Below are 144179 nucleotides of genomic sequence, written 5' to 3' on the forward strand. Positions count from 1 at the left end.
CCCCCTGGTGGGGGCCACGGGCCCCAATGGGGTTGAGCCTCCATGTTCCGTTCCCGTGGTCCTCACACTAACCAGGGCGGTTGCCCGGGGGATGTATAGTCCGCCTCCCGGTCCTTCCAGGCATCCCGGCTAGGTCTGATCCCCAGCCGCCTGCCACAGAGGTTAAACACATGCTTGTCTGTAATCGTGTAACTTCATTTCTGTTAACAGGGTTCCTCAGGCTGATGGTAATCGCTGACACTTCTGACTCGCCTGTGCTCATATTCTCAGCTCTATTAGTTGGGATTAAAATCGGATGTAGGTTAAAATGAAGACAAATGAACCTGGTGTGAAATACAAATGGTTCTTTGCTCTTATAGTGCCATAAGACCACGCAAGTGAGGAGGCAGTCAACAAGCCCCGCTGTGAGTGAAATATTGCAAGGCAAGGGGCTGATTTGTGGTTAACACCTCTCTCTCTTTTCATCAGACCAAAAGAAGAAAAATAACGTACCTTCCATAATTCCGAGTTCCCAGGATGGCCACCATATGCCACTTCCTCATCTGGCTCCCTCTGATGACGTCACTTACGGCTCCATCGCAATGACGTCACTTCCGGCTCCATCTCAATGACCCCACGTCCGGTCTCATGAAGATAACATCACTTCCACCATTACATCACTTCTAGTTCCTTCTGATAATGTCACATCCGTCTGCCAGTCACGACGTCATCTCCTGTCACATCATTTCCGCCCACCATTTTGTTACAGTGTAAAAACACCATATTTCTGATTCACATTTGTCAACTGCTGTTAAAAAGTATTTGGTCCAAGATTTTTGCTTTTTTGCATTCTTTTGTCCATTGGACATTATACAGGGACGGTCCCCAACTCTTTTCCATTGTGGAAGATTTGTTATTTTATCACAGGGGGAATCTCATGAAGACTCAGGATTTCCCACAGGGCGACTCGATCAACTGAGTCGAATGCCTTACGAAAATCAACAAGGGTTGCAAAGAAACTCTGTATTACAGAAAGCATAAATGATAAATATGAAGGAAAAATAATCAATCTCATAAGTATTCATTTCCTTTAATATGACACGTCACTGGAGCAGCAAAGTGGCTTTAGAAGTCCCATCACTAGTTCAATGGAGATCACCTGTCTGGAGTTTCAATTGATTGTATGTGGATGGCCAGCTAGTGGTGAGTCAGTATGGAAGCCTAACCTACACCATGAAGACACAAGAACACACCAAGCACCTCCATGAAAAGAACAATTCAAGTGATGGAGATAAGGAAATATCCAAGCCACTGAAAATCTAGTTAAGTCATTCATGAAGAAATTGAAACTGTATGGCTAGAACAGACCAACCATAAAACTGAAGAAGACAAGTGGGGTAGGCCATCAAGAGACCTTTGTGAACTTTGAACAAGTCACAAGCTACAGTGACAGATATTGGAGAGACTGGGCAGACAACAGCTTTGCCCAATTGTTTCACTAGTCACAACGTTATGAGAGGGCGGCAAAATAGAAAATCACACAGGACCTCTCGCAAAAGGCACATGGGAGACATAAGTCAGCTGGAAGAAGGTTCAAAATTGAGGTTTTCGGCTATCCGAGTAAACGCCATGTAACACTGCACATTAGCAGCCTTGGGATGTGAGGATGCTTCACTGCAACAGGCCCTTGCAAGGCTTGAGAGGCTTGAATGAAGAGAGCAAAATTGTGGCAAATCATGGAGGAAAACCTAATGGAGTCTGCAAAAAACCTGCACTTTGGGAGAAGACAATGAGCCCAAGCAGAAACACAAAGCTACACTGGAACGGCTTCAAAAGGACAATGGGAATGTTGTGCAGTGGTCGAGTGTGAGTCCAGTCCCTGTATTTGTCAAGCATCTTAGAGCAGGACAAAGGTGCTAAGGGGCTCAAAAATCTTAAAGAACACTTACAAGAACAATTACGTTCAAAATTCAACCTCCCAGCTACACATTTCTTTCACTATCTTCAAATTAGAAAATTTTGTTAAACAGGAACTGCCCGATTTTCCTCACCTCGCACCCTCCACAATGCTGGAAAAAAATACTGCTCAGTTTCGAGGAATTAAACACCATTTCTGCATTATATAAAATCCTATTAGAGTCCCTACCTTTCAAAGATCCAAGAGGACATTGGGAAGCAGATCTCTTAATCAATATATCAGAAAAGGAGTGGAAGGTAGCAAAGCAGAGAATTCACTCGAGCTCCATATGCGCAAAGCATTGAATTATTCAACTAAAAATTATATATCGAGCTCATCTGTCTTGCTTAAAACTGTCCAAAATGTTTCCAGGATAAGATCCAACCAATCCAAGCTCCTGCCTCACTGGGTCACATGTTCTGGGCCTGCACCAAATTAACATCATTTTGGACCAAAATTTTTAAGTGCCTTTCAGACAGCCTTGGGGTCACAATCCCTCCTAACCCATTAACAGCTGTGTTCGGTGTTCTTCCAGACGGACTTTAAGTGGAAAAGGACAAGCAAACGGTGATTGCATTCACTACACTTTTGGCACGCAGACTTATTTTGTTAAATTGGAAGAATCCTAATTCTCCTCTGATAAGTCAGTGGGAAACCGATGTTTTATATTATTTGAAATTGGAAAAAATCAAATTCTCAGTTAGAGGATCTGTACAAAATTTTTTTCAAAACCTGGCAGGATCTGATCAATATTATTTTAGAATAAGAGAAATAACTATTACCGCATTTAATTCCCTTCTCCGTCTCTTATTTACATATATATTTATTTCTCCCTTTCTTTTGCTTATTGTTGTCTTATTAAAAAGCCCTAAGCAATTCTCCTTTAGCTAAACTCTCCTTCTCAGGGGTGGGGTTTGATTTGTCTTCAATTTTGCTTGGTTATAAATTGATCTATTTGTAGGAATGATTACAATAAAAATTAATAATAAAAAAAAAATCAAAGAACACAAGATAGAGAAAGGAACAAAACTGAATACAGTTGCTAGATTATGAAAAATTTCTTAATATGAATTAAGGAAAGAACTGTGGAAACAACTGAAAGATAGATAAACTGCACAGCGTACTTTCTCCTGTCATGCTACAGTCAAGAAAAGAAGAACCACCTGTAAAAAGATAAAGGCACAAAATAAAGGGTATGGGGCACCCCAAGGCAAGCCCTGTATATTGCAGTACGCAAACGGCATACAATAAAACGTGTGGTAAAGTACAATGACGAGACTTCAGTCAATCTCAGTTGGTCTGTCAAAAATGGCGTCATTTCCTCTTATGTGGAATTCTGGGAGGAAGAGGCGGGTCCAGGTAGTCTGAACCTGGAAGTGAGATCAGAGTGGGAGAGTTGTTGATCTTACTTTCTGCAGAGGGGAAAGGAGAGGAAGAAAGTGTTATTAGACAGTGTCCTCTCATGTCTCGATAGTAGATTACACTCACCTAAACCTTTAGGTTGCTCACCAAGGACACGTGTGTGTACACACCTTAAGTGGAAATCAATCTAGCAGATGTTTTAAATGACAGTTTCTTCACACTTTATAACAAGCATGATAATAGGTGCAAGAAACTATTTCAACATAAATTTTAATAAAGGGAAGAACAGCCTTTCATTTTCCAAACTTGCTTAAGTGAGGCAGGGTTTGTGTGGCATCTGGAGCGTATCCCAGCAGTTATCTGGGGGTTCCCTTGTCTTTATATTGCCACATAGTTACCCATAGATGTGATTTGACCAGTATATTTCTCACAATCTTGTCCATTGTCATCTGGCCATACCTCAAATGGATTGGATTTTGAGTTTTCATGATTGTGCAGCTAATCAAACTGAATTTTTTCCTTCAAGCTGCTTCTTTACTGTTAATTACTTGCGTATACAGGGGGCAAGGTTTTGCAATTGACTGTTGATGAATTACAGCTGTAAATGTCTGAAAGGCAGAGTCAGATCTCAGGAGGGCAGACTTAAATGCTTCATTCTGTTGAGTGAAGCATTGTGGGTAGCAGAAAAGAAAAGAAAAGAAAAACAAACTTGTTCCCGGTGTAAGGGTTTGCCTTTTGAGGAGTTCAAATTGTTACAGAGTTCCTTACAAATAGAATGTGTCAAACAAAGCAATGTAAGTTCTGTTTATCTGTTATGGTTTGTGGCAAATTGATTCTACATACAGTGGGGCAAAGAAGTATTTAGTCAGCCACCAATTGTGCAAGTTCTCCCACTTAAAAAGATGAGAGAGGCCTGTAATTTTCATCATAGGTATACCTCAACTATGAGAGACAAAATGAGAAAAAAAATCCAGAAAATCACATTGTCTGATTTTTGAAGAATTTATTTGCAAATTATGGTGGAAAAAAAGTATTTGGTCAATAACAAAAGTTCATCTCAATACTTTGTTATATACCCTTTGTTGGCAATGACAGAGGTCAAACGTTTTCTGTAAGTCTTCACAAGGTTTTCACACACTGTTGCTGGTATTTTGGCCCATTCCTCCATGCAGATCTCCTCTAGAGCAGTGATGTTTTGGGGCTGTCGCTGGGCAACACGGACTTTCAACTCCCTCCAAAGATTTTCTATGGGGTTGAGATCTGGAGACTGGCTAGGCCACTCCAGGACCTTGAAATGCTTCTTACGAAGCCACTCCTTCGTTACCCGGGCGGTGTGTTTGGGATCATTGTCATGCTGAAAGACCCAGCCACGTTTCATCTTCAATGCCCTTGCTGATGGAAGGAGGTTTTCACTCAAAATCTGACGATACATGGCCCCATTCATTCTTTCCTTTACACGGATCAGTCGTCCTGGTCCCTTTGCAGAAAAACAGCCCCAAAGCATGATGTTTCCACCCCCATGCTTTACAGTAGGTATGGTGTTCTTTGGATGCAACTCAGAATTCTTTCTCCTCCAAACACGACGAGTAGAGTTTTTACCAAAAAGTTCTATTTTGGTTTCATCTGACCGTATGACATTCTCCCAGTCCTCTTCTGGATCATCCAAATGCTCTCTAGCAAACTTCAGACGGGCCTGCACGTGTACTGGCTTAAGCAGGGGGACACGTCTGGCACTGCAGGATTTGAGTCCCTGGCGGCATAGTGTGTTACTGATGGTAGCCTTTGTTACTTTGGTCCCAGCTCTCTGCGGGTCATTCACTAGGTCCTCCCGTGTGGTTCTGAGATTTTTGCTCACCGTTCTTGTGATCATTTTGGCCCCACGGGGTGAGATCTTGCGTGGAGCCCCAGATCGAGGGAGATTATCAGTGGTCTTGTATGTCTTCCATTTTCTAATATTTGCTCCCACAGTTGATTTCTTCACACCAATCTGCTTACCTATTGCAGATTCAGTCTTCCCAGCCTGGTGCAGGTCTACAATTTTGTTTCTGGTGTCCTTTGACAGCTCTTTGGTCTTGGCCATAGTGGAGTTTGGAGTGTGACTGTTTGAGGTTGTGGACAGGTGTCTTTTATATTGATAATGAGTTCAAACAGGTGCCATTAATACAGGTAACGAATGGAGGACAGAGGAGCCTCTTACAGAAGAAGTTACAGGTCTGTGAGAGGTGACCAAATACTTATTTTCCACCATAATTTGCAAATAAATTCTTTAAAAATCAGACAATGTGATTTTCTGGATTTTTGTTTTTCTCATTTTGTCTTTCATAGTTGAGGTATACCTATGATGAAAATTACAGGCCTCTCTCATCTTTTTAAGTGGGAGGACTTGCACATGGTGGCTGACTAAATACTTTTTTGCCCCACTGTATATGTGTACTATAGAGCCAGTGAGTAATGTACTTCTTAAAGTTAAGTAAGTAAAGAATGGGAAAGTAAGGTTGCTATATTTGTGTTAACTTTGTCTCTACAGTTAATGTAAGGCAGTATAAACTAAGAAATTATGATTTATTATTATCATAATATTTAAAAGTACATTAGAGAATCAGCTTAGGTTGAACGATTGGGAGACAAAGTCAGAGAGGCAAGATTGCGTTGGTTTGGACATGTGCAGAGGAGAGATGATAGATATACTGGGAAAAGGATGGCTAAGGATAGAGCTGCAAGGCAAGAGGAAAAGAGGAAGGCCAAAGAGAAGGTTTATGGATGTGGTGAGAGAGAACATGCAGGTGATGGATGTGACAGAACAAGATGACAAGGACAGAAAGGTATGGAAGAAGATGATCTGCTTTGGCAACCCCTAATGGGAGCAGGAGAAAGAAGAAGTATTTTTCATTAAGTCTATATAATGCTACTCAGTAGTTCCTTCAATAACAATAGTGGCATCTAGTGATAAACTTCAATACTGCAAGTAATAATCTTTGCATATGAATTTTCAATGTTACATATTATTCCTAGTAACTGTATTAATGATAGTTTAACTTTTTTGTTATAGACCACAAATGTGTACACATATAAACTCATTAAAGTCTTGAACTGAATTTTACTCTCCAAGTGTTTTAATCGACAAGCTGCTGCGAATGCCAACTATTCCTGCACAATCTGTTACTTTAATTGCACTCGGATCCTGCACTCAGCTGAGAGTGCTATATAAAAGCAAACTGAGCTGAATTGACAAGTAAAAATTAATTAATTAATTCATTCTTTCATTTATTAATAAATTCATTCTCTACTGCTTACCTGAAAACTGAAACTCAGGAGCAACAGTCTTAGCAGTGAGGCCCATATGTCCCCTTTCTGAGCCACACTTGCCAACTTAAACTGTGGGATCCCTAGGCTTTTCCAGGGAGATATAAGCCTTTGAGTGAGCCCTGGGTCTTCCCCGGGGTCTCCTCACAGATAGTTGTGCTTGTATAACCTCCACAGTGAGGCATCCAGCTGAACTGCCTCAATTTGCTCCTCTCAATGCTGAGGGTCAGCGACTGTATTCCAAGTCTCTCCTAGATGTCTGTGTCTCTTATCTTATCGGTCATCCACCCTGCAGAGAAAGATCATTTCGTCTGCTTGAACCCGCAATCTCATTCTTCCGGTCATTGCTCAAAGCTCAAGACCATATATGAGGGCAGGGATGTACCGTAGATCAGAGTAGCAATTGCATAACTGTGGCCCCATCCATCTGTTGATCTTACCGTCCCTTCTTCTCTCACTTGTGAAAAAGATCCAAGGTATTTAATTTCCTCCATGTGATCTTGTAATTCACCCATCCATCCATCCTCTTCCACTTATCCAAGGTCAGGTCGCGGGGGCAGCAGCTTCAGCAGAGATGCCCAGACTTCCCTCTCCCCAGCCACTTCTTCTAGCTCTTCTGGGAGAATCCCAAGGTGTTCCCAGGCCAGCTGGGAGACATAGTTCCTCCAGCGTGTCCTGGGTCTTCCCCGGGGCCTCCTCCCGGTTGGACGTGCCCGGAACACCTCACCAGGGAGGCGTCCAGGAGGCATCCTGATCAGATGCCCAAGCCACCTCATCTGACTCCTCTCGATGCGGAGGAGCAGCGGCTCTACTCTGAGCCCCTCCCGGATGACTGAGCTTCTCACCCTATCTTTAAGGGAGAGCCCAGACACCCTGCGGAGGAAACTCATTTCAGCCGCTTGTATTCGCGATCTCATTCTTTCGGTCACTACCCATAGCTCATGACCATAGGTGAGGGTAGGAACATAGATCGACTGGTAAATTGAAAGCTTTGCTTTACGGCTCAGCTCCTTTTTCACCACGACAGACCGATGCAGAGCTCACATCACTGCGGACGCCATACCGATCCGCTTGTCGATTTCGCGCTCCATTCTTCCCTCACTCGTGAACAAGACCACCCTTTTCCGGCTGAGGACCATGGTCTCGGATTTGGAGGTGCGGATTCCCATCCCAGCCGCTTCACACTCAGCTGCGAACCAATTCAGAGAGAGCTGAAGATCTGATGAAGCAAACAGGACAATATCATCTGCAAAAAGCAGTGACCCAATCCTGAGTCCAACAAACCGGACCCCCTCAACACCCTGGCTGCGCCTAGAAATTCTGTCCATAAAAGTTATGAACAGAATCGGTGACAAAGGGCAGCCCTGGCGGAGTCCAACTCTCACTGAAAATGGGTTCGACTTACTGCCGGCAATGCGGACCAAGCTCTGACACCGGTTGTACAGGGACCGAACCGCCCTTATCAGGGGGTCCAGTACCCCATACTCCCAGACACTCACTGGTAATGGTGCTGATGTTTATCCGGGTATGCGGACACAGCTCTCACTAGAAACTGTGAATCTGACGGAGGAGTACTTTGGAAGCATGTCCCCATTCTGGTCCTGCATACAGTAACTGAGCTCTGATGCTTTTAACAGATGTATTTTGTTTGTAGTGTTCAACATTATGTTTCCTACTCATTTGGTACAACTTGATGAGTGATCTTCTTACTTTGGAGACATTTTCAGGGATGTGATTTCTCTGTGTAAGATGGTTGTCTAATATAAGTCAAAGGTTTTTTGCTGTATGTTGCCATGGATTGAGACAGCCGAACAGTTTTATGGGGCCAGGTGGCGGTTTTTGTTTTCTGCTCAGTAGAATTGTAATCTCTTTTTTCTGGGTTAATGCTGATTCTCCTTGTTTGAAACCATTGCTAAAGGGCCATGGCAGCCTCATGTAGTCTTTTAATGACTACTCAAGCTTGGGTGGACATGAGGAGGAACTGCAGTATCAACTTCATATTGAGCCAGTATTGTGCTGCTTGTCTTGGGAATGTCACTAATTTTCATTTGGTGAAAATACTGAGCCTTGTGGGAGTCTGGAAGTAATTTTCTTGACTGATGATCTGATGCAATTTACCTGAAAATTTTCATCCTTTAAGATAAGAGGTTGTGGGTTAGTTAGGTAAATTGGAATACCCACTTTAATAATTTTGTAGAGAAGGCTTTTGTGCCAACCTTTATCAAACACTTTGGATATGTCAAGAAAGATTGCCCCAGTAGATCTGCTACTGTTAAAACCTTTCAGTGATGTATTCCACTACTCTCAGTAGCTGGTGAGTGGTATTGTGTCCTGTTCTGAAGTTATGCTGTTCTTCATTATTTGTAGTTCTGTATTTTTTTTAGTATTACCTTTTTAACTGTTTTACCGAAAGTGCATAGTAAACTGATTCATCTGTAGTTTTGTGGGAAAAATCTGTTTGTTCCTGGCATAGGTGAAACTATGACATCAGTAGCTTTCCAAGTCATCACAGGTGGCGCAGTGGTAGTGCTGCTGCTTTGCAGTAAGGAGACTGTGGAAGATTGTGGGTTTGCTTCCCGGTTCCTCCCTGTGTGGATAGCGCTTTGAGTACTGAGAAAAGGGCTATATAAATGTAATGAATTATTATTATTATTATAACATACAGGGAAATGTCCGAGGCTCATTACCATTTTAACATTATACATAGTTATTGTCTGTTTTTCACCTGCATTATTATCATTCTTTAATATTATTTATTGTATCAGTATGCTGCTGCTGAAGAATGTGAATTTCCCATTGGGATTAATAAAGTATCTATCTATCTATCTATCTACCAACCACTTTGGCAGTATTGGTTAGTGCAATGATTGCTTTGTCAGATAGATAGATAGATAGATAGATACTTTATTAATCCCAGGGGGAAATTCACATATTCCAGCAGCAAAAAATATTAAATTAAAGAGTAATAAAAAAATGCAGGTTAAAAAAAACAGACAATAACTTGAATAATGTTCAACGTTTACCCCCTCTGGTGGAATTGAAGAGTCGCATAGTTTGGGGGAGGAATGATCTTCTCAGTCTGTCAGTGGAGCAGGACAGTGACAGCAGTCTGTCGCTGAAACTGCTCCTCTGTCTGGAGATGACACTGTTTAAAGGATGTAGTGGATTCTCCATAATTGATAGGAGCCTGCTGAGCGCCCTTCGCTCTGCCACAGATGTTAAACTGTCCAGCTCTATGCCAACAATAGAGCCTGCCTTCCTCACCAGTTTGTCCAGGCGTGAGGCATCCTTCTTCTTAATGCTGCCTCCCCAGCACACCACTGCGTAGAAGAGGGCACTCGCCACAACCATCTGATAGAACATCTGCAGCATCTTACTGCAGATGTTGAAGGACGCCAGTCTTCTAAGGAAGTACAGGCGGCTCTGTCCTTTCTTGCACAGAGAATCAGTATTGGCAGTCCAGTCTAATTTATCGTCCAGTTGCACTCCTAGGTATTTATAGGTCTGCACCCTCTGCACACAGTCACCTCTGATGATCACGGGGTCCATGAGGGGCCTGGGTCTCCTAAAATCCACCACCAGTTCCTTGGTTCCAGGGAGAGCTGCATTTGGGATGCCATCTGACAGTGGTACCCTCTTAGGCTTAAGATGATCAAATCAATGGCTTCTGCAGGCTTTCATGATAGTAACTGGTTTGTTTCTTTATTTAGCCTTTCAATGTGATGGAAATCTGGAATTTCAATGTTTGGTGAGCATTGGAGTTCTAAGCTGTGGGCAATAGCTTCTGCTTTGTCTTGAGTAGTATTTACAAGTCCGTTCAGGTTATGGAAGTAGTCTCAAACTCTGGTCCTGAAGGGCCACAGTGGTTGCAGATTTTCATTCTAACCCTTTTCTTAATTGCTGACCAGTTTTTGCTGCTAATTAACTCATTTTTCTTTCATTTTATTTGACTTGATTTTTAAGATTTGTTGCTCTGAATTGCTTCATTTCTTTCCTTAAATGGCACCCAAACAGAAATGAAATGTGAAGTGAGTCAAGCCAACAGAAGACCAGCTAAGCCAGGCCCTCAAACGCCAACCAATTTCACTCTAACCAGTTGCTTAATTAGGCATTGACTCTCGTTGTTAATTAAACCCGTTCTTTAATTTTATTGCTTGTTGCTGCTCTCATTGTTCGATAGCAGACATTTCTGAAATTGTTGATTTTCTGTTTTCTCAGAGCACTGTTAAAATGTTTTGGGGACTTGAGCAGAAAAGCATTCGTGAGACCTTCATCTTTCTTTGTTTTCAGATATTGTATGATGGTCACAGTTTGCCGGTCATGTTTTGGCTCGTTATTGTTTGGCTGCTAATTAAGGAAAAAGAGACCATTAAGGGGTTTGAGTCTTCAAGAGCAACTCCACTAAATTCATTCAAAAGAAGTTAATTAGCAGCAAAAACAGGTCACTAATTAAGACAAAGGTTAGAATGAAAACCTGCAGCCACTGCAGACCTCCAGGACTGGAGTTTGAGACCACTGGTATAGGGGACTGTTTGTTGTGAAGTGCATGGGTGGTTTTACATTTGGCACCTCTTTGATTTTCCATTTCAGATTGTATTTGTGACCATTTTTGTTCCTAATATAATTTAGTGATTCTCTGATTTCATTTGAGTGTGTATTCATTCTTTGCAGCCTGTTGGGTCGCATTGTTTTTCCACTTTCTTCGAACTTTATTCTTTTGATTTTTTTTTTCCAGCAGCCTGCTGGGAATAGCATAGCAGATGTTATTTTTGTAGTATTTTGGGCCTTGTGTGAAACAGTTGCCATTGCCTGCTTGATGAGTCAAGTAAGAGCTTTTGCTGATTGGTCTAGCTGTTGAGGTGTTGGTAGAGGTCCCAGGTACGATTGTGAAAGCAGGTCAGAATATTCTTTCAGTTGTTGATTCAGGACTGTTTCCACTGTTATTACTTGATCCATGTAACTCAAGAAGTATAGGGTTATGGGCGAAGCTCAATTCTGGAATGGAGATGATGAGTGGAGATTGGATTTTGATGTCTAGTACATCAGGTATGTGCCCATCGTGGTGGAAGTGTATTGGTTCTTCTGGTCCTATCACTTTTAAGTGGTTTCTATCTGCATAATTGAGGAGTGATACACCTCGTATTTTAATTTTTTTTTACTGTTCCAACATGGTTGTTTTGCATGTTGGTACCCTGATAGGATGGTTGGAGAACATGATTGGGGAAACCAAATCCAGTTATTGGCCAGGTAGATAATTCTGGGGACTGTGGCATGCTGCATTTATTTATAAAGGACAGTCTTTAGTATTTAGCGCCCCTGAGTTAAAGTATAATATGCTTAATTGTGATGTGGGTGATTCAGAATGCTCTATTCCTTTTTTAACAACAATGGTTTTGCCGCCTCCTTTGCCTTTAATTCTGTAAGATCTGGAGACAAAGTGGCTTCTTATTCTGAATTCTGGACTAGGACATAAATGAGTTTCACTGATTAGCATTACATCAAATCTCGACACATACATTTTTGGAGTTCTTCTTTTGTGTTTTGCAGCCCATAATTGAGGGCAGCAAATCATCTGTTCCACAAAATAAAAATAATGTGAAAACTACTGCCACACCAAAACATGAAAAGCTGTCCACCTCTCCTGTTCTTGTAAGTGCCTTGAGCTTAGGAAAGGAGCAATATAAATAAAATGTATTAATTATTACTAAACGCTTAGGTAGACATTCACCTACAATAGCTGCCCTTCACTGCAGTAAACAATAGAGGCTTGTCTTTCATATCGAACAGTTTTGAAGATAATGGAAACCATTTTCTTGACCAAAAAAAAATATTTAACAGCAGTGCCCCAACCAAGCTGACCGATGTTATGCATTATAATCATACACTAGAGATAATCATCATTTATCCACTGTTAATGCTGCATTATCTTCACGTGTATGAGACCTCTGGAAAATATTGAAAAGCAGGGTTTACCCACATTGAATATTTGTGCATACACTGCATTTTATCTCAATGATCTTAAATTACGTGACACAGATTTATCCCCAAAAGCCGCACATGGGAGTTGCACAGAATAAGTTCAATTTTTCAAGTTCCTATCCCCACCATTTGGCAGAACTCCACATTCTGACAATGTGAACTAAAGAATGAATGTGGGTGCTGGCAAAATTAGCACCCTAACTAATTTACAAATATTAGTCCAAGCCAGACAAGAAGGAAGATGATGATTAGTGAGCAGCAGTATGGTTTCATGCCAAGTGTGGCACCCGGCTGGGGTTCCTACTCAGACGGGGAGGACAGGAGGAGGGCTTGTGCCTCCTCCAGAACACGAGGGGGCGTCCGCCCTGGTTGCTTTGGGGGCCACGGGTACAAAGCATGGAAGCTCAACCCTGTAGGGGCCCGTGGTCACCGCCAGGGGGCGCCCCGATGCCTTGGGAGCCCTGGACCTTAGTACTTCTGCCACACCCAGAAGTTCTGGGGGGAAGAGTATTGGGGACACCCGGAGGACTTCCGGATGTACCGTCAGAGCTTCCGCCACACAGGGGTGTGGCTACGGAGCCCCTTAGGATACACCTGGAGCCCTTCCAGGGTGAATAAAAGGGGCCGCCTCCCTCCAGTCTGGGGCAAGAGTCGGGTGGAAGAGGACGAAGCTTGGTGGAGAGGAGTGGAGGTGGACCAAAGACTGTGAAAGGCATTGTGAGTGTGGCCAGGACTTAAGGGGTGATTGGTGCTGAGGCACTGGGATTGTGCACTTCTATTGTATATAATAGTTGTTAATAAACGTGTGTGGTGAAGAAACAACATGTCTACCTGTCTGTGTCCGGGCTGTTCCCCACACAAGAAAGAGCAACACAGATGTGATATTTGTTCTGAGGATGTTGATGGAGAAGTACAGCAGGAGTTCCATTGTGTCGTTGTGGACCTGGAGAAAGCATATGACTGGGTGCCTCGAGAGGAGCTGTGGTATTGTATGAGGAAGTCGGGAGTGGCAGAGAAGTACATAAGAGTTGTACAGGACATGTACGAGGGAAGTGTGACAGTAGTAATGTCTGCGGTGGGAGTGACAGATGCATTCAAGGTGGAGGTGGGATTACATCAGGGATCAGCTCTGAGCCCATTCTTATTTGCAATGGTGATGGACAGGTTGACAGACGAGATTAGACAGGAGTCCCCGTGGACTATGATGTTTGCTGATGACATTGTGATCTACAGCGATAGTAGGGAGCAGGTTGAGGAGACACTGGAGAGGTGGAGATATGCTCTGGAGAGGAAAGGAATGAAGGTCAGTAGGAATAAGACAGAAAATGTGTATAAATGAGAGGGAGGTCAGTGGAATGGTGAGGAGGCAAGGAGTAGAGTTTGGTAGGGTGCATGAGTTTAAATACTTGGGATCAACAGTAGAGAGTAATAGGAATTGTGGAAGATGTGAAAAAGAGAGTGCAGGCAGGGTGGAATGGGTGGAGAAGAGTGTCAGGAGTGATCTGTGACAGTCGGATATCAGCAAGAGTGAAAGGGAAGGTCTACAGGATGGTAGTGAGACCAGCTATGTTATATGGGTTGGAGACGGTGGCACTGACCAGAAAGCAGGAGACCGAGCTGGAGGTAGCAGAGTTAAAGATGTTAAGATTTGCATTGGGTGTGATGAGGATGGACAGGATTAGAAATGAGGACATTAGAGGGTCAGCTGAAGTTGGACAGTTGGGACAGGCAAGATTGTGTTGGTTTGGATATGTGAAGAGGAGAGATGAGTATATTGGGAGAAGGATGTTAAGGATAGAGCTGCAAAGAAAAAGGAAACAAGGAACGTCTAAGAGGAGGTTTATGGATGTGTTGAGAGAGAACATGAAGGTAAAGTATATGGAAAAAGATTATCAGCTGTGGCAACCCCTAATGGGAGCAGCCAAAAGAAGAAGTCCAAGCCAGACTATTATAGAACTTAGGTTTCTCAGAAGAACCTTCAGATCCAACACCTCACAAGCGGTTCAAAAAAGAAGAAAACAAAAAGTTTTACATATCAAAAAAGGAATGGGTGCCCACATGCATGGCAAAATATCCCAATAGAACTAAAATTTTGTTGGACCCAAAAAGTAAAATAAAATGCCCAATGGAAAGGTTCCAGTCTGAACAGATAGGTGGCTCTGAAAAGAGCCGTTGGTGCTGACAAACGTATTGCCGTAGTTTACTTGCTCTTAACTGGTTTCTCGGTCTTCTTGGGAAGAAGCACGGCCTGGATATTTGGCAGCACACCACCCTAAGCGATAGTCACGCCACCGAGCAACTTATTGAGTTCCTCATCGTTACGCACAGCTAACTTCAGATGACGAGGAATGATTCTGGTTTTCTTGTTGTCGCGAGCAGCATTACCAGCTAACTCTAGAATTTCAGCAGTCAGGTACTCGAGCACAGCAGCCAAGTAGACGGGAGCACCAGCGCCCACACGCTCAGCATAATTACCTGTTCTGAGAAGCCTGTGAACACGGCCGACGGGGAACTGTAACCCAGCTTGTGAAGAGCGAGTCTTAGCCTTGGCGCGTGCCTTACCTCCAGTCTTTCCTCTTCTGGACATTATTATTACAGTATTATTATTTTTCCAAATATACACAACAGTATTCTGCAATACAATACAAGTGGATACTTGCGCAGCGCCCTTATAAAGGCTTCCCTTGGGTGCTGCGAGCTGAACGAACTGACTGCTTATTTGCATGTGCTCGTACGTCACTCAGCCTGTGGCGACTCTAGGGCGTGGCCTTCAAACTCCTTTGAACAACACTTCAAGTTTAAAAATACCGCTCCGAGCAAAAAGAATAATGTGCCTTTTAATTAATTTGATTATTCTTGTGTTTTACATGTATATATACACATAACGACTTCCTCTCCGGGTTTCACTGCACTGATGCATTTCAATTTTTGCATATTACACCTGTCTCTCTAACCTTTATTTCATGTCACCGATTATTCTTACTGAGCTTCTGCAGCTTCTTTTCTTAAGCCCTGCGAATTTTAACTCTTGCGATCATGTGCAAGTTACTTGGTTGAGTCTCCCTTTGATGAGATGATCACAGATATTTTTAACCTGCACACGTAATAACTGTTCTAAAGAAGACAGAAATATTCTGTAGTGAATGAAAGAAAACCCTTGACACGTACTTTTGAAAACATAAAGCCAATGCAAAAAACGTGCGCGCGAATTTTGTCCCCTTCATTAATGAATCGGTCGTTTGTGGCCATGCCCAACGCTGCCACGGTTTCTGTATGCTTTAAAAAGAGGAACCTGGGAAAGTACAGTATTCAGTTACTACAGAGTGCAGATATGCCTGAACCAAAAGCAGCACCTGCCCCTAAGAAGGGCTCCAAAAAAGCCGTTTCTAAGAGCCAGGCGAAAGGAGGAAAGAAACGCAGAAAGTCCAGGAAAGAAAGCTATTCCATCTACGTTTACAAGGTATTGAAGCAAGTTCACCCTGATACAGGTATATGGGGAGAGCTTGCCAAGCACGCTGTTTCCGAGGGTACCAAGGCAGTTACCAAGTACACCAGCTCCAAATAAACAGAACTACTTGCTTGAAACCAACAGCTCTTTTCAGAGCCACCCATTTACTCTCAAAAAGAACCCCATTAACATGAAAAGCAGTGTTTTCTCGGTTTACATGGTGTACCTTTTCCCTTACACTTAGTATTTTTTGATCACTTGCACTAGTGTCATTTAGTTTTTGATGAATCACAACCAGTGTCCCTCATGGGCACAAATCCGTTTAGGTCAGGGGTGTCCAAACTGCAGCCCGTGGTCCATTTTTAATTGGCCCGAAGCAAATTCTAAAAATTTGAAATAATGGCCCACACACGAAACTTGTTAACTGTATTGTACTTCTTCGGTTTAACACAAAGCAGAGCTACTTCTGTTAGGTCAGATTATCTCAGGGCACAACGTGAGCTATCACAGCTATGCTGATGACACACAGTTGTATTTATCAATAGCACCTGATGACCCCGATTCTCTTGATTCACTAACACAATGTCTTACTTGTATTTCTGAATGGATGAATAGTAATTTTCTAAAGCTAAATAAAGAGAACTGAAATTTTAGTGATTGGCAATAATGGATACAATGAGGCTATTAGAAACAAACTGGATACATTAGGATTAAAAGTCAAGACGGAGGTAAAAAGCTTAGAGGTAACTGTTGACTGTAATCTGAATTTTAAATTGCATATTAATCAAATCACTAGGACAGCATTTTTTCACTTAAGAAACATAGCAAAAGTTAGACCTCTTATATCATTAAAAGATGCTGAGAAATTAGTTCACGCGTTTGTTTTCAGTCGACTAGATTACTGTAACGCACTCCTCTCAGGACTACCCAAAAAAGACATCAATCGTTTGCAACTAGTGCAGAATGCAGCTGCTAGAATCCTAACTAGGAAAAGAAAATCCGAGCACATCTCTCTAGTTTTGATGTCACTACACTAGTTACCTGTGTCATTCAATATTGACTTTAAAATTCTGCTTATGGTTTATAAAGCCTTAAATAATCTCGCCCCGGCTTATATATCGGAATGTCTGACATCTTATAGTCCAAATCGTAACCTTAGATCCTCAAATGAGTGTCTCCTTAGAATTCCAAGAGCTAAACTTAAAAGAAGTGGTGAGGCGGGGGGCCTTCTGCTGTCATGCACTTAAAATCTGGAATAGCCTGCCAGTAGGAATTTGCCAGGCTAATACAGTGGAGCACTTTAATAAACTGCTGAAAACACATTATTTTAACATGGCTTTCTCATAACATCACTTTAATTTAATCCTGATACTCTGTATATCCAATTCATTATAATAACTATTCATGGTGGCTCTAAAATCCGTACTAACCCCTACTCTCTCTTCCGTTTCTTTTTCTGCTTTCTTTGTGGCAGCGGCTTGCACCATCACCATCTACTCAAAGCACTGTGATGTTCCAACAGTGATGGATTAAAAGCCAGAAGTCTGCATGACCATCATCATCAAGTCCTTCCCTGAGAAACCTAAATACAAAGACGACTATTTCATTTTTGTTAGGCAGAATACCCAGAGGGGACTGGGCAGTCTCGTGGCCTGGAACCCCTGCAGATTTTATTTTTTTCTCCTGCCGTCTGTAGTTTTTTTTTTTTGGTTTTTCTGTCCTCCCTGGCCATCTGACCTTACTCTTACTCTATGTTAATTAATGTTGTCCTACTTAAATTTCTTACTTTGTCTTTTATTTTTCTTTTCTTCATTATGTAAAGCACTCTGAGCTACTTTTTTTGTATGATAATGTGCTATATAAATAAATGTTGTTGTACTGTCTTGATTAAGGCACTTTCTTAACAAATACGCGCAATCGATCTGCTACGGGTGACCAAAAATGGCAGAACCAAAGAAACGCACAATAACAAGTGAGCGCAGAAAATTTCAGACACTGTAGGAAAATGAATACAATATTTCTTCCTAGAAGTCAAGGGCTTGTGTGTCGGCACTACGAAACCTACATTGGTGCTGAGCGAGAACAAAGTTAAGCAAATGGCTGCCAGTCTGCTATCTCAACAGTATTTTTTCCGTGCTAAGAAAACACAAGAAAATGCCACATCAGCCAGTTACGAGGTAGTACAGCTCACTGCCCGTCACGGGAAACCTTTCTCAGATGGTGACTTCATAAAACAGTGCATCACTAAAGTCGCAGGAATAATATGCCCGGAGAAAATGCAGGAATTCAACAACGTTCGCTTGTCCAGAAACGCAGTTGTGCGGCGAATTGAAGATTTGTCAGCTAAGGCTTGTGCTTATAAAGCATAATTTACCTATATTTGGTTGATTTTGCTAGCTTAATGCACATGAGGTGAGGCAATATATCTCACCTCTAGTGGGTGGTCCCCACTAGAGGTGAGATATATGGGTGGGTGGTGGGAAATGCGTAGTGCCATAGATCTAATGAACAATATCGAAATGGACAAGATCGCTAAAAGCTATAGCTCTGGAAATTAAAGTTTTGGTCGCCCTTGAAAACCTAAAGAAAAAAAAAATGAGGCTTGTCCGAAGCGGATGGCTACTGGCAATTTAATGCAGCTTAGGGACAGAATTACCACAAACCAAGCACTGGGTCGCAGGGCTGCTCGAGAACAGTCGGTTTCTTCCGACAGTAAAGCACTTCTCGGTCTTTCCTATGGTTTGGAAAGCCAGATTAAAGCGTAGCGGTAGCAGTCATTCTAATCAGTTTGCCAAATAAGTACATCCTATAGTACCAGTAATCCTTCCTCGATCGCGGGGGTTGCGTTCCAGAACCCCCCACGAAAGGTGAAAATCCGCGAAGTAGAAACCATATGTTTATATGGTTATTTTTATATATTTTAAGCCCTTATAAACCCTCCCACACTATTATAAACATTTCCCGCACAATTATACAGCATAAACCCTTTGTATTCTTTTAGATATTAGGTAAGATTCATTGAAATTATGTATGTAAACACAGTTTATATACAGTAAAACCTAAATATTATTTTATAGATATCGAGCGTTTCCGATATCACATATGTTACAGCCTTACGACAGACAGGCCACCAGCAATAAATACATGCAATGCGGGAAAAATTGTATACAGTAAAATGTGTGTACAGTGACACTAAACTATGTACATGTAATAAGTACTGTACATAGATAATTAAGGTTACTCACCAACAATGACACGACGACTTGTCCGATAACGATGAGTTTAATTTTACTGCACAACAAAGGATAGCGTTACAGCTCTTCTAAAGGAGCCTCTTCAGGCGTCTGTGTAGCACCGCCATCATTCTTCAATCCAAATCCCTAAAGCAGATTCCATCCAGACTACTGCCTTATCACGTCCACTTGCAACTCGTTTTGTGCCCCGGTTAAAGGACACTGCAGCTGTAGATCTTATATGCTTTTCCTCCATTTAAATAAAAAGAATCGTGGACTCATTGATACCGTAATGGTGTCCTGCAGCGGTGTAGTTGTTCCCTTCCTTCAACATATCCAAAACTTTTACCCTTTCTGCAATCATTTGCATCTTCTGTTGGTGCTTGGACACGGCCCCTGAAGCAGTAGCACGTTAATGCTGAATGAGTGAGATGAGACTTCCTGGTTAATGCAGCGCTCCGTCGCTGAGCCAATCGGCACACAGGAACTTTAACTGTGTGCTCTGATTAGGTAGCTTCTCAGTCATCCGCCAATAGCGTCCCTTGTATGAAATCAGCTGGGTAGACCAACTGAGGAAGCAGTAAAAAGACCCATTGTCCGCAGAAACCCGCTAAGCAGCAAAAAAATCCGCGTTATATATTTAGATATGCTTACATATAAAATCCGCGATAGAGTGAAACCGTGAAAGTCAAAGCGCGATATAGCGAGGGTTTACTGTATAGAAAATAAAAGCTCTCCAAATAGAAAATGTGGGCGGCCCTTAAAAGAGCCTTTGGATAATTAACTTCAAAATATCTTGATTGGCTATTAACCTCCAAAGCCATACAGAGTACGACCCTGTTTCTTTAAAGCGTATACCACGTCCATGGCGGTCACGGTCTTCCTCTTAGCATGTTCAGTATAAGTAACAGCGTCTCGGATAACGTTCTCCAGGAACACTTTGAGCACTCCACGTGTCTCTTCGTAGATCAAGCCAGAAATTCGCTTTACTCCACCTCGACGAGCCAGACGTCGAATTATTTTGTAATACCGTGAATATTTTCTCGTAATACTCGATAAAGTGCCACTTTACGGTGACGCGTTGCGCCACCCTTACCAAGTCCCTTTCCACCTTTACCACGGCCAGACATCGTCACACTCACTTCTGCACTAAAGCGATTGTTAAGCTAGTGCTAAATGTCTCACTTGATATGAATGGAACGACGACCTGCTTGAACACAACAAAGGAAATGTCTGAGCAGGCTTTCAGGAAGTCGCGTTTTGAATTCTTTCTTCAATTTCCCAACGACAGTTTCATTCTAGGCATTTACATCATTCGAGGTCATTTATTTCTGATTCAGATTCACTCAATTGACGCTTGAAAGCGGAAGATTCGGCTGAATTTTCGAGCTTGCTTTCGACCCTGGTGCTTAACACCTTTTCAAAAGTCTCAGTTCCCAGGTGAATGGTAGACTTCGAGGAAGAAATCGGCGAATGTGTCGTGAATCTTGGCGACACATTCGCCGATTCGTTGACTCTTCACCCGGAGAAGACAAGACACCTCAGCGTCTTAGCACGTACCAAACAATGACTTTTAGGGCATACCTTCCAAAGGTGAAAAAGACCCGAAACCCTGTCTGATCACAGCCCTGAAGGCGAATCGGAAATGGACGATAATACCTACTTAGACGGTAACAGCAGTGAGACCGAAAGTCCCTTCTTGCCTGTAACATCCTTGAAAGGAAAACACAAGATCTCTCCTTCCAAACACTCTCTCGATAGGAAGAAGCTAAAACCGACATTACTAAATTCCCCTCAACAAGATATTCCGCTTAGAAATCGTTTCAGCGCGCTGACCGATTTAACATCGGAAATGGAAGCTTCATGTGAAGATTCAAACCCACTCTCACCTGCCGACAATTCGCAAAGACCAGAACAAGACCGCACTGCGCGCCGCCTGAACAAAGTCCCACCGATTATTCTCCGTGTCTTCGGAAAACTGGTTGCAATTCAACAACAAACTAAAAAGACAAAACATCACAGTCTCTAAAGCAGTCACTACTAAAGACGGCATTCGTCTTCAACCACAATCCGCTGATGACTACAGAGCGCTCTCTCACTTCCTAAAAGACGGTAACATTGAATTCCACTCCTGGATGATGGAATCGGAAAAACCACTGAAAGTAGTCATACGTGGTATACCCACATCTGTAAGTGAAGATGACATAGAAACGGCTCTTAAAGAAAGAGGCTTCCCTGTTATTAAAGTGTGCAGAATGAAGGCAGGCCCTCAGCGTCTCCCCTGCCCGCTGATGCTCGTACACTTAACAAGAAACGAAGAAGGTAAGCGCATATTTCAAATTACTGATTTAATTTTCTTATGTGTTAAAGTGGAAAATTTAATTAATAAACCCAAGATTGGTCAATGCCACCGCTGCCAAAGATTTGGCCATGCTGCTAACATGTGTTATAATAGATCCAGATGTGTGCGCTGTGCCGACAGCCACTGGTCACGTGACTTTAACAAACCAAGAGAAGAAAAGGCAACCTGCGCAAACTGCCATCAGGATCACACAGTAAACTACAGGGGATGTGTGTACAATCCTCTTAAGAAGCAGCCACAACCGTCATCACTACCATCCAGAGCAGTATCCGCAGGAATCAGCTACGCTGACGCTGTAAGAAAGGACACCTGCCTAGTAGAGCCCGCAAATCCATCACCTCCTACTTCAAACAGATCGCGTCACAATAAAGTAAACAAAACAGACGGGCAGAAGGCCGAGCGAATTGCATCCTTTACGCTCCTAGAAAGGAACTTCGCTTCCCAGATAAACAGGCCTGGGGCTCTCCCTGCTGGTCCCTCTGAGGAAGATGACGTTTCTGCTCTCTTAAGCCTAACAAACCTTTTTTCCAGCCCCAAAGCCAGAAGATTACTACATTTTGCAAAGTCCCTCATTGATAAATTATGTGCAGCAAGAACTGGAACAGATATTCTAACTATAATCCTGTCCTCAATCCCTTCTGTTGTAAAGATTTTCTCTGATGGCCCCTAAATTACTACACACACCAAATAATTTAAGATTAACCATCTGGAATGCCAATGGAGTACAAAACAAAAAAGAAGAACTTCAGGAATTTTTGGATCGGCATTTAATTGATGTAATGCTAATAAGTGAAACCCATTTACGTCCAAGTTCAGAATTCAGAACAAGAAGTCACTTTGTATACAGATGCGACAGAATTAAAGGAAAAGGAGGAGGCACAGCCATTCTTGTCAAAAAAGGAATAGATCAGTCTGAATCACCCACACCACAATTAACCACATTGGAAGCCAACTTGGTGATGCTAAATACTAAAGATGGCCCTTTGAGAATAATTGCAGGGTACAACAGTCCCAAGAACGATCTACCTGTCCAAGAACTGGATTTACTTTTCCAATCAAATACTCCAACGATCTCAGCAGGAGAACTAAATGCAAAACATCCAGCCTGGAACAGCAAAACTACTAATAAACGAGGGAGGTTTCTCATCAGTTTTGCAGACAGAAACCACCTAATAGTGATAGGACCAGAAGAACCAACGCTGTTCCACCCTAATGGTTACAGATCTGATGTAATAGACATTGCAGTTCTCCAAAATATAACGCACTCTCCACTCATCAGCTCCATTGCAGAACTGAGTTCTGACCACAACCCTGTACTTCTGGAGTTACATGGATCAAACAGTATCACCAAAAACCACAATGACATAACAAAAGAAAGAATATCCTGGCCTACTTTCACAAGAAAACTTGAATCATCCTTGGGCCCTCTACCAACAATCAAAACACCCCAACAGCTAGACCATGCAGCAAAAGCCCTTACTCTTTGCATCAAGCAAGCAATGGTAAATGCTTCATACAAAGCTCATAATACAAACAAAAATAATCTGTCCTCCTTTCCCAACTGGCTACTAGAGAAAATCAAAGAAAAGAATAGAGTTCGAAGAAAGTGGCAAAAACAATGTAACCCAGAAGACCGCCAAAAAATGAATGCACTCTCAAATTAAATCAGAGAAGCACTAAATGATATCAGGAATCAAAAATGGTCACAAACCTTATCTGAAATGGAACATCAAACAGGTACCAAATGGAAAATCGCCCGTACACTCCACAACAAACAATCTCCTATACCCTACCTCCATGGTCCAAACGGACTTGTATATACCACCCAAGACAAAGCAGAAGTTATTGCAAACAGCTTGGAACTCCAGTGCTCACCAAACTTTGAAAATGCAGATATCCAACACATTGAAAGAGTAAATAAAGAAACTAACCAGTTTTTATCAACAAACCCACCAGAAGTCATTGATTTTGCTACTCCAGCAGAAATCAGAAACATCACTGATCATCTTAACACTAAGAAGGCACCAGGGTCAGATGGCATCCCAAATGCTGCTCTCAGGGCACTACCTCACAAAGCAATTGTTGCAATAACCAACATTGCCAACGCGGTAATGAGACTAGGACATTTCCCTGAATGCTAGAAAACCGCTGATGTCATAGTTTTGCCTAAGCAAGGAACAAACAGATCTTTCCCACAGAACTACAGACCAATCAATTTACTTAGTACTCTTGCTAAAACCATTGAGAAAGTAATACTGAAAAGACTTCAAAAATATACAGAACATCTACAAATAATCAATGAAGAACAACATGGCTTCAGAACTGGACACAGCACCACTCATCAACTCCTGAGAGTAGTGGAATACATCACCAAAGGCTGCAACACTAATAGATCCACCGGGGCAATCTTCCTTGATGTATCCAAAGCATTTGATAAAGTGTGGCACAAAGGCCTTCTCTACAAAATGATTAAGGCAGGTATTCCAAATTACCTAATTCACCTCACAGCCTCTTTTCTTAAAGGAAGAAAATTCCAGATAAAGTTAAATGGCATCAGGTCATCACTCAAGAAAATAACTGCCGGTGTCCCTCAAGGCTCACTACTTTCACCAATCCTCTTCAACATCTTTGTAAGTGAGCACAACACTGGCTCAATATGCAGATGATACTGCAGTACTCTACAAGTCCACCCAAACTTAGGTTGTCACAAAAAGACTACAAGAAGCAGTCACAACCCTGGAGCAATGGTTTCAAACATGGAGAATCAGCATTAACCCGGTAAAAAGCACTGCAATCCTTTTTAGCAGAAGGCACAAACCACCGCCTGGTACCATAACAATGTTTGGTCGTCCCATTTCATGGCAAAATACAGCAAAATACCTGGGAGTTATACTGGACAACCACCTAACGTGGAGAAACCAAATCACTGAAAGTACAGTAATCTCTCCTCCATCGCGGGGGTTGCGTTCCAGAACCCCCCGCGAAAGGTGAAAATACGCGAAGTAGAAACCATATGTTTATATGGTTATTTTTATATTGTCATGCTTGGGTCACAGATTTGCACAGAAACACAGGAAGTTGTAGAGAGACAGGAACTTTATTCAAACACTGCAAACAAACATTTGTCTCTTTTTCAAAAGTTTAAACTGTGCTCCATGACAATACCGAGATGACAGTTCCGTCTCACAATTAAAAGAATGCAAACATATCTTCCTCTTCAAAGGAGTGTGCGTCAGGAGCAGAGAATGTCAGAGAGATAGAGAAAAGCAAACAAATCAATAGGGCTGTTTGGCTTTTAAGTATGCGAAGCACCGTGCAGCATGTCGCTTCATGAAACAGCTGCACAGAAGGGAGCAACGTGAAGATAATCTTTCAGCATTTCTAGACGAGCGTCCTTATCGTATAGGTGTGCGAAAACCCCCCCTGCTCAATCCCCCTACGTCAGGATCAGAGAATGTCACCGCAAGAGAGAGAGAGAGAAAAGTAAGTTGGGTAGCTTCTCAGCCATCTGCCAATAGCATCCCTTGTATGAAATCAACTGGGCAAACCAACTGAGGAAGCATGTACCAGAAATTAAAAGACCCATTGTCCGCAGAAATCCGCGAACCAGCAAAAAATCCGCGATATATATTTAAACATGCTTACATATAAAATCCGTGATAGAGTGAAACCGCGAAAGGCGAAGCGCGATATAGCGAGGGATTACTGTATATCCAAAGCAAGAAGATCACTCAGCCAACTGTACCCACTGACGAATAGAAAAAGTAACCTGAACACTACAAACAAAATACTTCTGTACAGAAGCATCATCAGAGCTCAGTTACTGTACGCAGCACCAGTATGGGGATACGCTTCCAATGTACTCATCCGTCAGATTCAGTGCCTCCAAAACAAAGCTCTAAGAATGGCACTCCACGCACCATGATATGTAACCAACGACTTGATTCATCAAGACACCAAATCCCTGTCAATTCAACAGTCCATTCAGAAAAGTTCTATCAAACTATTTACCCAACTAAAAACTCACCCAAACAAAACTCTTCAAGTGATTCTCCAATATGATAAATGTCAATACAAGAAACACAAAAGACCAAAGGCAATACTGGACGATTAAACACCTAAACCATTCTAAAATTCAGCAACAGGAACTCGCACAACCCCTAACCAAAACAGCCAAAAGTGATTGTTATGAGACAAGTTAACGAGAATCTCACAGATTAAAAAACACAGAGATGTAGGAGTGTGAGAGGCATTGCCTCGGTCCTCCATGAGAGAAGAAAGATTCCAGTCCAGTCCAACAAAGGAGCTAATCCGCCACGTGGAATTCAACAGGATTTAGAGTTATGGAAACTGATAAATGAATGAGACTCTTACACTTTCTTAAAAAAAGGGAGACTCGTAAGATTTTCTTTTTTTGGGTTTGTTACTTGGTGTGAATTTTAACTCGCACCCTTTTTGTCGTTTAAGAGAACAGTGTGTTTGGGTGGATTTAAATTGTGGGTAATGATTTCTATTTGTCCTCTTTTTTTTGATGAGTAAATGACAAAAATACCCAAAAGCATATTCTTACATATCTCTGTCCGCTTGACGTGGCCTTTTAAATTACATGTACATATATTTCTCATGTACAGCTTCATTTACAATACAACCAATTCTTGTTTGATTATTCCGAGACTAGATTTTCTTATTCTCTTAGTCCTGGGTGCTGCTGGTGCCTACCCCAGATCACTTAGGCTGCAAAGCAGGAAAAAGGATGGATAGGGCGCCAATCCACCACAGGACACACACCCCAACCACACACTAGTGTTGCCAATCCACTTATCCTGCAAGTCTTTTTACTATGGAAGGAAAGCGGATTACCTGGAAATACAGACTGAAGGGGGCATGCAAAATCCAGGCAAGGAGGACCTGGGAAGCAAACCCCGGTCACCTTACAGCAAGGCAGCAACACTACCACTGTGCCATTTTAAAACACAGAAAATGATTATGAATACCTTATTTATGACAGCTTTCTCTCATAATTAGAACATATGCATTATCCATTTACTTTGCCTTCTTTTGCTTTAAAGGTTTTCTAACCAACAATGAGTAAAATGTTGTATTGATTTCTCCAAATTAAATCTATTTTTAAGTCTCCTTTTTTACATAATTTTGGAGGCAGCTCACATTACATCCATACATAAAATGTTCCTGCCTTAATCCCAGGGCTGGTGGCATAAAGTAAATGGAGTTCCTTTAAAACCACATGCACTCCATCTCTCAAAGTACGTGGGAAGAAGCAAAGAAACAAGAGATTGGACACTCACTGACCACCCTGCGGATTCTCTCAGGGAGGGGGAACTCTCCAAAATAACTGAAAACATCTGCACCATAATCACTGAAACTAAAAGCTATGAGTCATTCCTGCTTACAGAAAGGGATTTGACAAAATCTTTCCTTTGAGGACCATAGGCTGAGACCCAGTCTGTCAAGACAAAGCTATGTGCTAGTAGTCTGACAAGACTAAGAAGCCATGACTTCAAGAAGGGAACTTCAGCATCTAAACTTTTGGGCCAGAATGAGAAATGCCTTTCCTGTGTGAAGTGGCATCAGACAACAGAAGGGAAACCGAGGAAGCAACAGCACAGCACTGACAAGGATCATGTAGCAAAGAGAAAGAGTGCACTCAACTTGAACCCAGAGCAACAACAAAGCAACAACTCTACACAACATCTGACATCATCTTTAAAGACCTGGGGGGTATTCTCCGTACGTCGCTTAAATCATCCGAGATCAGATGTCTCATCTTGGATGAGTTAATGTCAGTGAAACTCATCCGGGATAAGTCGGTTTCTCAAACGCAGCCGTGTAGTAGATTAGTTTCCTGGATCTAATCATCTGAGATGAATGCGCGCACCTGCGCTGATTGAAAAGTCCATATATATTGAGTCTAGAAAACACGATCAGCAAGTCTTTGATAGGCTGTAACAAAATGATGAAAGAACGGGCGTATTTTTTTTCACACAAGCGGAGCAGGACCGTTTTATTCGAAGGACATGAAGAATTTCAAGATTTAATATGCACAAGGGGTAACACTGCAAAAGCAGCACAAACCAGAAAAGACGGCTGGCAAAAAGTGGCCGACAAATTAAACGCTAAGTGGTGTGCATTGTACTTACTGAATGCAGCGTTTCATTTCCTATGTGTCAGATTAATTATTATTTAATGTGTCATAATTCCAGATCAAACGTGAGCACAAGAAGAACCTGGGAACAGGTTAAAGTGAAGTACAAGAATATACTTCAAACTGGTAAATATTAGTATATTTCTATTTAAAGAATTGTTAACATAAATAATCATATATAATATAAAAACATTAATTTTAAAGCTAATAAGAAGGCAGACAAGCAAAAAACAGGTGGAGGTCCACGCGGTCCAGACCTAACCCCTGCAGAAGAGTTGGCTCTCCAGCAAAATGCCCATCGCCCTGTTTCTGAGGGCATTCCAGGGGGAAGCTCCTCCTCAGAACCAGTGGCAGGATGCAGTGGTCACTTCATTTCAGATGGTCATTGCATATATTTGTCCTCAATGTGTGCCATAGGTAGTCATATCCCTAGAACTTGTGTCTGACCAACGAGATATTGACGAAGGTCAAATATTTGATGAAGACACTGTGTCTGATTATTCATCAGGAGGAGAGGTACATTTTCCAAATAATGTTTGATCAAAATCCACTCTGATCAGTCCCATGTGCCCCAATCACATTTGGAAATCCTGGGTAATGAGAATGTTAGGCTGATTGTGAGATTATTTATGGAACTGTGGGTGTTTTTGCCTGTGTATTACCTACCTGCAATGGCATGAAACGCCTCTTTTATTGTCTGCACACTCAGGTGTCCAGGAAACACAATGAAAACCCGAAGGAAATATTTCAGAGCCAAAACAGACTTTACGAATTGCCTGGCAAACTGCACTTTTAGAGAGATTTTCCGCATCACCTACATTATATAAAAAAAATGCCGCTTGCAAAAAATCTCAAAGCAATGCCTACTGTCTGTGTGGTTGAGAGAGCCCGACTTCGCCGAGTTTGACTTTGAATATAAGGTGTTAATAAATCTTTGAGGTACAATATTCCTCCTCGGCTAAAGCGGTATCTTTCGAAAATAATTTCTTCTGGGAGCAATAAAGGATCTTGCAGATCGTGCAAAACCCTCTCTATATGAAATTCTCTTCTTATAATTTGCACACCAACATCAATTGGTTGCTCATTCATGAACGGTGAAGCCCTGACTGAATGAATTCCATGTACTGACACTGATTAAGTGTGTGAGCTAATCCTCGTTTACATAGTACACACCTGCTCCGAGCAGGTTTGAGGATTTGTATGTGCTGCTATGACAACACATCCAGCAAGAGTTTAGAAAAACCGACAGATCCAGGATCAGGCAAAATCGTCAACAACTACATCTGGCTAAACGAGTAATCCACGTACGAAAAATACCCCCCTGGTATTGTAAAACTATTTATTTTTTGGCCACGATAAAGTAGAACTCTAAATACCTGCAAACAGCCAGCCTACATTTTATAAGGTGGTCAGCTTAGTGTGTGTCCAGTCTTACACACACACACATATATACTGTATACAGTTATCATATTTTTATAATCCTTGTGTTTATCAATAAATTGTATTATTCTGTTTCTTAAAATGAGTGTACCTTAGTTACCTTGATAAAAATCTAAAGGCCATAGACCCGCCTCCTACAACGCAGAAAGGTATGGTAAATAAAGTAGGAGCATTGCTGAATTATTGGAACAATTATGATTAACTTAAAAAAAAATCCCAAAATATTATGGCATCCTCCTGGGTGGTTGTCTTATTTATTATTAATCAATTAAAATCCTACATCAGACAGCAGTGAAAAGGCTGACAAGAGAATGTGTTGAATTCACATCTGTACCATTGCATTAATTATTATTATCAGCAACACCAGGGACCTCAGCTCAGCAGGAAGATCAGGATCTCTGGGATCTGTTTGACATATCATCTTGATGCACTGCAGCGAGTCTCCAGTACAACAGCTAGTGCTATTTCTGAGGTCCAGAGGTAATGTATGTCCCGTGTTTATTATCTGCTGCTGAATTACAGTGCATCTAATTAAATGACAATATTTTCCTTCTGTCTGTTTAGGTCAGGGGTCTCCAACACGTCGCTCGCGAGTTACCAGTAGCTTGCAACCCCTTTCCAAGTACCTCGCCAAAGGGTTAATGAATCCTAAATAAATTTGAAAACTTGATTAGTTACTCGGCAAACCAACTTACATGTATATCCAATCAAATTTGACTAATCAAATTCATAGGTACCCCATCCCCTTCTTATACAAAATAATTATTTGCCAATTAGTTGTCAATGAAACAGTTGCGCTGCTGTCATGCTTGATTAGTCAGTGGTGATGTGAGATGGGCAGCAACCATGGCCACGGCAGGTACCCACACTAATAAGAGGCTAAAAACATACTACTTTCATGAAGAGCTGGAAACAGAGTTCTGCTTCAGAAATGTAAATGATAAGTGTGTATCTGATCTGCGGTGCAAGCGAGTCAGTCGGTAAAAGGTCCACAGCAACTTTTCATGGGACTTTCCTGCGGGTAGCAGTTTACAAAAAGAGATGATAAAGGAGCTGAAAACAGCGCTTCAAAGATAACAGTCTCTGTTCACCAAACTTACGAAGAAGGCCAATGCAGCGGCAGAGGCCTCGTTTAAAGTGGCGCACATCTTAACAAGCTACCTCAGCAGGTCAGCCAACTGACAATCATTATTCCGAGCTAGGCTTCTGTAAGTAGGGATGGGCCAATCAATACTACAGAAATTGATACTTTGATGCTCAAATTGTACTAATATGGGATCAAGTACCTTTATAAATATTGATTACTACTTTTTCTGTAAGATACAATAGCAAGGTTCTTGCAAAGACATAGAAAGTCATAACACAGTTTCCAATCTCATGTACTGAAATAAGCAGGCGCGCTGTGACACAAGAATGCCATAATAAACCCATACCCCTTGCACAAGAGTAGACTGTGGTCAAATGCAAAGCGTTGTATGCTGCTACTTTTTACAGACGGAAAAGAATACAGTCACCCGATGTAATATTTAAGAGATAAAGGAGTTGTACAGAGGCAAAACAAGCAGCCTATTTAAGTATTGAAAAAGTACCCATACTGGCCAACAGAAAGATGTTTGTAAACATCAAAAAGATAGAAATCTGAAACATGGTGATATAACTGCAACTGCCAGATAAGGGACGGTGCAGAAGAGTTGTAAAGAGGCACGAGACGTTATCCAGGTAACTGTGCTGCTAGCAGACTTATGTAGTCGAGGGTTTAGAGAAGACTTTTTAGCTGAATTTAAAATGTTGATGTTGACCACTCAACTTAACATAATGGATGAGACATAATAGTGTAAATCATCACTGTCAGAGCATTTTGTCATGGGTTCTGTCTGTGTTTTTCTTTTTCCTAATTAAAATGCAGTAGACAGTAGTGATGTGTCGTTTGCGAACGAGCCGGCTCTAAGAGCCGATGCTTTGAAGCGAACGAGAGGAGCCGATGCCCGTCGAGCAGAGCCGAAGCTTCAGCCGCTCCTGCTCACTTCTGCTGAAAATCCATTCGGCAGGGGCGGGACTTTACTTATATGGGCACACAGAACATTGGCTCATAATGCCGGCTCGTTCACGAACAACACATCGGACTAGGATCGTACCATTATGTGAAAGAAGGAAGGGTGGTACAGAGTTGGTACAGGCCAGGTACACAAAGCGACACTGTCGCTCTGTGTACCTGTTGCTGCGACAGACGAGGAGCCAGACTTAAATGCAAGCGCATCGTGAAGAAAAAAAGAAGAGTGAAGAAATGAGTGAAAGCCGAAAAAAAGCAGCATCTGGCTGCATTTCAGTGATATTGGAGACTGCAAAGCTAAGTGCAGAATTTGTAATATGAAAATATCCGTTAGAGCAGGGTCAGCAACAAACCTGCACAGACATATAAGAACCACCCACCCATCCGTGCAACTGGAGGAGAGCGTACCCTCTCTCCTGCCATCCACTGACCCTGGAAAAGAGCCAAGTACTTCTGCTGCAGCAGCCACTGTCTTACCGAAAACTGCAGGTATAACACGGTCTTCAGTTCAAACCAAAATAAGCACATTTATTCCAAAACAAATGATGCCAAACAAACAAACAAATAAGTGTCGATGAGGAGCTGGCTAAAATGATAGCTAGAGACTTTCAACCATTTTCCAATGTGGAGGACAGAGGATTTACAACTTTTGTACAGGCCTTAAACCCCATGTATGTTCTCCCTAGCAGAAAAACATTGTCCCAAACAATTATTCCATAACTATATATCTGAGGATGGAGTACAACACTGTGCTTTCAGAAACCACTTCTCTGGAAAAAAGGTAGCATTTAATGACAACAGAGCTGTGGATGAGGCATTTCAAAGAATAAGTGCAGCAGCAGCAAGATGCAACCCCAGCAGCCTGTCTGCTCCTCCATCAGAGGACCAAGAGGAAGAAATTGGAGCAGGGGCATGTTCACAGGAACCACAAGCTTCTGCTGTGTGGAGGCTCTTTGACGAAAGAGCAACAGGAGACACTGCAAGGAGAAATCCCACAGCTGATGCTATGCTGGAGTTGAGGTCCTATCTTGAGGAGCACCTCATCCAAAGATCTGAAGACCCACTGAGTTGGTGGGAGGCCAAGGCTGCAGTCTACCCACGCCTGGTTAAGGTAATGGTAGGAAGACTTTGCATTGTTGCTACATCGGTCCCCTCAGAAAGAGTCTTCTCAAAAACAGGACAAATAATCACGGAGAGGAGAAATCGCATCAGCCCATCTAAGCTGAGGCATCTGGCATTTCAGAATGCCAACCTGGCCTAAAAACATTTATTCAAAGAGTCATAGTGTTGTGTTGTTGTTGAGTTTGGCCTTTATTTCATTTGTTCGCTGTGGTTTTGTGTTAAGTTGTTCATTTAAAGCTTTTATTAAAATGCTAAACAATAGTAACTGTGTATTTATTGTAATGAAAAAATGCATAAAAATACGTAATGTCTGAAAACAATGAATAAGAAATTGCTTATACACAAACCATTCATAATTGCTTAATTAGGCTAAAATATAAGCATCCAAGTGATAAACGAAGAGCCATTCGGGAGCCAATCCAAAAGAGCCAAAGCTTTGAAAAGAGCCGGAGTTCCCATCACTAGTAGACAGTATAACCAATACCAATAAAAATGTTAAGTAGTTTAACACTGCAAAATGCTTAATAGCTCTACCTAATTTGAAGATGAAAACATTTTCTTTCCGAAAAATAGCGACTGAGTAAGAGTAAATGTTAATACAAAAAAAAAGTAAACATTAAAATTCACATTTCTTTATTACATTTGATTGTTCATTCTGGGTGGTACAGCAGAGCAGTGGTAGCACTGCTGCCTTGCATGAAGGAGACAGAGTTTTGCAACCCAGGTCATCCTTGGGTAGAGTTTGCATGTTCTCACTGTCTGTGTGGGTTTCCTCCCACAGTCCAAAGATATGCAGTTTAGGTGAACTGACAACAGTAAACTGCCCATAGGATGTGTGTGGCCACCCTACAATGGATGGGCATCCTATGATAGATGGGATAGGCTACAGCCACTCAATACCCAGTCAATCCATAGCAGGGGCAAGAAAAATGACATTCATTCAGTGAATATATATTGTGAATAAACTTGTTATGGGGACCTCGATGCTGTGTTTTGGTATTAGTTAAATACAAACAGACCAATTAATATTAGCAAATCTCCATCATTTGAAAACAAATTTACATGATCTTTAAAAATATATGTATATAGTATTGGAAATGGGCACATAAAACACTTGTATCAGTGTCAACTTTAAAAATAGTGATATCACTTATCCCTCTGAGACTTATAAAGCAAAATCAAGAGGCACTTCAGATGAAACTCAGAAAAATGTGAACACACACAAAATTTTACTGCTTAAATTCCAAACTGGAAAGGCCAAAATCTTGATCACCTACAAACGATAACATTAACGTTCAGGATGTAAAGCCTACCTAATAAAACCTGCTATTCAAACAAGATATGGAATCTTAATGGAAAATTGCTCCATTTGAACAGATGGGTGGCTCTGAAAAGAGCCATTGGTACTGATAAACGTATACCCCTAATTTACTTGCTTTTAACTGCTTTCTCGGTCTTCTTAGGCAGAAGCACGGCCTGAATGTTTGGCAGCACACCACCCTGAGCGATGGTCACGCCACCCAATAACTTATTAAGCTCCTCGTCGTTACGCACTGCCAGTTGCAAGTGACGAGGAATGATTCTAGTTTTCTTGTTGTCACGAGCAGCATTCCCAGCTAACTCGAGAATTTCAGCGGTCAGGTACTCGAGCACAGCAGCCAAGTAGACGGGAGCACCAGCACCTATACGCTCAGCATAATTACCTTTCCTCAGAAGCCTGTGAACACGGCCAACTGGGAACTGTAACCCAGCTCGTGAAGAGCGAGTCTTAGCCTTGGCACATGTTTTGCCGCCAGTCTTCCCCCTTCCAGACATATTGAAGCAGATACAACAAGTTTCTGCAATAAAATACGAATGGCTGTCTGCATTGCGTGTTTATAAAGGCTTCTTTAGCGCGCGACGAGCTGGACGAACTGACTGTTGATTTGCATGTGCTTCTACGTCACTCGGCATGTGGCAGCTCCAGGGCGTGGCCTTCGAGCACCATTAAGCAACGCTTCAAGCTGAAAAAAACAGCTCCAAGAAAAAATAGCAAGGTGCCTTTTTATTACTTTGACCATTCCTGTGTCTTACATATATACATACACATTTATTTTTACACAGTATTTCTCTCTTCCCGGATTTCACTGCACTGATGTATTGTAATGTTTGTATACTACACCTCAATTTCATTGTACCGACTGGTCTGACTGAGCTTCTGCAGCTTCTTTCCTTCAGCCCTGCGAAATTTAACTCTTACGATCATGTGCAAGTTATTTTGCTAAGTTTCCTTTGATGAGCTGATCATAAATATTTTATGCGGCATGCGCAATAACTGTTCTAAAGAAAGTAGAATATTGGGTGGTGAAAGAAATAAATCTCTTGAAATGTACTTTTGAATTCAGAAAGCGCACTGCAAAAGCGCGCGCGCGCGAATTGTGCCCCCTTCATTAATTCAACGATCGTTTGTGGCCACGCCCAACTCTGCCACCCTTCTTGTTTGTAAGACTGCCTTTAAAAGGAGGAATCCATAACAGTGCTTCAGTTTTCTGTTGCTAAAGACAGCCATTATGCCTGAGCCAAAATCCGCTCCTGCTCCCAAGAAGGGCTCAAAGAAAACCGTTTCTAAGAGCCAGGTGAAAGGAGGAAAGAAACGCAGAAAGGCTAGAAAAGAAAGCTATTCCATCTACGTGTACAAGGTGCTGAAGCAAGTTCACCCTGATACTGGTATTTCTTCTAAGGCAATGGGAATTATGAACTCGTTTGTGAACGATATATTTGAGCGCATTGCCGGTGAGGCTTCTCGTCTAGCGCACTACAACAAGCGCTCGACCATTTCTTCCCGGGAGATCCAAACTGCTGTGAGGCTCCTACTCCCGGGAGAGCTTGCAAAGCACGCTGTGTCCGAAGGTACCAAGGCCGTTACCAAATACACCAGCTCCAAGTAAACAGAACTACTTGATTGAAACCAACGGCTCTTTTCAGAGCCTCCCACCTACTCTCAATAAAGCGCTCCATCGACCTGGAAAGCAGTACTTCTGATGGGTATGTGTGTATTCTTTTCGCCTGGTAGCCGCTCCGATTGGTTTCCATTACAACTTTCCGGCTATGGACCAATTTCCCTCATGGGCATATGTCCGTTTCGGTTATGTCGGACGGACTTTTGTTTACAGTGGGTGGTTAAACGATTTAAAAAAAAAAAAAAAAAAAAAAACAGCACGAATGGGTCCACAAGATTTCTACAATAAAAATCTTAGCATTGCACAGCAATTCGCTATATCGCTGCTAAGGAAAAGTGTAAACGTCACTCAAGCTCCAGTCACATTAAACATGGCAACACAGATGTTCCTGTAGCGGCCCTCTTCAACACACAGCGAGAGAAAAGAATGGGAAGTTAAACTTATGCTAAAATTTAATACAACATGGCTTGAATAAAGACAAATTTTATGGCCAGAGATTGTTTACGAAAACTCATTACAAACTTAGACTGTTACAGTTCTTATCCGGAGATCTTAATATTGTTCTTTTCTCTTGTTAAATTAACCTATTTGTTACATTTCAAATTTCTCAGTTTGTCCTAGTGTGTATATAAACATATACAAGCTTTCGAGGCAACTCAGGCCCTATTGTAATCTTTAGCCAATAAAAGGTGTCATTTTGCTTGGCTTTTCTCTACATTCATAATGGTTAACAGCCTTGTATTACATCTTGCATATTCTCTTTAGCTCAGCCAAGCAAAAATGACACCTTATGGCTAAGACGGGAAAACACTGATGGCAATCAAGTCGGCTGTAATAAGGCTCTAAGAATGAAAGTTGCTGCAGACTAATCAGATTCTACACCGTATATTTTCGAGCAGCTTCGCAAAAAAAGGTCAATTTAAAAACCTTATACTCCCATTTCGATCAGCTAAACTCGATTGTGCAGTACAGAATACAACCCAAAGAAAGCTCTCCAAATAGAAAATGTGGGTGGCCCTGAAAAGGGCCTTTGGATTTATTTTTTTTTAGATAAATTTAACCTCCAAAGCCATACAGAGTACGACCCTGTCTTTTCAAGGCATATACCACATCCATAGCAGTCACGGTCTTTCTCTTCGCATGCTCGGTGTAAGTAACAGCATCACGAATAACGTTCTCCAAAAACACCTTGAGCACTCCCCGTGTTTCTTCATAGATCAAACCAGAAATACGTTTCACTCCACCTCGACGAGCCAAGCGCCGGATAGCAGGCTTTGTAATGCCTTGAATGTTATCCCTCAACACTTTACGATGACGCTTTGCACCACCTTTTCCTAGCCCCTTTCCTCCTTTGCCACGTCCAGACATATTGTTTCCCTTTCACTTCAACAATAAATAACTGCAGGAACAGCGCCCTCCCTTTATATTAAAGTAAAGACGACCTGTTCGAACACAACACAGGAAATATCTGAGCGTGCGACAGGAAGTTGCTCTTTGAATTCGCTTTTCGGCATCTGAGCATAAGACCCATGAGCAAAGCAGTTAATACACTAGTGATGGGAACTCCGGCTCTTTTCAAAGCTTTGGCTCTTTTGGATCGGCTCCCTTTAAAGAGCCGGCTCTTACGGCTCTTCGTTTAGTATCACTTGGATGCTTATATTTTAGCCTAATTAAGCAATTATGAATGGTTTGTGTATAGCCTAAGCAATTTCTTATTCATTGTTTTCAGACATTACGTATTTTATGCATTTTTTCATTACAATAAATACACAGTTACTATTGTTTAACATTTTAATAAAAGCTTTAAATGAACAGCTTAACACAAAACCACAGCAAACAAAATAAAGTAAAGGCCAAACTCAACAACAACACAACACTATGACTCTTTGAATAAAAGTTTTTAGGCCAGGTTGGCATTCTGAAATACCAGATGCCTCAGCTTAGATGGGCTGATGCAATTTCTCCTCTCCGTGATTATTTGTCCTGTTTTTGAGAAGACTCTTTCTGAGGGGACCGATGTAGCAACAATGCAAAGTCTTCCTACCATTACCTTAACCAGGTGTGGGTAGACTGCAGCCTTGGCCTCCCACCAGCTCAGTGGGTCTTCAGCTCTTTGGACGAGGGGCTCCTCAAGATAGGACCTCAACTCCAGCATAGCATCAGCTGTGGGATTTCTCCTTGCAGTGTCTCCTGTTGCTCTTTCGTTAAAGAGCCTCCACACAGCAGAAGCTTGTGGTTCCTGTGAACACGGCCCTGCACCAATTTCTTCCTCTTGGCCCTTTGATGGAGGAGCAGACAGGTTGCTGGGGTTGCATCTTGCTGCTGCTGCACTTATTCTTTGAAATGCCTCATCCACAGCTCTGTTGTCATTAAATGCTACCTTTTTTCCAGAGCAGTGGTTTCTGAAAGCACAGTGTTGTACTCCATCCTCAGATATATAGTTATGGAATAATTGTTTGGGACAAAGTTTTTTTGCTAGGGAGAACATACATGGGGTTTAAGGCCTGTACAAAAGTTGTAAATCCTCTGTCCTCCACAATGGAAAATGGTTGAAAGTTGCTAGCTATCATTTTAGCCAGCTCCTCATCGACACTTATTTGTTTGTCTGGCGTCATTTGTTTTGGAATAAATGTGCTTATTTTGGTTTGAACTGAAGACCGTGTTATACCTGCAGTTTTCGGTAAGACAGTGGATGCTGCAGCAGAAGTACTTGGCTCTTTTCCAGGGTCAGTGGATGGCAGGAGAGAGGGTACGCTCTCCTCCAGTTGCACGGATGGGTGGGTGGTTCTTATATGTCTGTGCAGGTTTGTTGTTGACCCTGCTCTAACGGATGTTTTCATATTACAAATTCTGCACTTAGCTTTGCAGTCTCCAATATCACTGAAATGCAGCCAGATGCTGCTTCTTTTTCGGCTTTCACTCATTTCTTCACTCTTCTTTTTTTCTTCACGATGCGCTTGCATTTAAATCTGGCTCCTCGTCTGTCGCAGCGACAGGTACACCGAGCGTACCTGGCCTGTATCAATACTCGCTGTCTTCGGAGCGTCTGCCCTCCTTCCTTCTTTCACATAATGGTACGATCCTAGTCCGATGTGTTGTTCGTGAACGAGCTGGCATTATGAGCCAATGTTCTGTGTGCCCATATAAGTAAAGTCCCGCCCCTGCCGAATGGACTTTCAGCAGAGCTGAGCAGGAGCGGCTGAAGCTTCGGCTCTGCTCGACGGGCATCGGCTCCTCGAGCCGGCTCGTTCGCGAACGACACATCACTACTGAGCATAAGACCCATGAGCAAAGCAGTTAATACACCACGTAGAACCTACTATCAATGGACGAGCTGAAAGGTACTAAATGAATGATACTGTCATGGTTTCTTGAATATTATATCTTTATCTTGTCTACTCCTTGTTGCCCGTGTGAATGATAACTCACCCCCTTTCAGGCAAACAGGGCGTTCAGGAGGGCTTAAATTGTCGACAGTGGGTTTTTATTGCCCTCATTTGTCTTTCATAAGAAAATGACAAAAATGTTCGAAACTATACTCTTATATACCTCCCTCCTCTCCGCATATCCTTTTAAATTACATTAACAAAAATATCAATGTGCAAGTTAATTACTATGCAACGTTTTCATCATTTGACAGACTGAATGCTGAAAATTAAAAACCCCACACTGCAAAAGCTTTTTCTTTTCTACCCACAGAACAAAACACACAAAAAATCTCATCCTACGTAGCTTTAAAGGAGCAATGAAGGACTCTGTCTGCTTCAGCAAATACCTCAACTGACAGCTATCTGACATATTGAGAGGAGAACTCAAACAGCCAGGTGATTTTGAAAAAGGCAGGAGAGGAATCATCAAACAAGCTTCCCAAACTACTCCCAGCATGGCTAATGACCCAAATCACCAATACTGATGGTGTTGTTAAAGGAGGGGAAACTATTGAAGAACTGGCCAATGCCCTGTTCCAGGATAGAGGCTGGAAGATGAAAGACACTTCAGATGACAGTAGTGATTTTGTCCATAAAGTAATTCAGATTGCTAATTTTCCCATTAATTTTAAGAATCTGTTAATCCTGTTTAGGGTCATGGGGAAAGATACTAGCCTGGAGACAATGGACCAACCCTGGAAGGAGGTGTGAGTTCATCCTGTTTGTAGCTGTCCATGAACTTAACACACACTTTTTGATTGGGGGTCAGCCGTGCAATGGGTGAAAGGTTTTTTTTTTTTTTTTACAGTGGCACCTGGAGAAAAATGTTTAACTCCATTCTGAGTTGTTACTGAACCCACCAACAAACCAGAAGCTGTAAGTCAGCACGAATTAGCCACTCTGACTCCTAATAACAATAAACCATCTTTTTTCCCCTGGGGCACTTCCCCTGATCAAAACTTAAGTTGGAAATAGTTTCTAGCACTCATTTTCATGCTTGTTACGAGGTGTACAGGAAGGAGAACAAAAATAATCTAGTTAATAAATTTGCACTTCAGGTCATTCTTTTCTTTACAGTATACACCTTGTGTATTTCTAAATCTAACATTTTCCGTAGGTGTTTCCTAAAGTCATAATAAAAAAAAATTGATTAACTTGAGATTAATATTCAGTTGGGTTTCCTTTTCACTATCTCCTTTCCTCTGTCTGTAAAAAAATATGAAGATCCAATCCAGGGGACCATACTAAGATGTTTTACAGAAACAAATACTGTAATAATGGAGACTAAATATTTTTCCACACAATCGAATTCTGTGAATAGAAGATGGCAGTAGCCATTAGGCAGTGAGGAAAAAGAAAAAAGCAGCATTCAATATTCACACAGCTTTTAAAATGAGCAATCAAAATTGAACGAAGGAGTATTAAAATAATACCCGGGTACATGGGACCAGCCCTGAGACTCCTAGGTCAAACCTAAAAGCGCATCTGCCCCATCTCATTTTATCCAATTAGTAACAGCTATGTTCTCAATAGAAGACTCCTCGTAGATCTACTCAGCAGCTTTATGAACTGCCTAATTTACATACAACATCTCTCTGGTCTTGGACATATTTCAGAGGACTCGATTCTCGTTAGCTGCAGATTTCGGTTTCTAAGAGCGACGCATTTGCGAGCGCTTTATTCCCAAGTTGATAGTTATATCGATCCAAACTTCTGTCAGTATGAAATTCCCTTTTGCCATTGTGTACCATTTTAGTTTTCGTACTCACACATTAGAGCAAAGTCGGTCTGGGTGAGAAAAGCGAGACGGACTTGACCACACGTGGGATAGTGATTCCGAGTTGCCAAATGGTAAAGTGGGCGCGGATAGAGCATGCCAGACTATACGGGAAAGACACGCAAATTCCATGGTAACTGAGCTCTTTTTTTTGAGTAGATGGGTGGCTCTGAAAAGAGCCGTTGGTTTCGATTACTAATTCTGCAGTTTACTTGGAGCTGGTGTACTTGGTAACTGCTTTGGTGCCTTCTGACACGGCGTGCTTAGCAAGCTCTCCCGGTAGCAGGAGCCTCACAGCAGTCTGTATTTCCCGGGAAGAAATAGTCGAGCGCTTGTTGTAGTGCGCTAGACGAGAAGCCTCACCGGCGATGCGCTCGAAGATATCGTTCACAAAGGAGTTCATAATTCCCATCGCCTTAGAAGAAATACCAGTATCAGGGTGAACTTGCTTCAGCACCTTGTACACGTAGATAGAATAGCTTTCTTTCCTAGTCTTTCTGCGTTTCTTGCCTCCTTTTGCCTGGCTCTTAGAAACGGTTTTCTTTGATCCCTTCTTAGGGGCAGAAGCGGCTTTTGGTTCAGCCATAGCTGCAATCTATAGCAACAGAAAAGTAAATGCAGTACTTGCTCAGATTCCGCTTTTTAAAGACAAACATACAAACGATAGGCGTGGCCACCAACGACCGTTGTGTTAATGACTGGAATCAATTTTTCGCGCGCAGTTTTGCTATTGGGTTTTCTGTTTTCAAAAGTACGTTTCAAGATCTTTCTTTCTTTACCCAACATTCCCACCTGCTTTAGATCATTTATTGCGCGCGCCTGATACAACATGTGATCAGCTCATCAAAGCGGACTTAACCAAAACTTCAGCTGCACATCCTCACAAGAGAAAAAATTACAGGGCTGAAGGAAATAAGCGACAGAAGCTCAGTAATCAGTATGCGAAGGCGAGTGTGGTCTTTTGTAACAATACAGTAAATGAAGAATAAGGCACAATGAATACCGCCCTTTTGTGCTCATAGAGTTATTTTTTCCTATATAGCCCCTTCAACAACAAAGCCTTCTAAAAAGGAAACGTGCTACCGAAATATCATTCAACATCAGACCAGTCGGTGTAATGTGAAGGATAAGGGGACATAGATGTAATATTAGTTATGCATGAAAAATAAATACATCAGTGCAGTGAAATCCAGGAAGAGAAACGTAATGTTTAAAATAAATATGTGTATGCATGACTGAACACAGGAACTATCAAAACAAAAAAATGCACGTTTTACATTACAGAGGTTTTTGAATTTAGAGCGTTGTTCAAAGAGGTTCGAGAGCCACGCCCTAGAGTCGCCGCAGGTCAAGTGACGTAGGAGCACATGCAAATCAGCATTCTGTTCGTCCGGCTCGTCGCGCCAAAAGGAAGCCTTTATAAGAGCGCAGCGCAGGCATTGTAGAACATTGTACTACAGTAGATTGCTCCGTGTAAGGTATCTCAACATGTCTGGAAGAGGAAAGACTGGTGGTAAGGCACGCGCCAAGGCTAAGACTCGCTCTTCTCGAGCTGGGTTGCAGTTCCCTGTTGGCCGTGTTCACAGGCTTCTGAGAAAAGGCAATTATGCTGAACGTGTAGGTGCTGGTGCTCCTGTCTATCTGGCTGCTGTGCTCGAGTATCTGACTGCTGAAATTCTCGAGTTAGCTGGTAATGCTGCTCGCGACAACAAGAAAACTAGAATCATTCCTCGTCATCTGCAGCTGGCAGTGCGTAACGACGAGGAGCTCAATAAGTTGCTGGGCGGTGTAACCATTGCTCAGGGCGGTGTGCTGCCAAACATCCAGGCCGTGCTTTTGCCCAAAAAGACCGAGAAAGCAGTTAAGAGCAAGTAAACTATGGCAATATGTCCATCAACCTCAACGGCTCTTTTCAGAGCCACCCATCTATTCTGATTACAGCTTTCTTCCATTGGGTACTGCATCTTGATTATACAGTTCTGTTATTAACCTAAGGTCCTAACCACTAGTACTTCGTTCCTTGTATATTGCTTGATCTGTATAAATTTAGTTATTTTGAAGTTTCTATTAGGGTTTGATCTGAAGGTTCCCCTTGGTCTAGTTTTATATCTGAGCTAGCAGTATGATGGTATGTTTGGGACTAGTACTCCTCATTTTGTTGACCTGTTGAAGTGGCATTTATGCCCACAACCACCCTTAATTCCTAATTCAAATGGCTTGAATTAAAGGGTTCTGGGCGGGATTTAAGTAAAGAAGAACAAATAACCTGCTCCGTTATTTCTATTTGCAGCTCTTGACCAAGCAAAACAGAAGTACTGTATACAGACTGGGCTTTTTTAAGCCTAGAATATCACATTTTTTTAATTTTCTTCAAAGGCCATTTATCTGATATGTAGGAGTTATACTTCAAGCATTTCAAATGCGGTGGGTGCATAAATACATAGATACTCCCCTAATAGACACAGAAATAATGAAAAGATGAAAACTTGGTTAATTTGGTTAAACATTAAAGTGCAGGCATAGTGAGACAGTATAATGGTGTTTACTGCAATTAGGAAGAAGCCCCAGTGGTGGTTCTTGTCACAATTCTGTGGAGTAATTTGTTGGCTAAAAAACATTTAATGATAGTGTGGAAAGGGTGTGTCGTATTGTACAAAATGACCATTCGTTTTGTCTTCAAGAGTGAATTTCATAACTGAGCCTGCTCCCATTGAAGTGATGTTACCAGCCCAGCACACCACAGTGTAGAAAATCACAGTGGCTATCACCATTATTTAACCATCCATCTATCCATCCATTTTATTAAGGATCGCAGGGCTACTTGAGCCTGTCCCAGTAGTCTTCGGTCACAAGGCAGAAACAACACCTGGATTGGATGCCAGTCCACTGTGGGGCAAACACAGATATGGACACACTCATTTAGGCCAATTAAGTCAGCCCAAATCACAGATCCTCCTTGTCTTTGGACTGTTAGAGTAAACTGGAGCACCTGAAGGAAAATCATGTGGAAACAGGGAAGAAAGAAAACTACACACTTGGAAAGACCAGGGCAAGAACCTAATTCACCATCTTGTGAGGCAGCAGTACAACCATTGTACCACTTTTAACAGTTACAGAAAATGTAACAGATGCCACCAATCACATTAAAGGAACAAAATCCAATTCATACAACACTCCCATACCGAACTGAAGGGCTGTGAGGCAGTACACTGATACACTTCTGGGACTGGGTACAGATTTTGCTCTGAACACTGTCCTTGCAGAGTTCACACATATCCTTTATGTCTAAATCATTTTTTGGTCCTACTTTTCAGGTGTTCTTTTGGATTAGTCAACCTGCTACTCAAAATGGGCCCAGCAGGTCAGTGTGAGTGTGGCTTGCAATTGAGTAGTTTCTCGAGACGTTTCTATTCCTGCTTTATGGTAGTGGCTGCCGGATATGGCCTATGTCTTTATTTTCACTCCAATTCTCAAGTTGCACTAAAGGTGGTCGGGAAACTGATGTATAAATTATAATTGCTCTCTACTGGAACTGGATTGTGTGCCCATCTTCATTCCCTTCTTTTTGTTGTTGTAAACATATTCACAGATGAACTAAGTATGTTTCAATCAATTTATCTATCTATTGGAAAAGTTGAGAAGCTAGTCATTGGAAATTCAGAGATGTCTTTCATTGCTAAAAATGTATTTTGTTGTGTGCAATAAACCATTATTCTATGCAGGGCCGGATTTATATGAAAAGAGGCCCTAGGCTATTCCACTTATGAGGCCCTTTCACCTTCCATTTTTAAGTTTGTAAATTACATGAGAGCTAATAAAATATGTAATACGCGTTGATCTTAACCAATACATTTTTATGTTTGTTTATTAGTCATATGCGTAGAATTTCTCCTTATTTTCGGTTCAGTGTTTTAGTGTTCACTGTTTTTAGAATAGTGTAATTTTAATTTTGCTAACAATTTGAATGTAGGCCCCTCTTGATCTTGAGGCCCTAGGCTGAAGCCTAGTTAGCCTATAGGAAAATCCGGCCCTGATTCTATGGTTATGTGATATATTAGTAAAGCAGACTGGATTCATCTAATGACAAATTTCTTAGGACAATTTTAATATCTGAAGCATAATACAATTTTACGCTCAGGGTTTTTGAATGGAAGTTATTTCATTTACAAGTGTCTTCCAAGGAAATCTAACAGAAGTCAGGTCATATCTACTCTGTCACTGTGTTAATTTGATCTTGCAGACAGCTCGGATTTTCTGTGGATTTTTGGATAAAAGATATAAAGTAAATTCAGCATCAGTGACGGACCTCTCTACTATTATTCCAGTGTGAAAGAAACTATATTCACCGAGTATTTATAACAAAATTCCCGTTCGTCTTGTAACTAGTGACAGCTTGTCCTTTACGCTTTGCCATTTCACTTTACCTGGCCTTTCAGCTAAACTTTCTTTTTAAGCCATGGCACGTGCCCTGATAAAAACATGTTCCTTCAATATGTCTTGAGTTCGCCCGGTTGATTTTTCCCATTTTTTCCTTGTAAAATATGTGATTTTGTGATGGCAGAAAGCACACTTGTCAGGTCTCTTGGTTCGTGCAGCGCGCTGCTTGAGTCTGCACGGTTCTCACCAGTCTAATATGAGAGGCTGAGACGCGACTCGCTGCTGACTCCTACAGAGAAATCCAAGTGTGTTTGTTGGAAATGGCAGAAACGGCTCCAGTCACCCCGGCTAAAGCGCCAAAGAAGAAAACGAGCACGAAGCATAAAAAGACCGGCCCTAGCGTATCTGATTTGATCGTTAAGGCCGTATCGGCTTCAAAAGAGCGTCATGGACTTTCTTTGGCTGCGCTCAAGAAGGCTCTTTCTGCTGGTGGCTATGATGTGGAAAAGAACAACGCCCGCGTTAAGCTGTCTGTAAAAAGCCTTGTGAGTAAAGGCTCTCTCGTGCAGACGAAAGGTACCGGCGCCTCTGGATCCTTTAAAATCAACAAGAAGCAGACAGAGACCAAAGAGAAAGCTACGAAGAAAAAGGCGGTTCCGAAAAAGAAGCCAGCGGCGAAAAAGCCCGTTGCCGCCAAGAAAGTGAAGAAGCCGGCAGCTAAGAAGCCCGCAGCAGCCAAGAAGACGGCTAAGAAGCCTGCCACACCTAAGAAAGCCGCCAAGAGTCCCAAGAAAGCGAAGCCAGCTGCCAAGCCCAAAAAGGCAGCCAAGAGCCCGAAAAAGCCCAAGGTATCTAAGCCTAAGACCGCTAAACCCAAATCTGTTAAGAAGGTGGCACCGAAAAAGAAGTGATCTGTTTACATTCCTATTTGTATACGTAAACGGCTCTTTTAAGAGCCCCCATATTCTCGAGAAGGGCAAATCTATAACATGTTTCAAGGTCCCAGGGTGTTCGAGAGAGCGCAATAACTAAGACATTGCTCACATTTCAAGGTGCGCCTCCCAGCATGCACGAGAGTACATATAGGATGGTCAAAAAGCGAAATAGATGCACGTGTACTACAGTAGTTTCCCCATAGAGAAATGTTTGTAATGACTGAGGTCCATAGTGTCCCGAATTAATAAGTGCGTTAATGGAACATACAAAACGCAAATGAACACCTGGCTATGTTAAGATGCAACCTTTTTTTAAAAGCGCACTTGTTTAGCGTTTTTGTTGGAAACGTGCCTTAGTGTTTTTACATGTAGCAATATTTAATAGTTTGGTATTGCATCAATGTACTTTTCGTAAGTTTGTTACGGTTTATTGAAACTGATTTGGATCTCTGCCGATAAGCTAGTGCCTAATGAGTAATACTGACATCTACTGGATTTGTGCAATTCACCAATAAATATAGGTATGTGTCTGAACTACACTAAATATTCAAATACAGCTATACATCTTTGACTTTTATTCGATTTCATTCTTAACTGCTGTGTGCAGTTCTCTGCATCATTTACCAGCGTCCTGACCGACACTCGAGTGAGCAGCAAGTCCTGAACACATTACAGATGCACTTTTGCTACACAGGGTCTTGAGAGCCATGATGTTCGTCTCCCTTGCCTAAACTAGCCGCGCTCGAGTTTCCGACAGCTGCTTACAGCGAGAACCCGCTAAATATTCATTCGCGTTATATTTAGTGATGCGCTGGGATCAGTTTGTGCAGTAGATTAACCCCCGAATACTAGATGTAGCGCACATTTATATCGAGTTAGTAATGCGATAACTACATTTGGGTACAATAAAGAGGACTTTATCTCTTAGGAAAGTTTGTGGCGGCTCTGAAAAGAGCCTTTTTTTGTATGAAGTGGTGTTCTTAGGCACGTTCACCACGAATGCGGCGAGCCAGCTGGATGTCTTTGGGCATTATAGTCACTCTCTTGGCGTGGATAGCACACAGGTTGGTGTCCTCAAACAGACCGACTAAATAAGCCTCACTGGCCTCTTGCAGAGCCATAACAGCAGAGCTCTGAAAACGGAGATCGGTCTTAAAATCCTGGGCGATTTCTCTCACCAGTCTCTGGAAAGGCAACTTGCGAATAAGTAACTCAGTGGATTTCTGGTAGCGACGAATTTCTCGCAAAGCCACTGTTCCGGGCCTGTAACGATGAGGCTTCTTCACACCACCGGTAGCAGGAGCGCTCTTACGAGCAGCTTTAGTAGCGAGCTGTTTTCGGGGAGCTTTGCCGCCAGTTGATTTACGAGCTGTCTGCTTTGTTCTTGCCATTCTCGAAAGATTGAACGAGCAATCACTTACACTATAAAAACCTAACGAATAAACTAACCAAATGGCTGGCCGTAACGCCTTATATTGAAGTCTTATCGCCCTCTGATTGGATGAAAGGAAAGGGGGACGGGTTCTCTTTTTCAAGACTCAGCCCAGATGACTCGTTTCGATTGCCTGTTTTAAAAGTTGGGCGCGCAATTTGAACGGTGCCTTTGTTTCCGATCCCGAATATCCTAACGGCTACTGCCTTTTATTGTTCACAGAAAGGCAGCGTATTGAACGGTTTTCACTCTTCTTTGTTGCTGTATTTTCCTTAACTCGATTTAGTATGTGTTCTCTAGATGATTGTATCTTAACTGGTTGTTAAAAAAATGAAAGACAAGTGAGAATTCTGCGTGACGGTCTCTGTAATATCAGCTCCAATACAACATACAATTCCTTGGCTAAAACCCTTCTAAATTGGTGTATAAAACAGTTATCCCAAAAGATCAAACAAATACCATTAATAATATTACATTGTGCGATTATGCTGTGTTTTTAAATTCATTTGTGTACATATTTTAATGGTGGCAAAATAAGCACTTTTTAATTTTAAGAAGTTATACAATGTACTCATAGCATAACTTTTGGGTGCGACTTAGTCAATAAATTAAAAGTTAACAAGCTTTCTTTTATTATCCACCTAATCAAAGAGACAGATATCACGGTTTTGTTTTGTTCATATTTAGCAAGAAGGGTATGTGCAATATGTGATGGAGATTTGCTTGGTTGGGAGCATACGCTGATAGCGCGTTACCGCACCCACCACATGATGGACCACCTGGATTGGGACCCGAGTGCAGCGGGTGACACCTCAGCACCACACTGGAACAGTGCTGTTTTTTTTTTTTTTTTTACCATGGCTGGAGTGCCAATCTTGCCACCAACTCCCAAGTTTTCCCTGCAAGTTGGAGGACCAGATTAACGTCATACCCAGGACGAAGCAATTGCAGATTAAAGGCCTTGCTCAAGTCACAATTTTGACATTTATGGGATTTAAACAGGCATCCTTCCTACTGCTGGCGCAGTTCCCTAGCCTCAGAACCACCACTTCACCTAATCTGGAGAAGGTTTGTAAAATGAATGGAAATATTGGTAACGAGAATTGTTTGTATTATGCACAAAATGTACAATTCTCTGAATTGTCTTTAATTTCCAAGCCCTTAAACTAGAGGAGGGCATACCACAGCTCTTGTGTAAATTTTAGTAAATGACAGAGCCATCGAGGGCCCACCTCTATATGTCAGAAATTAGATACTAATTTTCTCAGCTCTGAAAAATTTTATATTCTGAATTTATTTGTACTGTTGAATTTTGATGTGTTTCATTAATTTCACAGTAACGGCTATTCCAACTGCCTCCTGTTTCATCCTGAAGGGGAAAGGAAAAACTGCCACAATTATCTTTTGATGCTCTTCTACTGCCCTCTTGTGGACATCCAAATGGAGACTTACTGTCATTGAGTGAGTTTACGCAAACACACAAACAGTCTGGATAAGATGAGTTCATCGATTAAAGTAGAAATCCATCCATTCCATCCATTTTCCAACCCGCTGAATCCGAACACAGGGTCACGCTGGAGCCAATCCCAGCCAACACAGGGCACAAGGCAGGGAACCAATCCCAGGCAGGGTGCCAACCCACCGCAGGACACACACAAACACCAAGCACACACTAGGGCCAATTTAGAATCGCCAATCCACCTAACCTGCATGTCTTTGGACTGTGGGAGGAAACCGGAGCGCCCGGAGGAAACCCACGCAGACACGGGGAGAACATGCAAACTCCACGCAGGGAGGACCCGGGAAGCGAACCCAGGTCCCCAGGTCTTCCAACTGCGAAGCAGCAGCGCTACCCACTGCGCCACCGTGCCGCTGGTTTTTTAAAAACCTCTGTTTATATACATGACTTACGGAGTTCTCTTTTGGCAAAATGCTCAGATGTCATAAAAATGCTCTAAACATCTTAAAAAAGATTTAAACATCATCAACAGCCACTATAAATCTGAAAACAAGCGTGGAGCACATGTCTCTCAAGTAATGTGGGGAAAGTTACTTCATTACTTACAGTATTACTTACAAAAAAGGTAACTAAATATGTTACATATTTACTTATTGGAAAGGAAGTTGAGAAGGCAGACTTGCAATACGCTGTAGTCGCTGTGGTGTGTCGGTTAGAACACAGGAACTAATAAAACCATCCATCCATCCATCCATTTTCCAACCGCTGAATCCGAACACAGGGTTACGGGGGTCTGCTGAGCCAATCCCAGCCAACACAGGGCACAAGGCAGGAACCAATCCCGGGCAGGGTGCCAACCCACCGCAGGACACACACAAACACACCCACACACCAAGCACACACTAGGGCCAATTTAGAATCGCCAGTCCACCTAACCTGCATGTCTTTGGACTGTGGGAGGAAACCGGAGCACCCTGAGGAAACCCACGCAGACACGGGGAGAACATGCAAACTCCACGCAGGGAGCAGGGAAGCGAACCCGGGTCTCCTAACTGCGAGGCAGCAGCACTACCACTGCGCCACCGTGCCGCCCACTAATAAAACCAGTTCAGGAAAATTTCCTTAATGTTGAAATGCCAGAAATTCACATGAAGTAGAACAACTGTACAGGTAGGTGAGTATGTGTGTGGTTATTTGGTCAACAAATGCACAAACTTAAACTTTCTCTAGCGGCTCCAGTAGTTCCAGCTTTCACAAGGTACATCTCACAAACTCACATGCTCACTGCACACTGCACGGTTTTCACGTGACCATGCTTCAGCACCTTGAAGGCACACAAGCCTTTTTTACAGCCGCCCCCAAATTTGGTATGCCAAATTTGACCTTTTACATCATTCTGAAGTTCTGTCACTGGAAGGTTCATCGTTAGGTATTTTTGGAAGTTCTATAAGTCGGGTCACAGGTTGAGTGTACACGCTTCCATTAATCCTTACTTCAGCTGTTTGAACTCGTCCGTCAGCTCCTGGTATGACTCTCAGCACTACCTAAAGGCCATGAAGCTCTAGGTAACTGTGGGTCAAGAAGCATTACTACCTTTCCATCTGCTAGATTAGCTGCCTCTTTCTGCAACTTCTGATGTGTCTGAAGATTCGGTAGGTAATACTTCAGAAAGCATGACCAGAAACGATCTGCCAGCACCTGGCTGTGTCTCCATCTCCTTCAAGTCAAGAGATCTGATTCAGGATAGACAACCTAAGGAAGGGTTATGTCAGCCCCCCAACTCCCCATATGCAGATAGTTGGGGGTGACTGGGTCTAGATCAGCTAAGTTGGAAGTAACATACCCTAAAGGTTGTGCGTTTAAGATTCCTTCTACTTCCACTAGAATGGTCCTCAACACCTCTTCAGTAACTGTTTGGGACCCCAAGGTTATGTTAAGTGCAGTCTTTATTGAACGAATCTCCCGATCCCAAGCACCACCAAAATGTGGTGCACCTGGTGGATTGAACTGGAACCTAATTTTTTGTTTGGCCAGAAGCAACTTAAGATCACTTGTTAAACTTGCAAAGGCCTCATACAACTCTTGATTACTTCCACGAAAATTTATACCTTGATCACAAAGCAATTCATAGGGTTTTCCTCATCGTGGAATAAAGCGTCGAAGGGCCATTAAGAAAGAGTCTGCATCCATGCTAGTAAATATGTCCAAATAGACACACCAGGCTACGGTGGGTTGGCACCCTGCCCGGGATTGGTTCCTGCCTTGTGCCCTGTGTTGGCTGGGATTGGCTCCAGCAGACCCCCGTGACCCTGTGTTCGGATTCAGCGGGTTGGGAAATGGATGGATGGATAGACACACCAGGTTGTAAGACATTTGAGTACCACTACCCATCTCTTTTCATTACGACAGCCGACTTTCACAATAAAAGGCCCAAAGCAATCCACTCCAGTACTATAGAATGCTGGCTATAATAAACGGAGCCATGCTAGTGGCAGATCGGCCATCTTAGGCACTTGAGGTTTAGCTCACAATCTCTGACACTCTCTACAAACATGCTTATGTTTCCTAATTGCCTCTCTTCCTCTCAGGATCCAGGATATGTGCCTAATTTCAGCAAATAAACGTTCTGGTCTAGGGTGACTAAATTGTTCATCATATCTTTGAATCAGCAATTTTGTCATAGGGTGAGTAGGATCTAATATAATAGGATGCACTGCATCACATTCCAACTGCTCAGCTCCCCACAGCCAAATCCACCTAAAAACAAATAAGATATGCACACTCCACATGGATAGCGACTAGGAACGGGATTCATACCCAGGATGCTGGACCCTTAAATCAATAACACTAACCTTTATGCTACTGTGATCTTCCTAGAATAAAATAATTACAAAAAATCAGCTTCTAGTATGATCAGAGATGCCCCTTCCTATACACAGATCATGCAGAGGTGGGGTCCATGATCAGAGGGCCTGTGTAGTAGGGGACCTGTTAAGGGTTCTCAGACCTCTGCTGGACAGCCAACTGAAAAGCACATTTTCTCACTTGGTTTACTTGAGTTAAGTTAGATAACCAGTAGTCTCACAACCCTAATCTTAACCACAGTGTAACCGGGCGTATCACATAACATCACTAATGTACATTGCAAAGCAACAACCTCCTCCATGGACAGCAGCTGTGGTGGTCTGCAACATGACTGTATTGGGTTATTGCTGTTTCATGAATTATCATATTCATATTGTTGACTATGACCTGCTGTGTTAATTTTCCATTAAGCAGTATAAAGTCGGTTTCAAGTCAACACCAGTCAGGAGAACAGAAAAGAAAAAAATGAAAGCATGAAGAAGAAGTTTGTGCTGCACTTGCAGATGTTTTTAGAAACCTAAATTTGTTTAACTTCCTGTAAGCTAGCTAAGGTTACATCAGTTGCCACTGCCCTAAATCTAGCTGTTTACTAGAGTAAAAATGGAGTAACAATAGCATTATGTTTAATAGTTTTTAGATAGATCAAATGTCCGATGTGTCGGACAAACTTTCGTCAATTTTGACACATAGTTCCTAACATCCAATTTGTGTCTTCTCGCGACGACTGACGTCCCATGCGCAAACTTCCCTCTGTAATAGGTTTTTCTTACAAAAATAAGAAGCATCTACAAGGAAAAAGGTTTGGGGACCATCCCCGTATAATGTCCATAAGAGAAAGAAAAGATGCAAAGACTTCTTGCAGTGATGAAAAAGCATATCGTGATTTGACATCGTTATCATACAAAATGGCGCCTTTATACAGAAAAACAAAATGGAGATGGGAAGTGAGTTGGCAGGAGATGACGTCAAATCTGTAGGACGGATGCGACGTCATCAACGGTGGATCGGAAGTGATGTGGTAATGGTAGCAATGTCATCAGAAGGAGCCGGAAGTATTGTCATATAAAAGGGCCGGAAATGACATGATCTGGTGGTGCCATATGTGACGTTTTTGGTGGCCATCTTTGGAATCCGGAAGTATGTGTTTATTTTTCTTCTTATTGTCTGATGGAAAGAAAGAGAGAAAGGCACCATTACCGCATATCAACCCCTCATCTTGCGTTATTTCACTCACCTTTGAGCTTTTTGACTGCCTCCTAAGTGCACATTTGTGACACCGCATATAGTTGTTCCAGTCAACTATTGTTCCCTTCGCCATGTCTAATTGGTTTTCGCACCATTTCACTGATGTTAGCAGCTCACACCACAAATAAATGAACTGAACCACAGTTGTGAATGGTAATCAGGAATTCTCCAGCCAGTTCCCTTGTCGAATGGTGACACTTGTGTGGCAAGTTTTCCTGGAGTACCTCCACTTTACCTGGTCGGAGAAATATAATTTCATAGGGTGGTTTCAGGGACGCTGCCTTTCTATAGGAAGAATACCTGTGTCCTGAAGAAAGGACACAGATGACTCCTCGCTGGTTGGTAGTTCCCAATTTTTCATTATTCCGAGGTACACTGCACTTGCATTATCAAAGAGAAACTTAACTGTCAACATGGTGTGCTGCACATACATGACTCTCAGTGGAAGACAGTGGGGGTGGTGGCTTTACTTATATATTTATTGTTCTACTTAAAACTGCTATAAGAAATACTAATTGAGCAGATTCAGATTTTTGGGTCCCAAGAAGATTCCACTTAGGGCCCTATTTTGCGTACAGGTGGCATTGAATATGATAGATCTTCTTGTTGGAAGGAAGGCAGTTTTAGGACAATTTTCAGCTGGATTGAAACACTATTGCACCTACAAACTGAATTATACTTTAAAGAATGCTAACATACAAAAATGTTATTTATGAAGGAAATTACCAGTTTCAGCAACACCATTCGTAGAAAAAACATATTTTGTATTTATAAAATAATTTACCTTTTAAAGTAGCATGTTTTTCTTTCCCAGATGTATGAAAAAAATCCTTTGTTAATATGTGTGATTTTTATATTTGTCATGAATAAAGAGGTCAAAATGTACTATTAGCAGAGAAAGAAACACAAGTTTGCTATACCGGAACGGTTGTTTCTCGAGCACACAGAGCAGTCAGAGCATCAAGTTGCGTACTATTCCAGTGACGTATTTCCGTTGAGTCCCGGAAGCTATGGTGTTACACGTGAGTCGACGAAAGTGAGCGTGCTCTTATTATACTAGGATACGGCATAGTGAGCCATGAATACTTTTGATGAGGAGTCGTTATCCCAATCAGAGTCTGAAAATGAGAACTCGGATCTGTCAGACGGCGAGGTAAGTGGGTGTGTGCACGCGATTGTAAAACAAACCGTTCTATCAATCTTATAGTAGTACGAGCCAGTAATACTTATTGCATGGATCCGAATCGTTATTATTTATATATTATTATATTTGTATTTTATCTAGCTATTCCTGTTAGTATGTTAGTGTAGAGCTCTATCATGATTATTTTGGGATGGGTGTGAGGATCAAAAATGGTCCACATCCCGTTTTACCACTTATACTGTGCCTGATTGTACGTCCAAACTGTGTGCTGTTCTTAATGCTGATGCTGAATCGTGATTCCATGTCATTTTTTCTTGTATGCAGCCCGAATTTGATTTTCATTATGCGTCGTGATGTTAGTATCGGGCATGATCAGATTTTTAATAGTACGTAGTCTCGCATACTTACGTGTCTGTAAGATTATTAAGTGAGTGTTAGTTTTGTTGCATAATGATTACTTGTTCACCTTAAATACGTTGTTTGGGTAAATTAGTGTAACTTTGAAAGAAACTGCTGTTTTATTCGTGTCTGATTTCTCAATTAACCAGTTATCGTTGTGCTAATAGATTTTTTTTACTTTGTAATATATTTTGTAAGGCTATCCTATATTAATACACTTCTCAGAAGACTGCACACCCTTTTCAGAGTGTTTGCATTACTGCATGTTCAACACCCAAATATTTCTCTTTCTTTTTTTCTTTTTTTTTTTTTTTTTGCACAAGATCTAAGTTTTAAAAAGATCTCTTTACTTCAGGACTCCTTCTGAGAGTCACTAACCAGTTCTTCACATTTGGATGAGTTCCTCTTACAGGCCTCCTTTTAGACAACTCCACATCTCCACCAGTGCATTGTCCACTCCAGCGAGATTTTCTTCTACACCATCACCTTTTCCTACTTCTTTGTAGGGGTCAATATGCCTTAACAACGTTCTCCAAACAGGTCATTCCTGCATATCATCCCCATTCAAACCCTTTCCCTTCAAATCTTCTTTTACTTTAACGACCCACCTCTGATTTGGCCTCCCTCATTTCCCCTTCCCCTGTACTCCCATTCCCATCACTCTTTTGCTTACGCATTCATTGTCTCCCCTCATCACACATCCATTCACTTCATCCTACTTTCCTAGATATCACTCCTAGTTTTTAGTGCCTCTTGTTTCCTATTCTCTGTTTTTTTGTAATTCTACACATCCTTATCACCATTTTATCACACTTTTTCTGCCACATCCAGATTCTTCTCTTATGTTCCTTTTGCTGCCCATGCCTCCACTCCATACGTTGTTACTGGTCTTACCACTGTCTTAAAAATCTTTACCTTTTAAATTTGCCTTAATTCTTCAGTCGTACAATCCTCCTGATACATTCTTCCAATTGTTCCATCCACAATGTACTCTGTAGACTATCTCTTCATCTGATTCTCCATCTTGGGTTACCACTGATGTTAAATATTTAAATTTAGCCACACTTTTCAATAGCTCTTCTCAATCCTGATCATCATTAAACCTCAAATATTTTGTTTTCTACCTATTTATTATCAATCCTCTTCCTCATTTCTGGTGGTACACAACACAATGTCATCAGGAAAAAGCACCAAGCTGATTGGTCTTTTATCCCGCCTCTCTCTTATAAAAAAAAAACTTGGGACGAGACTTTTTTTATGTGATGAGACGTGATATTTTGAAGAGAGACACATTCATGTCCTGTGAGACGGTCAAGTCACATCATACTTACCACCTAGTGGAAGCAAGTTCTGTGAGACGGTGACTTTTGCAAGTCCACGCCCTGGACCAGGTCATCTAACCTCTCAATTGTTGGAATACTTTTGGCAGGCACACTTCCTGTGCTCTGAGCTCTTAAAAATGTTTTGGGCCAAGAGATTTAACCATGCCCAGGGCTGGAAAAAGACAAAGTAGAACGTCATAAAGAATGCAGAAACATTGGCGCGAAACACAAGCAGAGCAAGTTAGAGATAATGAAAGTAGGAAAATTCAAAAGTCTCAAAAAATGATAGTAAAGATCGCATTAGCGCTAACAGATGGAAAATAATACTCGGTAAAATAACAGAACAGCGAAAAGAGATTGAATAATGTTTGAGGATGTTTGGTGGAGGAGGGAGACAATGCAGTAAGACAAAAGGACAACTGCTGTACAGGCTTTTAAATGAGTGAGATGCTACACGAAATGCAAATCACGTGGCACAGCGGCAGCAGCAGCAAGCCAGTAGCTGATCGAGCAAAGAGGAGATAGAAAAAAAATAAACTGTTATTTGTTTCCCATTGTATCACCATTTAAGAGGAGTTTCGGAGGAGCAACCATGTCTCCTTGGGGTGCATTCAGCCCACCTTTTCTAAACAGCGCGTAGCGCTAGCGGGGAAGGGGATGGTGAGTGAAGCGAGCAGGGGGCAAAGTAAGTAGTCAAAAGATCAACAACCAGATCAAGAGTTAAGGACTTAGACAACATCCCAGTAAGAGTAGGTCTGCACCAGGGATCTTCTTTGTTATCCCAACCCTGCTTTTAAGCGGAGTCTTTACTCCTTCATACACATCTTTGACAATCCTCACACACTTCTCTGGTCCTCCTCTCTCTCTCTCTCTCCTGCACCTCTTGATGTGGCACTCTGTCATAAGCCTTCTCCATATCAATAAACACCATATGCAATCCTTTCTGTTTTCTCAATGCTTCTCTATCTGTTGTGTCAATGCAAAGACTGCATCAGTTGTTCCTCTTCCCTGGTATAAAACCAAACTGTTCCTCAGCTATGGTGGTCTCTTTCCTAAGCCTTCTCTCTACAACCCTTTCCCAAATTGTATTTGTGTGTGACATCAGCTTTATCCCTATATACAGTAGTTTCCACAATCCTGAGTACAGTGGAACCTCGGTTTGTGAGTAACTTGGTTTACGAGTGTTTAGCAAGACGAGCTAAGATAAACGAGCGAGGTCTTGCAATACGAGTAGTGTGTATACGCTTTGTCTGCTGAGCATCATGTGATCACAACTGAGCTTATGGTTCTCTCTCTCACTGTGGGATTGTGGGTAATCGTCTCCTATTCTCTGTCTTAGTCAGCGTGCCTCACTCATATAGTCAACATCCATATGAGCGTCTACTGTTTACTACAGCATTGTGACTGTGTGTGTGTGTGTGTGTTTGTGCACGCGTGTGTGGTGTGACGTGCGAGTCCCCGTCTTGCACCCCAAAACACAAAGCTGAGTCTCAGTACTTTAGCAACACCAGCTTTATTCAGCTTGAAACAGCAACATCGCGGTTATTTATTGCAGCAGGATCTGCCGCTCTCCTATACACAGACACAGCAGTCAGGCAGAGTTGTGGCCAAGTAGTACTGTGCCCTGCGCATTTATAATGTTCCTCGTATCACCCATCGACGGCAGGCGCTTATAGCATGTCCGTGATCTTTTCGGATTCGGTTTTACAGCGAACTGCTACAGTGCTGGGAGACTGCGATTGCTTTGGGACGCTCTTCCGCATGTCGTCCTGTTGGGGAAACTCACTCACACCAGCCATGATTCTTTTCAAAGGTAAAGTGCAGGTTAATTTGTTTTATGTATTTTTATTTTGTATTAATCATTTTTATGTGAATAGTTTTGGGTTGTGGAATGAATCATCTGAGGTTCCATTATTTCTAATGGGGAAATTCACTTTGATATACGAGTGCTTTGGACTGTGAGCACGTTTCCGGAATGAATTATGCTCGCAAAACGAGGTTCCACTGTATCTCCTTGTAAATGGGTACAATCACACCGTTCCATCACTCCTCGGTATTGTCTCATGTTCATAGCTCTTCTATGAACATATGCATATACATATACATCTTCTATGCATAGATCTTCTGCAGGTCTATTACAATACACTAAAGGTAATTTAACAAGTAAGAAAATATACCCATGGCTTAAGTTCAGAGACTTCGTTAACTGTTTTTGAATCTGTAGGCTTTTAAACTTTTCCAGTAACTTCTTCATAATTACTCACTGTTACAAAAATATTTTAAAACACAAAATTGTGATAGCTAATGTTTAAAAATAACAGTAATGCTAGAATATAAATTCCATGGATTCATACAGTATATACAAATATTTTTCACATCTTTTTACAATATCGTAGTTAAAAATGGACCACAAAAGCCTTGTGGTGGCTCAATAGCATTTCATAGATAGCAGAGTCCTCTGCAAATAATGGAAAAAAAATGGAATGGATTAATGAGCTGTTGTAAGTTCTTTGTGGTGGAATTTGTAAATAAATGGACCTAAAATTTCATAAACGTAATTCTTTTCAAAGAAGTACAAAGTGGTGAGTTAAAAATCTGTGTTGAAGTGTCAAGATTAAATTGTTGGCTGCACCAGACTGTGCTGGACAGCACATCATTGTGATGCTTTGCTAATAAATGATAGTGTCAGAGAATTCCTGAATCACTGTGATATGCAGACAGTGCAGCTCTGAAGTTGTTTTTAATGTAACAGAAATCCTTACACATTTATCCACTATGTGCTTAACCTGTTATCAAGCCAAAGCTGAGAAGTTTGTTTCCACTTTGATTCACCTCTGTTTATATAAGTTAAGTTGCATGCAGTTTTAATTTTTATGCACACAAACATCATGTCAATTACCTGCTACAATTTCAAGGAAAAGGAAAAGTGAGCTGCTGTGCCTTAGAATTGTAGGAACTTTGTCTACAGGCAGAGGCCAAGACTACTCTGAAGGTGTTTTCATGTTTTGCCACCAATAGCAGCTCTCAAATGACTTAAAAATTAAAATATACAAGTTGAAATAACATCTTTTAAGGTAAATTTGAAACCGTAAAAACTAATGCTTAATTGAAGTCACACAGAATGTTTCTCTGTTTTTTACGAGATATGAGCTTAAACGTTCGCTAAAGCTTTTCAATGGAAGTTTTTGGAATTTCAAAACTTTGTACCGTGTGCTCTGTTCAAGGCACCTTATCAAAAACTGGATTTTCTTAATAAATGTCCTTGCAGAATTAGTGTGCCAAATTTCATTTGGGCATCAATCTGTTCCATGCAGACAAACAGACATGCTGACTGCAGTTGAGGCTCTTTGCATTATAAGCAAACATACCTAAACATTTCACATGTTCACCTTATGGTTTTCCCACTATAAAGCTGTAATTTTTACAGCAACCTGTTGCAAAGCTTGTTTGAAACAACATGAGAGTCATGTTTGGAACAAATTCCAAAATTTTTATGTGTGGAGCCAAATGCATTGGTGAGATTTTGCTGTAAATGTTTAGGCTTTCAATCAGGGCTGTGGAGTCGGTAGATAAATCCTTTGACTCCAACTCTTTAGTTTCTGGTACTTCCGACTCCTCTGTATTTAATATGCTAATGTATTTTCCATGTTGATTGAAGAAAGACATCATACACATCATTTACTACAGAACTACTGGCTAGGAAGCAGACTCTCTACTGTATTGGCCAGTTTAAACAAAAGACAGGAACCCCTGAACACACATCAGGCCATAGCACACACCTCCACCTACCTCATTACACTTGTTTACACTCGAATGAACTTGTTAAACACATTATATCTGAAATAAAATGAAAACACTTTTTTGTAATGTACCATAATCCAGATTACAATATGTGAATGTCAGGTTGTATAATAGCTCATCTGAACTTCACACTAGTAGTAACACAACTATGCACTGGGCTTTATTCTTACATCAGAGAAGTACTTAATTATGACTATCGTTTGTGAAATGGGACATTTGAACTTGCTGTATTTTTTTTTTCATTACAATTTAAAATTTATTAGGAGTCGGTATATTTTGCCGATTCCGACCCCGACTCCAGGTACTCAAAATTGTCTCCGACTCCACAGCCCTGCAAAATGTTTGCAAAGTTTCATACGGGTTAAGTGATTTGTTGTTACACTCCCAGGTCCACAGACTCATGTAGCAGAAATTAAACATCATATTAAAGAAAGAAATACCCTCTAACAGGACAATTCAGTAATCGGGCAGGAGAAAAGCTGTTCATTGTATCTTTTAATTACTCCTCGGCAAAATGCCTTAAAGAGAGCATTCATCAACAGCAGTCTGTTAAAGCCTGGTCATAGAAAACAAAGAATAGAGGTTCATTTTATAAACTAATGAGGTTGCATACAGTGTCAATCAATGCATACATTTTACTCTGATTGGTTCATTGGTTTACGCCGAAATGATTTATATAAAATAAGTCTGTTTTATTCTGGTTCTTCTTATACCTTTGAGTTGCACCACCACCCATGAAATTTCTGTGCATATAACAATTGTCCATTCTCGTTTATAGGACCTTCAGTACATTTTGTATGGTACATCAGCCTTTCTTCTGGTATATTATTTACTTGACCATCTCAGTATTTTTCCTAAACCAATTCTTATATTTCAGTGTACATTTTGTTGTTCACTTGATCTTTATCTGGTTTCCTGGTGTGCCTGAACAGGTTTCTGTCATTTATTAAGCCTTTATGCTGTTTCTTTAAGATGAATGCCACATTACCCTAAAATTATTCTTCCATGCTCACAAGTTGACAGACCTCATTCAGTTATGTTCATGGATGTGTAGAGTAGCAATAAGTGGCAGATCAGGCCATGCACAGAATGGACGTAATTTGATATGACAAAACATCCCAAAGAGCAACAATACGGAAAGGCAAATTTTAGTTGCTGAAGTCACATGTTGGAAAAGGAATGCTTTATTAGTAGTGTATAAAATATGTAAAATTTCAGTCTTGATTTCAAGTAGAAGACTAAAGAAGCTTATGTGACCACGTTTGGAAGGCTAGTTAAGCCTCTAAGCCAAGAGGGCATTCAGAAGTGAGTGACATTCAGTTTGTCAGATGTATGCTATAGAGGTGAACAATTACCGCAAAATTCATAATTGATGATTATCACCCTTGATGTTATTAATGGCAATTATAATACTATAGTACAATATATATTTTGTGTTGCCAACTGCGTATATTGTACTCTGTATACATACAATGAAGTAGAGCCTTAACTAAGCACAAACCACTTAAATTGTTAATATGAAATTCTTAAATGGTATTTCTTTAAAGTAATGTTACACCATTTTGGCACTAAAAGTGTCAGGTGCCTGTGATTCCCCGGTGCACAATGAAATGTATCTGTTGCTGTTTTGATCAGTTTCTGACAGCTGGAGTGCTACATTGAATGCAGTAATTGCCACTTTTTGAGATTAGTATACTGTAGCGTCCATAATTGCAATTGCTATTATTATATGATTGATTGTTCAGCAATAGCTAGCTGTATGTAGTTGTGAATGTATGGTGGACCTAAATGGAAGTGGAATGACAGGGATGTTACTTCAGAGTCTCTGTGATATGTAGTTAATAAGATCAATACTGAAGTGAATGCCTACTAATGAAATGGGTTACACTGGTGTTAAGCTTGGGATGCATGAAACTGGTGGTTCTATGTAGATGATTCGGTTTATCCTCAGTTAGCCACATGTTATAGAAATTGAGAGTCTGACTGTCCCTTTGCATAACAGAATAGCATAGAGTTGTGAAAGCTGTATTGAACATTGTGCGTGTGGGTCACGTTTGGCTGGTGATAAGTTTGTCACTAGAAACTTCTTCTTCTTTCGGCTACTCCCGTTAGGGGTTGCCTCAGCGGATCATCTTCTTCCATATCTTCCTGTCCTCTGTATCTTGCTCTGTTACACCCATCACCTGCATGTCCTCTCTCACCACATCCATAAATCTTCACTTAGGCCTTCCTCTTTTCCTCTCCCCTAGCAGCTCTATCCTTGGCATCCTTCTCCCAATATACAGGGTACTCCGTATCTCTCCTCTTCACATGTCCAAACCAATGCAGTCTCGCCTCCCAGACTTTGTCACCCAACCGTCAAACTTGAGCTGACCCTCTAATGTCCCCATTTCTAATCTTATCCTACCTTTGTCACACCCAGTGCAAATCTTAACATCTTCAACTCTGCTACCTCCAGTTCTGTCTTCTGCTTTCTGGTCAGTGCCACCGTCTCCAACCCATATAACACAGCTGGTCTTACTACCATCATGTAGACTTTCCCTTTCACTCTTGCTGATACCCGTCTGTCACAAATTACTCCTAACACTCTTCACCACCCAGCCTGCACTCTCTTCCACAATCCCCACTACTCTGTATTGTTGATCCCAAGTATTCAAACTCATCCACCTTTGCCAACCCTACTCCTTGCATCCTCACCATTCCACTGACCTCCCTCTCATTCACACAGATGTATTCTGTCTTGTTCCTACTGACCTTCATTCCTCTTCTCTCTAGAGCATATCTCCACCTCTCCGGGGTCTTCTCAACCTGCCCCCTATTCTCGTTACAGATCACAATGCATCCGCAAACATTATAGTCCACGGGGACTCCTGTCTAATCTCATCTGTCAACCTGTCCATCACCATTGCAAATAAGAAGGGGCTCAGAGCTGATCCCTGATGTAATCCCACCTCCACCTTGAATGCATCCATCACTCCTATTGCAGACTGTCACACTTCCCTCGTACATATCCTGTACAACTCTTCCATACTTCTCTGCCACTCCCAAGTTCCTCATACAATACCACAGCTCCTCTCGAGGGACACTAAAGCTTAGTGGAAAACATCTGCTAGATAACACAAATGAAATTAAAGAAAAAAATAACTTGCAGCTTATTTGTTTTGTTTTTTTTTGGGGGGGGGGGATTTGCAATTGGAAGAATTAAAAGCAGACACCATTAATTTATAAAATATTCAATGTTATCCATTGTAGAAATTACCACTCCTGTGTTTCTCCCATTGCTGCCTTTCTCTGATTATCAACATCTTAGTTGGTTCCTGCTTAGTACAAATGTATGTTCTTAAATGTTGTACTAGTACTATGTTTTGTTTTAAGAGTAATTGTTTAATTTTCTCATTTCAGCTTCAGGAAGCCTTCAGTAAAGGATTGCTGAAACCTGGCTTAAACATTTTAACTGACAAGAAGAAGAAATATGTCAATAATGTGGTGCGTTAAGATCTTTTTTTAAGTATTTTAAGATTGATAATTATTCATTTGACTTTTATTCATAATAATTAAAAAAAAATATTTCTGCATGTGATGTGTTTTGCTTTTCCCGGGGCAGAGTTAATCAGTAGATAAAGATTATTCAACTCCTGTCCTTGTGGAATCTTAATCAAAAGTGGGGTCTGTTGACAATTTAAGTAACAGTCTGCTTTTGCAGTTCCCTAGAGGTTTTTTTAAAATACTCCAGTTGTTAGATTTAATCAAAATAATGAGCCAAGTTTTATTATCATTTTTATTTAAATGGGTCACAGTACAAACCTTTAATTCAGAAGAGGAATGTTCAATTCAGGACCAGAAGGCCACATAGGCTTATTTTGGCAGACTAGTTCCATATTTCTCGACATGGTGGTAATGATTGGGAACAAACAGTTGGAATAAAGTAAAGAGTAAAACTTTAATGTGGAAAATTTTGAACCTAAAGGGAACAAAACTGTAAACCCCTAAGACTTTTTTTTTTATTATTTTTTATATACCAATATTGATATTAGCCTGAACTCTCAAACTCACCTCCAGAGGTATGTTCACTATAAACTTCACTATATATAAATATCAGAGATGCTCTGGTCAGGTTTTTTTTTTTTTTTTTTTTAAGACCAGTACCAATTTTATGTTACTTGATCGGCTGGCTCTGTGATTTTCACCATTTCTCAAAATATATAATATGTATATATATTCTCACACAATCAATTAATTAATGTTGGCCATTAAACACTGCTTAAATGTAAATACAGTGGGGCAAAAAAGTATTTAGTCAGCCACCAATTGTGCAAGTTCTCCCACTTAAAAAGATGAGAGAGGCCTGTAATTTTCATCATAGGTATACCTCAACTATTAGAGACAAAATGAGAAAAAAAAAATCCAGAAAATCACATTGTCTGAATTTTAAAGAATTTATTTGCAAATTATGGTGGAAAAAAAGTATTTGGTCAATAACAAAAGTTCATCTCAATACTTTATTATATACCGTTTGTTGGCAATGACAGAGGTCAAACGTTTTCTGTAAGTCTTCACAAGGTTTTCACACACTGTTGCTGGTATTTTGGTCCATTCCTCTATGCAGATCTCCTCTAGAGCAGTGATGTTTTGGGGCTATTGCTGGGCAACACGGACTTTCAACTCCCTCCAAAGATTTTCTATGGGGTTGAGATCTGGACACTGGCTAGGCCACTCCAGGACCTTGAAATGCTTCTTATGAAGCCACTCCTTCGTTACCCAGGCGGTGTGTTTGGGATCATTGTCATGCTGAAAGGCCCAGCCACGTTTCATCTTCAATGCCCTTGCTGATGGAAGGAGGTTTTCACTCAAAATCTGACGATACATGGCCCCATTCATTCTTTCCTTTACACGGATCAGTCGTCCTGGTCCCTTTGCAGAAAAACAGCCCCAAAGCATGATGTTTCCACCCCCATGCTTTACAGTAGGTATGGTGTTCTTTGGATGCAACTCGGCATTCTTTCTCCTCCAAACACGACGAACAGACTTATTACCAAAAAGTTCTATTTTGGTTTCATCTGACCGTATGACATTCTCCCAGTCCTCTTCTGGATCATCCAAATGCTCTCTAGCAAACTTCAGATGGGCCTGCACATGTACTGGCTTAAGCAGGGGGGCACGTCTGGCACTGCAGGATTTGAGTCCCTGGCGGCATAGTGTGTTACTGATGGTAGCCTTTGTTACTTTGGTCCCAGCTCTCTGCAGGTCATTCACTAGGTCCCCCCGTGTGGTTCTAGGATTTTTGCACACCGTTATTTTGATCATTTTGACCCCACGGGGTGAGATCTTGCATGGAGCCCCAGATCGAAGGAGATTATCAGTGGTCTTGTATGTCTTCTATTTTCTAATAATTGCTCCCACAGTTGATTTCTTCACACCAAGCTGCTTACCTATTGCAGATTCAGTCTTCCCAGCCTGGTGCAGGTCTACAATTTTGTTTCTGGTGTCCTTTGACAGCTCTTTGGTCTTGGCCATAGTGGAGTTTGGAGTGTGACTGTTTGAGGTTGTGGACAGTTGTCTTTTATATTGATAATGAGTACAAACAGGTGCCATTAATACAGGTAACGAGTGGAGGACAGAGGAGCCTCTTACAGAAGTTGTTACAGGTCTGTGGGAGCCAGAAATCTTGCTTGTTTGTAGGTGACCAAATACTTATTTTCCACCATAATTTGCAAATAAATTCTTTAAAAATCAGACAATGTGATTTTTCTGGATTTTTTTTCTCATTTTGTCTCTCATAGTTGAGGTATACCTATGATGAAAATTACAGGCCTCTCTCATCTTTTTAAGTGGGAGAACTTGCACATGGTGGCTGACTAAATACTTTTTTGCCCCACTGTATACATGTACTTATAGGTTTAATCATTTTTAATTGTTAATTGCACTGCAGCTTTTTTGTTATTAAAATACACATTTATTATATTTATAAAGTTTTTTTTCTTCAGTGTATCAACTAGACATTTGTAATTCTTGAAGTGTAATGTTTTAGCTACAATTAAACTTCTAATTGACTGGACCATGTTAGAAAACCTGTAACCCTTTTATGTTATTCATTTGTTCTGGTATGTCAGTTCTGAAATGCCAAATTACATGTCCTGTTCTGATTTTTATTCTTTTTTGACAATTTGCTTGCATCACTGGTTATGTCACTTAGTAATTGATAAAGAGAACAAGACACAAAGTCATAAAAACAGAAGAAACAGAGTCGTGAGAAATGCCAGGTTGATGCTGATTTGTACTCCATTCAAACAAAAAGCAATTAAATACAGGCCCTAATTTTTCTCATGGAAATAAAAAGCAAACTTAACATTTTAAGTGTGTATTGTTAGAATTTGACAATTAAAGTAGAATTTCATTCTGACATTTTTTATATCTTATTTAATAAGTGAATAGTCAGCATTATGTTCAATCAACATAGCTAATTCATGTTGCACCATTTTCTCATCACTTGGTGCTGTCACTTCAAAACCTGTATTTCTCATCTGTCTAATAGGCATGATAACTATCACTTTTTTTGTTATTTAATACTCCAGGATGGCCACTCTTAAGCATAATTCTATATGTGTTTTGCTTTTGTTTAATCTAGGAAGGTCTAAAGAACTGCTTGGCAGATTTTAAGAAGGACATAGACTGGGTGGAGAGGCTGGATATTACAAAAGGGCTGGGCCCTGACATCATGGCCAATATCGACAGCAAAAATAATGTGGATGACAACAATGAGGTCAATGCAGAAGATGACTTCCAGAGAGAAATGTGTTTGTGAGTCCAGACATCATCCTCTAGTTTTATTGTTTTAAAAAATATGTGCACAGATCAGATTCTAGAAAATACATGGTATTGTTTGAAAAAACATTTGTAATTAATATTCTGATTCTGGTGCAGCAACATTTTTGGTGATAAAGCACATGCTTGTGTTTAGGAAGCATCAGGATGTAGTTTCTCCTCAAGTAGTCAAGGAAGTGTTATCTCTTGTTGTTTCTCATGTTTTTATAACGTGTGTTTTTGTCTCTTATTGTCTGCTTTAGTGATTCATGTGTCTTAAACGTGTATTGTCTTATGCCAAAATAAATTTATCAATTTAATATAAAGTACGGGTATAATAAAGTAACAGTTCAAATAGTTTTTTTACACATAATTTTCATATAATGTGATACGAATACTGTAGGCATCATGAAACCACTCTCCTCCCAGTGGGCTGATTTTTATTGATATGGACGCATTTTGATCTTGAAAGAAATTTCTTAGGAAAGTACAATTTTTGTTGAGGTGTCTAAAATGGATTGCGCTGTACAAATTAAAAAATTTCGAAAACCATTGAAAAGCATTGGCAGGTGTTCAAACTCGCTTGTCTTAAAAGATAGAAACAATTTGTGCAAATTACGAATGAGTTTACTGCTTCAGATTTACTTTGGGAGCAGTTACTTTAACATTTATATTTGTACTGTATATATTTGACTCTTTTACTCCTCTGACAGCAAAATGGCGAAACTTCTGCAGAGGCGCACACACGGCAGCAACTTGTGCCCGGTTTTTGTACATCGAAACAGCAGCAGTCACTGGCATGGACCTTTGGAATACCAGTTAACTTATTCTGCTGCTTGAAATTTTACCAAGTAGTTGACATGATGTCCTTGACCATACAAGTAAAATAAATAAATTTACTGTATATAATACAATATAAAAGTTATATAAGATTGTAGGAATGTATTGAAGAAGAGGAAATGTAGCTTGGTAAAACGTTATGCATTTAATGAATATTCATTTACTAACGATTTCTGTTAAAAACCTCTTCACTTCTGTATCAGCTGCAGATCATAATGATTCAATTTGTATCTGGGGATTTATTTTATCAGCAAGGTACCACAATCACCTGCTATCCATCCCAGTCAGATGCCAACAATTTCAGCATTAGGCTTCAGCATAGATTTTATCACTCAAATTTAATTTAAAAATTAAGTTAACCATAGAACGTCCATCATTGCAATTTTCAGTCTAATGTCTCTGAAAGATATTTTTCAGCTACCACAACCATATACGAGTTCCATACTATTAAAAAAACAAGTATATTATGTAGTCTATTAAAACATGTAATTACATTTTATTATCTCTGTTATTTTTAATATGAGTCATTGTTGCAAAAATATTTCATAATCAACAATATGGTAACTAACCTTTTGAAGTAAATAAACAAAAATGTTTCAACTTTCAAAAGGATTTACTACGCCCTTGAACATACCTCATTATTTTGGCTTGCGTCATTTTGTAACTTGACTCAAGTTTAGGAAAGCTCTGTTTATAATAGAAACATATTTACTTAACAAATCTTATTTTCTTGTTGTTCACCTATTAATATATAAAATTAGAGTATTTCATTACCCTAAATACCAGGCTATAATAAGTTATCTGATCTTATCTTAAGATTCTAACAAATATTGCTATTTTTTTGTTCACATTCTAACATATCAAGTTATCGCATTTCATTATCATAAATATCAGGCTTTCATAATCTAACTTCTCTTTTTATCTGATCTTATTATCTTAGGAGTATATTAATGTAAAAAGTCCCTCAATAGTAGGAAATTTCCTTGCACATTTTAGGGCAAAAGTTTGTGGACACTCATAAATGCTGTCATGTTGTTTCATTTTGTAGTTTCATTTTTTTTTGTGTGTGTCCTCTGTGAATCCAGTACACTTGAATTCTGAGTAATGCTTGTGTCTGTTCCAAATGAAAAATGGGTTATCATTTAAGAAATAATATATTCTTTCATTATTAAGTATAATAAACACATTAAAAGGGCTGTGTAAGACTAGTTACCAAGAACTCAATGGTATACATAGTATATTATAGTAAGCCATCTTATCGAATGCTTTATTCTTCACTCCAAAAATAGCACTTGAATATGAAATGAAACGTTTTAAGATGAGGTTGATGTGACCAAATTTTGTGTATTTAGCAACACAGAGAAAACTTATGTAGTTATTATGTGTCATTTCAAACAAACGTGTTATACAAAATAATTTAACCAAGCATCCACCTCTCGGTAACCTCATTTCATAGTTCTTGCAGCAGAAATGCCTAATACGGCCAAAATTTCAAATTGCAATTGCAGTAGGATTAAAAGAATTCTGTTTCTCATAGTGAAGGTGAGAATCATGTGAAGGCTGAAGACACCATCATAAATATTGAAATAATTTCTTGTTGCCCAATTTAGTGTCACAAAGGCACTAAAGTCCAGCTCTGTACAGTGGTTACAACTGACCAGCCTCTTGAGCTATAAATTGGATGAATTGCTTTTTTTTTTTTCGGGGGATCTATGTGCCATGCCCATGAATTTCTGCATATTTCCACCCCACCCCTTTTTTCTTGTAGTAATTTTTCTCTTGTAACATCCATTTAGTAACTAATTTACTTGGCTCCTGCTGGAAAGATTGTGCAAAAAATACATTTGTGGTTACATGTATAGTAAAACAGACCCAAGCATGTGCATGAATAAATGTTCAAATTGCAGTCTTTGCCGTTTTTGTTATGGCATATGTTAATATCATAATTTCATTTTTAGACTCAAGCCTGAAATGACTAATTATTAAAACATTAGCGGTGTAATTGCTCAGAAATATAAAAATCCTTCTACAATCAGATATTACAACCTTCACTCTAGGTTGGTGATTCCCAACATGAGGCACATGCCCCACTGGGGGGAAATTAGATTTTTTAGTGGGGCAATTTGAGAATTTAGGTACGTTAAACAATTTAGAAAATGAAAAAACAGAAATTCACTGTTAAAAATAATGGAAAAAAATAAACAATTTTTTTTTTTTTTACAGAAATATTTATATAAACATAGTAGAGATGGTGAAGAACTCTTTAATTTATGATTTTACAACCGGCCTGGGTTTTTCTACTTAGAAATTGCTTTTACCATTAAAATAATATGAATTGTAACTGATTATAAAATTTTGCAATATAACAAAAATATAAAATGATCAAATTATTACAGAGAAAGCTGTCATTAAAGTTATTTTATATTTTTGAATATCACATCTCGTATTATGTTTTCAAAACTGTATTTGCTGTATTTTCATATTACTTCATATTATTATTATTATTTTTTTGACAATTTCTTAGTGATTTCTTTGTCAGTACTTTAGCTACCCTTTCCCTCTTTTGTTTCCATATTCTTTGAAAGCTTGTTTAGACCAAATTAATGACATTATGAGCTTCCTCCACGTGAGGAGTTGTTCACTTTTTGAATAGGTAATAATAAGAATAAGGTATATGCAGAGGTGGGTAGTAACGAGTTACATTTACTTGAGTAACTTTTTAAAAAAATTGTACTTCTAAGAGTAGTTTTACTGCACCATACTTTTTACTTTTACTTGAGTACATTTGTGAAGAAGAAACGCTACTCTTACTCCGCTACATTGGGCAACACTCAAGTTGTTACTTTTTTCCATTTATACATTAGATACGGTATATTTTTGCCAAAGAGAAGTCGCCAGTGGATCTACTGCATGTCGTAGCAACAATAATCACATGACTACGTTTCACCAATCAGATGTAGCCATGCAGTCACATGACCCTACATTCACACACTTCCTGCGTTTGCAGCCTGTGAAAGACTTTTAGTCATGCGGGGCTCCTGTTCACTGCTAAATGGTCACAGCTTCACTGCAAGAACCTTGAGAGCCAACTCCTGCTGAAGCTTAACCATCACATCACTGAGTGAAGAACAAGCACGTTTTAACCAAATATGCACAGACACAGACAGTCATGGTAAAGTGAGACTTCGTGTACGTGCACAAGCTGCCCTTATTTATTATCAGCTGTGCTATTTGGAGGGCAAGTGTGTGACGATGCCGGTCCCCTATAGACACTTTTTTCTTTTCTCCTTTTTTTTTTTTGATTCCCCCTTCTTTTTTTTTGTGCCGAGCCGTATATATACACTCACGTCTCTGTGGGCCTTAATCACACGCTGCAGAAAGCCAATGAAGCAACTGAGAACGATCGCACGTGCAGGTGTGATTCGCTCCAACTACCTCATTAACTCCCCGCCGCCGTGCAATTGCGCCCATGGAGAGTGACACAGCTTTATGGATTTGAAACTGGCCTTTTTGTTTTGTTTTTTTTTGTTTGTTTTCTTTGAAGCTGTGGATTCGCTACACCCAAAGTGAATTTACAGTATTATACGGTCAGTGTACAGTATATCTTGTCACTGTAAGTAGTTTTCATTGTTCAAACATACATGTTACCTACTGTAGGTATTGGCTTCAAAAGCTTTGTTGTGAAAAACTGACATTTGGAACTTTGTGTTATTTGTGCATCTTTATTTTGTAAAGATGTTATTTATTTTTACTCATTTTTTATTTTATTATTTGGAAATAGCAAAATTTACACATTATTTTATATTTTTGTCTGTCTTATTACAAAACATTTCTAAAAAAATAAATCATTTGTTATGTTCAGACATTTACTCAGTACTTGAGTAGTCTGTTCACCAAATACTTTTTTACTCTTACTTGAGTAATTTTGTGGATGACTACTTTTTACTTCTACTTGAGTAATATTATTTTGAAGTAACGCTACTCTTACTTGAGTACTATTTTTGGCTACTCCACCCACCTCTGGGTATATGTTACAGTGGGGAACATCATGATTTTAGAGAGGCCTAGGTGGGGCATGGCCACAAAAAGGTTGGGAACCACTGCTTTAGGTGCATTCTGCTTGCCCCATTAATCTCCAGAATTATCCATTAAGAGCAGAGTTGCTCCTTTACTGTGGAGATATACCGTCTCCTTTCCCCATAATATTACTTAAACTCAATACCTCATCACATGACTTCTAGTTGGAGTGGATGTCAAATTTGTCAACTGCAGTTGCTGATCTCTTTCTCTGAGCATCTCATATTACATGACCAGAAATGTCTGGGTTTGTCAAATGAGACATCTGTGTAATGATTTTCCAGTACACCTTCACATTTCCTAGATATCATCACTTTGTTGCAATCTGACAGCCCTTACCAAGTTGCCTGACAGACCTGCTGCCCATGCAAAGACTTTATAGCTATGACAAGTTCAACCACAATCATGGTCTCTCCAACAACCCCTCAAACCCCCCCCCCCCCCCCAACCCCCCGGCCTTTTTCTCATAGCTACATTATATTTATGAAATAGTGCTCATTGGTTGTAACACTCAAAGGCACACAAACCCATTGCTACGACTTAAGATAAAATCAAACGAGTTGCGGACTGATTGGACTGAGTCACTGGGTTGTCAGATTACACGACGTGTGGTCGAGGGAGTGCACTGTGACTGCCTCTGACACGATATGATTATGTAAATGAAATCTGCAACTGAAAATCACAGGAAAAGTTGTGTAATTTGTCATGACCATAATATTCAGTTCTGATACTATCTTTTGTGTTTTCTCATTTGCAAGGTTTTTAATTGAAGTCTAGTGCACACTTTTAACACCTATGTTACTTTCCAGTTACCGCCAGGCACAAGCTGCCATTTTGGAAGCCTTGCCACGACTACACAAATTAAAGATACCGACCAAGAGACCAGAAGATTATTTTGCTGAGATGGCCAAGTCTGACCAGCACATGCAGAAGGTAATACATACTCCAAGTGTCCTCAAACACGTTCCACTTGTTTTGGAATGTGATTGGTCAGTTACAGCCCCTATTAGAAAGGGTTTTGTACATCAGTACGTTCAAAGTATTTTTTATATCTCTGCCATAAAATTATCTTGTGTTTTTCACTTAAATATTGTTGGTTATATGAGATTATTAAGTACTAGCTGTGTAAGCCCGTGCTGTAAAAAGCTTGGGCTCCTATAAACCATGGATTCTGGCACTTCTATCAGTCAATGAAATCGGTTGTGTATTTGCAGCTAAGCGAGGGTCTCTTTCCTCTGCGGTTTCGTTTTGCCGATGTGCTCGCCTCACTTGTGTATTAGCGGCTAAGTGAGTTTGTCTTTTCTCGGAGGTTTCACTATGGCCACAGAGTCGATTTCTTTGAGCTTCATGCTGTAGCGTCACACATGCGGACAAACACACACTTCCACGTATAGACGTTAAGATGATAGTTTGTATGATATTTGTTACATTAGAGTTGTCTGGATTTTTGGCCTTTCAACAATTTTGGTATCAACAAAGCTGTTATTTCGGCAAGGCTTAAGTCAGGAGAGGGTCCAGGAGCTGGTTAATATGAGAGCACCGTAAAATAGAGTTAGGGTATGGTGGGCCGCTAGTTGATCTAGTGTAGCCAGACTTTGACTTTCCTTCTGTGTATACACTCACATTCTACATTTTCTCTGACTACTAGGTTTATTACCTTGGTTTCCTTTGTATTCCTAAATTGTATTCATAAGAATTATTTTGAACACTTTGAAGTCACCTCAGCAGTGCGAGAAAACCCACATATATGATAAACCATTTGACTCCTCTTTATGGGGTTCTCCCCTATTTGTGGCCCTCTCAAGTCCCAAAAAAAAGTCATATTTAGGCCATTTTGGACTGTGTATATCTTAAGCAAAAATGATTAGAAGGACTTGAAGTTGTACATGCCACATCATATAATTCAATGATTTCACCCTGTAATGGGGATAGAAAGGGTCAAAGTTACTACTTTTTACAAAACTTTGAAAAAAAGGAGATTAGTAATATAGGCATGTGGATTGCTATTTTATGCTCTTCACAAATATTATCATATTTTAATGTTTGGCTCTCGGAGAGCTTGTAGCACCAGTATACTGTACATGTAGAAGTATTCTCTGAAGTTTAAGAACATTAGAAAGATTTAGATGTTAAAAATAACACATTTCAAACATAAGCTTGTGGTGTATCATTTTACACAATTTCAAGGACAGTGATTACAACTATTGTGTTATTTCTGATTCTTTATTCAGGATCTAGCCTTCTTATGAACCTCTTTCAGAGAGTGAAAAATGACTAATTACTATTATAATTAAAAATATTTAGATTATGAACATTTAAATTCAAGCATACATTTTAATATTTCAGATATTTGACACAGCTATTCATGTATATTATGTGCTCCTAACTCACAAAGTAAATAACATCTTTTGAACACTCCAAACCTGGGTGGTTTACTCTTTTGTGTAGTTTTCCATATTAAAATTTTTCAGATTTCTCTGAATTTCAACCATCTGATGTATAAAGTTTTGTAGTTAATTACTGTATATTAAAGATACATGTGCATATATGGTTTCATTTTTTTAATTTTTTTATTTTGCCTCTTGCTGCTTCATATTTGTAAGTCCATGTAACATGCTCTGAATCTGTACTTAGAGAAGAGTTATATAGAACAATAAATTTAAAGTCTGTAAGTCTCGGGAAAGGATTTTTCTGTTGTTTTAATAATCTACTTTAAGACAGGGTATGCTTTTTATTATTCCATCCACCGTGCCAGATTGCAAGGAGCTTTTTGAGGTGGCTTAGAATCTGGTGAAGGTGCATTATGAGAATATTTCATTGTGGGTACACCGGGGATGGCTCAATAGGAAATGAGGCATGCATACCTGAGGAACGTCTAGGTCTACCCTGCCTGTCTAGCATCCTCAGTGATCTTCACACCAGTAAATTTTTTTTATAACATGGATTAAAAGATGGAAAACCAGGCACCGCTGCCTAATTTTCATATGTTCTCTTCTTTAGTTACCCTTGAGATCAGTTGTGATGACAGTTTTCTAAAAGGGTATTAAAAATAGATAAATGTATATCATTGTGTTTTGCATCTTTTCTGGTGTTAAAGATTTACTGTTTAGTATTGTAATATTGCATGAATATGTTACAAAATATGCTTTTGTTGATGAAGAATGTGTATACACTTTTCTAATGGAGAATATTTGGTAATAAATTTCCACTACAGACTAAGACAGTGTTTCTTTGTTTGCAGTAATCCTTTATTATCTGTGTTTTCATTTCATCCTCAGGTTCGGGCCAAGTTGTTACAGAAGCAGCAAGCAATGGAGAGGTCAGAGAAAGCCAAAAAGCTTAGAGAACTTCGAAAGTATGGCAAGAAGGTAAGTCGGGGAAATCACTAACACATGTTTAAGAGAAAGCAATGAGATGAAACATTTAAAATGATCTGCTGGGAAAACATGCATTGTATTAAAAAGCATGCTTTTGCCTTTTTCCTCATTGGTTCCTCTTACTTGTGAATGGTTACTGTTTATGAATTACTCTTGATACTTGATATTTGTATTTATTGTCATTTCATCCATACACAGTAGTACAGCATACAGTGAAACGAAACAACGTTCCTCCAGGACCATAGTGCTACATAAGACAGAGGACAACAAAGAATCCACGACACATAACATAAAGACACATAATATGTAACAAGGTGCATGTGAGTCAAATGTGCAAACATGTGCAACACTGCAGAAATGCTTCAATTTACAAGTGATCAGTATATTTTCTTAAGCCTTACACTGCAGCTTTCTTTTCCTTTGTTCCTGTTCCAAATAACCAATTCTATCTAAGTTACTTGATGATGACTGTGGAAATTCTGGAACTATTCATAGCCATGTAGTTATTAGCATGTCAGTGCCACATTCCTCATAGTGCTGATTGATGTATGTGTGCTTCTGTTTGGGTCATTTTGACCTTAATATTGGTGTAGCTTCATGTCTGTATGTATATTATATAGCGTTCTTCATAGGTGAAGTGACCGGAGAACTTGGGAGCAGTTGCACCACGTTAATGAACATATCAACCCTGAGAATGTTTGGGCAAAGCCACGTTTTTCTCCATTAATTATTAGCCTTAAGGTGCAATTCAACACATCTAAACAGGGGTGTGGTGCAATAGTTTAACCAGTTGATATACAATAAAATATGAAAATCTAGGTAATCTAGATGGTTTAGCTGAATTTTGACCTTTTACTTAACATTTTAAGCTTCACATCAACTTGCTTGCCCATTTTCCTACTATGGTGGTATGCCAGGTTACCCATGTAATTTCTTTTGGATACTGCAGAGTTATCTTCCCCATGGTATGGGATTGAGGGTAGATGGATTTGCATCCGTGTCCTCTCTTCATAAATGTAACTGTGCAGTTAGTAACTACATTCTTTGTAAAATCCAGAGGCCATAATGTCTGAAATTCTCTTTTCTTCTGTACAGACTGAGTTGCAATCACACGATGACAGCTAATTAGCAATGGAGGAAAGAAATCCTTATATATAATTTGATAGTATCCGTATGTATGGTGTTCGTGTCAATACCTCGACTCAATACAAGTTAGAACCATGCAATGGGACTCTGCCTCTGCAGTTAGAACATAATGTGGCAAACGCGGACGCAGTATTGCATGATTGGCTAAGAATGTTCGAAAGCTACAGTGACGCCGCTGGACGGCCAAGTATAGTAAGTCGGTGTTGGTTCGAAAGAGTGTGGAACAGAAAGTAGAGCTGCAGATGAGGATCTGAGTGAGCGAGAGGGGTGTCAGTCTGTAGGAGATCAGTGAGGTTGTGGAGAGCTTTAAATGTTAAGAGCGGTATTGTGTATTGTATTCTGTAGTTAACAGGGAGCCAGTGAAGCTGAGAGAGAATTGGTGTAATATGTTCAGTGGATTTAGAACAGTAGGTTATTATCCTGGCAGCAGAATTTTGAATAAGTTGTAAGCGATGGATACGTTTTTGTGGGATGCCAGATAGAATAGCATTACAGTAATCTATATGTGAGGTGACTCAGGCATTAACCAATACTTCAGTACTGTGTTGCGTAGGAACAGGACGAAGTCTAGAAATGTTTCGGAGATGGAAGAAGTTACTTATATGGGAGGAATTATTTAATGTTATTATTATAATTATTAGTATTATTTAGTAATTCCCTTTATTAGTGTATACATGGATATAAATAATTACATTTAAACGATTCGGCAAAATCTGTTGTATGTAAACGATACTGTTTTAAACGTTATTGTTTTTTCATCAGAAAACCCGGTTTCCACATTTACCTGTATTAGTTTAAATGGCACTTTTGCCACTCTCAATAGGACGGACGCGCTGACGTATCGTGTTGACTGGGCAACACAGTGAATGCGCTGTCAATCTATATATGTCTATGATTTGTTCGCTTTCCGACGTAGTGTAAATAAAGTAAATTCATCTCACTGTGGTGCGTATTCCGTACGTAATACCATGTAACACATTATTCTGCTATTTCAAGGGCATCTCAAACGCCACAGCAGACACAATCCAAAGTGGACGAACTTACAGTAAAATGTGAATCAGAAAACTGTTTGTTCTCTGTTTCTATGTTCTGTTTCTTTCATTTGGGAATTCACCAGTTATAGAATCCCGGGCAACACCGGGTACTCCTGCTAGTATCTTTATAATTTTTACTTCAATTATCATTTTAAATGTGGCAAATGGTGAAGTTGTGTTTCAGCATTTAAACTACAATGAAGAAAGTACTGTACTGAAAAAGTATTATAAAATGTTGCTTCACCCAATTTCAGAGTGATGCCCATGTTAGATAGTAGTACTGTCTAGACCAGGAGTCTCCAACCTTTTTTCCCCTGAGAGCTACTTTTACAAAATGAAAATGACTGAGAGCTACTCATGTTTTCTAATGTTTATTCTCATCTCTTATTTCAACCCAAACAAACTGAATAAGCTGGTTTTGCCTGAACATTTACAAAATGGTGATGTCCACAAATCACATTTTGCATTAAAACATCACAAAAAATATTTAGTTCACCTGCAAGTGCATTTTGTATGTCTGTATGCATTTTCTAGTGTCTCACACTCACACATCTCACACTATTGAATTAAAACATGAAAGCTGTCAAAACAAAACAATGCAATTCCAAATACACAGATATTTCTTATTCATTTGTCATTTTGTTCCATGTCACTGTTTCACTTTATTCACATGTCCACTTGCATGTGTGATGTGTGTTTTAGTCAGTCAGATGACTGGCACTACATGGAGTCACCAAGAGAGGCAGGTGTATGATGGAGTGGAGCCACTGAGGTTCACTCTTATGGAGTCATTTAAATGTTCATCTGTCAGTCTTGTTCTGAACTTTGATTTCATGACATTCATGTCAGACTCACAGAGGTATGGAGACCCAACCAAAGCAGACATTTTCGGAGCTGCTTGGTGAAGATTCTTATAGTTATCTGTCTCTACTAAGCTCCAGGAATGATGAGAATGCTATTGAGACTTTAACTGCACATTATTTTGAAGGTTTACTAATATATATAAAATCCAATGTCTGGCTGTCTGTATGTCTGCCCGCTTTTCACGAGAGAGCTACTGAACGGATTTAGATTGGGTTTTTTTCTATAATTTGCTTGAACATTCCGGTTGATTTTGCGGCTTCTCTTATTTCGCTATGAATCATACTTTGCTTGCGGTACCAATTTATTTGCGCGAATCCGAGAAACATGCAGCGGGCTGAGGAGCGGGGCCTTCCTCACTCACTTGCCAGCTTCAGTCTGTGTTCCTTAACTCCGCTTGGCTAGCGAACGAGAGAACGATTAAATTCAACTTTGTTTGATATTTAAAATAAAGTGTTACTTAGGTCTTGATGAGTTTGAGTCCGGATATTCTCTTAAGTGTATGCCACATTGAAAAGATAGATTGCAATTCAGATTGTGGATCGTGATAAGATTTTTTTGGAAAGATCGCCCACCCCTAATTTGACTAATCAAGTTTTCAAATTTATTCATTAACCTTTGGCGAGCTACTTGGAAAGGGGTTGCGAGCTACCGGTAGCTCGCGAGCGACATGTTGGTCTAGACATTCTCTTTCAATTCAAGACCTTGGACCATATTGCCGCTCCACTTTACTCGTGCAGTGTTGAAATGGACTGTTCAAGGGAAGCAAAGTAGCCATGACGGTTAAGGATGTGAAAGAAAGGTTTAAACATTTAGCTGATTTGAGCTTGTAACTGTTTATGAAATTTAACTTAATGTTGGATATTGGTGTGTAGATATTTACGAGAATGTAGAACAAGATAGGATGTGATATTTGGAAAAATGGCAATGCCGAAGATTGTGGTCTTCAGCTTTTAATACATTGTGCAATATTTCAGGTACAAGTACAGGTCCTGCAGAAGAGGCAGAAAGAGAAGAAAGCCATGATGACAGCAGTGAAGAAATATCAAAAAGGTAAGTATACCGTTAGGAGAATGTTCAATCTCAGATGTGTGTGGTATTAGGAATATGTTTTCACCTGTGACATCCAAGTATTTAGTCTTGAAACAAAACTGTTTTTGTGACATTAGTGCTTGTTTGTTTTGTCTAACTTCCCAATTGTAGAGTCATTCTGTATTAAGCCCTTGCTGTGTTGGATTCCCCACTTTCTCTTTGTTTTAGTGTATCTTGACTAGAAGTCTATAACCTGTTGCCCTTTTCTTAAACACTTTGTTTTTGTGGTATGAGACGTGAGGAGACAACTTTAGCATGCCAGTGTACTTTATTTTGGAAACCACCTCATTTTACTTTTCTGTCTGTATACTTTGTGAAATCAGTTGTTTTGTATATTTTGAGATTTGTGGATAACATGTATTTGTAAACCGTGAGGCTGCTTTTTGAATCCATATTTTTGAACAGCCATGTAATCAGGAATTTTAATTGAAACCCTTACTATGATGAAAGGAGGCTCATTCAAATACCAGACCCTTAATCCCAAAAGATTCACACATTGACCGATGTAGCAAAAAAAAACAAAACGTTATTTATAAGAAACAGAAGGAATAAATATAGAAGTGGATGATAACTAAGCACAGGGTAAAAAAAAAATGCAGTCAAAGCCCACCTACTGTACGTGCAAAACAACAAACCTGTAGCTAATGGCTTCTACCTACTTCTGGATCTCCTATTTTAACTGCATTCAGGCAACATAGAGAAATCCATCAGCACTCTCCAGCAGCATGCTCATTTATATTAGTTACGTTACATGAACTCATTCCATTGTATTGATAGGTCACCAGCTCTAAAATGTTCACGTACCTGGTGAGTTTTTCTGAATGCAAGTCAGGTACACAAAACTGCCCATCTGTTTGTATTTTGTTTTCTAACTCTTCCATATACAATAGGTTTATGTATATAAGGGGTAACCAAAAATGGCAGTGTACTCAAAACCTTTCTTTTTAGCATTTTAAAAAACAAAAATTCAGTAGCAAAACAGCTTCATTAAAAAAGGAAATGCACTAATATGTTACAGAGAAAATCCATTAAACTCAACACTCATTAACACCAGCCCAGAGAGCCCAACATAAATTTGTTGCTCTTACAAAATAAAAATTGTCTGCACAGGTGCTGAATACTTACCTTGGGATTAGAGTAATACATTTTGGACATTTTGGGAAATTTTGAACATATACTCTTAAATAAAATTTAAGGTAATATGGAATATTACTTTCTCACTAAGTTATGGAAGATGGCAACGAAGTGTAGTGTAGGATATCACAATACTGCATCTGATGTTGCAGTCTTTTCTGCAGTCCTGATTGGCCTGTTCTTATCAAAATTTTTGTGATGTTCAAACTGAACCATCAATAGGTTTGTCACTCTGTGTGTTAGATAAACATAATTACAGCCAATTGTTTTTTCAGTTCTACACATTTATTGTGTTTAGCCCTAAATTGGCATTAATTTCCAACTATGTAAATAATGTGTATAAAACAGGTTCATTGTTTTAAATAAATGTTGCCTTTAGATAGCATGCTGCCTCTGTCTTACCTTATTCTTTCTGAGTTGCAGGCCTATGGTAGGTTGTTCAACAGCTAAATTTGAGTCACAGGTACCATCAAACAGTGTAGAAATGCCCCCACCATTTCCCGGACTAAGCAGAATTTTTCCTTTAGCAGAACTGTGTATGACTGTGATGGACAGAGGTTGTGTCAAGGATTGGTTCCTGTCTCGTGGGCAGTGATGTCGGAATGGGCTCTATTACTGAAAATGAGAGTATGCCGAAACTGGGAGACAAACTGAGTATTTTAGAGAGTGTTTACAGTGCATAAAATGCAAATACTGCCAAAGTTATTATTATATAACTAGTCATATAGCCCGTTACAATAACGGGCACTAGAACAGTAGTGCATAAACATTAGTAGGAACAGTCTATATTAAAATGGCAAGGGACTTTGACCTCATTCTTTTTGTTGGTCGTATTTTTCTTTCTTTCAGCCTTTCTTTTGTTGATGTTTACTTGCTGAGCTGACCGTTCTTCGTGGGCTGCCGCCGTGTATTGTGTGTCTTTAATTTTCTGTGACAGTAATACTGTCTTGTACGGCTCTATTCAATAAGGGCGCGCACAAAAAGGCGAGCTTCAAAAGGGCGACCTCAATTGAGCTTGGCGCGCCCTTATTGAATGATGCCTGTGCGCGCCCTTATTGAAGGATACCGTCTTGTACATCCGCTGGCTTGTACGTCCGTAATATACCTTTAATTTTCTCTGGCGGTAATACAGGCGTGCGTGTCGGTAATATGCCTTTAATTTCCTCTGACAGTAATACTGGCTCGTATGTGGCTGTAATATGCGTCACTGTATTGTGTACCTTTAATTTCCTCTCGCAGTAATACTGGTTTGTATTTCCGTAAAATGCCTCTAATTTTCTCTGAGAGTAATATCACGCACTCACCGTGCCCCGCGCATGCGCACTTCATCAGAAGACACCCACATACGGACACCTGGACGCACATAGGAATTTTATATATATATAGATGCACTTCTGTTTATAAGCCCAGAGCACAGTACACCTTTAGAAATAATGTTAAAATATATATAATGCATACATTATGGCAATCATTTATTTTTTTGAACCTGTCAACATATGCATCATTGATGCTTTTCCATTTGTGTAAGAGAGAGAGAGTTTTACTGAGTCGATAAGTAAGTATGTCTAGTACTTGTATAGAAAAGCCAAGCACAATGACACCTTTTATTGGCTAACTAAAAAGATTACAATATGCAAGCTTTCGAGGCAACTCAGGCCCCTTCTTCAACCTTAAACCTTAAAGATTCTACACACGTTCTACGTGCTTGCTAGCTACAGCTTGGTATGCATTATTCAAATTGTATCTTGCATCTTGCCTCAACGTATATATATATTCATGTAGAGTTAGCTCTGTAACAAGTGAATACATTATATGTATACATGCAAAGAAGTGAACATCTGCAAGGATAAATTAATTTGCATGAAGTCAACTTGTCTGCTGCTGGCAATGAGTACAGCTCACAACAGTCAGTCAGCAGTAATCGCACTACAGCAGTCAATTCTAGAAAAAGTGATAGTGGTTGTAAAATAACACCTGCACTACTTCTCATCCTGAAATAAGCATTTTAATTGTGAATGATATATTATTCATTTGAAATTCTATTACATGTTATATCTTCATTTATTTAATGTGATGTACTGGTGTGGTGCATTGATTTGCTTGCTTTGTATGTCAGTCATTTTTCCTTACTATTATCATTTTTACAATTTCATTTAGTGTACTTGCGCAGCAGTACATAGTGTGATTGGGTTTTTTCTGTATAAAAGGTTATGCTATTTTTCATTCATTCAGACGCTGTTGCAAGGGAACTTAGTAAAGAAGTAGACAAGTTTTACTCAGAAAGTGTTTGGTTAGTCTGGAAAGTAAAAGCTAGCGGCAGCTTAGATAAATTGGTGACTCATGGGGCACCACACAGAGGGAGGTTCATATCCCCTGTCCTGGTGATGCCTGTATAATCAACAACTCAGGAATCTGGTTTCATTGTAGCTATTATGGATTAATTATTATTCAGTCTGTGAATGTTCACAAATGTGGCAGAATTGTGGTTAACCCTAGTTTCCTGACTATGTTGCAGGGATGGTGGACAAACTTGATTTCTTAGAAGGGGATGCAGAAAAAGGCAAGAAGAATCCTGCGACAGCATCCAAGTCCAAATCTGCCATGAACATGAAAGGGTAAGCAACTTGAGTTTAACTTGTAACAAACTGAGGGGAAAATGGCATTATGTAACTAACTCTGTCATTATCTACTGTATTTATTAGATCCAATGCCAGAAGGAAGTACAAGGACAAGAAATTTGGCTTCGGTGGCAAGAAGCGTGGCTCCAAGTGGAACACCAAAGAGAGCCATGACGATGTTTCAGGTTTCAGATCCAAAGTTGCACATGGAAAAGTTGGTGGAATGCGTGGAAAAGGGGGGAAAAAGGCAGTAAATGTAAGTCAACATATGTTGTTCTTCTCTCAAGTTTCAGTAGATTGAATAGAAAAGGTCCCTCCTAACTTACTTAAAGCCCAGGCTGAATAAATTATCCTGATGGACCTTGGTGGCTGCAAGTCTTTTAGTCAATCTAATTGTAAGAAGGAAAATTGAGTAGTGAGAAAAGTGCTACAGTAATCCCTCCTCCATCGCGGGGGTTGCGTTCCAGAGCCACCCGCGAAATAAGAAAATCCGCAAAGTAGAAACCATATGTTTATATGGTTATTTTTATATTGTCATGCTTGGGTCACAGATTTGCGCAGAAACACAGGAGGTTGTAGAGAGACAGGAACGTTATTCAAACACTGCAAACAAACATTTGTCTCTTTTTCAAAAGTTTAAACTGTGCTCCATGACAAGACAGAGATGACAGTTCTGTCTCACAATTAAAAGAATGCAAACATATCTTCCTCTTCAAAGGAGTGCGCCTCAGGAGCAGATCATGTCAGAGAGATAGAGAAAAGCAAACAAATCAATAGGGCTGTTTGGCTTTTAAGTATGCGAAGCACCGCCGGTACAAAGCTGTTGAAGGCGGCAGCTCACACCCCCTCCTTCAGGAGCAGAGAGAGAGAGATAAAAACAAACAACCAAAAATCAATACGTGCCCTTCGTGCTTTTAAGTATGCGAAGCACCGTGCAGCATGTCGCTTAAAGGAAGCAGCAGCACAGAAGGGAGCAAAGTGAAGATAATCTTTCAGCATTTTTTGACGAGCGTCCGTATCGTCTAGGTGTGCGAACAGCCCCCCTGCTCAATCCCCCTACGTCAGGATCAGAGAAAGTCAGCGCAAGAGAGAGAGAAAAGTAAGCCGGGTAGCTTCTCAGCCATCTGCCAATAGCGTCCCTTGTATGAAATCAACTGGACAAACCAACTGAGGAAGCATGTACCAGAAATGAAAAGACCCATTGTCCGCAGAAATCCGCGAACCAGCAAAAAATCCGCGATATATATTTAAATATGCTTACATATAAAATCCGCGATGGAGTGAAGCCGCGAAAGGCGAAGCACGATATAGCGAGGGATTACTGTATATAAATGTAAATAATAATTATTATTAAATCTGTAAATGAACCACTTGGACTCCTGAGAGTCTTTTATAACAGCACATTTCTAATGAGCAGAAGCTGTTATGAATGGTAGAATATTAATTTAATTTCTGACCTTAATAATATTCTTATGCCAGTGGTTCTGTTTTATAGCTCAAACTGAGCAGGTAATATTTATTTAATACAAATGTATCCTAACATTTTGAAGAAAACAAACATTCGTTCAACCTACCCATCTTTAAAACTAGGGGGCTTTGCCCCCTGCTCACTTCGCTCGCCAACCCCTACCTACGCTATACGCTAGCCTCTTTGCAGTTCTGTTGCTCACATATGGGGATGCGGATGTAAAATTTAAACAGATTTTTATTTTCATGTGAATTTCATAATAGAACTATTTTACATTACAGCAAGTACCCTAGGTTCTTGTCTATAAGCCGGACTCGTGTATAAGCCGGAGACCAAAAATCATACGAATTTTTAAAATAAAATCTTATCATAGATAAGCCGGACTCATGGATAAGCCGAACGTACTATAACCTATAACTAATAGAAGGGAGGGAGGTCAGTGGTCTCACTCGCACCCATTTAATTTCTTTAAGGGGGGAGAGAGTGTGAGATATTGGCGTCTCTCTCACTCCCCGCATGGCGCGGCCGGAGCGCGTTCTTTCTGCTCTGGGCGTCGCCGAGTCAACACGCGCGTGTAGCGGTCATTTAAATTGTGATTTTATATGTAAGCATATTTAAATATATATCGCGGATTTTTTGCTGGTTCGCGGATTTCTGCGGACAATGGGTCTTTTAATTTCTTGTACATGCTTCCTCAGTTGGTTTGCCCAGTTGATTTCATACAAGTTTCATACTATTGGCAGATAGCTGAGAAGCTAGATTGCTTACTTTTCTCTCTCTCTCTTGCGCTGACTATCTGTGATCCTGACGTATGGGGATTGAGCAGGGGGGCTGTTCGCACACCTAGACGATATGGACGCTCGTCTAAAAATGCTGAAAGGTTATCTTCACGTTGCTATCTTTTGTAAAGCTGATTCCTGAAACGACATGCTGCACAGTGCTTCGCATACTTAAAAGCTCGAAGGGCACGTATTGATTTTTGACTGAAAAACAAACTCTGTCTCTGTCTCTGTCTCTCTCTCCCTGCTCCTGACGGAGGGGGTGTGAGCTGCCGCCTTCAACAGCTTTGTGCTGCAGTGCTTCGCATACCTAAAAGCCAAACAGCCCTATTGATTTGTTTGCTAGAGATTGTTTTCTCTGTCTATGTGACATTCTGTGCTCCTGACACACACTCCTTTGAAGAGGAAGATATGTTTGCATTCTTTTAATTGTGAGACAGAACTGTCATCTCTGTCTTGTCATGGAGCACAGTTTAAACTTTTGAAAAAGAGACAAATGTTTGTTTGCAGTGTTTGAATAACGTTCCTGTCTCTCTACAACCTCCTGTGTTTCTGCGCAAATCTGTGACCCAAGCATGACAATATAAAAATAACCATATAAACATATGGTTTCTACTTCGCGGATTTTCTTATTTCGCGGGTGGCTCTGGAACGCAATCCCCGCGATGGAGGAGGGATTACTGTATAAGCCGATATTCTATTTTTTCATTTTCACAACTTTTTTCCTTAGATAAGCCGCGGCTTATAGACAAGAACTTAGGGTAATTAACCATATTAAAAATGAGTAAAATGTAATCATTTGAAAGTAAATTATGTTTCATGTTGCGTTAAGAGTTATTTTTTGCGTATTACGATTTTGTTCTGTTTGGCTTTGAAATTAACACGCAAATACTTTTTAAACTTTTACTGTAAAACTTCAGTAAAAACAATTTTTTTAATTAAATTTTCGTCTATATCACATTGAATTTTGATTCTATGTTTGGACTTTAATCGTCGACAACGCAATGTATAACAGCCTAGGAATGAATTTCGTTTCTTTCTCTCTATTAAATAAAACGACTTTTTCGAATGTTTGGCTCTGAGATTTGTTATTTGTCTTTGCAAAAGCTAAAAGGGAAACTGTTAACGTTTTAATACGAATGGCATATCAAGATCTCCATTGTTGTGTGATGTTACCCGCGGAAAATGTACTACATTACCTTTCTTGGATACATCCTTCGTTCTACAGTAATTTGTGTGGTGGAATACCAGATGGTGTTAACAGATGTAGATATTCTTCTGGATATTGTAAGTTGATGTTTTCATCTTCCGCACCATCACCACCAACTGTTTCAGCAGAGTCTATTGGCACGTATTTAACCAATTTGCCGTGTAACCGACTGGCATTTTCGGCTTCCTCATTTCTCGGTGCTAGGGTTGTCCGTGTACGTGATGAAATTCTTCAGTAAGATTTGGACATAATACGTCTTCTTTAATTGGGAAATTAAAGTGAGGAAAATGTTAACATTTATAAGAGCTGAGAGTCCAGAAACTGTGTCTATCAAAAGCATTCACACGAATGAGAGATGAGATTACCGTATGCGTGGTTGAATATGGTTGAGAGGAAGGTGGAACTTGAAAAAAATCTCATGGCCAATGTCTCATCTTGCGGGACTTGAAAAAATCTTCAAAATAGTCTCATCTCGTCGCAGGATTTTTTTTATATAATAGAGAGATGTTAGAGTCTGGCAATGTGTGTTTCACTCATACCTCACAAGTAACACCTTTAAGTGGTGAAAGTGTTATATGCAGTGGGGCTTCAGCTCTTTAGAAAATTATTTTAAAAATCTGTTCTTGATGAGGCTGTCCCAATATGCAGGTACAAAGAGAAATCATGATACAATTTTATTTATAGAGATATAGAAGATCGATAAGGTTGAAAAACAACACACCCATTCTCAAATACATACAAGAATAAATATAATGAAAGCAATCTAAAAAAGAAAACTTCTGACTTGGCTTGCTGTAGGTATGAAGGAGTCCTAGTAAAAGCTTCTGAAAGCAAACAATGTTAGTGTGTAAGAGTGAGAATGTGCAACATTGTTTATAAAGGCACTCAGTTTTGTTTTCATTTTGTCCTTTGCTACAACCTCCAGGGTGTTGAGTGTGTGTCCCATAGCAGCATGTAACCTTCTCATCTACTTCCTGAATAGTAACCAGACATAGAGGCCCTTTGGTGCAGTAAAAGTCAATAACCAGTTCTTTGGTTTTGCTGATATTAAGTTGCTGCCAATTTCTGTTTGTACCAATGAACAAAGTTCTCCACTTGGCCTCTGTATTCCGTGTTACCCCTCCTTATCATTACACCCCATTACTACAGAATCATCAGAGAATTTCTGCAGGTGACATAACCTGATGTTATATTTAGAGTCCAAGTACACATGGTGAACAGAGCAGACATGAATGTTCTCCTTGTTTTATCAGCATTACTCACATCCCCACAAGAGACACAGTAATTAAGTCTTACAAACTGCAGTCTGTCTGGTAGATGGTCCATTACTCAGGACACCATAGGCTCATCCACCTGCACATCTCCGCACTTACCCTTTAACGGAGATGGGTGGATGGTATTGAAGGCGCTGGAGAAATCAAAAAACATAATTCTGACAGTGTTGCCAGCTTTGTCCAGATAGGAATTAGCCCGGTGGAGCAGATAATTGCATCTTGGACTCCAATCTCTGTCCGATAGACAAATTGTAATAGGTCTTGGTGGTCTTTGTCAAGAGGACTCCTATAATCTAGGACCAGTCTCTCAAGTCTGGTCCATAGTCATTAGGTGAAGAGACGCCTGCCATCTTTGTAAATGGAACAATGCAGGATGCTTTCCACAGCAGTGACACATATTTCAGCCTTAGTGACAAACCGAACAGGTGACGGTGCACACTTCAAATTTGGTTAGAACAGATCCTAAGGACTCGAAGACTGATTCCATTTGTTCCCTTGACTTCTCACAATAATGCTACAACATTAATGCAGTTTTCTTTTAATGTTTCACCAAAGATTAAAATCAACAAAAAACCCCAGCATAGATTGATAGTACTTTATTTGTCCCAAGGGAAAATTTAGCTTTATGTGCAGCATGAAAGTCCAAAATCAAGTTGCAGAAGGGCTCACTAGATACCAGCTAAAGAAATGTTATGATCAGATGATATGGTACAAGTAAAAATGAGATTACTGAGCTTGATGCACAATACATAAGTCAGTATATTCTCTAAATGTAAATGTAGCTCTGGTAGAGTCCTTGTGAGATGAGCTCTTATGTTTATTGAATGGCTGTTGGCCAATCATTGACATTATAATGTTTCATATTTAAAATATTATTTGAATATATACAAAATGTCTTATACAGTACAATTGATGTATATGTATGTATACAGTAATCCCTCCTCCATCGCGGGGGTTGCGTTCCAGAGCCACCCGCGAAGTAGGAAAATCCGCGAAGTAGAAACCATACGTTTATATGGTTATTTTTAGAATGTCATGCTTGGGTCACAGATTTGCGCAGAAACACAGGAGGTTGTAGAGAGACAGGAACGTTATTCAAACACTGCAAACAAACATTTGTCTCTTTTTCAAAAGTTTAAACTGTGCTCCATGACAAGACAGAGATGACAGTTCTGTCTCACAATTAAAAGAATGCAAACATATCTTCCTTTTCAAAGGAGTGCAAAGCAAGCAGTCAAAAAAAAAATCAATACGGCTTTTAAGTATGCGAAGCACCGCCGGTACAAAGCTGTTGAAGGCGGCAGCTCACACCCCCTCTGTCAGGAGCAGGAAGAGAGAGAGAGAGAGAGAGAGAGAGAAAGAGATAGCGAGAGACAGATAAAAAAAATCAATACGTGCCCTTTGAGCTTTTAAGTATGCGAAGCTCCGTGCAGCCTGTCCTTCAGGAAGCAGCTGCACACAGCCCCCCTGCTCACACCCCCCTACGTCAGCGCAAGAGAGAGAGAGAGAGAGAGAGAAAGTTAGCTGGATAGCTTTTCAGCCATCTGCCAATAGCGTCCCTTGTATGAAATCAACTGGGCAAACCAACTGAGGAAGCATGTACCAGAAATTAAAAGACCTATTGTCCGCAGAAACCCGCGAAGCAGCGAAAAATCCGCGATATATATTTAAATATGCTTACATATAAAATCCGCGATGGAGTGAAGCCGCGAAAGGCGAAGCGCGATATAGCGAGGGATCACTGTATACACATATAATGTGTGCATCTATTAAAATCCAACTTCTTTCCTGTGTCTGTGTCCACCAGTCTAAAGACATGCAGGTTAGGTTGATTGGTGATGCTAAATTGACTTTAGTGTTCCTATCTTATGGGGCGGCACGGTGGCAGTTAGGAGACCCAGGTTTGCTTCCCAGGTCCTCCCTGCGTGGGTTTCCTCCCACAGTCCAAAGACATGCAGGTTCAGTGCATTGGCAATCCTAAATTTTCCCTAGTGTGTGCTTGGTGTGTGTGTGTGCCCTGCGGTGGGCTGGCGCCCTGCCTGGGGTTTGTTTCCTGCCTTGCACCCTCTGTCAGCAGGGATTGGCTCCAGCAGACCCCCGTGACCCTGTAGTTAGGATATAGCGGGTTGGATAATGGATGGATGGATGTTCCTGTCTTGCACCCTGTGCTTGTTGGGATGGGCTTCAGCTTCCAGACCACAATGCTGAGAATAAAGCAGATTTAGAAAATGGATGGATGTTTTATATAGAGAAAGTAAAATTGGTGAGAACTTGCCACGAATGCAGGGAATTATACTGTTTTCTTTGTGTAACATAGAAATTATGAAGTTAGATTAGCAAGTAAATGTTGTTGTGCAAGAATAGCTTGAAAATTATAACATGGTATATGACTTAAGAAAGCCCAGAAAGTGATGCATCATTTTTGTTATAACTTTTTTTTTTTCTCTTCTTCTTGCAGAAACGACCAGGCAAAAATGCAAGGAAAAAAATGAGAAATCGATCCAGATAAGCACAATAACCCAGGGCCTTGAAATAAGTTGCAAGCAAAGTTCTATTTCGGACAGGTATTGAGCTTGGATATTTTTCACGGGCCGTGCTTTATCTGTGAAAATTAAAACTGGTTTGCGTGTCATCAGCTCTCACAAGCACCATATTCTTCCAGTTTACTTCCAGCTGCTCACCAGAAGTAAACCCAGAAACAACACTGGAAGCCAACTGGAAAAATGTGCAGAAGCCAATTTTATTGCTTCCTTGAACTGCCAAAGAAACTGTTCATTGTACAAAACTGATGGCAGAAATAAAATGTTGTGTTCAAGCTGCATTTCACAACAAAAGTGTAATAGATTTGGAAATCTGTTTATAATTCACTTTATTTTTTCGTAAATAAATATGAGTGTTTGTTAGACTTTAACTTCTCTGTATTTTTTAATGAAAAGAAGTTTTCCAAATGGTGCTGGAGAACACCCAATTACATAATAACCAAGCTTCTCAGAGTTTATTTAGGAAATTAACCTGCTAAATTTAGTTAATATTCATAACTACTATAAATATTGGAAGATTGTATAGGTAGAAAATTTATTTTCAAATAACAAAACATATCCTGTTTTGAAAGTTTTGATCTGCACCACCATGTGAGCCAAACAGTAATTTGTATATCTATAAATTAACATGCAGTATTTTGATGTAGTCCACATATACTTCACAGATAGATTACTGGAAGTAAGCACAACGGTCTAGTAAAGTATGAGGGGGGACCCAAAAATAACCGGAATTTTGTTGTTGTTATTTATTTATTTCCTGTTATTTTTGGGTCCCCCCTCGTATGTTACTGCGTGTGTGTGTGTGTATACACAATAGCAGGTTTGGTGTGCACTGTAGAACTTATGTAAGCCATTAAATTATCCTTCCACCAGGTTCAGGGCCATTTGAACCTTTAAAGAAGAACATTTTTTTAATTGATATTTTAGAAGATTTGATTGTGACACTGGATGAAAGTTCTTGAACGTTCTCCCACATCCGCCTTCAGACATGTCAAAACTCTACAGTTTTATCCCCCGTCTAAATGACACAGTGGACACGTGGGTGGCCTACGCCAGATTCTGTGTCTGCTCCTTCAGCCGCCATGCCGCCTCCATATATGTAGTTATTTCTGAGTTCTTCCGGTGAAAGTTAAGCCTTCGGTCGGTGTGGTCGACAGTAGTCTGATATTGGATAGGAGAGAAAAAAACAGAAAAATTGAGACAGCTTTGCATGTTTTGAAATATTCAGCAACAGAACTATGAAGTATGTCAGCTTTTTGGGCCAGGAGTTATATGTAATTTCCCCTCTCCCTTTTTGAATTTATAAGCTTTGGCTCGATTGACCTGTGCACTTCTCGAGTGTAGAGACTGGGAATAATGTGTGCTGGTGAAGCCTACCTGGACTAAGGGTACTAGCCTGATTTTTTTGAGAATCGAGGTCTACCTTTGTGAGTTTTATGGAGCTGGCTATCGTAACACTTACAACAACCACTTTTCTGGTTGTACAAACCAGGTGGTCTTCACCCCAAGGGGGAATGTGGGACTGATCACTGAAGACAAGCTGACTGCAATGCCAAATCAATCGAGTGTGATGCCCATTGTGATGGACGACCGGCAGCTCAACCCAGGCCGGGATGCCCAAAAAGAGTGGAAGGATGGGGGAAGGCAGCTAGACTGCAGCTTCCCTGGACTGCAGCGGTACCCCAGATTCCCACAGGGCACCATGGGACACAAAGTTCACTTATACTGCCCTGCTGGGTACTGTGGGTGCCACCAGGGGATGCTGTGAGACAACGATGGTAGGTGAAGTGCTCACCTAGCCCGGAAATACTAGAAGGTCACGGGAACGGAAGCCTAGAAAATTTAAGTTCTCTATCTGAGTCACGTGATCGGAAGGACGGAAGTAATTCTGGGTCAGGGAATGTATAAAGGACTGCAGAACACCCTGCAGGAGAGCCACAGTCGGTTGCAGGTGAACGAATCTTGCTGGGAGGTTTGGAGGAGAAAGAATATTGTGCTTAGTTTTATTACTTGCCTGTTTATTGTGGCTGTGGTGCTGGGTGGGCACTGTTTAAGGAAGAAAAGAATAAAAATATCTTCTTGGTGCTTTTACCCTGTGTCCTGTGTGTCTGTCTGTTGGGATAAAGGGACAACAGTGACCCCTAGCGTCTACACCATCAAGATGCACTTGGGGATTTTGAGAGTTTTATGGCAGACAATTGCAGTGGATTTCCCCATCTGACACATTCTGAAAATGCTGGGCAACAGAGCATGTTTGCTCATTTAATATTAGATTGTAGGGAAACACCTGCAAATACCCAGTGGCCAAAATTTGCAAAAATAAAGAAAATTGGGCAGGGGTAATGTTTTTTCGTGGCCCTATATAAATAGAAGAAGGACACCAATAAATATGTTGGCCCAGGCAAACACCGTGACCACTAGGAGGCCACACGGCCCATTTCTCACACAGGAGCTCCACACATCCATAATGGCACCTTACCAGAGGAGTTGTTATCCAGCCAATCTCCTGACTCTCAGTCTGGGGGTGAGTGAATTTCTTTGTAGGTTCCAGCCTCGCTTTGTGGAAAAGTTTCAAAAAGTTTTCTACCAAGTGAGAAGACGAAAATTGAAATAGAATTAGTGCTGTGCCCTTACACTGGCAGCATTAAATATTTAAATATAAAAAAGTTCAGGTTTGAAAAAGCTGATACAAGCTGGTCAGAGTTACAGTATGTGTAGAAATGTAAATTTAGTTCATCTTTATTTAATGTAGTATCTTGTATATAAACATCTACATGCGGAAGTGTGTGTGTGTCTGTCTGTCCGGCCCAGAAGTGAGCGGTGGAGTCGGGGTAAGGGCTCCACCTCTGAGGATACACAAGCGAGGCCAACATGTCGGCAAAGCAAAACCTCTGAAGAAAGAGTCACTCACTTAGCGGCTAATACAGAAGCGAGGCCTGCATGTCGGCAAAACGAAACCTCCGAAGAAAGACAAAGTCGCTTAGCCGCTAATGCACAAACGATGCGAGCACGTTGGCAACATGAAACCTCCTAGAAGAGAGATGCCCAGAGTAGTTCCTTTCACTTATCTGACATTTCTACATTTCAATCTTATTTTCTGACAATTTCAATAGTTTCTAGGACCCCATACTTTTTACAGCACAGGCTTACACAGCTAGTATAGTATAATACAGGGGTGGGCAGCGTCGGTCCTGCAGAGCCGCAGTAGGGTGCCAGTGAAAATCAAAGTTTTTATTTTCTCACGTCTTAGCCCCCAGTTTTGTTCCTCTAGTTACCATGATAAATTACAGTTTTATGACAATCAAACAATATTTACTGGTGGCACAAGAGATCAGAATTTTTTTATATTCACTATACAGAAACGTGCGTGCTGATGTGACTGTTCTGTCCAGCTCTTCAGAGCTTTTCAGTTAACAGAGCTTTTGTTGGTGCTGGAAACTGTTTGCGATGGTCTTCTACAAATTGTAGGAGGTACTGTTTCTGTTCTTCTTGGTTTGTGATGGCCGAATTGAATGACTGAATCCGTGCTACCCCTCTCTCCACTGCATCATTGACCACTTTCAGGTGGTTGACATTGCACTGAACTGAAATATATGCTTCATTACTGTCCCATGAATCAGGATCATCCACGAGGAAGTCCTGTGAAATCTCCATACAAGTGAAAAACTTCCTTGTGTTATGTGATACAAAGTGTGCCAACCGGGTTTCAGCGATGCAGCTTTCCTCAACTGTTCCTCGTACAGATGGGTCTTCATCACCGTTCCTGTTTAGTGTAGCAACCAGTTCTCTTTATTCTGTCACAGACAGTTGAGTATCAAAAAATGCAAGCCCAACAAGAGTTTCACTCGGGTACCAAAGATGGCATGTAAAAGTCTGTATTGCTGCATTTGCAACTGTTCTGTTTACATCACGGTACATCACCAGGGCTTTCAGTAGCTGGAGGTCATTTCGTGGAGCTGACGCTGGGGAGGTACAGTTGTACCACACTTTGATGTACACCTTCACTACAAATATATTGAACTGCTGATCTTCTGAGTTTCGCTTTCTGCAGACCTTTCCATTTCATGTGCTGCTGTTTGATTTTGTTTATTATATTGTACTCTTTTTTTCGTAGGGATTCGTGCCTTCTGCCAGAACTGGATGACCTCTTTTGTTGTTGCAGCAGCACTATCCTGGACTGTTTTCATCTCAACAGTATGCAAATGAAAAAATCGACTTCACACCTGTCTGTCAGAAGGTAGCTTACAGCCAGTAATGGTCTCAGAGAGACCTCCTAGAAGCCATACACTGTGTCGTGATTGCCTTGACTTTTTATGTACAACTGATGTCATCTTGGCCGTTGCAGTCAGATGTGGTCAGAGCTGCCCTGTTGAGCCACAGGTTTACAATTTAAGACATTCACATTTGGATAGCAGGAGCAGGTCCAGCTTGTTGTGTCTACCAATGGAATTTCCTGATAGAAGTTTGTTCTTCTGGTCAAAGTTACCAGCATTCTAGGTTCAGAATGATCCATCATTAGAGTGATGGTAGCGAGTCAATCATTACTGTGCCCAAGTTCATAAACATTAACCAGGATGTTGTAACGTATCTCCCTAGTTAATGTGGACAGATTCAGTCAGCATTTCAATATCTGGATCACACGTTTTAGTTTGATTTACTGTCCCCCGAGGCTCCGCCCACATAGTAGTGAAACAGGAAAAACTTTAAAAGTCTTTAAAAATTTACAAAAATGTAATTCTGGACAAGCGGAAAGTAACTACGCTCCGTGTCGTGATTGCCTTAGCCTTTTATCTACAATTGATGTCATCTTGTTTAAATCCTTCACCTATACCTGTTAGGCAAATATAAGAGTGTTGAGTAATTAGGACTCAGTAAGTTTATAATTTTGGCACAGCTTTGTAGCAATCTAAAGATGCAGATAGAAATAAGAAATAATGCCATCCGTCTTATAGGAATACACTATGCAAACAGCCTAACAGCACTGTAACATTTTCTTCTTGTTGTCTCACAGTTCCTCAGTTATCACTTGCAAGGAGTATGTAAGCCTGTTGCTGATAAAATACTGGAATCCCACAAATTATTAACCTTTAACTTTGTGAACTGTGAATGAAGTGTATCTCTATGAGCATATAAAAAAATACCCGGTTTTTCATTTATTGCATTATTTTACAACCCCAAATCAGAAAAAGTTGGGACAGTGTGGAAAATGTGAATAAAAAAAGAAAAAAGCAAGTTATAAATTCTCCTCAAATTTTATTTCATTGCAGACAGTATGAACACAAGATAATTCATGTTTTGTTTTGTCAACATCATTTGATTTGTAAATAAATATCCATTCTTGCCATTCAGGCTTGCAACACATTCCAAAAAAAGTTGGGATGGGGGCAATTAAGGGGTAGTAATGAGGTATAATAACTAAATAATGATGTGATTTGAAACTGGTGATGTTAACAGGTGATTGCAATCATGATTCGGTACAAAAGCAGCATCGAGGAAAGGCCTACTCCTTTAGGAGCAAAGATGGGCAGAGGATCGCCAGTTTGCCACCAAGTGCGGGCAAAAATCTTTGAAATGATGAAGAAAAACGTTTCTCAAAGACAGATAGGAAGAGATTTGGGCATTTCTCCCTCTACAGTGCATAACATAGTGAAAAGAATCAGAGAATCTGGAGAAATTACCGTGCGCAAAGGCCAAGGGTGCAAGCCTAAACTGAATGGCCGTGATCTCCGAGCCCTCAGACGGCACTGCATTAAAAACCGTCATTCATCAATAAATAATATAACTGCGTGGGCTCAGGACTACAGTGGGTACGGAAAGTATTCAGACCCCCTTCAATTTTTCACTCTTTGTCATATTGCAGCCATTTGCTAAAATCATTTAAATTAATTTTTTCCCTCATTAATGTACACACAGCACCCCATATTGACAGACAAAAAAAAAAGAATTTTTGAAATTGTTGCAGATTTATTAAAAAAGAAAAACTGAAATATCACATGGTCCTAAGTATTCAGACCCTTTGCTCAGTATTTAGTAGAACACCCTTTTGAGCTAATACAGCCAGGAGTCTTCTTGGGAAAGATGCAACAAGTTTTTCACACCTGGATTTGGGGATCCTCTGCCATTCCTCCTTGCAGATCCTCTCCAGTTCTGTCAGGTTGGATGGTAAACGTTGGTGGACAGCCATTTTTAGGTCTCTCCAGAGATGCTCAATTGGGTTTAAGTCAGGGCTCTGGCTGGGCCATTCAAGAACAGTCACAGAGTTGTTGTGAAGCCACTCCTTCGTTATTTTAGCTGTGTGCTTAGGGTCATTGTCTTGTTGGAAGGTAAACCTTCGGCCCAGTCTGAGGTCCTTAGAACTCTGGAGAAGGTTTTTGTCCAGGATATCCCTGTACTTGGCCGCATTCATCTTTCCCTCGATTGCAACCAGTCGTCCTGTCCCTGCAGCTGAAAAACACCCCCACAGCATGATGCTGCCACCGCCATGCTTCACTGTGGGGACTGTATTGGTCAAGTGATGAGCAGTGCCTGGTTGTCTCCACACATACCGCTTAGAATTAAGGCCAAAAAAGTTCTATCTTGGTGTCATCAGACCAGAGAATCTTATTTCTCACCATCTCAGAGTCCTTCAGGTGTCTTTTAGCAAACTCCATGCGGGCTGTCATGTGTCTTGCACTGAGGAGAGGCTTCCGACAGGCCACTCTGCCATAAAGCCCTGACTGGTGGAGGGCTGCAGTGATAGTTGACTTTCTACAACTTTCTCCCATCTCCTGACTGCATCTCTGGAGCTCAGCCAAAGTGATCTTTGGGTTCTTCTTTACCTCTCTCACCAAGGCTCTTCTCCCCTTTTAGCTCAGCTTGGCCGGACGGCCAGCTCTAGGAAGGGTTCTGGTCGTCCCAAACATCTTTCATTTAAGGATTATGGAGGCCACTGTGCTCTTGGGAACCTTAAGTGCAGCAGAAGTTTTTTTGTAACCTTGGCCAGATCTGTGCCTTGCCACAATTCTGTCTCTGAGCTCTTCAGGCAGTTCCTTTGACCTCATGATTCTCATTTGCTCTGACATGCATTGTGAGCTGTAAGGTCTTCTATAGACAGGTGTGTGGCTTTCCTAATCAAGTCCAGTCAGTATCATTAAACACAGCTGGACTCAAATGAAGGTGATCTCAAGGATGATCAGAAGAAATGGAAAGCACCGGAGTTAAATATATGAGTGTCACAGCAAAGGGGCTGAATACTTAGGACCATGTGATATTTCAGTTTTTCTTTTTTAATAAATCTGCAACAATTTCAAAAATTCTTTTTTTTGTCTGTCAATATGGGGTGCTGTGTGTACATTAATGAGGAAAAAAAATAATTTAAATGATTTTAGCAAATGGCTGCAATATAACAAAGAGTAAAAAATTGAAGGGGGTCTGAATACTTTCCGTACCCACTGTACTTCAGGAAGTCACTCTCAAGCACTACAGTACGTAGTTACATTAGGAAATGCCAGCTAAAACTGTACTGTGCCAAAAGGAAACCCTACATAAATAATGTCCAGAAGCGCCGTCGACTTCTCTGGGCTCGGAGGCATCTGGGATGGTCCATTGTGCAGTGGAAACGTGTATTGTGGTCAGACGAATCGGTTTTTCACATCTTTTTTGGAAGAAATGGACGCCGTGTGCTGCGGACCAAAGAGGAAAAGGACCATCCAGACTGTTACCAGATACAAGTTCAAAAGCCAGGGTCTGTCATGGTATGGGGTTGTGTCAGTGCCTTCGGCAAAGGTAACTTGCACTTCTGTGATGGCACCATCAATGCTGAGAAGTATATCTCAGTTTTGGAGGAACAAATGCTGCCTTCAAGATGAGGTCTTTTCCAGGGACGCCCATGCTTATTTCAGCAAGACAATGCCAAACCACATACTGCGCCCATAACAAAGGCATGGCTGCGTAAGAAGAGGGTGCGGATGCTTGACTGGCCTGCCTGCAGCCCTGATTTGTCTCCTATAGAGAATGTTTGGCGCATTTTGAAATGAAAAATGCGTCAACGAAGACCCTGTACTGTTGCGCACCTAAAACGTTGTTTTCAGGAAGAATGGGAACAAACTAACACCTGCAACACTTAGTCACTTGATTTCTTCAATGCCTAAACGTCTTTTAAGTGTTGTTAAAAGACAGGGGAACTGTACAAAGTGGTAAATGCTGTACTGTCCCAACTTTTTTTGAAATGTGTTGCAAGCCTGAATGGCAAGAATGGATATTTATTTACAAATCAAATGATGTTGACAAAACAAAACACAAATTATTTTGTGTTCATACTGTCTGCAATGAAATAAAATTTGAGGAGAATTTATAACTTGCTTTTTTCTTTTTTTATTCACATTTTCCACACTGTCCCAACTTTTTCTGATTTGGGGTTGTACATTTCTTACACAAGTGTCACAGCAACAAAGTAAACACTAGGCATAGAAAAACAAACTAGGCCTAAATAAAAACATCCATCCATCCATTTTCCAACCTGCTGAATCTGAACACAGGGTCACGGGGGTCTGCTGGAGCCAATCCCGGGCAGGGTGCCAACCCACCACAGGACACACACAAACACACTCACACACTAGGGCCAATTTAGAATCGCCAATCCACTTAACCAGCATGTCTTTGGACTGTGGGAGGAAACCAACGCAGACACGGGGAGAACATGCAAACTTCACGCAGGGAGGACCCGGGAAGCGAACCCAGGTCTCCTAACTGCGAGACAGTAGCGCTACCCACTGCGCCACTGTGCCGCCCTAGATAAAAACAATACAAATTTATTTTTAAAACTCAGTTATGCTGAATATTCCAAGTCCAACACCTGTCAATAACAAGCTTAATAGTTACGTGAAAAGGGGATTTTACAATAAATGCTGATGACTGCAGAAGCATTGTGCCACCAGTAAATGTTGATATATTCAGCTCAATTTTTTTTCATGTATCATTTTTATGAAAAGGAACATTTTTAAAGGGTAAGACTTCACAAAATAGATACGTCACTTCTTCGCATATTGTTCGTTGGCACCCTAGGCCACAGTGGCTGCAGGTTTTTGTTCCAACTCAGTTCCTTAATGAGAAGTCAGTTATTGCTGATGAAGCACTTATTGCTCAAGTGAGATTTTGATGCTTCATTTTAGTGGTCTCACTTGTTAAGGTTCCCCACCCTTACTTGCTTATTTCAGTCTTAAACAGCTGCATTTACGGATTTTAATGGCTCCAGCCAGGAGTTCTCCGTCTGACTTGTTTCCATTTACACCTGTGGGGATTCATCCTGCTCGATCTGGTTTAATAAAACACTTAATATGACAGACTGACATTCATCCATTTTAGGTTTCAAATCATTTGGATGATATCCATGGAATGGAAAAAATCTACAATACCCAAACCTAACATTGCAGACTAATAAGCCATAAAATTAGGTCTGAGATTGGCAAGGATTGTTTTTTAATTAAGCAGTTGGGTTGCAAAGAAAACCTGCAGCCACTATGGCCCTTCAGGACTGACATTGCCCACCCCTGGTATAATACATAGTGCCGACAATACTTCCTTAGAAGGCTGGCGTCCTTCAACATCTGCAATAAGATGCTGCAGATGTTCTATCAGACGGTTGTGGTGAGCGCCCTCTTCTATGCAGTGGTGTGCTGGGGTGGCAGCATTAAGAGGAAAGACGCCTCACACCTGGACAAACTGGTGAGGAAGGCAGGCTCTATTGTAGGCACCGAGCTGGACAGTTTGACATCTGTGGCAGAGCGACGGCGCTGAGCAGACTCCTGTCAATTATGGAGAATCCACTGCATCCACTGAACAGGATCATCTCCAGACAGAGGAGCAGCTTCAGTGACAGACTACTGTCACCGTCCTGCTCCACTGACACACTGAGGAGATCGTTCCTCCTCCACACTATGCCACCTGGGAGGTAAACATTAACATTATACATTAAAGTTATTGTCTGTCTGTATACCTGCATTGTTATCACTCTTTAACTTAATATTGTTCTTTATCAGTATGCTGCTGCTGGAGTATGGGAATTTCCCATTGGGATTAATAAAGTATCTATCTATCTATCTATCTATCTATCTATCTATCTATCTATGACAGACTCCAAGAATTAAACCCATTTCGTCTCAAACAGACTAAACAGATAGGCATTGATAAAGTAGATCCATCGGAATTCTTTCAGCTTAATAGTAATTCAAGTACTCGAGGACACAACTGGAAATTAAGGGGATGAGCATTTAGGACTGAAGCCAGAAAGAAGGCAATATATTACCCAAAGAGCCTTGAAAGCTACACATGAGAAGTGACTGGAAAAGGGGTTCAGACCAGAACCTGTAATGTGGCAGCACTAACCACTGTGCCACCATGCCACCCTATTTGAATATTCCATCCATCCATCCATTTTCCAACCCGCTGAATCCGAACACAGGGTCACGGGGGTCTGCTGGAGCCAATCCCAGCCAACACAGGGCACAAGACAGGAAACAATCCCGGGCAGGGTGCCAACCTACCGCAGGACACACACAAACACACCCACACACCAAGCACACACTAGGGCCAATTTAGAATCGCCAATCCACCTAACCTGCATGTCTTTGGACTGTGGGAGGAAACCGGAGCGCCCGGAGGAAACCCACGCAGACACAGGGAGAACATGCAAACTCCACGCAGGGAGGACCTGGGAAGTGAACCCAGGTCCCCAGGTCTCCCAACTGCGAGGCAGCAGCGCTACCCACTGTGCCTCCCATTTTGAATATTGATTTTTATTATTATTTTACCACGCTTATTACCATGCTTATTTTAACTTCACCTGTTTGTTGTCTGGTACAAATCTTGTAATCGATATTTAACTCACTTCCTATTATCCAAATGACTTACTCACTTCCAATGACAATACATGAATCAATAATTGGTTTCACTAATTGATCAATTAATCGATGTTAATTAAGAAATGAAATTTTCATATTAAGAATAGTAATGGATAGAAATATTAAAGGAAGTGTTAAAATATTGATTACAAAATTATACTAAAACAAACGCAAGACTAAAAGGTTGAAAATAATATATATATTTAAAAAAATACTTTTTAAAAACCACATTTATATAAGTTAAAAAGTGTACTAAAAAGTATAAAATAAGTCTCTCATACATCACTCGTAAAATAAAAGGTGGGCGCTTTTGCTAAGATTTTAAGAATTGTTTTTTGAATGTTGATTGATGAAAAGCGCCCACCTTTTATTTTACGAGTGATGTATGAGAGACTTATTTTATACTTTTTAGTACACTTTTTAACTTATATAAATGTGGTTTTTAAAAAGTATTTTTTTATATATATATTATTTTTAAGAAGTAAACAAATTAAATTTTAAAACATGACATATTATTTAAACCATAAATAAATTATTTTTTAAATGTTTAAACATGATTTAATGAAAAATATAAAAAATAAGATCATGTAATAAATGTTTTAATACTTTTAAAATATTTAAAACAGAAAAATATAAAATTTATTTTTAAAATTTTAAAATATAAATTAATTATATTTAAATACTGATTTTTCACTTTTAGCAGATAATTTTTGTGGTTTAAAATATTGTAAAGTATGCTCAAAATATAATCAACTTAAATAAAAATATTCAAATAGTGGTTTTTAAAATTTGAAATGTAAATGACAAATTTAAAATATTCTGAAGGTATTGTTTATACATTTAAATTTAACTTAAAATATGTTTATTTTTAGGCCAATTGTAATTTTTTTGTAAAGCACTTTGAGCTGTATTCAATTTATGAAATATGCTATATAAATGCATTATTATTAGTAGTAGTAGCAGTAGTAATAGTAGTAGTAGTAGAGGTGGTATTAAAAAAAGAAATAATAATAATAATATATTTATTATTTGAAATTTAAAGGGATTTTTTTTCAATAAATAACGTTCTTACCGTCTTCTTCATTATCCTGGCTTGCCTCTTTTGACATGGGCTTCCCAGTTAAAGGGTAAACTGAAATGCAGAAAACTTAAGTTTAGCATTTTAAAATATTTATATGCTAAGATTGCCATTGATTAAGCTGGAGTGTCCTTCTTGCACCAAACAGCAGGACTCTTATCTGGTAATAATAATAATAATATAGCACCTTTCCCATGCTCAAAGTTTAAGAGAGCTAAGCGTCCTCTTAGGGAGTTGTGGTTGTAGGCCCCCAAACCACACAGGATAGAGGAGTGAAGGGAGCACCAAAGCCATGGGAGGGTGTGTTGTCTTCTGTGATTTATTTTCATTACTGCAGTTGGATGAATGCATAATTCTGAATCGGTGCACAGTGTGGCCTCCTCATGGTTAAAGAGATGGTAACGCTCAACTCACAGGTTCTGGTCTCACCATTGTCTTTACACAAACATGAACAATCTGTCAGTGCTCACATTGTAAAACTATGGAAACATTTACCAGTTAAGGACCTCTCCTTTTTTCCCCAGAATGTGCTTTATCCTATTTTACTGTCACAGGGCTCTGGAGCCCATCCTGGCAGCACCGTAACCTGTCTTATACATGACAGTGGCCACTGCAGCCTTCTTAGGGGTCACTTGTAGACATAATGTCCAGCCTTTTTGTTCGCTTGTCATCCTCAACTCTTAAAACTTTTAAAAATGAAGAACACCAAGTGTTGTAATTTATTGAAAAAAAAAATCTATTTTCCAGAATTTATCCAATTTGTCATTCAGGAAATAATATACAATCTTAGCACAGCCAATGTGAACGTCCTCTTCTTATTGGTAGAAGAGACAATTTTCATTGAAAACGCTTGGTTTTACGTCTACCTCTCTTGATATACATTTCTGTTGCCATGACAACGAGGAAATAAAATTCTTTTTTCCAACGTCACAAAAGCAACTTAAACCTTATTGTATTGTGCACACAAGTTCTGTGAATGCGTCCATGGGCTTGTCCAGCCATGATTTATTATACAGTCAGGATTGCTTGCAGAAGAAACTGAAGCCTGAATTTGCCCTTTTATGATCAAATTTTAAAAAAAAATGGACTCATAAAATGGAGTGAAGGGCAAATGTTATATGGAAATATTTAGGTGTGCAGCAATATTTGCCCTGAAGTGATTGTTTCAGGTAAACATACACATCTTCATCAGTGTGATATTCAATGTTTACACACAAAGCCATGGATTTTTAAACCATTACATCTTGTGAGGGTAACATCTAGTAACTTCTACAAAATCTGTTCTCACTAAGAGACTCATGTGGACAGGGCCAGTTTAAGACGTTCACATGCCCAAGGCGCTACATCTATATCTACAGTAACTTAAAATATAAACAATAATTAACTGTAAAATAAAATCTTATTTTTTTAAATGAAACTAAACTTACAGTAAGAAGGAAAATAATGTTTCTTTTTGTATACTTCCACTTTAGTTATATTTGAAAAGTTTTTTCTTACTTTATCTAATTGCAAAGTCTTTAAATAGATCCTCAAAACTAATCTTACGTAACACATCTGCTTCTATACTCAGTAGAGATAACGCATCCAGCCTGCCTGTATTACTACTATTTTATTATTATCTCTCTATTATATAAAAAAATCCTGGGACGAGACGAGACTTTTTCCAGAAAGACTTTGTGCCAAGAGATGTAACCACACCTGGGGCCGGAAATAAAAGACAAAGAGTAGAAGACAAAGTAGAACGTCGCAAAGAGGTTCAGAAACATTGGCGCGATACACATGCAGAGCAGGGTAGAGATTATGAAAGTACTAAAATTCGAAAGTCTCAAAAAACTGAGAGTAAAGATCGCATTAGCGCAAACAAATGGAAATTATTACTCGGTGAAATAACAGAACAGCAAAAAGAAATCGAATATATGGACATTGGTGATATGTCAGAAGTATGTAGATATTGTTCAGCTTTAAATGGCTCTGAATGGACGAGTAGTAATTTTCTCAAACTAAATAAAGAGAAAACAGAAATTTTACTGATTGGCAATAATGGATATAATGAGGTTATCCTCTTTAATAAAATTAAAATCCCTTTGTGCGTCCAGGTGTCCGTGTGTGTGTGTCTTCTGGTGAAGTGCACATGCGCGGGGCACGGTGCGATGCGCGATATTACTGTCAGAGAAAGTTAGAGGCGTTTTACAGAAATACAAACCAGTATTACTGTGAGAGGAAATTAAAGGTACACAATACAGTGACGCATATTACAGCCTCATACAAGCCAGTATTACTGTCAGAGGAGATTAAAGGCATATTACCGACGCACACGCCTGTATTACCGCCAGAGAAAATTAAAGGTATATTACGGACGTACAAGCCAGCGGACGTACAAGACAGTATTACTGTCACAGAAAATTAAAGACACACAATACACGGTGGCAGCCCACGAAGAACGGTCAGCTCAGCAAGTAAACATCAACAAAAGAAAGGCTGAAAGAAAGAAAAATACGACCAACAAAAAGAATGAGGTCAAAGTCCCTTGCCATTTAATATAGACTGTTACTACTAATGTTTATGCACTACTGTTCTAGCGCCCGTTATTGTAACGGGCTAAATGACTAGTTAGAAATAAACTTGATGCATTAGGATTAAAAGTCAAGACGGAGGTAAAGAATTTAGGGGTAACTATTGACTGTGACCTGAATTTTAAATCACATATTAATCAGGCCACTCGGACAGCATTTTTTCCACTTAAGAAATACAGTATACCAAAAGTTAGACCTCTTATATCATTGAAAGATGCTGATAAATTAGTTCACGCTTTTGTTTTCAGTCAGCTAGATTACTGTAATGCATTCCTCTCAGGACCACCCAAAAAAGACATCAATCGATTGCAACGAGTGCAGAATGGACCTGCTAGAATCTTAACTAGGAAAAGAAAATCTAGCACATCACACCAGTCTTAGTGTCACTACACTGGTTACCGGTGTCATTCAGAATTGACTTTAAAATACTGCTGATGGTTTACAAAGTCTTAAATAATCTGGAATAGCCTGCCAATAGGAATTCACCAGGCTAATACGGTGGAGCACATTAAAAAACTACTAAGAACACATTACTTTAGCACGGCTTTCTCTGAGCTTCATTTTAGTTTAACCCCGATGCTCTGTATATTCAGTTAATTATCATTATTATTCATGGTGGCTCTGTAATCCGTACTAACCCCTACTCTCTCTTCTGTTTCTTTTTCCGGTTTTCTGGGGTGGTGACCTGTGCCACCACCACCTGATCAAAGCACCGTGATGTCCCTCCATTGATGGATTAAAGGCCAGAAGTCCACATGACCGTCATCATCAAGTTCGTCCATGAGAACCCTGAGTACAATGAGGACTGATCATTTATGTTAGGTAGAATGCCTAGACGGGGCTGGGTGGTCTCGTGCCCTCGGGACCCCAGGAGAATTTTTTTTTTTGTTTTTTTCTGTCCTCCCTGGCCATCGGACCTTACTTTTATTTTTTGTTAATTAGTGTTCCCTTATTTTAATTCTTATTTATTTTGTCTTTTTTCTCTTTCTTCATCATGTAAAGCACTTTGAGCTGCATTATTTGTATTTAAATGTGCTATAGAAATAAATGTTGTTGTTGTTGTAAAGTTTAAGTTGGAGACTTGTAGATCGTGTAATTCATGTTGCCATCGGGGAAAAGTAGCGTTTCTTACCAATGAAGAGGCCTATCCGCGAGAATTAAAAGATTTGTTGTTTGGTGAAAGTGAAATCCACATACGCGAGCGGCAGAGATGCTAAGTGGCTGGCGTGTAGCGCAGGCAGGGGGGTAGCAAAGCAAAGCGAGCAGGCGGCGAAGCCCCCTAGTTTTTATTATTGTATATATGTGTGTATGTATGGAATTTTTTCATTTAATATGTCCTTTTTGTGGAACCTGATTCAGTTGCACCATTTTGCAGTTATGCACCATATGGTCCATGGTAAATCTGGCAATGGAAAATTTCTGTGGTGCCCCCCCTTCCCTTTGTACCCTAAGCACATGCTTATTTTGCTTAATGGTTAATCCAACCCTGCACATGGGGTCAGTAGTGGGAAATTAGAATTTTATACACAAACTTTTATTAGTTTAAAAGGTGAAGTGGCTGATGCAGGGTAAGAGATGGAATAAGGAGTGTGATTAACCTCTAGGCCACTCTCCCTGTTCAGAAATGTTTAGTGAAGCCTGTGGTATGTTGATTGTCCCTTTTTTGATAGAGACAGCAACTTTTGGACAATCTCCATGATCACTGGGGTGGAGTGGTGGCTCTTTGACTAAAGGATCTGGGCTGGTAGTTCAAAGGTTGCCAGTTCAAATTTGAGCAAAGACAGAAGGAATGCTACTCCATTGGGCCCTTCAGCAAGGCCTTTAACCTGTAATGGCTCCAACCCTGCACTCCGACCTCAAACATTCTCTGCAAAGTAAGTTGGAGTATACAGTGAGGAACATAAGTATTTGAACACCCTGCGATTTTGCAAGTTCTCCCACTTAGAAATCATGGAGGGGTCTGAAATTCCCATTGTAGGTGCATTATTCCCACTGTGAGAGACAGAATGTAAAAAAAAATTCAGGAAATCCCATTGTATGATTTGTACAGAATTTATTTGTATTGCACTGCTGCACATAAGTATTTGAACACCTGAGAAAATCCGTGTTAATATTTGGTACAGAAGCCTTTGTTTGCAATTACAGAGGTCAAACGTTGCCCGTAGTTCTTGACCAGGTTTGCACACACGCTGCAACAGGGATTTTGGCCCACTCCTCCACACAGATCTCCTCTAGATCTGTCAGGTTCCAGGGCTGGCGCTGAGCAACACGGAGTTTCAGCTCCCTCCAAAGATTTTTGATTGGATTTAGGTCTGGAGACTGGCTAGGCCACTCCAGAACCTTGATATGCTTCTTACGGAGCCACTTCTTGGTTATCCTGGCTGTGTGCTTCGAGTCTTTGTCATGTTGGAAGACCCAGCCATGACCCATCTTCAGTGCTCTGACTGAGGGAAGGAGGTTGTTGCTCAAAATCTCACAATACAGTACATGGCCCCATTCCTCCTCTCCTTAATACAGTGCAGTCGTCCTGTCCCCTTTCCAGAAAAGCACCCCCAAAGCATGATGTTTCCACCCCTGTGCCTCACAGTAGGGATGGTGTTCTTGGGATGCAACTCCTCCTTTGTCCTCCAAACACGGCGAGTGAAGTTTAGACCAAAAAGTTCTATTTTGGTCTCATCTGACCACATGACTTTCTCCCATGCCTCCCCTGGATCATCCAGATGGTCATTGGCAAACTTCAGACGGGCCTGGACATGTGATGACTTGAGCAGGGGAACCTTCCGTGCAATGCGTGATTTGAAACCATGACGGCATAGTGTTCTACCGACAGTGACCTCTGAAACTGTGGTCCCAGCTCTCTTCATGTCACTAACCAGCTCCTCCCGTGTAGTTCTGGGCTGATTCCTCACCTTTCTTATCATCTGTGATACCCCACGAGGTGAGATCTTGCATGGAGCCCCAGTCCGAGGGAGACTGACAGTCGTCTTTAGCCTCTTCCATTTTCTGACAATTGCTCCAACAGTTGATCTATTTTCACCAAGCTGCTTGGCAGTTGCCCCGTAGCCCTTTCCACCCTTGTGGAGGTCCACAATTTTGTCTCTGGTGTCTTTTGACAGCTCTGTGGTCTTGCCCATGGTAGTAGTTGGAGTCTGACTGACTGTGAGGTGGACAGGTGTCTTTAAAGAGCTCAGACAGGTGCTACTAATTAAGATTACTAAGTGGAGTAGACGTGGACTTCTTAAAGGCAGAGTAACAGGTCTTTGAGAGCCAGAATTCTTGCTGACTGCCAGGTGTTCAAATACTTATGTGCAGCAGTGCAATACCAATAAATTCTGTACAAGTCATACAATGGGATTTCCTGAATTTTGTTTTTACATTCTGTCTCTCACAGTGGGAATGCACCTACAATGGGAATTTCAGACCCCTCCATGATTTCTAAGTGGGAGAACTTGCAAAATTGCAGGGTGTTCAAATACTTATGTTCCTCACTGTATGATAAATGACAAATTCCTAATACAAGGAATTGTGTTTGACAAATAAAGGATTAAAAAAAAATCCTAATTTACTGTATACATGACATTATCTATTGTATAGAGTATTCCACATCTGTCTAGATTTCATTTTCACCTAGCAGAGCAAAGTCTAGATTTACTGTAATCTATAATAATATAACACCGATCTGAGATATAGTTCCTTAATACCTTTTAATATAGCCATTTTAATCTGTTTGTCTATTATAAAGTGCATTTTTATCTGTATATCTTTTATATGGTGCCTTTCAAATCTATGTATCAACTTTCAATGCTTTAATACCTATAATATAGAAACTTTCATCTGTTTTTCTCTTAATGTATATAGTGCCTTCTGCATCTATCAAATAGTCCCTTTCACGTCTACCTATCTATCATTATATTTTGTAGTTTCCTATTTATTACATTGCTATTCACCTTTATCTTTCAAATTTATGATGTAGAGGACAGAATTGGCAAAGCGTGCTGCTGTCTTTCATTGATTGTTCTGTTTCATGAAAACCTATCTATCTGTCATACAGCAACTTAATACCTATAATAAGGACACGTTAATCTGTTTTCTGTTATATAGTGCCTTCTGTATCACAATATTCAGCACAATTTATAATTTTTCTTTAAAGGCCAAAAAAACATCTTTGCATATGTAAATACTGGCTGCTCAGTGTTTTATCAACACACTTACGTTTCGTAAACTGGTTGATGTTGAACGTCGTGTAGATCTTATGGCAGTGCTGCTCCTTGCGGATGGTTTCGCACAGAATGGCATTCTGGTGCACAAAATCCAGCGGCTCCTTGTCCCGCTCCTTTCCCTTGCCGGCCATTGTGATTTCTGTGGCCGGCGAACGTCAAGCATGCAAAGTGACTTGTTGTCGTCTTGGAAACGCGCGTAAACAATGCAGCCTGTTGCTTAGCAACGCTCTTCGACACTTATGCAACGCTCTTCCGCTGTGCAACATCCGGGAATTCGAACCTCCAAAAAAGTGAAGAAGTCAGTGAGCACTTAGGTGAAGTTTACAGTTCTGCTATTGCCGCATGTTGTCAAGACTTATTAAAATGTGCTGCTGTGTCTTCTCCGTTGTAGCATTTCATTAAAATCTGTCTATTATACTGTGAATTACTACCTGTAATATAGCCCCTTTTAATCTGTCTTATTTACAGTATATGTCGTACCTTTCTAATTGTCTATATATTATATGATCCTTTTATACCTATGTGAAATAGTCCCTTTCATTTTTTTTATCTACCAATGTGTATTAAATTATTCATTATATTTTCTATATTTCCAGTGGCATAGCTCGAGTTCGTGCCGCTCGGCGCGGTGCTTCAATTTTTTAATAGAAAATTAAAATGACGTATAGAGAAAAATTAAGATCGGTTTTGCATAGATTTATTCATACATAGAAAAGCAGCAATCATTTTTCACATATAATTATTTATAAGCATCAACTAGACAAGAATATTATATAGACGAACTGATAAGCCGTGTTCTAATTACTAGTTGATTACTAGTTACTAGTTCTAATTATTACGCTGCGAAAACCAGAACCAGTGCAGTGTACAAGTGATAGGTGAGGATGTTTTTTTGCGCAGAGCAAGAACGCATTCGGACTGATAACGAAACGAAATTATAACTTGTAAATTAGTTGTTTTTCTTCCTAGAAATTATTATCGGTGTAATGTTTGTTTATTTTTGTTATTGCCTTATAAATTGCAACTGCTGTATCTGATGCCGTCACAGAAGGACAGTCTGAAAATTATTTTTGAAGCATTTGTGGATAAAAATCAGAGAAATATTACTTTTTTTCATTCATGAGTGATATTTTCCGAACTCGGCTGCTTACACGCGAATTGTAGGCCTACTGAGCCTTTTGGCCAACAATGACTCCCCCAAAAATGCGTCGCCCGGGACGGACTGCCCCCTCCGCCTGTCCCTAGCTATGCCACTGTATATTTCTGTTATGTGGTGCCTTTCATTTACTTTCTTTCTTTAATTCTGTGAACAGACTAAATTCTTTCACTCCCTCCTTATATGTCATTTCGTTGCGATTTCAAGCAATTCCTTCATTGGCCGCACGAGGGCAGTGCAATCATACGGTATCTCATTTCTTTCTCTAGCGGCAATAACGTGTATGTGGAAAGTGGAAACTTAAAGTGAGGTTCGAAGTCAAAACTCGTGAATGCAAACACGAGAGGACATCTCGATTAAAGGTGCTGTAGTAAATGATCTCACAACTGGTAGTCGACACGGTACATGGCAACAAGAATGTGCCAGTCAACTGGCTGGTGTCCTCACAGACATCTACAAGACATCTCTGAGCCAGTCGTCAGTCCCAGCATGCTTCAAGTCGACCACCATCATACCAGTGCCGAAGAAGTCATCAGTGACTTGCTTGACCAGTTGCAGTCACGCCAATCATCATGAAGTGCTTCGAAAGGTTAGTCATGTCACACATAAAGACTAATCTCCCTGCCTCCCTTGACCTTCTTCAGTTTGCATACCGCTCAAACAGGTCAACTGAGGATGCCATAACCCAGTGGTTCTCAAACTGTGGGGCGGGCCCCCATAGGGGGGCACAAAGTAACAAAAAGGGGGGTGCGAAAATGTGAAAAAAAGAAAACAAGAATCGAAAATACGAAAAATGCATCTATTGAAACCAAAACAAATTAACCTAAACTACATTCTGATACTAGAAAAATAAATATAGAGTTAGATAAATGTCGATAAAAGTTAAGTAGGTATAATAAAATATACATCTATGATATATCATTAGGCTAATTAAAAAAGAACAAATTGGTATTAGTGGGCTCCTTTCAAAAAAATGTTAGGGGGGGGGCGCGATTAAAACTGCTATGAAAATTTGGGTCGCAAATACTTCTATCTATCTATCTATCTATCTATCTATCTATCTATCTATCTATCTATCTATCTATCTATCTATCTATCTATCTATCTATCTATCTATCTAAAGGTTGAAAAATGCTGCCATATGCTTTGCCCTTCACCTCTCCCTTACACATCTGGATAAAAAAGACACATATGTCAGGATGCTATTCCTAGACTTTAGCTCTGCCTTCAACACAATCATCTCTCGAAAGCTGAGAAGGTTGGGCCTGAACACCACCCTCTGCAATTGGATCCTGGACTTCTTGACAGAGAGGCCCCAGTCAGTTCAGATGGGCTGCAACACTTCCAGCAACATCACACTGAGCACTGGAGCGCCGCAGGGCTGTGTGCTTAGTCCACTGCTGTTCACCCTGCTGACTCACGACTGCACAGCCACGCACAACACCAACCACATCATCAAGTTTGCGGATGATATGACAGTGCTGGCACTGATAAGCAGAGATGTTGAAACAGCATACAGAGATGAGGTGGAACGGCTGTCTGCATGGTGTGAAGACAACAATCTATCTCTCAATACTGACAAGACAAAAGAGATAATCGTGGACTTCAGAAAATCACGTCCTGCCCACATCCCACTCAGCATCAACGGTTTAGATGTGGAGACTGTTTAGGAGTACCAAGTTCCTCGGTGTGCACTTAACTGAGGAACTTACGTGGACACATAACACCTCATCACTAATCAAGAAAACCCAGCAGAGACTACAGTTCCTGAGGTGGCTGAAGTGAGCAAGTCTTCCCCCTTCCATCCTCACCATGTTCTACAGAGGCACCATTGAGAGTGTTCTGGCCAGCTGCATCACTGTCTGGTATGGCAACTGCAACATATCTGACCGCAAGTGCCTGCAAAGGATAGTGAAGACAGCAGAGAACATTATTGGGGTGCCTCTACCTTCACTACAGGACATATTTTACAAACGCAGTGTCCGCAAGGTCTGCAGCATTGTGCAGGACCCCTTACACCCCTCACATGGACTTTTCACACTTCTGCCATCCAAGAGAAGATACTGCAGCATCAGAGCCAGATCTGCCAGGCTGCAGGAGAGTTTTTACCCCCAGGCTGTTAGACTCCTTAACACCAGGCTGCCCCCTGGGATCTTCCACACGGCCTCAACCACCTCGAAAAACAGAATTTTTATACATGCGAGTCACTGTCCTGTAAAGACGAGTGTGCATGGAGACAAGAACTGAAAATCTCATACTGACATTGAAGGATTTTGACACTCTTGATATCCTTCTGCTGTGAAACATTCTGACCTGTCATTGTTTACACGTCTTAAACTATTATCATATACTGATCACTTCTGTATTATTTATTTATTTATTTTATTACATATCTATTGACTATATTTATGTATCTAGATTGCAAATACCATACATTGCATCAATGTTCATATTGCTAACTAAATGTCAATATTGCCGCTATTTCTTTGTCTTGTCTTTGCACAATGTCTTGTCTTGCTTGTGTTTTAATTTTAAATTTTAATTTGAATTCTTTTTTTAATTTATTACTTACGCATCATGTTGTTACACTGTAGACCCTGAGCTTCACAATTTCGTCTATCTGTATACTTGTATATGGTTGAGATGACAATAAAGTTCACTTTGACTTTGAGGATCTCCCAGATTAGGACCCGAGTGCAGCCATGCGATGGGCGACACATCAGCACCACACTAGTTCGGATGGAATGGAACACTGGGAGGTTTTTAATGGTGGCTGGAGTGCCAATTCTGCCACCAACCCCCAGGTTTTTCTCTGCAGGTAGGCCGGATGCAAATTAACATCATTCCCAGGACGAGACTTAATAAAATGATTTATCACAGTATTAATTGTTTTTAAGAGAATTACAATGGCACATTAGATTGGGGTGTCAGTAGATGACGTACAATACCGTACCCTCCTGCAGCTGGCAGCACGTATCCAGTGGCGTAGCTTGAGTTCGTGCCGCTCGGGGCGGGCAGTGCTTTAATTTGCTGCCCTCCAACATATTTGAATATGTTAACGTATTTAAACAGAAAATTAAAATGATGTATAGAGAAAAATTTAAGATCAATTTTGCATAAATTTATTCATACAGTGCATCCAGAAAGTATTCCCAGCGCATCACTTTTTCCACATTTTGTTATGTTACAGCCTTATTCCAAAATGGATTAAATTAATTTTTTTCCTCAGAATTCTACACACAACACCCCATAATGACAACGTGAAAAAAGTTTACTTGAGATTTTTGCAAATTTATTAAAAATAAAAAAATTGAGAAAGCACATGTACATAAGTATTCACAGCCTTTGCCATGAAGCTCAAATTGAGCTCAGGTGCCATCCTGTTTCCCCTGATCATCCTTGAGATGTTTCTGCAGCTTCATTGGAGTCCACCTGTGGTAAATTCAGTTGATTGGACATGATTTGGAAAGGCACACACCTGTCTATATAAGGTCCCACAGTTGACAGTTCATGTCAGAGTACAAACCAAGCATGAAGTCAAAGGAATTGTCTGTAGACCTCCGAGACAGGATTGACTCGAGGCACAAATCTGGGGAAGGTTACAGAAAAATTTCTGCTGCTTTGAAGGTCCCAATGAGCACAGTGGCCTCCATCATCCGTAAGTGGAAGAAGTTCAAAACCACCAGGACTCTTCCTAGAGCTGGCCGGCCATTTAAACTGAGTGGTCAGGGGAGAAGGGCCTTAGTCAGGGAGGTGACCAAGAACCCGATGGTCACTCTGTCAGAGCTCCAGAGGTCCTCTGTGGAGAGAGGAGAACCTTCCAGAAGGACAACCATCTCTGCAGCAATCCACCGATCAGGCCTGTATGGTAGAGTGGCCAGACGGAAGCCACTCCTTAGTAAAAGGCACATGGCAGCCCACCTGGAGTTTGCCAAAAGGCACCTGAAGGACTCTCAGACCATGAGAAAGAAAGTTCTCTGGTCTGATGAGACAAAGATTGGACTCTTTGGTGTGAATGCCAGGCGTCACATTTGGAGGAAACCAGGCACCGCTCATCACCAGGCCAATACCATCCCTACAGTGAAGCATGGTGGTGGCAGCATCATGCTGTGGGGATGTTCTTCAGCGGCAGGCACTGGGAGACTAGTCAGGATAAAGGGAAAGATGACTGCAGCAATGTACAGAGACATCCTGGATGAAAACCTGCTCCAGAGCACTCTTGACCTCAGACTGGGGCGACGGTTCATCTTTCAGCAGGACAACGACCCTAAGCACACAGCCAAGATATCAAAGGAGTGGCTTCAGGACAACTCTGTGAATGTCCTTGAGTGGCCCAGCCAGAGCCCAGACTTGAATCCGATTGAACATCTCTGGAGAGATCTTAAAATGGCTGTGCACCGACGCTTCCCATCCAACCTGATGGAGCTTGAGAGGTGCTGCAAAGAGGAATGGGCGAAACTGGCCAAGGATAGGTGTGCCAAGCTTGTGGCATCATATTCAACAAGACTTGAGGCTGGAATTGCTGCCAAAGGTGCATCAACAAAGTATTGAGCAAAGGCTGTAATTACTTATGGACATGGGATTCTCAGTTTTTTTTATTTTTAATAAATTTGCAAAAATCCCAAGTAAACTTTTTTCACGTTGTCATTATGGGGTGTTGTGTGTAGAATTCTGAGGAAAAAAATGAATTTAATCCATTTTGGAATAAGGCGGTAACATAACAAAATGTGGAAAGAGTGATGCGCTGTGAATACTTTCCGGATGCACTGTATATAGAGAAACAACAATAATTTTTTCACATATAATTATTTATAAGCACTAGTTAAACAAGAATATAGTATAGATGCACTGATAAGCCATGTTCTTATTATTAGTTTAATATAATTACGCTGCGAAAACCAGAACAAGTGACAGGTGGGGATGTTTTCTGCGCAGAGCAAGAACGCATTTGGATTGATAACGAAACAAAATTATAAATTGTAAATTAGTTGTTCATCTTCCTAGAAATTATTATCGGTGTCATGTTTAGGTTTATTTTTGTTATTGCCTCATAAATTTCAAATGCTGTGTCTGATGCCGTCACAGAAGGACAGTCTGAAAATTATTTTTGAAGCATTTGTGGATAAAAATCAAAGAATTTTACTTTTTTTATTCATGAGTGTTTTTCCGAACCCTGCTGCTTACACACGAATTGTACTGAGCCTTTTGGCCAATAATGACGCCCCCCAAAAATGCGCCGCCTGGGGCAGACCGCCCCCTCCTAGCTAGGCCACTGCACATATCCATCAGTCACTTACACTATTTTTAATTAACTCAAGAGATACAACGGGTAGCTGAGCCAATAGTGCCAACTCAATGACAAACATCACCACTGCCTTCTCAAGGAGGGCTTCAAATGGCATTAAAGCAAATAAGAACAGACCCTTGAAACTCTCAACCAAAAATAGCGTGGAACAGAGCATTACAATGATGCCTGCAGTGGGCACAAGTGGCACTGGCCAAGCTCCCTTTACAAGCAGAGTAGAGCATTACCCTGAGATTAGTCTGGTGGATTAGAGCTGATTGAATTGCTTGGGAAGATACAAGCCTGAGGCACAACTTGCATAAAGTTCCAGCCTGGCAACTCCATTTGTGATGCCCATAGTTGGAAGCTTGTATGCCACAGCAATTTTCACTGCATTCTCCAGGCATCAATTAAGCAAAGGGTTTGTGCCAAGCAGGAGTCGGACTTGACATCATTCCATTCAAAATATAATGTAGATGCCATCTGTGCCACCAGCACGAAGGGCATGACCCATAAGCTTTCAAATGACATAAGTGGCATAACTGAACAGCACTTGATGTAATTAAACAAAATACAAATGGTCGGAAAATAAGAAAAGGGGTGCAGCAAAACGTTACTCTTAAATACACCAACTGAATTGTTGTGTGTGTGAAGCAAAAAGATGGCATTAAAGAGAAAAAAGGAATTTGTGCAAGAATTCAGATGCAGGAATTCAATGAGGGCGGCACGGTGGCGCAGTGGGTAGCGCTGCCGCCTCACAGTTGGGAGACCTGGGGACCTGGGTTCGTTTCCCGGGTCCTCCCTGCGTGGAGTTTGCATGTTCTCCCCGTGTCTGCGTGGGTTTCCTCCCACAGTCCAAGGACATGCAGGTTAGGTGGATTGGCGATTCTAAATTGGCCCTAATGTGTGCTTGGTGTGTGGGTGTGTTTGTGTGTGTGTCCTGCGGTGGGTTGGCACCCTGCCCAGGATTGGTTCCTGCCTTGTGCCCTGTGTTGGCTGGGATTGGCTCCAGTAGACCCCCGTGACCCTGTGTTCGGATTCAGCGGGTTGGAAAATGGATGGATGAATGGAATTCAATGATGCAGCTTCTTTTCTGAGTGGCTGAGATGGCTTCCCGAGATATTTAAAATTAAACCCATGTGGCTGGGTGGATGAATGGCAGGTCGCGGAAGGATACATGTTGGGACACCAACTGGGCCAACCCGTTTAATCAAACAAAGGTCCCACTGAAGAAAACACCTCTTGGCGTTGTATAGCCTACCCTTAGGCACAATATATGAAAAGGTATCAGGCTCATAGCAGCAGAAACAAGGGTCGTTTCATAGCAGCTCCATCCAGAAGATCGCTCTTATGTAAAGGATGCATCCTTCCGGGAGCCGGGCTTCCTGTACAATGAAGCTCTTTCTTTGCTGTCCACACCAAATGACAAAACCAACGTATAAAGATAAACATAAATAATAAGTAGCAGATAGATAATAAGTAACAGAGGCAGCATAAAGTATCAAAACAGAATAGAAATATAAAGTGTAATGTGCAGGTAGGTGTGTGATGGACAAGTCCAATACAGTTGTGTGAGGTCGATAGAATGAGGTGAACCACGGTTATAAACTCCATTCAGTTATTTAGGAGTCTAATGGCCTTGGGAAAGAAAGAGTTCTTTAGCCTGGAAGTCGTGCATTTCATACTTCCATACCTCCCTCCTGCCTGAGGTGTAGAAGTGTGAACAGTTTGTGTTGGGGGTGGCTGGGGTCCCTGAGGATCGAGGCAGTTCTCCTGCAGACTCTGCTCTGCAGAGAGGGCAGTGGGGTCCTGGTGATCTTCTCAACAGTCTTTACCACTCTCTGCAGGCATTTGCGGTCCATAGCAGTAGTGTTGCCATACCACAGGGTGATGCAGTTGGTCAAGATGCTCTCAAGAATGCAGCTGTAGAAGTTGCCGAGGATCTTAGTCGACATACCAAACTTCCTCAGCCTCCTCAGAAAGTACAGCCGCTGTTGAGCCCTCTTGACCAGTTGTGTGGTGTTAAGTGTCCAAGTGAGGTCCTCACTGATGGCAGACGCTCAGGTATTTAATGCTGCTCACCCTCTCCACTTCAAGTCCTCGGATGAACAGTGGCCGGTGAGGTCTCTTCTCCTTCCTCATGTCCACCATCAATGGTCTATATAGGGCCTTTCATGGAACTTTTTGTTCATATTTGTCGACTTAGTTTCCTAACACCTACATTGGGCGATATTATGTTTTTGTTACCTTTGCCTGTTTAGATATTTTTTTAGTTAATTTAATATTATATTGTAATCTTGATTAGTGCTTAAAGTGCCTTGTAATGGGGATACTGTTTAAGGTGCTATATACAGTATCTAACAAAAGTGAGTACACCCCTCACATTTTTGTAAATATTTTATTCTATCTTTTCATGGGACAACACTGAAGATATGACACTTTGATCCAATGTAAAGTAGTCAGTGTACAGCTTGTAGAACAGTGTCAATTTGCTGTCCCCTCAAAATAACTCAACACACAGCCATTAATGTCTAAACTGCTGGTAACAAAATTGAGTACACCCCTAAGTGAAAAAATGTCCAAATTGTGCCCAAAGTGTCAATATTTTGTGAGGCCACCATTATTTTCCAGCACTGCCTTAACTCTCTTGGGCATGGAGTTCACTGAAGCTTCACAGGTTGCCACTGGAATCCTCTTCCACTCCTCCATGACGACATCACGGAGCTGGTGGAGGTTAGAGACCTTGCGCTTCTCCACCTTCCGTTTGAGGATGCCCCACAGATGCTCAATAGGGTTTAGGTCTGGAGACATGCTTAGCCAGTCCAGCACCTTTACCCTCAGTTTCTTTAGCAAGGCAGTGGTCGTCTCAGAGGCGTGTTTGGGGTCATTATCATGTTGGCCCAGTTTCCGAAGGGAGGGGATCATGCTCTGCTTCAGTAGGTCACAGTACATGCTGGCATTCATGGTTCCCTCAATGAACTGTAGCTCCCCAGTGTCAGCAGCACTCATGCAGCCCCAAACCATGACACTCCCACCACCATGCTTGACTGTAGGCAAGACACACTTGTCTTTGTACTCCTCACCTGGTTGCCACCATACACGCTTGACACCATCTGAACCAAATAAGCTTATCTTGGTCTCATCAGACCACAGGACATGGTTCCAGTAATCCATGTCCTTAGTCTGCTTGTCTTCAGCAAACTGTTTGCAGGCTTTCTTGTGTATCATCTTTAGAAGAGGCTTCCTTCTGGGATGACAGCCATGCAGACCAATTTGATGCAGTGTGCGGCGTATGGTCTGAGCACTGCCAGGCTGACCCCTCACCTCCTCAACCTCTGCAGCAATGCTGGCAGCACTCATATGTCTATTTTCAAAAGACAACCTGTGGATATGACGCTGAGCTTGATATCAAAGTTAAAACCGATGATATCAGCGTTGTAACTGTTGATATCAAGTAAAATGGATTAAATGTTAAAATAGTCTCCCACACTTCGCCATGTAGTTATACAAATGTCCATGCACAGCGCGTGGCGAAAACCCAGCGCTTGAACTTCTGTGTCTGTCATAATTTTCGCCGCGCGGTTGTCGTGCCCAGAGCTGATGTGTCAAGCACTTGTATTAACAAGCCTTTACTCCGCCACAAAAGAAACCTACTAGGATGATTGAACAGGCAACATTATAAGTTGAAATATATCGCCTTGGCCTCAAGAGGGCGACATTGTCAAAGAAAAATAAACTTTAAACAACTTGCAACTTCTTCTTCTTCTTCTTTCGGCTGCTCCCGTTAGGGGTCACCACAGCAGATCATCTTCCATATCTTTCTGTCCTCTGCATCTTGTTCTGTTACACCCATCACCTGCATGTCCTCTCGCAGCACATCCATAAACCTTCTCTTAGGCCTTCCTCTATTCCTCTTCCCAGACAGCTCTATCCTTAGCATTCTTCTCCCAATATCTCCAGCATCTCTCCTCTGCACATGTCCAAACCAACGCAATCTCGCCTCTCTGACTTTCTCTCCCAACCGTCCCACCTGAGCTGACCCTCTAATGTCCTCATTTCTAATCCTGTCCATCCTCGTCACACTCAATGCAAATCTTAGCATCTTTAACTCTGCCACCTCCAGCTCTGTCTCCTGCTTTCTGGTCAGTGCCACCGTCTCCAGCCCATATACCATAGCTGGTCTCACTACCGTCCTGTAGTCCTTCCCTTTCACTCTTGCTGATACCCGTCTGTCACAAATCACTCCTGACACTCTTCTCCACCCATTCCACCCTGCCTGCACTCTCTTCTTCATTTCTCTTCCAAAATCCCCATTACTCTGTACTGTTGATCCCAAGTATTTAAACTCATCCACCTTTGCCAACTCTACTCCCTTCATCCTCACCATTTCACTGACCTCCCTCTCATTTACACACATGTATTCTGTCTTTTTCCTACTGACCTTCATTCCTCTCCTCTCTAGAGCATATCTCCACTTCTCCAGGGTCTCCTCAACCTGTTCCCTACTCTCGCTACAGATCACAATGTCACCAGCAAACATCACAGTCCACGGGGACTCCTGTCTAATCTCATCTGTCAACCTGTCCATCACCATTGCAAATAAGAAAGGGTTCAGAGCCGATCCCTGATGTAATCCCACAACCGTCACTCCTACCGCAGACCTCACCACAGTCACACTTCTCTCTTACATATCCTGTACAACTCTTACGTACTTCTCCACCACTCCCGGCTTCCTCATACAATACCACATCTCCTCTCGAGGCACCCTGTCATATGCTTTCTCCAGGTCCACAAAGACACAATGCAACTCCTTCTGGCCTTCTCTAAACTTCTCCATCAACATCCTCAGAGCAAACATTGCATCTGTGGTGCTCTTTCTTGACATGAAACCACACTGCTGCTCACTAATTATCACTTAACTGAGCTTCCACTACTCTTTTTCATAACCTCATGCTGTGGCTCATCAATTTTATCCCCCTGTAGTTACTACAGTCCTGCACAACACCCTTATTGTTAAATATCAGCACCAGTACACTTCTTCTCCACTACTTAGCTATCCTCTCACTTTCCAAGATTCCATTAAACAATCATGTTAAAAACTCCACTGCCATCTCTCCTAAACACCTCCATGCTTCCACAGGTATGTCATCTGGACCAACGGCCTTTCCATTTTTCATCCTCTTCATAGCTGTCCTTACTTCCTCTTTGCTAATCCGTTGCACTTCCTGATTCACTATCTCCACATCATCTAACCTTTTCTCTCTCTTGTTCTCTTCATTCATAAGCCTCTCAAAGTACTCTTTCCATCTGCTCAACACACTCTCCTCGCTTGTGAGTAAGCTTCCATCTTTATCCTTTATCACCCTGACCTGCTGCATGTCTTTCCCAGCTCTGTCCCTCTGTCTAGCCCACCGGTCCTTTTCTCCCTCCTTAGTGTCCAACCTCTCATACAACTCATCATACACCTTTTCTTTAGCCTTCGCCACCTCTCTCTTCACCTTGCGCCTTATCTCCTTGTACTCTTGTCTACTTTCTGCATCTCTCTGACTATCCCACTTCTTCTTTGCCATCCTCTTCCTCTGTATACTCTCCTGTATTTCCTCATTCCACCACCAGGTTTCCTTTTTCTCCTTCCTCTGTCCAGATGTCACACCAAGCACTCTTCTTGCTGTCACCCTTACTATATCTGCTGTAGTTTCCCAGCTTTCTGGTGACTCTTCACTGCCACCCAGTGCCTGTCTCACCTCCTCCCTAAACTCAACCTTGCAGTCTTCCTTTTTCAAATTCCACCATTTGATCCTTGGCTCTGCCCTCACTCTCTTCCTCTTCTTGATCTCCAATGTCATCCTACAGACCACCATCCTATGCTGCTTAACTACACTTTCCTCTACCACCACGTTGCAGTCTTCTATCTCCTTCAGATTGACTCTTCTGCATAAGATGTAATCTGCCTGTGTGCATCTTCACTTCACTCTTGTACGTAACCCTATGTTCCTCCCTCTTCTTAAAATACGTATTCACCACAGCCATGTCCATCCTTTTGGCAAAATCCACTATCCTCTGACCTTCTTCATTCCTCTCCTTGACACCATATCTACCCATCACCTCCTCATCTCCTCTGTTCCCTTCACCAACATGTCCATTGAATCCGCTCCAATCACCACTTTCTCTCCCTTGGGTACACTGTTCATCAGTTCACCCATCTCACTCTAAAAATCTTCTTTCTCACCTATTGCACACCCAACTTGTGGGGCATATGCACTAACAACATTCATCATCACACCTCTAATTTCCATCATAATCATTACTCTGTCTGACACTCTTTTCACCTCCAGAACACTCTTGACAATACTGTTCCTTCAGAATAACTCCTACTCCATTTCTCCTCCTATCCACACCATGATAGAACAATTTAAATCCACCTCCGATCCACCTGGCGTTACTCCCCTACCATTTAGTTTCTTGCACGCACAATATATCAACCTTCCTTCTCTCCATCATATCTGCTAACTCTCTCCCCTTACCAATCATACTGCCAACATTCAAAGTTCCTACCCTCAGTTCCAGTCTCTTTACCTTCCTCCTCTGCTCCTGTCTCTGGACATGTCTCCCCCCTCTTCTTCTCCTTCTTCAGCCAACAGTAGCCCAATTTCCACCAGCACCCTGTTGACTAACAGTACTGGTGGCGGTCGTTGTTAACCCGGGGCTCGACCGATCCGGTATGGAAATTTGTATTGTTGTCCGCATATTGATTTGGCAAAATTTTACACCGGATGCCCTTCCTGACATAACCTTCCCCATTTATCTGGGCTTGGGACTGGCACGAAGAAACACACTGGTTTGTGCATCCCATCTGGCTGGGTTTTTAAACAACTTGCAACTCTCAGTTGTAAATTTAATTTCATTTGTTATATACAAATTTTACATAGACAAATTTCAATGGTGGATATACAGTATAGAAGTTCTTCAGTATCTGGGAGGGTAGTCTGAAATCCCAAGGTGTCTCTCTTGTTTGAATATTTGGACAAGTATGGGTGCAGTCATGTGAAGAGAATTACTCAGGATCACACTTTGAGTTATTAGTGATGACTGAACATGAGACATTTTGATTTTTAATAGCGCTTTTCATAGCGAAAATCATTCGAAAGCCCATAAAGTTACAATCTACTTGTTTTCATATTTGTACAGTGTGTGCACAGACAGGTGAAGTGACCTGCTCAGAATCAGATTATAATCCAATAGCAATCTTGAGAGAATATATTACATAGCAGTGGTTCTCAACCTTTATGGCTTATTAATCTTCATTGACGAACCTCATTTTGGTTTCCCACATAGAAAAAAAACTTAAGAGACGGGGTTGATTGAATGTAAAGGCACAGTATAAATGTTTCCATATTTGCATACAGACAGGTGTTACAATGATTTACATATTTGTATACAAACCAGTGAATTGCGTTGCTCAGGGTCACACTCTGCAGTGATGGTCTGTGTAAAGTGACAGAAAGCCACAATGGACTTTATCACAATGTTCCATTTAATGGGTAATGTAAAAATGAAAGCAATTGAACGTAGTACCTCTGAAGTGCTTGTCATACTACATGTGGTCTACCCAACACCACCTTGCTCCATTCTCTGTAGTGCTCGAGTCATTTTATGGGGTCAAGTATTTCAGACTGGTGGCTTTCCTTCATTCTGACCCCCGTGCCCTCCTTCGTGACTGGGTACTTCGATGCTCCCATACCGAATCTTCACTCCGATCTAAAGACGGCTATTTCAAACACGCACCCCCTCACCCCCGTCTATCTGGTGTCCTCCTCGACTTGCTAACGTACATTACGATGGCTGAAGTGTGATATCTCGTCCAAACAGACTTAAGAAAACACGACGGAGCCTTCTCTGGAGGAACGGAATCCGTTCAGTTAGAGCAGAGCTTGTTAAGGGATTCTAATTAATGGCTGCCGGTCCGTCCTCCTGAGAGTTCTTAAACAGCCAGTTAATAGACAGACCCGTCGATACTCAATCCGTGTGCCTGCCCGATTCACGCATGCATGAGTGTTGACCATTTTCAAACTTCCGGGTTCATAAAGTCGGAAGCATTCGTTTGCTGGGATCTGGCATTTCCGGTTATATCAGTGCAGTGTCTGAAACCAAGTCATAGAGTTTTTGTAGCGTTCTTTTTGTTCTCTTTTGAAACAAATGCATTTGCATTTCGTGCTAATCACTCTCTTTTGTATGTAGTCTGAATTTTATCAAGAACTAGCAAAATACCCGCGCTTCGCAGCGGAGAAGTAGTGTGTTAAAGAGGTTATGTAAACATATATATACATATTCCTCTTCCAATCCGCCACTTCTGACACCATGTAGTGATCTTGTTAGGTTTGTAGTTTAATCAATACACAGGATTGAAAGATATAATAACTTTTTAATAGACAGACTTTAGAGACATTTACTGTACATGTTACTACTCGTTCTTTAGTTCACACCCATTCTCCTACTTGCATCGGCATTCACAGGCATTACTAATCATTCTGTAAGTATCCCTTAATAGACCTTACTAATCAACTATCATTACAAAATCCAACGTGGTTTGTGCCCTTCAGAATGAAAACAGTTTGCATTTACTTTTTTAATAAAAGGCGAGCTTTTAAGCCTGACAAATCACCCCGTAAATGCACACGTTTAATTGCACATGTGTTAATATGTATGCTTACACAGTATTAAATCCACCAAGACATGGAATCATTTAAATCAAGGCGCTGCGCTACCTTCTTCCAGATTGGCCCCAAGGCGTTTCACGTGATTACGTAGGAGGCGTGATGACGTGATACGTGACTCCGCCCCCGTCCATTACAGTATATGGACAAAAAAGAGGTTCCAGTTATGACCATTACGCTTTGAATTTCGAAATGAAACCTGCCTAACTTTTGTAAGTAAGCTGTAAGGAATGAGCCTGCCAAATTTCAGCCTTCCACCTACACGGGAAGTTGGAGAATTAGTGATGAGTGAGTGAGTGAGTGAGTCAGTCAGTCAGTCAGTGAGGGCTTTGCCTTTTATTAGTATAGATGATTACCTCCCATCTGTCCATTCCATTCCATCTCAAAATTGTCACTCTCCCATCTCGCTTTAAATTGAAGAGCTGAGAGATGGGAAACAAGGACGGCTTTCTGTGTATAACCGGGCGTGAAGCCGACTGAGAGATGATTTTCGACGTGTTGTTTCTGATGTGCCACTCGGAACGCATGAGAAGAACAGAAAAAGTGTGTGACACTGATATGTTGACAGACCACAATTATGCACGTTCTCCTTCATCAGGTATGCTTACACGTTTTAATATAATGATTTTTAATGTAAGCTTTATTAAAACTTCACTGTACCACTTAAATGACTAACAAAGAATCAGCAATTAGGCGCTAATGTAAATACTAATATTCAGTACTTGTACTCAGTAACATAAATTATTAAATAATAGTGGATAAATATCAAAACATGATGATCTGTGTCTCATACATCTCACCACTTCCTTCATATTGAACACGTCGGATACTAATCACGTACAAGGAATATTGCCCCTTTCATAAATTAGCATGGCATATGATGCTAGTGAGCAGACTTGCATTAACAAGAGAGCACTTACCTTTGCAGTTGAAAAGATAATTTTCATGAAAATATTTATATCCATTTTGAAGTTTTTTAGATGACGTGTTGCACTCCACTAATTGTGTAACATATGCCATGGTCCGTTTGGGAAGTTTTTTGAGAGAACAGCTGAACAACTGTCCCGATTGCTCTGGTGTGTTTGCTGACCACCATTCTACTGGAAGTTGATTATCCCAGTAAGAAACTGGCAGGAGGTCGTCATAGTTACCCATGAAAGTGGTCTATAGATGAATATTGTTGAAACCTGGCTCCCTTACTCTTAAAGTAAATGTGTCAGGAATGTTCTATTTTCATTGAGATATCTCGAACTGAGCACATTTCTAAACCTCCCATACAAAGCAGATTCACAAACACGTCTATCTTAAATAGTGTTGATCGGCGAGATTCGCCGATGCGTTTTTCACATCAAATATACCATGTTCACCAGTGAACTTATTCGAAAAATAATAATAAATTCACTGGGCTTATAAAGATAGTTTATATTTAACACGCCATTGGTAGCGACGTTCCGTGCGCAGAAAATGCCATCAGATTCGGAGACACGCCCCATGCGCAGTGTTTTCACCACTCACTTCACACGGGGATTTTTCTAACTACGTGATGTGATGTTGCAGTGGCTGTGTATCCAAAATGGTGCAAAAATTACAAACAAAGAGCTGAATATGACACAACAGGTCATCAGAACACACGGAGGTCATGCAAAAACATTTGAAATGCATCTATTCATTATACAACCCCCCCCCCCCCAAATGAGAATATTACACTCGCCCTTCACCACTTTTGATCAATGTGTTCGACATGCCAGCTTCTCCTTTTCTTCCTCTTAAAGTCAGTAATAGCAAGTACAGTTCTTCTTTCATCAGCAGAGTCCTCTGGTAAGACATTGTTAGCTATGCAATACTGACCATAATAATACTTACTGACTTAAGAGACCTTTAATGGAAAGAGCCACAATAAAATGTGTGCAGGTTGCTCACCCCGCGCATGCTTTGAAGTACCGTCTGTGCACAGGTGTCACGCCACACGTATAAAGGCTGGACTTTTTCTTTTTTTTTTTTCCCCTGAGTGCTCCATGATGCTTTGCATTGTAATTACAACTCAAAGATACATGATATCCTATATGGTGTTCCACAAGGCTCTATCCTGGGTCTGCTGCTCTTCTCAATCTCCATGCTTCCATTAGGTCATATTATCTAAGGGCACAACGTGAGCTACCACAGCTATGCTGATGACACGCAACTGTATTTATCAATAGCACCTGATGACCCCGATTCTCTTGATGCACTAACACAATGTCTTACTTGTATTTCTGAATGGATGAACAGTAACTTTCTAAAGCTAAATAAAGAGAAAACTGAAATCTTAGTGATTGACAATAATGGATACAATGAGGCTATTAGAAATAAACTGGATACATTAGGATTAAAAGTCAAGACAGAGGTAAAAAGCTTAGGGGTAACTGTTGACTATAATCTGAATTTTAAATCGTATATTAATCAAATCACTAGAACAGCATTTTTTCACTTAAGAAACATAGCAAAACTTAGACCTCTTATATCATTGAAAGATGCTGAGAAATTAGTTCACGCGTTTGTTTTCAGTTGACTAGATTACTGTAACGCACTCCTCTCAGGACTACCCAAAAAAGACATAAATCGTTTGCAACTAGTGCAGAATGCAGCTGCTAGAATCCTAACCAGGAAAAGAAAATCCGAGCACATCTCTCCAGTTTTGATGTCACTACACTGGTTACCTGTGTCATTCAGGATTGACTTTAAAATTCTGCTTATGGTTTATAAAGCCTTAAATAATCTCGCCCCATCTTATATATCGGAATGTCTGACATCTTATATTCCAAATCGTAACCTCAGATCCTCAAATGAGTGTCTCCTTAGAATTCCAAGAGCAAAACTTAAAAGAAGTGGTGAGGCAGCCTTCTGCTGTTATGCATCTAAAATCTGGAATAGCCTGCCAATAGGACTTCGCCAGGCTAATACAGTGGAGCACTTCAAAAAACTACTGAAAACACATTATTTTAACATGGCCTTCTCATAACTTCACTGTAATTTAATCCTGATACTCTGTATATCTAATTCATTATAATAACTATTCATTCAAAATCTGTACTAACCCCTACTCTCTCTTCTGTTTCCTTTTCCGGTGTCCTTTTGGTGGTGGCATCTACTCAAAGTACCGTGATGTTCCAACAGTGATGGATTAAAAGCCAGAAGTCTGCATGACCATCATCATCAAGTCCTTTCGTGAGAACCCTAACTACAAAGAGGACTATTTCATTTATGTTAGGTAGAATGCCCAGAGGGGACTGGGTGGTCTCGTGGCCTGGAACCCGTACAGATTTTATTTTTTTCTCCAGCTGTCTGGAGTTTTTTTTTTTTTTGTTTTTTCTGTCCCCCCTGGCCATCGGACCTTACTCTTTTTCTATGTTAACTAATGTTGTCTTATTTTAATTTCTTATTTTGTCTTTTACTTTTCTTTTCTTCATTATGTAAAGCACTTTGAGCTACTTTTTTGTATGAAAATGTGCTATATAAATAAATGTTGTTGTTGTTTGCGAGGTTGGTGTGACATCACAGAGCTCATATTGAGTGGGGAACCCACCTTCCAACTCCCCTTTAAGAAGACATATCTAATGCTACATTCCATTTGAAGTGGGTTGACGGAATTTCCGAGTTCCTAGTTGGAATTTTCTAGTTGGAACTCCTCCTCAAATCTCTCACAGTTACTTAGGGGAGTACTCATTGTGAATGGCACTACATAATATTGTGACGTGTCTTGCCATTGCATGGGCTGTAGGGAGCATAGACATATATAGATAGACGCCACATTCACTGCGTTGCCCAGTCGACACGATATGTCAGCACGTCCGCCATATTGCGAGTGGCAAAAGTGCCATTTAAACTAATACAGGTAGTCGTGGAAGCAGGGTTTTCTGATGAAAACACAATAATGTTTAAAACAGTATCGTTAACATACAACAGATTTTGGCGAATCGTTTACATGCAATAATTTATATCCATGTATACACTAATAATGGCAATTATTAAATAATAAGAATTTTTATTATCTCTATATTTAATCTTCATTTGGATCTTGATCTTTGTTTGTCCGCGAATGAATTAGAAGAAGCAGAACTAGATGGCAGTAGAGAGACAGCTAAAACTCCAGTCACACCTCAAAACACAGACATTCAAACTAAACAAATTGTTGTGCTTTAAATTAACTAATCTTTATTATATATAATCTTCTTCATTTGGATCTTGATCTTTGTTTGTCCGCGAATTCCACGCATGCGTAGACCACCTTCCAGTTTAGTACGTTGTTGTTACTCACGGATGTCAACAATGTGCTGGAATAACGAAAGGGGTGGTGGACAGTGTTACGCTGGTTAGCTTCTGAGGCCTGGTTAGAGAATGAGATTGCTGAAGATAAAAGGTATGTGCCTACGTAACATAAGAATGAAAGAAAGACAGTGGGTAAAATGAATGACAACGTAACAGCACGTTCCAGAAATTATTATTGTTACGTTGTAGCTGGCGAGTGCTGCGCGTATCACAGTCGTACCCTGGCTTGCTCACATGTCAGTGAAGTGATCCCTATTTATGCTTTAAAGAGCCTGGATACCTATGTGTCCCCCTTTTATAACCATTGCTCCGTGTATATTGCCTTACTCTTTGGATTGCCACAAAGCAACCTGTGAGATTGGAGAAAAGTTGAGAAGAGATCGTGAGAGGAAACGACAGCGTCGTGAAAACGAGACGGACTGTGAACGGAGAGAAGCAGAAATGCTCCTACACCACCACATAATTACTATTCGGACAGTGATTCCGAGTAGGCTGTTCCTATCAAATCAATGTCCAAGGGTTTTGTTTTGTAATTTTGTTTCCCTTATAAAAAATCATAATGCTGTGAGACGAAGGGCCCAGTTCATGACTGGCAGCCGCGTTTAAACAGGGAGCCCTTCACAGACAACTTTAACACGCGCAACGTAGTTGGGCGCACATGGCTAGTTATTAAATAATTCCTCCCATGTAAGTAACATTTCTCGGACTGCCTTCTTCCATCTCCGAAACATTTCTAGACTTTGTCCTGTACTTACGCAATACAGTACTGAAGTATTGGTTAATGCCCGAGTCACCTCACGTATAGATTACTGTCATGCTATTCTATCTGGCATCCCACAAAAACGTATCCATCGCTTACAACTTATTCAAAATTCTACTGCCAGGATAATAACCTGCTGTTCTAAATCCACTGAACATATTACACCTCTTCTCTCTCAACTTCACTGGCTCCCTGTTTACTACCGAATGCAATACACAACACCACTCTGAACATTTAAAGCTCTCCACAACCTCACTGATCTCCTCCAGACTTACACTCCTCTCGCTCACTCAGATCCTCATCCTCAGCTCGACTTTCTGTAACGCACATCAAACTCAGTTCTATGGGAGCTCGAGTGTCTCTCCTAGTGCTCCTCAACTCGGGAATTCTCTTCCCTCTCATATCCGTCAGCTCGATTCAATAACATATTTTGAAACTGCCCTGAAAACTAATCTTTTCAAACTGGCATACCAATTGTGAATTTTGCACTGTTACTGCCAGTTATCTTTGTTTGTTTGCTAATTATTGCTTTTTAAGTGTATCATTCTCTCATTTTAATTTTACTGTTGTTTAATTTTATTGTAAGGTGAACTTGAGTGCTAAGATTATAAAACGGGATTTTTACTAATGGCCAAATATAACCAAAACAATTGTTCAGCCTAACCTATGAAATGTAATCCCTGTGATCTGGTTTGGAGCGTACAGCGGTTTGTACAATCCCAAGCAGCACATGCGTGAGGCATCTTTATCCATTACTTAACTCCACAGCAGTGCCACTCGCAATATGGCGGCGACGTTGACGTACGATGCTGCTGGCCATGCGGCGTCTAGTAATTCTATGTCTATGGTAGGGAGTGGAAGCAGTGTTGGGGTGGAGTCTTGGGGGAACACTTTTTGTAAGGGCTTGGGGCACCTCCCTAGAGAGAAAGAGAGAGAGTTGAGTGACAGGGATCCGGGTTAATTAACGGTGTGTGAAGAAAAGGGGAGGTGGTGGCCGTAAGTGGTAGTTGTGGCTCGAGCGAAAGGAAGACAGCACCAAGTGGCAAAGGGAACGAACAGTTAAAGAGGTAGATAGGACAAAGGTGAATTATCTTTGTTATTTTGGAGGTGTCCCCATGACCCATACAACGGGCAGCAGTAAGGCACCATTTATATCGCAGCATATTCAATAAAAAGCCAGTCAGCATTTGGAAGACTCCCCCGGACAAGCGGCTCCTGATTGTGTTTATTCGACGGGACATCACAATATGTATTGATTCATAGTTTTTCTCATGCTAGGTTTGGAGGAGACTCTTCTTGAATAACGCAAAGGATGGTGAAACATTACTTTAGAGATCATTTTATTGCAAGATTTTGTAATGAAAATGAAGTTCTACAGATAAAAACATTTATGGCTATCCTTGTAGTGAATTGTGAAGGATGGCAACTATGAAAGACACTATAAAAGATTCACATATTTGTAGAGTTTCTCTCATAGACAACTATAAATTTGGTTAGGATGAACTGCACTGTACAAAACAAATATTTTTGGTAGATTATTTTTGTGAAGTGCTCATTGTGAATGGCACTACATAATAAACCTTAAATTATTTCTTTTTCATGGCCAGTTGATAGGAGGCCCACTATAGAAGGCACCATATACAGTGTCTGCCATAATATTTGGGGTAAAGACACATTTTTCCTCGATTTACCTCTCTGCTCCACATTTTTATATTACAAATCAAACAATTGAGATGTGATTAAAGTGCACATTGCAGACGTTAATTTAAGAGGATTTGCATACATTTTGGTCACATAATGTAGACATGACAACACTTTTTCTACATGGTCCCCCATTTCAGGGCACCATAATGTCTGAGACACAGTAATGTCAGCTGTCATATTTAGGACTTTGTCGCATATCTCTTGCATGCACCATGCCTGATCAACCCCCCCCCCCCCCCCCATATTAAGGGTGCATAGGCAGCTACAGGTTTGATATTGAGGACGGCTAGGAGACAAAAGCAAATCAGAGAGCATTTATGTGGCAGTGCCACAACTCGCTGCCTACACAAGCAAATGTTAATCTACATGCAGCATAAAGCAAACATCCTCTTCTACCAGCTGTAATTTTTTTGATTGCTATTTACAAACATAAGAAATTAAATTAGCAAATCAAGAGTGGCAATAATTAAAAGCGTGAAGCTCAAAGGCCGGGGCAGGGAGTGGCCAATCATCTTGTTCATAGCAGCAAGACTAATTTGGATAATTCGTCACAATCAAACAGCAAGTTACTGTGGTGTGGAGTCTGACATTCATATTGGATTATCTACAGTGCATCCAGAAAGTATTCACAGCGCATCACTTTTTCCACATTTTGTTATGTTACAGCCTCATTCCAAAATGGATTAAATTCATTTTTTTACTCAGAATTCTACACACAACACCCCATAATGACAACGTGAAAAAAGTTTACTTGAGGTTTTTGCAAATTCATTAAAAATAAAAAACTGAGAAATCCCATGTCCATAAGTATTCACAGCCTTTGCTCAATACTTTGTCGATGCACCTTTGACAGCAATTCCAGCCTCAAGTCTTGTTGAATATGATGCCACAAGCTTGGCACACCAATCCTTGGCCAGTTTCGCCCATTCCTCTTTGCAGCACCTCTCAAGCTCCATCAGGTTGGATGGGAAGCGTCGGTGCACAGCCATTTTAAGATCTCTCCAGAGATGTTCAATCAGATTCAAGCCTGGGCTCTGGCTGGGCCACTCAAGGACATTCACAGAGTTGTCCTGAAGCCACTCCTTTGATATCTTGGCTGTGTGCTTAGGGTCGTTGTCCTGCTGAAAGATGAACCGTCGCCCCAGTCTGAGGTCAAGAGCGCTCTGGAGCAGGTTTTCATCCAGGATGTCTCTGTACATTGCTGCAGTCATCTTTCCCTTTATCCTGACTAGTCTCCCAGTCCCTGCCGCTGAAAAACATTCCCACAGCATGATGCTGCCACCACCATGCTTCACCATAGGGATGGTATTGGCCTGGTGATGAGCGGTGCCTGGTTTCCTCCAAACATAATGCCTGGCATTCACACCAAAGAGTTCAATCTTTGTCTCATCAGACCAGAGAATTTTCTTTCTCATGGTCTGAGTCCTTCAGGTGCCTTTTGGCAAACTCCAGGTGGGCTGCCATGTGCCTTTTATTAAGGAGTGGCTTCCGTCTGGCCACTCTACCATACAGGCCTGATTAGTGGATTGCTGCAGAGATGGTTGTCCTTCTGGAAGGTTCTTCTCTCTCCACAGAGGACCTCTGGAGCTCTGACAGAGTGACCATGGGTTCTTGGTCACCTCCTTGACTAAGGCCCTTCTCCCCCTGATCGCTCAGTTTAGATGGCCGGCCAGCTCTAAGAAGAGTCCTGGTGGTTTCAAACTTCTTCTACTTACACATGATGGAGGCCACTGTGCTCATTGGGACCTTCAAAGCAGCAGAAATTTTTCTGTAACCTTCCCCAGATTTGTGCCTCGAGACAATCCTGTCTCGGAGGTCTACAGACAATTCCTTTGACATCATGCTTGGTTTGTGCTCTGACATGAACTGTCAATGGTGGGACCTTATACAGACAGGTGTGTGCCTTTCCAAATCATGTCCAGTCAACTGAATTTACCACAGGTGGACTCCAATGAAGCTGCAGAAACATCTCAAGGATGATCAGGGGAAACAGGATGCACCTGAGCTCAATTTTGAGCTTCATGGCAAAGGCTGTGAATACTTATGTACATGTGCTTTCTCAATTTTTTATTTTTAATAAATTTGCAAAAACCTCAAGCAAACTTTTTTCACATTGTCATTATTGGGTGTTGTGTGTAGAATTCTGAGGAAAAAAATGAATTTAATCCATTTTGGAATAAGGCTGTAACATAACAAAATGTGGAAAAAGTGATGCTCTGGGAATACTTTCCGGATGCACTGTAGCACCTAAGCAGCATGCAGTGTAAGCCTAGAGCTTACGGTTTATAGGGAAATGTCCAGGGTACTTGGCGCTGTCTGGGGTTGAGGTGCCAGCAAACTTTCAGAACAAAACATACCTTATGGTGTTCTGGTGCAAACTGGGTAAATTTCAACAGAGAAGGGCTCAGTGGTGAGCATTTACATACCAGACAAACACACACCTCACAAACATATATGTAGGTTTATATGTCAAATTTGCAAGACTGTAGCTAGAATGTTGGACTTTTGGACTCCATAATATGAGAACGACTTGAGATTAGACAAGAACTCATGAATGCCTTGAAAATGCACTCACTGTTACGAAAAATGGTGCAAATTTAATAGCAAATTAAACATTTGCCTTTGTGAGGCTAGGTGTGCAGTCTAATCTATCTTGGCTCATGTTGTAGAAATGAGACACTGGGAATGCAATGGTTTCTTAATGGCTCTCACACTCATAAGGAAGGTGCTAGAAGGCCTGGAGAAACAGCAAGTGCCACAGGAGAATTGGATGATCATAAGATTCGTTACCACAAAGCCTATATCCACCTTTACAGCCAACGCCTTAGACCAGTGACTATCAGAGTGGGGTTCCTTTGTCAGTGACTATTTGCAACATTTATCATTATCTACGGTGTCTGTACTGGTGATGCCCTCAAGGGCCACTACTGCAGTGGATTGGCATCAAGTCATCTTGGTCACATGTTAGCTTGGATCTTGTGCTGTACTTTTAGATTGTAATTGTGGCTGATCTTTATAGTGCCTGCCTTTTGTTAGGTACTCTCATGTTGTCAACATTGTAATTTACCCTGCTTTGTAAATTTATATTAATACAAGGGGGGCTCCGCCCCCTGCTCGCTTCACTCGCCTACCCCCGGCGTTGGGTATCCTGAAATACATTAGTCGAGCTCGTTCGTCTTGGAGCCGTGCCCGCTCTGCTTGCGGCATTTCAGACGAGCGTTGTAGGCGCCTGCGTTCATTGATTTTATCCAGCCGGGCTCGTGTTTGTATATCCGTCAGTCGAGCTCGTTCGTTTTGAACCCGTGCCTGCTTTGCTTCTGCAGTTTCAGACGCGCGTTGTAGGCGCCTGCATTCATTGATCTTATCCAGGTAGGCTCGTGTTTGTATCGTTGAGCTGTATTGTGTTTGAATTCGGTGTAAAGCGTTCAGCGGTTTGTACAATCCCAAGCAGCACATTACTCCTAACTTCACCCCGCAGTAGTGCCACTCACAATATGGCGGTGATGCCTGCGCCCTTTGTACTATCTTTGTGGACCTGTGGGGCCGCCGTAGCCTCTTCCGTTTGAATCCGGGCTGCAGCGCAGAATCCTCTTTTTGGCGTGGCTGTGTCGGTAGTCGTTAGCTATGGGCGCCTTGTTGCTTCATTTCTCATTCACGACAGTTGAGCTGTTTCGTTTTTGGGCTGTGAGTCCTTCGTTCGTGGTGGATACGACTTCGATTGCGGTTTATGAGACGTGCGCTGTACTCGCCTACACAGTACGTCTCATGGTCCCATCGCCGCGTACCTGCGTCCATGCCATCCGGTCTAGTTAGTAAACCTGCGTCCATGCCATCCGGTTTACCATTCTCGGTTAGTAATATGGATTGCAGTGTATCTTTTTTGTAAACTACGGGGATCTGCCCCCTGCTCGCTTCGCTTGGCAACCCCCAGGCGGGCGCTACACGCTGGCCACTTTGCAGCTCTTTCCGCTCGCGTGTGGGGAAGTGAATGTACAATTTAAACAGATTCTTATTTTCATGGGAATTGTTACATATGAATAACAGAATTAACTGTTTTACATTACAGCGAGTAATTAACCATAGTAAAAAATTGCAAAACGTAATAAATTGAAAGAAAATTATGTTTCATGTTGCGTTAAGAGGTATTCATTGCGTTATACATTTTCTTTCTGTTTGGTTTTGAAATTAACACACAAATAGTTTTTAAACTCTCACTTTTACTGTAAAACTTCAGTAAAAACAATATTTGGAATTAACTTTTCGTCAATATCGCATTGAATTTTGATTCCGTGTTCGGACTTTCATCGTGACAACGCAACGTATAACTGCCCGTGAGTGAATTTCATTTCTTTCTCTCAAATAAATAAACTGACTTTTTCGAATGTTTGTCCCTGTGATTTGTTAATTGTCATAGTAAAAGCTATTCAAACGGGAAACTGTAAATGTTTTAATACGAATGGCATATCAAGATCTCCTCTGGTGTTTCATGTTATCCCCTAAAGATGAACTACATTACCTTTCGTGTCGCCTGTTCAAATTTTACTTGTTAGAATCATTCGCCCAATTTTGAATACAACTAATCTTGTCCTATTGCATAGCCGATCACTCAGATATAAATTACTCAATAACATTACGATACGTCCTTCTTTCAACAGTAATTCGGCCAGTGGGAGACCCGACGGTGTTCACTCTTGTAGATATTCTTCGTGATATTGTAAGTTGATGTTTTCATCTTCCGCACCATCACCACCAACTGTTTCAGCAGAGTCTATTGATACGCATTTAACCAATTTACCGTGTAACCGATCGACAATTTTCACGTTAATTCATTTGACTTAATCGTTTCTCAGTGCTAGGATCGCCCGTGTACTCATTTCTTCTGTTGATAACCCTTCAGGATGGAATTCTTCAATAAGATTTGGACATAATAAGTCTGCTTATATTGGGAACGTAAAGTGAGGAAAACGTAAAAATGTATAAGAGCTGAGAGCACAGGAACTGAGTCTGACAAAAGCATTCACACCAATGAGAGGTGAGAGGACTGCGGGCGTGGACCGTGAACAGGAAATGTTTGAGAGGAGGGCGGGACGTGGGAAAATCTGTTGGCGATAGTCTCGTCTCGTCTCGTCTCAAGATTTTCTTTTATAATAGAGAGATTTATACTTTGACTTTTATAGTGTTTGGTCATGTACTCTCATCCTGTCACTATTGCGATATACACTGCTTTATAACTTTATACTTTGACCTTCCTTGATCTGTATAGTGGCTTTTGTTAGGTAGTCTCACGTTGTCACTATTGCATTATATCATGTTTTATAATTGTATACTGTGACCGTTCTGGATCTGTATAGCAGCTTTATTATTCTTACTTAATTTATCACTTATTTTCAGTGGTCGTCGCCTTCTAACTTTATACTTTAGTTCTCCTTGATTTGTAAAGTGAGATTTTTTCCTTACTGTTTGAAATCTTTCAGCAGAACTTCTAAGCCTCTTCTTGTGTTTCTGTCTTGCCACTGTTTTGTGTTTTTGGTGCTTTTTCATGCGTTTGATATCGGATTGTTATCTTATAGCATCTGTAAAGTTCCTTCTGGTGTGGCATGTGGTTGTTGTTGGCGCCACATAAAATCAAAAAGGATGACTGAATGATGAGTCTTGGTTTTCCCATGGGCCTGATCACCACCAGATTTGCTTAAGGAGCAAACATAGACACTAGTTTAACACAAATGACAGATTTGAACAGTAGGTGTCCTAGTAGGATAGGATAGTCAGGTGCTTCTGCTGCTAATTCAGGGCACTTTGACTTGGATGAAGCTCATTGAGGACATCATATCATCCATTTCTTGTCCCTTTGTGCCAGGTGCCATTTTCCAAAAGAACAGGTGCCAGACACACAACTGCTATATCCTAGGAATGCCTAAATTATAGAAGCACCTTTGTCATTTCTGACAGAGCATCTTCAACACTTTGGTTCATCCATTAAAATCTGTTCCAGATCATCTGTAGGCCATGAGAAGAGCAGATGTGCAGGGCTTGCTAGGTTCTTTAAGCACCCATACAACTTCATGCCATGTTACCTAAAGTGGATTCATAAAGTACTCTGACCCCTTCACTTTCTGCACACTTTATTGTGTCATAGATTTAATATTAAATGGATACATTTTCCATTGCTGCCCATCAATCTCCCATTCAATAACCCAAAATGACAAAGTAGAGACATGTCTTCAGAAAGGTTTGCAAAAGTATTTAGATTGTTAAATAAACACCATTGTTCGATTTATTTTTATTGTTTTTGTTATTTTTGTATTAGATTTTTCTGCTATTGGTATATGGTATTTGTGCTGTGGGGTTAGTATTAGCTTCTCCTTTTAGGCACAGTCCAGGATCTACTAGAAAAAAAATTACTGCAATTTATAGTCCTCTATGATTCTGCATCTTGAATCCACTGTAACTGCTTCCTTCACCCACCCTTAAGTTTTTCTCTATGATGTCTGTGGCTCCATTATCCACCTTAATACACAAACAAATGTCTTTGCATCTGTTTGTCCATCCATTTGCTATGTCTCTGTTTTTAAAGCAGATGGCACATCACAAACATTGGTAGTAAAAATGTATTGCATTTTTCATTCCAACAGATGGTGAATCACTAACATTAACATAGCTTTTACAAATCCCATACCAAATGGCATCTAACTGAGACATATGCATTGCATTTATCATTCCAACAGACAGTGCATCGAAAACATTAATACTGCCTTTACGAATCCTAAACTAAATAGTAATAACAGAGACATGCATTGCATTTATCATTCCAACATATGGTCCATCACAAACATTTGTAGTAATAAAATGGATTGCGTTTGTCGTTCAAACAGATGGTGAATCACAAACATTAACACTGCTTTTACAAATCCCATACCAAATGGCATGTAACAGAGACGTGTGTTGCATTTGTCATTCCAACAGATGGTGCATTGCAAACATTAATGCTGCTTTTATGAATCCCATACCAAATCGTTAATAACAGAGATATGCATTGCATTTATCATTCCAACAGATGGTCCATCACAAACATTTGTATTAACAAAATGCATTGCATTTGTCATTCCCACAGATGGTGACTCACAAACATTAACACTGCTTTTACAAATCCCATACCAAATGGCATGTAACAGAGACATATGTGTTGCATTTGTCATTCCAACAGATGGTGCATTGTAAACATTAATACTGCTTTTATGAATCCCATACCAAATGGTTAATAACAGAGATATGCATTGCATTTATCATTCCAACAGATGGTCCATCACAAACATTTGTAGTAACAAAATGCATTGCATTTGTCGTTCCCACAGATGGTGAATCACAAACATTAACACTTCTTTTACAAATCCCATACCAAATGGCATGTAACAGAGACATATGTGTTGCATTTGTCATTCCAACAGATGGTGCATTATAAACATTAATACTGCTTTTATGAATCCTATACCAAATGGTTAATAACAGAGACACGCGTTGCATTTATCATTCTAACAGATGGTCCATCACAAACATTTGTAGTAGTAAAATGCATTGAATTTGTCATTCCAACAGATGGCACATCACAAACATTAACACTGCTTTTATGAATCCCATACAAAATGGCCTGTGACAAAGACATATGCGTTGCATTTTTCATTCCAACCAACGTCTGTGTTGATTATTTACATTTCAACCAGTCTTAGATGGGTAGGACAGCTAATGGACAATAAGTGGGTTGTGTGCTCTGATTTTATAATAATTTTCTCTTTTTCGTTCTGTTTGACAGTTTTAATGGAAATTAGATTCTGATGAAATTACGTTTTTATCACAGGTTGTACAGCATATCGAATTCCCAGTCCAAAGTAAGGTATTGTATGATTTAATGATGGGACATCATGCTGCACCTCAGCTTAAAGCACAGTGCCTCACAGAATCCATTCTCTGTGTTTGATGGGGTTTCCGAACCCCCCCCCCCCCCAAAAAAAATAAAAATAAAATAAATAACAACTAGAGAGTTCACTTAACTAGAGACTCCCTGCAAGGATGTGAGTGTGTGGGACTAGCAGCCCATCCAGGGTTTCTTCCTAGTGAACACTTAGTCAGGATGGGCTCCAGCCTCAGTGAACATTAATAGGATTCAGCAGGTCATAAAATGGATCATGGCTGGATTAATCATATGGGAAATGAGGAAAATGCCCATGGGCTCCACGACCACGGGGGGCACAGACCCTAAAAACCTGAACAATAGACTTACACTTTGGGGGGATGTGGACCAGAGGTACTTGCCCAGGCTCAGCTCCAAGAGGTTTTTCAGCTGGGCCGAGCCTCCCTACCCCATGCCACACATAACGTTACTTGAGCAAGCCCTCCTTAGTCTTTCAGACACCCCTTCCTCAATATAATGGTCTGGACCTGAGACTGCGCTTATCTCATAGGGTTCTGGGATAGACTTGATACATCTCACATTTACCAGTCAAGCTGATTAATTAGGAGTTAATTCTAAAAAGAAATGCGACTTTACAATTTGAGATTAAAAAAATCATTTTTGACAATAATTTAAAAACATTTCCAGGTATACCTGACTGAACATTGTGTCAGCTGACAAAATCCCTGCTCGATGTCCATCTTTAATCCAAATCCCCGCCAGTAAATCCCAGACCATTCAGATGGACTCCTCTTTGACATCTAATGTCTCTTCCTAGAAGTGGAGCTCAGCAGGAATGGCACCTCATGCAGGCTTCTTCATGAACTACAAATGTACCCGTATGTGGAATCCTTGGATTTTTTTTTTACTGTCTGTCAATTACCCTCGCATCCATTCCATCATGAAAAAAAACAAAATGTGTTAACTGAAGACACAGAGAGAGTCGACAAGAATGCCAGCTTCCACACAACAGTAACTTGCTGCTTGACATAATTAATTTTCCATCTCAATCTTGCAGATATGGATAAGATGAGCGGCTCCTCCTCACCCCCCGCCCTCCATGCCGCTCTAATTAGCGGTTAGCTTCGCGCCTTTAATTACCGCTACTCTTGCACTGCCAATTATCTTTCTGTAGTGCTGATTAAATAAAATTAAATAATTACAGCTGCATGGAGAGCGGCGCTGCATGTAAACTAGGAGCAGGACCCATTCAGCATAGAGCCGAGCGCAGATCATGCAGAAGGATTGTGGGAACTGAACCCTAGTCCATGGCATGTGAGACAGCGGCGCTGACATTTTTCACTTTCATTCGTTTACTTTCTGAACTTTTATTCCTTCCAATCGGGGACTGTAGTCAACCCTGGTAACATCAAGATCAAAACAGGAGCTAATCCCGGATAGATTGCTGGTCATGAAGAAGAGCTCTCCTTCAAGAAGACACGGCACTGAATCACTCGGTCACCCTCATACAAACATCCACCACTTCTGTCAGTCGTCCAGAAAGTCTTTATTTCAGTGTCCTCACTTCAGAGCCCCAGGCACTGTACACTCTACTGTCACCTTTCTGGGTGGCTGTTTGACCCGCAGGACTTCTGAAGCTCCGAGTCCCTTAATTGTTGCCCTTTCTCTGGCATCTTTGTCTCTCACTCAGTTATGGGGTCTACCTTCTTTAGTGCCAAAACTCACATATTTTGTTCTAACTTTCCTGCATGAGTTGGTCGCCGCATGTCAACTGATCGGACAGAAAGAAAATGAAAGGTTCTGGATATATTAGATAGATCAATTGATGTAAGAAGAACACCACAATATAGATAGAGAGATATGAAAGGCACTAGGACCCACTATTTTGTTCCAAACGGCTTCTATTTTTAATTGCACTCCTGGGCTAATTAAGTGAACTGTTATTTACCAAATTCTGCATTTTGGGAAGAATATAGAAATTAGAAAAGTTTGGTAAAAAATATATATATATAAATATTAAAATGTACCAAGCAGTCAGGGCCGGATTTTCCTATATGCTAACTAGGCTTCAGCCTAGGGCCTCAAGATCAAGAGGGGCCTACATTCAAATTGTTAGCAAAATTAAAATTACACTATTCTAAAAACAGTGAACACTAAAACACTGAACCGAAAATAAGGAGAAATTCTACGCATATGACTAATAAACAAACATAAAAATGTATTGGTTAAGATCAACGCGTATTACGTATTTTATTATCTCTCATGTAATTTACAAACTTAAAAATGGAAGGTGAAAGGGCCTCATAAGTGGAATAGCCTAGGGCCTCTTTTCATATAAATCCGGCCCTGCAAGCAGTTATATGGGAACTAGCAAAATACCCGCGCTTCGCAGCGGAGAAGTAGTGTGTTAAACAGGTTATGAAAAAGTAAAGGAAACATTTTAAAAATAACGTAACATGATTGTCAATGTAATTGTGTTGTCATTGTTATGAGTGTTGCTGTCATATATATATATACATATACACATATACACACACATATACACACATATACAGATATATTATATATACATATACACATATATTTTTTATATATATATTTTTTATATATATATATATATATATATACACATACATACATACATACATATACACACATAGATGCACTTACAATAACATAGAAATCAATATAAACAACATTAACATCATTATCATATGAGAATATGAAGTAATATATAAGAAGCACATTTCATATAAATATAAATTATTAAACAGTAAAATCTTCTTCTATAATTTGCTACCGTGGCTTTTCGTTGGTCTGTCCAGGATTTTAAATCACCTGTAGCTTGCAAACCGTTTCACGTATTGACTTGAAATGTGGTACACATATAATACGTCACGTCTGCTATCCGCTTTATGGGTGATGAATGTATTACTCTTTTTATGTTTATTTTATTTTAGAATCAACTCCTATCTGCGCACACCAGGGCGGCCGTGGGCAGATGCGTATGGTGTATTCACTCCATGTTATCGTGCATTGCGCTGTCACTGGTATTTTGATAAAAGAATTTGAACAATATATAAGAAGCATATAAATTATTAAACAGTAAAACATTAACATTTAAGAAGTAAAGTTACATTGAGTACTACTGCAGTGCCTTCGGGTATACCTCATTTTTTGTTTGCCCATTACATGCTTAAATGTATACATTTTTTGGTGTACCTACCCGAGAACACGCGACATATAACCGAGCGTGGGAGAAGCATGGATTTTAAACACGCGTTGAGTTCATCTGCTGGTCTCCCTCGTGGAATAACTGCTAATGTTTGACTAAAATGTACAGCGAGTAAAACGACATCACCTCCTTTTTTTTTTTACGATCTCTGAGATCTTGCTTTTTTCGGTTCAAGGCTTCATAAGCTCTTTTATGTGCCATGGTGTACTTAATAAGTACTAATTATCCCAAACCATCATCTTTGAATGTTGCAAGACTTTCGGCTTGTATGTAGATCGGGGTAATTACATTCATTGCATTCCTAGTCTGAATCACAATCTGATTGTATGGGTGGTTACCTGGCACTGTAGGGTTGCCACCCGTCCTTTAAAATACGGAATCGTGCCGCGTTTGAGAATGAAATTGCGCGTCCCGTTTTGAATCAATACTGGACGGGATTTATCCCGTATTTTTTTTATCATTTTTTTTTTAAAGCAGCGTCTCATGCAAATCATCCCACACGCATTTTATGAAGATGCCTCCTTTCCTACTTTTGATTGGGTAATACTTGATGTCATCGTTAGTTTGATTGGTGTTTTTAACTGTCCAGTGAGGAGGGCGTGTCTTTTAAGTACAGTCTGCAAAGTGTTGGCACTGAGATGTTGCGTGAGCGCCATACTTGAAGCCCCTAACGTTGCGGTCAGCAAGTCGGCTAACATCCGCCATGTGCCGTCTTTCAGTTGCGAGAAGCAGATCATAGAATGGTTGAAACTGTTGCCCTTAACGTTGCGCCACGGCGTGTGGTTCGTTTATACCTCGTGTCTTCTCATTAAACTTTTATCTCGCGAATATGTTATTGCAATCCGCAACAGGAGCGTTTCTATAAACTTAATTTAAACTTACGTTTTACACCGTGCTTTGTTTCCCTTATGAACATGCTTGTATGCTTCACTCGCTCCGTTCTCAATTGTTTAATTAATTTTTTGCTCTTCGCTGTTTCCGGCTGTTCCTCCATTTCCCCCTACTTCGTTCTTTTATCTCGCGAATATGTTATTGCAATCCTTAACGGGAGCGTTTCAATAAACTGATTGAAAATAGTTTTGCATTTACCTTTTTAGTAAAAGGCGAGCTTTTAAGCCTGAGAAATCACCCCGTAAATGCACACGTTTAATTGCACATGTGTTAATATGTATGCTTACACAGTATTAAAAGACAGTCAAAAATTAACGTCATTTACCTTCGTTCCCACGTGTGACTCGTGCTGTAAATGTCTTCCTTGTTTTTAGTTCACGTGATTACGTAGGAGGCGTGATGACGCGATACGTGACTCCGCCTCCTCCATTACAGTGTATGGACAAAAAATATGTTCCAGTTATGACCATTACGCTTTGAATTTCGAAATGAAACCTGCCTAACTTTTGTAAGTAAGCTGTAAGGAATGAGCTTGCCAAATTTCAGCCTTCCACCTACACGGGAAGTTGGAGAATTAGTGATGAGTCAGTCAGTCAGTCAGTCAGTGAGTGAGTCAGTCAGTGAGGGCTTTGCCTTTTATTATTATAGATAAAGTGATTTTTTATTCTTTTTAACAATATTTTCATCTTGATTTTCATTCTACTTTTCGATGTTCTAATTGTTTAATTAATCATTATTTACTAATTAGTGGGTCTGACACTAAAGTAGTTGCAGCCTTTGATTATTCCGTGTTGTTTGCCTGGGTGTCTGCTCTGCTCCAGTGATATTTTCATAACTAGAACTAAAATATTTTTTTCGTTTAACAAGAACAAGAACTGAAATTAAGGCAAACAGAGAAACTAAATAAAAATAAAAATTAGTGATATGTGAACGAACTAAAACGAGAATGAAAACTGAGTAAAAAGGGAAAAAAAAGTAATCGCATTTTCGTTCATTCCGGTCCAGTCGTGCAGAGCAGTTGTTTGTAGTTCGCCCTGAGCGCTCAGTTACGTTGCGCTGTTCGCTACGCGGTGATCTTGTAACTTGGGTTTATTAGAGTCACGTGGCACAACTTCCGTAAATGACCGTTGTTTGTTTGTTGAGCACATTTGGCTCGTTGGGCTGAAGCAGTAAGCACGTGTGGTTGATGATGGCGAGTTCTGCACAGATATTTGCGAGTTGAAATCGAGGAAGTAACGTGTGAAAATACTTTAATTAGAGCGCAGATGATAATAAAAGCAAATATAGCGTGCAAGAAGAAGAAAAGAGTCTCGGAGTTTCAGTGCAGGGTAAGCTGGATCAGTACTTAATAGAAGTCCAGCACTTCTCTGGCACCATGACTGCACATCAGGGCAACAGAGTGAAGCTGCTGACCGCAATACCTCTGACGTCAAAAAAAAAAAAATAATAATAATAACATAAATGTGTCCACTGGTCTGTGCTATAAATTTGTTTTCTGTATGATTCCAATAATTGTGATCATTTTTATAGTTAAAATCGCTGAATTGGCGCATTTCCTGTTCAAATACAGGGGAGAAACGTGAGATTAATGCATGCAATTGGCGCGTGCCTGTTGCTGTCTCCCTGTATGTGGTCAATATAATATTTGCAAACACGTTTATTATACACCCTGACATTCCACAGTGATATCTTTAATGAATGTGA

General features: G+C 40.6%; 11 protein-coding genes across 11 annotated transcripts; 5 read left to right on the forward strand and 6 right to left on the reverse strand.

The window, feature by feature from the left end:
• Positions 1–14733: 14733 nt before the first annotated feature.
• On the reverse strand, positions 14734–15167 carry LOC114658848 (histone H2A-like). Its single transcript, XM_028810914.2, has one exon. The coding sequence runs from the start codon at positions 15165–15167 to the stop codon at positions 14853–14855; it is 315 nt and encodes a 104-aa protein (XP_028666747.1). The 3' UTR covers positions 14734–14852.
• Positions 15168–15898: 731 nt separating this feature from the next.
• LOC114658841 (histone H2B 5-like) lies at positions 15899–16199 on the forward strand. The gene has a single exon (XM_028810908.2). The coding sequence runs from the start codon at positions 15912–15914 to the stop codon at positions 16143–16145; it is 234 nt and encodes a 77-aa protein (XP_028666741.2). The 5' UTR covers positions 15899–15911; the 3' UTR covers positions 16146–16199.
• A 17606-nt stretch (positions 16200–33805) lies between these two features.
• On the reverse strand, positions 33806–34231 carry LOC114658840 (histone H2A-like). The gene has a single exon (XM_028810907.2). It carries the CDS (start codon positions 34211–34213, stop codon positions 33827–33829), a length of 387 nt encoding a protein of 128 aa, XP_028666740.2. The 5' UTR covers positions 34214–34231; the 3' UTR covers positions 33806–33826.
• A 681-nt stretch (positions 34232–34912) lies between these two features.
• Positions 34913–35366, forward strand: LOC127529387 (histone H2B 5-like). The gene has a single exon (XM_051932768.1). It carries the CDS (start codon positions 34948–34950, stop codon positions 35323–35325), a length of 378 nt encoding a protein of 125 aa, XP_051788728.1. The 5' UTR covers positions 34913–34947; the 3' UTR covers positions 35326–35366.
• Positions 35367–36393: 1027 nt separating this feature from the next.
• Positions 36394–36744, reverse strand: LOC114658850 (histone H4). The gene has a single exon (XM_028810918.2). It carries the CDS (start codon positions 36703–36705, stop codon positions 36394–36396), a length of 312 nt encoding a protein of 103 aa, XP_028666751.1. The 5' UTR covers positions 36706–36744.
• A 3960-nt stretch (positions 36745–40704) lies between these two features.
• Positions 40705–41159, reverse strand: LOC114658845 (histone H2B 8-like). Its single transcript, XM_028810912.2, has one exon. The coding sequence runs from the start codon at positions 41126–41128 to the stop codon at positions 40751–40753; it is 378 nt and encodes a 125-aa protein (XP_028666745.1). The 5' UTR covers positions 41129–41159; the 3' UTR covers positions 40705–40750.
• A 744-nt stretch (positions 41160–41903) lies between these two features.
• On the forward strand, positions 41904–42435 carry LOC114658839 (histone H2A). The gene has a single exon (XM_028810905.2). The coding sequence runs from the start codon at positions 42031–42033 to the stop codon at positions 42415–42417; it is 387 nt and encodes a 128-aa protein (XP_028666738.1). The 5' UTR covers positions 41904–42030; the 3' UTR covers positions 42418–42435.
• A 2754-nt stretch (positions 42436–45189) lies between these two features.
• Positions 45190–45879, forward strand: LOC114658833 (histone H1-like). The gene has a single exon (XM_028810900.2). The coding sequence runs from the start codon at positions 45240–45242 to the stop codon at positions 45828–45830; it is 591 nt and encodes a 196-aa protein (XP_028666733.2). The 5' UTR covers positions 45190–45239; the 3' UTR covers positions 45831–45879.
• Positions 45880–46787: 908 nt separating this feature from the next.
• On the reverse strand, positions 46788–47305 carry LOC114658837 (histone H3). Its single transcript, XM_028810903.2, has one exon. It carries the CDS (start codon positions 47243–47245, stop codon positions 46835–46837), a length of 411 nt encoding a protein of 136 aa, XP_028666736.1. The 5' UTR covers positions 47246–47305; the 3' UTR covers positions 46788–46834.
• A 6535-nt stretch (positions 47306–53840) lies between these two features.
• Positions 53841–90143, forward strand: ebna1bp2 (EBNA1 binding protein 2). The gene is made up of 9 exons (XM_028810898.2): positions 53841–54008; positions 62924–63007; positions 66147–66319; positions 72049–72172; positions 74518–74607; positions 78635–78710; positions 82399–82498; positions 82586–82757; positions 89691–90143. Exons 1-9 carry the CDS (start codon positions 53934–53936, stop codon positions 89739–89741), a joined length of 945 nt encoding a protein of 314 aa, XP_028666731.1. The 5' UTR covers positions 53841–53933; the 3' UTR covers positions 89742–90143.
• On the reverse strand, positions 90085–108716 carry cfap144 (cilia and flagella associated protein 144). The gene is made up of 4 exons (XM_028810571.2): positions 108513–108716; positions 101722–101781; positions 92252–92355; positions 90085–90933 (listed from the first exon to the last, which is right to left on the reverse strand). The coding sequence occupies exons 1-4, from the start codon at positions 108649–108651 to the stop codon at positions 90820–90822; spliced, it is 417 nt and encodes a 138-aa protein (XP_028666404.1). The 5' UTR covers positions 108652–108716; the 3' UTR covers positions 90085–90819.
• Positions 108717–144179: the final 35463 nt, after the last annotated feature.

This window comes from Erpetoichthys calabaricus, chromosome 10 (assembly GCF_900747795.2).
Source record: "Erpetoichthys calabaricus chromosome 10, fErpCal1.3, whole genome shotgun sequence".
NCBI classification, from domain to species: domain Eukaryota; kingdom Metazoa; phylum Chordata; class Cladistia; order Polypteriformes; family Polypteridae; genus Erpetoichthys; species Erpetoichthys calabaricus.

Coding starts and splice junctions, on each gene's coding strand:
- LOC114658848 (XM_028810914.2), bottom strand. CDS start 15,167: ATGTCCAGAAGAGGAAAGACTGGAGGTAAGGCACGCGCCAAGGCTAAG.
- LOC114658841 (XM_028810908.2), top strand. CDS start 15,912: ATGCCTGAACCAAAAGCAGCACCTGCCCCTAAGAAGGGCTCCAAAAAA.
- LOC114658840 (XM_028810907.2), bottom strand. CDS start 34,213: ATGTCTGGAAGGGGGAAGACTGGCGGCAAAACATGTGCCAAGGCTAAG.
- LOC127529387 (XM_051932768.1), top strand. CDS start 34,948: ATGCCTGAGCCAAAATCCGCTCCTGCTCCCAAGAAGGGCTCAAAGAAA.
- LOC114658850 (XM_028810918.2), bottom strand. CDS start 36,705: ATGTCTGGACGTGGCAAAGGAGGAAAGGGGCTAGGAAAAGGTGGTGCA.
- LOC114658845 (XM_028810912.2), bottom strand. CDS start 41,128: ATGGCTGAACCAAAAGCCGCTTCTGCCCCTAAGAAGGGATCAAAGAAA.
- LOC114658839 (XM_028810905.2), top strand. CDS start 42,031: ATGTCTGGAAGAGGAAAGACTGGTGGTAAGGCACGCGCCAAGGCTAAG.
- LOC114658833 (XM_028810900.2), top strand. CDS start 45,240: ATGGCAGAAACGGCTCCAGTCACCCCGGCTAAAGCGCCAAAGAAGAAA.
- LOC114658837 (XM_028810903.2), bottom strand. CDS start 47,245: ATGGCAAGAACAAAGCAGACAGCTCGTAAATCAACTGGCGGCAAAGCT.
- ebna1bp2 (XM_028810898.2), top strand. CDS start 53,934: ATGAATACTTTTGATGAGGAGTCGTTATCCCAATCAGAGTCTGAAAAT. Junction 72,173..74,517: donor CTGACCAGCACATGCAGAAG/GTAATACATACT, acceptor TTTCATCCTCAG/GTTCGGGCCAAGTTGTTACA. Junction 74,608..78,634: donor TTCGAAAGTATGGCAAGAAG/GTAAGTCGGGGA, acceptor GCAATATTTCAG/GTACAAGTACAGGTCCTGCA.
- cfap144 (XM_028810571.2), bottom strand. CDS start 108,651: ATGGCCGGCAAGGGAAAGGAGCGGGACAAGGAGCCGCTGGATTTTGTG. Junction 101,782..108,512: donor CATCAACCAGTTTACGAAAC/GTAAGTGTGTTG, acceptor TCTGCATTTCAG/TTTACCCTTTAACTGGGAAG. Junction 92,356..101,721: donor CCAGGATAATGAAGAAGACG/GTAAGAACGTTA, acceptor CTCACTTGGTAG/AAAACTTTTTGAAACTTTTC.